This window comes from Chiloscyllium punctatum, chromosome 38 (genome assembly GCF_047496795.1).
Source record: "Chiloscyllium punctatum isolate Juve2018m chromosome 38, sChiPun1.3, whole genome shotgun sequence".
In the NCBI taxonomy this organism is placed as follows: Eukaryota; Metazoa; Chordata; class Chondrichthyes; order Orectolobiformes; family Hemiscylliidae; genus Chiloscyllium; species Chiloscyllium punctatum.
Genome location: NC_092776.1, coordinates 19215637 through 19351199, shown reverse-complemented (window position 1 = coordinate 19351199; position 135563 = coordinate 19215637). Strand labels below are relative to the sequence as shown.

The window sequence follows — 135563 nt, the reverse complement described above, 5'->3', positions numbered from 1 at the left end:
AAGCAATGTAAATCAGCAGTGAGAATTTATATTTTATCAAAGTGAGATTATCAGTTATTATAAAGAAAAAAGATCACACTAAAGATATTTCTCTTAGTGTTTTTAATATGTGATCTGTGTTTTCAAACCTGTAACTTATATAATACAACATGTGAAAGTATGAGGTCATGCACTTAAGTAGGAAGAATAGAAGCATGGAGATTTTTTTTCCCTAAATGAGTTGAAAATGTAGAAATCTGAAGTGCAAAGGGACTTAGGAGACCTAGTCCAGGATTCTCCTAAGGTAAACCTGTACAGGTTGAGTCGGTAGTTTGGAAATCAAATACAATGTTGGCGTTTATTTCAAGAGGACGAGAACATAAAAGCAGGGATGCACTTCTGAGGCACACTCCCTTTCAAATTATAGCTAGATTTATCTACAACCATGTAATCTTATGTTCAAATGTTTTGTTAATGATTAGAAGTTGGAACTACGAAAGAATGATTTTCTAGAAATAAGATATGCAAATTATTGCTTTAAAATTTCATTTATTTGCTGACTTAAACTTCCTTATATTCATTTATGAAATTGGCCCTTCATCTGAAAGACATCATGTTCTAGAACTTAAATATGTGTAGCTCAATGTTAACTTGGAAAGTGATACAATAAGCTATTTTTATCATGATTGAATGTGACATTTTAGACCAATTTAAGTGATGTCTAGTGCATAGAATGTCAAAAATGAACAGAGGTTACAGTTTAACTTTTGAAATGCAACATTAGGGAATAATGCCAGAATTGTCTGCAAAGATTGTAAAAGACATGGGAAATAAATTTATGTTCAAGAAAATATTTCTTTCAATTTAATATTTCTATTATGAATTTGTGTAAATACACTTCTGTTTATTTTGCTATGATTTAGTTTTAGAGTGACTTGACTTCAAGCTAATTTAAGACTAAAGGCTATGAATTATGATTTTGTAAGGCTATGAAAATGTGACACAATGCTCATGACGTGTTTAGTTAAAAGTACTCTTGTCATAACACTGTTGACGCACATTGGCACAAATCCTGTGTTGTGACTGGTTGATGATTAAACAAGGTCAAAACATTGACCCTGTTAGGAGAAACTTCTGTCATCTGTAATGACATTCTCAATGAACAACAACAGAGATTGTCATGTTACAGGATTGGCTAATAGCATATTATTATAAATAATGTCAAAGATTGAGGATGTTATTGCAAAAATGAAGCAACAAGAAAAGAATATTTTAGGAATGCTTCTGAATTTGTGATCATTTATTTTTTTCTATGGTCCTTTTCTAGGTACTGAATATTACTGCTGTATTCTTCCAGTCTCCTGCTTGTCTGCATTGGATTCCACCATCTGCAGCTCTTTCATCTCTAACTGATTATTATTGTCGGATCACCAGACAAAATTTGTATTTTTTTAACTTAATAATTGGTTTTAATGTTTTAGTCGTGGAACTGCAGACCATACCATTATTGACTTCATTAACTGGCAACACCATGTGATTTAAGCAGCAAAACAGCAACTGGCCAAACAACTGACAAGAAATCATCTTCTTTGCCACTGTCCTACCAGGCAGTAGGTAATTTGACAGAATTTACAAGCACAATTAACTTATCTGTCAGGCCAGAACTTCTGGAATTAATTCCCATATTGGAGTTTACTGCAACTGGTCAATAAATTGCTGATGCATTGTGTTGAGCTCAAAGTACCAATTAGCAGACGAAAAGTAAGTAAGCAGGAGCAAAGAAAGCATAACAAAAATAACCAAGTATTAATCACCAAAGTGTCATCATTAAGATACAATTACTATTGAAATGCTTGCTGAGCTATAATTTTCAAGCTACTAAAGTGGAATTCCCCTGGAGCAAATTGCATAAGCTAGCAAATATATATGTGCTCAATCAAAAGACTCTGTTTGTGTCATGTTAAATAAAATGTGTTTAACATGCCCATTTAAAGTTTGTATCAGGCCATGTCTGCACCAAGAATGCCAATTTGGCATTTTTGGTGAAAGAGGTGAAAACAAAAGAATTGACGAAATTCAGCAAAAGCTGGTCACTGTACCAATGAAACTGAATCCCCTAGAGTTCCCAAAGCTGAGCTTGCACAACCTGACAAGAAAGCATGAATATCTGTGCATTTTATTTTCCCAAGGAAAACCGTGAATCTTGACCAAAGGCTACACCACTTATTAGTGGAATGAACAAACCATAGTTATTGTCAGAGGAAATCTAGGAAATGGAAAACCCTTTCAGCAACTACTTAAAGACCTGAAGCTGCTTTTAGTACCACAGTGTCTGAGACCATTTCACTCGTGCCGATCCATTATTATCTCATTCGCTTACTAATGCAAAAAAAACCCCATTAAATGTTGATTAAAGGGTTAACACATGAATATTTTTGTTATTACCTGCTTAGCACTTGCTCTTGCTACACAATATTAATACATGATGGTTTTGTGAACGTCATAAATTATTACAGATGGTACAGATTTGTGTTTGTATTCCACGGTTATATCTTTATAATTAGTATCATTTTCAATCACATCACTAGGGTAGGGTCTAATCTGAGTTGTCAGAGAGAGACGGGACCTTTGTACTGAGGTAGAGCTGTCAATGCAGGTTCTTCAGGGGTCATCACAGATTGGCACAACCAAGGGTGCTAATAGGACGGCTAGTTGCTCACCCTTAAGGCAAACATTCATGGTTTGTGTTGGAAGAAATTAAAGAAGAAATAAAACATAATATTGTAGTTAATAGTCAATTCTTGCAATTATGTATTACAAAGAACTTTGAAGAATACTGTAATGTAGGTATTTGATCAAGATTGATAATTCCAGTATTTGCGAATTTCCTTTATTTTGTGAAGTTATAATGTAAAACTGACAAACTACTACATTTGCCCTTCTTCAAATGAAATGAATGATGCCAGCAAGGATAATACTATACATTTACTGTGCTGATTTGATTAGGGAGTTTAAAGTATTTATTTTGTGGCTGCATTTGTTAATTGAACAGAAATTCACATTTATAATGTAACAAAATGTCCAAAAGTGCTTCAGAGGAACCAAGGCGGCCCTCAAAGAGCTTTCAGGCACATCTTTGCTAAGCTACTGTCAACTTAGCTCACAATTCCTCCTTCAATCTCAATATGTATAAGAAATCTTTTGGGAAAATCTTAAATGATCTTTGACTCTGTTGTTTGAGATTTGTCTCATCACCACTGATCTGTGACTTTAACTCTTTGATAGCACAGCGACCATGCCTTGTGACAAATGAGAGCTTCCAATTTCTAATAACTTAGATATTCCAAACATTTAGACATCTTACTTTCCATGACAATACAGATACACTTGCTTCAATCTGTTTATACATGATCCAATCTGTTATGGTTGTAATGCAAAATAAACATCATTATTCAATAGCTCACAGCACCGGGTCCCAGGTTCGATTCCAGCCTCGGGTGACGGCCTGTGTGGAGTTTGCACATTCTCCTCGTGTCTGCGTGGGTTTCCTCCAGGAGCTCCAGTTCCTCCCACAGTCCAAAGATGTGCAGGTTAGGTGAATTGGCTATGCTAAATTGCCCGTAGTGTTAGGTGCATTAGTCAGGGGTAAATGTAGGGAAATGGGTCTGGGTGCGTTGCTGTTTGGGGGGTCAGTGTGAACTTGTTGGGCCGGAGGGCCTGTTTCCACACTGTAGGGAATCTAATCTACTATCACTGGCTTAAGAGATTCAGAAATTCCAGTATTAAACACTCAATATTTGAATCATTGAGTTCTAGATCACAGTCTGCATCCTAACATTATATCACTGGTTTTGCTTAAACAATGGTGTAATCTCACGTTATAAGTTTAGTCAAACCAACTGTGTTCCCTATAGGTTGTGACCTGCAAATGCACTGCACGCCAACACTATGGCAACTTGTAAATGCCCTTTGATTGTGTTCAGTTTTGAAATTATAGTCTGGGGTATCGAAATGCTTGCAAAACCTTTATTGTGTTAATTTTGAAATTACAGTCTGAAATGCTTCCAAATCTTTTTAAAAAGTATTCAGGGTGGGTATTCAGCCCAAAGTGGTAATAAACAGCAATTAATTACCACCTTGATGCAGTATATAAAACTGAGTAAAAGGTCTCTGATTTTCATTTCATTTGTTCCTTCTTTTACAAATGAAAACAGATTTATTTGTGGACGATATAATCAAGGGCACAATCCTGATCTTTAAGTTTTATTATCTCCTAATTGCTTATCAATTTCACTCCAAAATTGTTACCAGTAACACATCATTTGTTATATGATGGAAGAATGCAAAATTACAATGTCATGAAAACTGGCTTAAAAACATTCATATACATGCTATTACAAATAGTGCAACTTAGTTCTGACAAGTATGCTTGTAGTAACAAAATTGAATGCATTTGTCACTGAAGGTAATGGTCATCAGTAAAGGGTTTTAAGTAAAAAAATTACTAAAGTAAGAGAAAAGGATAGTCTAAAATAGTAAAAAAACATCTATAAAACTGAGAAACAAAAATCACAGACACACTGTGAAACAGTAGGATCTTTAGGTTAATTGAATTGTGCTTTGAAAGAGCCAATGTAGATTCAATGTGCTGAATGACCACTGTGTTATTCTATCATTCCATGAAATAGCACTCTTGGTATTACTGTACAAACACTTTGCTATTCCAGCATGGAGTGACTTGCTTAACCTAGGATTGCTTTTTTTTTTCCTCAAATCTATACCTGGATGGCTCAGCAATACAAGTGAACAATCAGTAGAACACAACTTCACTTTGTGCAAGAATGAGACAAACCTTTATGTACAGAAGCATTACACACTGACTCAACGGAAGTAATTGCTAATGTCTTCCTTTTTGATTAATCAACATTATAAATGAAAACCAATAAAAATGATTTAAGTTAAATAATTGCCTTCCATCTGAATAACCCTCTCACTTGGCAAATAAAACATTCTAATGCAAAGTATTTTGAGCATAAGGCTATACAGTCAATATGACAAAATTCATTCTTCACCTATTTCGAAAGGTGGTTATGTCTCTAGAACTTATTCGTGTAAAAGATTCCTACTTTTCTTTAACTGTTACCTTCAGTTATTCTTTGGCTCTGTTCTTGTCAGACTCTCATCTTCACCACTCAGTGCAGCTCGTTTTTGTATGCGTATGAACTACAGTTTCAATTGTTCCAGCAGATCTCATGTGGTATTGTCCACAGAAAATTGGGCCCAAATATCTGTCCCTCAGAGTTGATGAATGATAGTGCAATTCAAGGTATGGGGAGCTTTTGTTTCTGGAGCTGATGAGGATGTGATAGGTGCATCCTCAACTGAGAGATTTTATTCAAGTAGCTTTATGGTGGAAAAATCCAAATGAGCTGCCTGGAATCATGGCAGAATCGGGATATCCTAAGAATGAATGATATGTACAGCAAACATGATACACTTATAGATGATAGTGACATTAGGTGGACTATGCTTCTTAAAAATATGTACGAAAGCAGAGTACTGTGGATGCTGGAGATGAGAATAAAACCAGAAAAACTCAGCAGGTCTAGAAAGAGAGAAACAGTTAACATTTTGAGTCTAATAATGACATGACTTTGGGTTCTGCATACGAATCCGGTAGGATTCTTAAAATCTTGTTCCTCGAGGAAAGCTCTGCTTATCATTGTGCAATTCACAAATGAGAAAAAATGGTAAAATGAATCACCTTCAAATAAGATTTTCTCCATATCCCTTAAAAGAAACTCAATTGGAGTAAGCAGAGGGGATTAACCATACTGTTTGTAATCCCAAATGTCTTCACATTTAGATGTCCATTTCAGAAATCATGAAGATTCCTCTTAATGTTGAATGGAGATGAAGTCTTCATTTATGTGACCTGCTGTCCCATAATTGTTTTATAATGACTGGATGTTCTGTTACTTTCAGACACTGTATAAATTCAAGATATAAATTTATTGTCATGGAATAATGTGGTAGAGAAGGACATAATTCAACCTACTGTACCCATACTGGTTCTTTGCTCTTTTCCCATACGCCTGCAAATTCTTCATTTTGAATTATCAATCTAATTTTCTTTTGAACATTATTAATTCATCTGCTTCCCCTCTCCTTCCAGGCAGTGCTTCCCACTCTATAACTCACCATTGGTCCTTTTGCCAACTCCCTCTCATCAATGTTGTTTGGTTCTTGACCTTGCTGCCAATTTCTCCCTGTCTACTCAATGAAATCTCTCCATGATTTTAAATACCGCTATTAAACCACTGCTTGACTTTCTCGGAGCTAAAAAAATGACACAACACCAGGTTATAGTCCAACAGGTTTAATTCGAAGCATGAGCTAGTGCTTCCAATAACCTGGTGTGGTGTGATTTTTAACTTTGTACACCCCAGTCCAACACTGGCATCTTTAAATCATGATGACTTTCTCTGAGCTAAGCAGAATTCCAGCTTCTCGCTTAACACTACAGAAATTGAAATCTCTTGTATAATTCAAGTAAATCTCCCTTGAATTCTCTGTCAAATCTCATTTTCTTCGAGAATGAGCTGTCCAGCAATGGACACAGCACTTTAGGCTACCAATGATTTATGTTTAAAATAACTTCCTTGTTTTTGTACTTAATGCTTCTGTCTAAATAGCTAAGTATCTTCTAGGTCATTTCCTAACAAGCAAAATACCTTGCAAGGACTGTAACAAACACTACATTAGACAAACAGGCAGAAAACTAGCCACCAGGATACATGAACATCAACTAGCCACAAAAAGACATGACCCTCTCTCACTAGTATCTTTACATACAGAGGAGGAAGGACACCACTTCGACTGGGACAACACACCCATCCTAGAATAAGCCAAACAGAAACACACATGAGAATTCCTAGAAGCATGGCATTCCAACCGGAACTCTATCAAAAAGCACATTGACTTGGACCCCATTTACCACCCTCTAAGAACAGGAAATGTTTTCACTACAGGAAATGACATCACAAACCCAAGAACATAAACACATAAATAGAAAGCAGGTCATAACACTAGTGCTTCATCAGAGGCTCACTAACTATGTTCGAGGAGAAAGTGAGGACTGCAGATGCTGGAGATCAGAGCTGAAAATGTGTTGCTGGAAAAGTGCAGCAGGTCAGGCAGCATCCAAGGAGCAGGAGAATCGACGTTTCAGGCATGAGCCTGAAGAAGGGCTTATTCCCGAAACGTCGATTCTCCTGTTCACTGACTATGTTACCTAGTATAGTGACGAAATGTCTGAAAATGAACCTTCTAGCTCAGCCAGAAAAATTGTCATCCAAAACCTCAACCTGAGCTACAAATCTTCTCTAAACTTGCTAGCTAAATATCTTATTTGCTTTTATAAGCACCTTCTTAAGCACCCTGTCAGCTACAGATCTCCTGTTCCTAAACCCACTTTGAAATTATACCACGTTGTTTATAAATGTTTCTCCTTACTCTATTTAAATGATATACTTCAAACTTCACTTCATTAAATTTCATCTGTTGTGTGTCTGCTCATTTCACCAGCCTATGTTCTTCTGAAGTCTAATACTTACCTCTTCACAATTTCCTATATTTGAGTTTTCTACAAATTCAAGTCTGTACATCCAGGTCCAGGTAATTAACAAATGTAGTTCTAGCACCAATTTCTGGAAGCCATCACTTTATCTTTCCATTCAGTCTAAAAGCAACTGGTCACCACCACATTTTATCTACGGATCCTCAGCTAATTTTGAATCTAGGCTGCCAATGAATAATCCATTAACAGTCCCTTTCAACCCATACATTTAAATATTTTGCTATCAAATGTATTTTGTGATGCTTTATCAAACAGCATGAACCCTCTCCATTACTTAAAGTTTTTAAGCACAGAGCTTCCCAAAGTGATGTTTGGAGTCCCAAAGAGGGTTGCAAGCTCAAATTTTCATGTGAGCAGTCATGGTTGGTGTGGAGTTCCACCCAATTATAGCAACCATGCTTCCATTCTAACAGCACTCCCACTCCATTCTCAGTTCTTACCAGGACTTCGCTACAATTTTCAAACCTCAAAACAGGGTCACAGTTGGAAAATGTTTAGGGAGCAATGTTTTAGCATATCTGTGCTATTATTAACCTATATTTTTCAATTGACATTCAATATTATTTTGAATTCTCAGCCCAAATTTCATTTCAGTAGAAAGTGAGGGTATCAGTGCTTGCCATTGTTATGGGGTTATTGGACAATAACTTCTCTAATCACTTGTGCAGTGATAAGGGGGGGGAAACATCAAACGATGCTGAGAGATATACAGCTTTGCCACTGAGTGCTGTTGCAGACTGCTGGATGTGGTGCTGAAATGACTGCTGTGGTGCTATACTTGCTGAGGTTGAGTATTTATGGCACAGAAGGAAGCTATTTTACCCCTGTAGGCTCAGTTTTCTTCATCTACCCTGTCTGAATGGGTCATAATCTTGTACACATTTATGAAAAATGCTTTTGATCTCCAAGAACATCCAGCTTGGGTAAATCCCCTCTGCACTCTCAAAAGGTCCTTTCCACAAATCCTACTGTTTGCTGACCAGAACGGAGTGTAATCTTGTAGTTAAGGCTTAACCAAAGCTTTACAAACACACAGTTTATGAAATGTAAAATTAAGTTAGTAACTCAATTCCTAGTGTTCCTTCTATGGCAACATATACATTTTTTGTGGTTAATGAAGTGCTCAAATATTCCACCATTTAGTTGTAATGCCAAAAATTGTCCTTAAGTCAGTTAATAGAAAGCTTGAACTGTCATTAGACGAAATGACTATAAAAACAAGATAGTTTCACATTTGTGCTCCATGTCTTGGAATGTGGCAACATGTTTTGAACCAGATGTAGAATAAGATGTAGTTCCTGCATCAAAGTCACTATTCAATCGCAGCATGGCAAGATTGTTTGAAGAAACCATTAAGAAGATCCCTGAAACTGGAGACACATTCTCACCAGAAATTCGACTCATTGAACATTTTACTCGATTGAATTGTTAATTATTTCTGCAGGTCCTGAACAGACTTTCATTCTTTACTTCATTTAAGGGCAAAATCATTTATGTCAGAAAGTGTTTCAAGCATTCACCCCATATATTAAATGACTAACAAAATTACTTGTCCTGAAACTTTTGTAAAATTGCAATGGCTAGATGATTAACATAGTATATGCATGACTGGTTGACATAAAATATTTGAATCCAGATTGTAATTATCTTGCAACCATGTTTATGGTTGGAAATGAGACATATCAGCACTGGTAATGAGGATGAAAGTACTCCCAGTAACAAACCTTTCTTACAGGTTATACAGAAGAAAATGCAAATGCTGATTTGCAATTTACAAATGGTTTAATTTCTTTGCTTTCTTAGCCCTTTGTTTGGTCAAGAGAATGAGACAATACAGAGGCACGAGGTCTGACAGGATGAGGAATGTTGCAAATGCAATGTTAAGTGGCAATAAAAGAACTTCCTAATAGTTAAAGCTGCTGGATGTTATTGGAACATTAGAAGTAAATCCTACGTTTAGAACAGTCAAATAAGAAAAGAGATAGTCTAACACACTTTAAACCTTGTTCAAAAGGACCTTTAAGATTACAATTGAAATTACTGCATGGATGTCTTTTTTCCCCTGAATTGTATGACAAATTTACTGCAGTTTCTTCTTGTAAATATAAATTATTGCCTAGTTTTGATGGTAATTCAGAAGGCCGTCAAGCATTGTAAAAGAAATGCAGTCTTGCGCTGAAATGGCCTGGGGTGTAAACAAATATGTAATTCTGCCACGTAATTCACAACTGACTGCATTTTAAACTGCAGTTTCCACAACTGTTTTTTAGCTGGACTACCTGTAACAGTAAACCAGGTGAAAACAATTACTCTAAAATGTATCGATCAATCCACATGACCTTCATGATACTGTCACTGTGTACGTCTCGACATGAAATACACATTCAGAAAAATGAACATATGTACTCTGTGCAAAAAGTAAAATGTAGAAAGTACACTGCAATTTTAGTAAATTAAAAGCATAAGAATGTTGACCTTTATTATCTGTCAAGATACCTGTACCCTTGAACTTTTAATGTTATCTTTTATCTGGCTTAAACATTTTATTTAAAGCAATTTTTGAGCACTCTTTCATGAAATGGCTTAAAAAAGTAAAACTTAAACTAGTAAAACTTCAACTAGACTAGTTTTGCACATTATCTCAGGTTAATTCACAGATTTTCTGGGATTCTAATCAATTCTAAAATATAAGGCTACCTTCAAAAGAGTTAAGTCAACTTGACCAGTAATTATGAAATCATGCTGCAACCATTTTCTTGTTGACTTATTTCCAATAAGATAATAATAAAGGTAACAGAAACAGCTTTAAGTGGTTATCCCCGAACCGAACACACAGCCTGTACAGGACAGGAAGTTCCAACAAGCCATCCTAATATTAAAGATTACCAGGTCTTTTATTATCTGGAAAATAAAATGGTATGTGTAATCCTTTCAAGCAGATCACTTCAGCAGAAAGCATTTATCGGAAACTTTTCTCATCCCATTTTCTCCCCTTCTAAACTGCCCTGCAGGTGGTTTACAAAGAGGCATCATCCACTGGGAAACCACAGTCCTCACATACACCAATGCTGACATATCATAACCAACAAGACGACAGTATTATTTAGAAAATGACTGACAACTGCAATTTTTCCTCTCCTAAAATAGAATATTTCCCATCCACATGATGTCTTGTTAAAAATAATTGTGTTCTTCCCTTCACCCCCAAGGTAGCCATGAACTGCACAGTAAAGATTCAAGTTTAAGGTTCATTTAAGTGTGCTATTAGGACGTTTCACAAGCATCAGCAATTTAAAAATTTCCAACATAATCTGGCTAGACTGACAACCAAAGACATCATAGACAAGGTTGCTTTTACCCAGTATGGGAGCACAACTGCAGATCAATCCAGAACATAACTGTGTAAACAAGCAGGCTACATGCAACCAACCTCATCATGCAAGCTGGACAAATTATCCTAGTGCAGAAACCCTAAAGGAGCTGCACAGTATGACAAACAGGCGACATTTAAAGAAATATTAAAAGAAACATTGACCACAGACCAATGAAGACTTATAATTAGCACAATGAAGGTAATTGAAAAACTTCAGGTATTAGAAATTTGAGATATTAAGATATTAAGAAATCAGGAGGGCAAAAAAGGGACATGAGCTAGAATTAAGGCAAATAGAATTAAGGAGAATCCAAAGGGTTTTTACAAATATATTAAGGACAAAAGGGTAACTAGGGAGAGAATAGGGCCCCTCAAAAATCAGCAAGGCGGCCTTTGTGTGGAGCCACAGAAAATGGGGAAGATACTAAATAAATACTTTGCATCAGTATTTATTGCGGAAAAGGATATGGAAGATATAGATTGTAGGGAAATAGGTGGTGACATCTTGCAAAATGTTCAGATTACAGAGGAGGAAGTGCTGGATGTCTTGAAATGGGTAAAGGTGGATAAATCCCCAGGACCTGATCAGGTGTACCCGAGAACTCTGTGGGAAGCCAGAGAAGTAATTGCTGGGCCTCTTGCTGAGATATTTGTGTCATCGATGGTCACAGGTGAGGTGCCGGAAGACTGGAGGTTGGCAAACGTGGTGCCACTGTTTAAGAAGGGTGGTAAAGACAAGCCAGGGAACTATAGACCAGTGAGCCTGACCTCGGTGGTGGGAAAGTTGTTGGAGGAAATCCTGAAGTAGAGGATGTACATGTATTTGGAAAGACAAGGACTGATTAGGAACATGGCTTTGTGCGTGGGAAATCATGTCTCACAAACATGATTGAGTTTTTTGAAGAAGTAACAAAGAAGATTGAGGAGGGCAGAGCAGTAGATGTGATCTATATGGACTTCAGTAAGGCGTTCGACAAGGTTCCCCATGGGAGACTGATTAGCAAGGTTAGATCTCATGGAATACAGGGAGAACTAGCCATTTGGATAGAGAAACTGGCTCAAAGGTAGAAGATAGAGGGTGGAGGTGGAGAGTTGATTTTCAGACTGGAGGCCTGTGACCAGTGGAGTGCCACAAGGATCAGTGCTGGATTATCTACTTTTTGTCATTTACATAAATTATTTGGATGTGGGCGTAAGAGGTGCAGTTAGTAAGTTTGCAGATGACACCAAAATTGGAGGTGTAGTGGACAGCAAAGAGGGTTACCTCGGGTTACCAACAGGATCTGGACCAGATGGGCCAATGTGCTGTGAAGTGGCATATGGAGTTTATTTCAGATAAATGCGAGGTGCTGCATTTTGGGAAAGCAAATCTTAGCAGGACTTATACACTTAATGGTAAGGTCCTAGGGAGTGCTGCTGAACAAAGAGACCTTGGAGTGCAGGTTCATAGCTCCTTGAAGGTGGAGTCGCAGGTAGATAGGATAGTGAAGGTGGTGTTTGGTATGCTTTCCTTTATTGGCCAGAGTATTGAGTACAGGAGTTGGGAGGTCATGTTGCGGCTGTACAGGACATTGGTTAGGCCAGTGTTGGAATATTGCGTGCAATTCTGGTCTTCCTATCGGAAAAGAGTTGCGAAACTTGAAAGGGTTCAGAAAATATTTACAGGATGTTGTCAGGGTTGGAGGATTTGAGCTATAGAGAGAGGCTGAACAAGCTGGGGCTGTTTTCGCAGGATCAGCAGAGGCTGTGGGGTGACCTTATAGAGGTTTACAAAATTATGAGGGGCATGGATAGGATAAGTAGACAAAGTCTTTTCCCTGGGGTAGGGGAGTCCAGAACGAGAGGGCATAGGTTGAGGGGGAAGAGGGGAAAGATATAAAAGAGACCTAAAGGGCAACTTTTTCACGCAGAGGGTGGTATGTGTATGGAATGAGCTTCCGGAGGAAGTGGTGGAGGCTGGTACAATTGCAATATTTAAGAAGAATTTGGATGGGTACATGAATAGGAAGGGTTTGGAGGGATATGGGCTGGGTGCTGGCAGGTGGGACTAGATTGGGTTGAGATATCTGGTCAGCATGGACGGGTTGGACCGAAGGGTCGGTTTCCACGCTGTACATCTCTCAGACTCTATTTGGTAATGGCTTACAGTATTGCCACTCTTTAAGCCACATAACCAATTTGTATGCTTCAATAACCAAAGTCTTAAATAGGTGATACTTGTGAGCTGAAATGCAGACCTACACAATACTTTATTGTAGCTCCATTGAAGTCAGATAGGAATGATGTTCTGAAAATTGAGTAAGTATTACAGGTGGAAGGAAATCAAAAGAATCTGGACAGATAGGCTCCGAGAGAGAGAGAGAGAGAGAGAGAAAGAGAGAGAGAGAGACACTTTGCTGAAGACCCTCAGTTCAGATTCAGTTACATATTCATAGAGTGTCAAAGTATAGGAGTTTCTCAAATTAGGACACGCAACTGGTTGGCACCACTGAGTAGCATACTTTCAGTGATGTCAAGCCAGGCTTTTGAGTGACATCTGGCTATGAAGTGGTAGAAAGAAAAATGCCAAACCTCTTCTGTTTTTACAGATTCACAGCAGTTGAACTTGCAATTTGGGCTTAGACTATCCACAAATTGCTATTAAGTCAACAACGTCAATCAGAACATTTATAAAGTGTTTGCATTTATACAGCACCTTCCATCTACACAAAACCAATTCACATCTAATTAATTATTTCTTCAGTTTTTGAAAATGCAGTAGCCAAATAACAAACAAGATCCCAAAAAAAACAAGATAAATCTCTCGTTTATCTGTTTTTCATGACATTAGGAATAAATACTGTCTGGACACAAGTGGAATTCTATGTCCTACCTAGGCAGTATCATGAGATACTTTATGTTTATCTGAACACCAAATTCATTTACCAGCTCATTTGAAAGATGGTATCTCTGACATTGTAGCATTTTATTCACCATCTGTAATGAACTCTTGACTTAAATTGCAAAGTGGGATTAAGGTTTGCTGTTTCAGAAATTATTGCTGATTGTTGCTATGCTGTTGTAAGATTGGGGATTGGGTAATGTTGCTGTAACATAGTAGAAGGAGCTCTCTTTTTGGCCAACATCGAATGCCAAAAGTGAAAAATATTCCATTTTATTTTGTATTAATACCGCACACCTTAATTAACGTTAAATTTATATGAATTTAATAGTTTCAATTTTAACAGAAAACATCTAGATTCTAGGCAAGTAAAATCTCTCAGTTGTTAACCAATTTATTTTATCAGACATTTGATTTCGTAAAATACTTCAATGAAGCAACGCACGTACCGAATCTATTGCTTCTAATTTACAAGCAAATAGGATATTGTCAAAAATAAGATCAGATCAACAAAATAATGATGATGCCACAGAAGACTGAGATTATAAATTCCATTCAATTTTGATCGTACTGAAATAAAGAACTCTATCAACAGATGGCTAACGCTGGAACAGTTAAATAATATAGATATATCCTCCACAGTCTGTCTGCCAGTTACACTGTAGCACAGTGACACTTTGAGTCACCTGAGTGTGACTTAAACAGCTTAGAGAGGTGAGGCATGAGAAGGTGAAAGTTTGATCAGAGTATATTTGCCTTTCATTTTTCAGACAGGATTTTGATGACGTGGCAGTGCAAGAACAGATAAAGTTCACCTTACAAAGGCAGAGCTTCCAAATGACAGCAAATCTTCATTTTACAGTCTTTCTGGTATAAATACAGCAGTCTCACTGTTTCAGTTTGTAGGGTGATAGAAAAAAAATGACCACTTTGTTGTGTGTATTTGTTCCACCAAAAGGTATGCCAGGGCTTGTTCAAAACTATTCACTTGCATCAAAATCTTCATCCAATCTTCTTGACTGTGTTCAGATTTTAGACACTGAAGGCTAAATCATTCACAACCAGTTAATGTGTAGTTACGAAAACAGCAGGGCACAGCCACCGTTGTGTTCTTGTAAAGTGCTTCCAGATGACTTCCTCAAGATTGGATTTAGAGTGCAAGTACAGGTCAAGTGATTCGGCAGAGAACCTGCTTTAATATAGTTTAATGCCCACTTCATTTTCTTATGGTGTCATGACATCACATGTAGCCCATGTTACTTTTTGTCTCCCATCTCCTCTTTGCTTCAAATCTGGTTCGTGTGAAAAGAAAATAAAATGTTACATTTTTATTTCATATTTGCTATGCACATGATGGCTTGCTAATTTTGGCTGAAAGTGGACTATCTAACATGAACAGAGATCTTTACACATTTCACAACTGAATCAACATGCCCCAGGCCCCTGAAATCATAATTAGGATAATAGTAGAAATAAGGGGGCATGGGATTAACAAAGAAATTCTTCCAATCCTTTTTCTTCTTCTGTCCCTGTAATAAAGGATTATAATATATTAACATCTGGGAAGTTGGATTTTTAAGTAAAGGTAAATGGGTTTGATTTTAGTTCTTTGAATGGGATTAAGAAAAAGAGCTTAAAGAGTAATTTTGGTACAATGAGCTCAAACATAATTTCAAAGAATGCAAGTTGCTTAAGTTAAAGAAATGAAGAGTTAAGATTGGAGTGTTCTTTAATGAGACTGTGTGTCTGTAAAAGATATCGCTAGGATATTGTCAAAATTTTCTTTTGGATGCTTATTTAAAGATCTGCTTAAATTGCCATATATGTATTTCTTTTGTATAATTAAATTGTGTCTTTTTGATAAAAGGACATTGGCAACCTCATGTGAATAAATTCAGTGACTGACCACCATGGTAACCAGCTGCGAAAGTAAAACTTAATCTACTGAGATCTGTCCTCCCCAGTATTATCACCTGTTAGGATCATAACACCATCTTGCAAATGCTCATGATCTCTGTTTACCAAAGTAAATGCCACTTAAGATTTGGAAGGCCTGATTTGGGAATCATAGTAACACATCATCTCACCAGCAATTATACTGCATGTTAGGCACAGCAACATGTTGCATCAGCATACAATGGATATTTATGTGCAATTGAAAATTAGATCAAGTTGTCGTATTGTGTCACGATCAATGTGTTTCCTGGAAATGTATAAATGGTACTACAGGTTGTGTTTGCCAGTCGCTGTTCTCATTGGGATTAGTATAGTAATTGATCTTGTTGAGTCTCACTGACTCCATACCCATGATATCGAACTGTTGGTGTGTCACACTTCAATGTTTTTGCCCAGAATCAAGCAGCACCATTTCCTTAACAACATGGGGGACAGTGCAAATGGGAAGAAAACACTTTCATTGTGAATCGTGGGTCAGGATTTGGCAGAAATTCTTGACAGGAACGGTTTGCAGAGATAAGAATCACAAAATGAATGATTAAAGAGTTTGCTAGCCTAGATACAAATTAATTAAAAAATACACTTGGCGCAGTCACAGATATAAACTTATCCAGGAACTGTCATTTTCTCTCAACTATCTGCTGCCTCGAGGGTGCATAGGCAATTCTCCAGCTTGTCGAGTGGCTAACTACTGAGCTGACAATTAAAACACCTCCAAACATTTTATTAAGCAAATGATAACATTACTCTTCAGTGATTTGAATCTATTACAAGTGATGTATAAGCAAACATCTTAAGTGGGTCTGTGAAAATTTATTAAAACAAAAACAATAAAATATAACAATTTAAGTGCTGAAATAACTTTGATTTATCTAATTCTGAAACAAATCAAATCATATTCACCACACTATTAGATTTGACTCAAATGTTCCTGCTAAAGGTACAGTTTGGCTAGTGGTGTCACTGTTAGTTGTACGCTGTTATTATTTAGAAGTGCGGTCTGAGGAGCCTTGGGGAATTACTGCAGTGCATCATACAGATGGTACACTCTGCTGCCATTGTGTGTTGGTGCTAAAGGGAGTAAATGTTGAAGGTGACGAATGGAGTACAAATCAAGCTTTGTCTTAGATATTAGATTAGATTCTCTACAGTATGGAAACGGACCCTTCAGCCCAACAAGTCCACACCAACCCTCTGAAGAATAACCCACCCAGACCCATTCCCCTACCCTATGCTTACCCCTGACTAATGCACCTAACACTATGGGCAATTTAGCATGGCCATTTCACCTGACCACCACATCTTTGAATTGTGGGAGGAAACCAGAGCACCTGGAGGAAAGACATGCAGAATGTGCAAACTCCATACAGACGGGCGCCCGAGGCAAGAATCAAACCAGAGTTCCTGGCGCTGTAAGGGAGCAGTGCTAACCACTGAGCCACTATGCCACCCATATTGTTGAGCTTCTTGAGTGGCGTAAGACCTGCACTCATCCAGCCAAGTTACGATGTAAGGTGTGAGATTTATATACCTATCTATTTATATCATTTATTTTAGACTTTGAACTGGCAGCATGTAGTTTGTGAATATGAGGGGGTTTACTGATTAACTTGTCCCTATTTCTACAGCCATTTTGCTTTTAAACCAGCTATGAGTGAGAGAGTCCCTGGGTGATAAGAATGATTTGCTTACATTGGCAGGATTTCATAAACAGAGTCAATATTAAAGAGCATTAGCTTGCTTTCAGTTTAGAACCATCAGGATTTCTTTTTGACTAAGGGGAAAATCCAAAACTTAGAAAGATTTATTTTCAGTTCACGGAAGTCCTGCTTGAAATTAGGTTTGTGAAACAGTTTGTCCGAGAGAATGGACTTAGTTAGGAAGTAAGTTACCACAGTAAAAGGATTGTAGTTTGAAGTTTGTAGTTTTGATTTTAGTTCCAGACCAGAAGTATTTGGTTCGGACCCAGCAGGGTTATTTGAAGTTGAGAAAGCCTCAGTTCAGCTGTGTCAATAATCTAGAAAAAGACTATAGATGTCATAGAGAAGCTAATATCCAACAGTGTTTGGATAGATGGCATCATAATTTACTGTGCATATCAAAATATTTTAGATTGCATTATATTTAAATACATTGTTTATTTTATTTCATCATCTTTATATCTTTTGCATAATAAATTTCAGGTTTATTGTTAAAACTGAATCTATGCATTGGATGCTTAAGTTTCAGTGGAAGAACTTCTCTCCAATAAAAACAAATAAAATTGGATCTATCAAGCTAGATTTCAGTATGGGATCTGACTTGCCCAACAGTAACATCGACTGGAATCATAACAATTGTGAGCTCTTATGGAAAGTGAGTTCTGAATTTAAGAGGGACTTGTGTCTTTCTTTTTAAGGCAATGATTATGATAATTCTGAACATAAAATGGCTGCATTGTGGTGAAGCTCATTCCATAGAATTTGAAGATGGTGTTTGGAAGTTATTAAGAGCTTTCTGGAAAATATTAAAGTGGAGTATTCCAAATATTTGTCAAAAAGGTAAACTCGGAGAGTTAGCAGGTAAATTGAAGCCAGAAGTAAAATCAGAAACTTGTAAGGATGAGATACTTCAAGTTATTATCCAACATTTACACTTTAAAAAAGGCGATCTGAAATTGGGTCTCACAGCTGGAATTAGCTAAGTTGAAAAGACATGCGTTAGAAAAAAAACATAGGACAATGGAAGTTGAGAAAAAGAAGTGGATGATAGAAAGTGAGGATAAAAAGCTACTCTATTCCAATGCAAGTCATGTGTTCTAACTACATTCAAATTGGAAGACAACTGTCCCACCTCTGCAGACATAATCATCAGGTAAATAACTGTTATCCAGTTGCATGGTAAAACAACATTGCATTCTAATTATTGCAATGCTAGGCCCTGTATGCTCCTTAGTATGTTTAATATAATTATTTTTCTCACAATTATTTACTATCCAATTTCATTTTGTTGACATGTCTACAAAATTATATATTTAAAAAGTCCATTGTATGCTTCAAGGTAGTAACATATTTCGATCTAGACAGTAAAACACTAAGCCTCATTCTTCAGCAGGTTTCCGTCATGTATGTATCTGTTAAAACCTGCAACACATACCTAACTCTATAACCTATTTTATACACACACACACACCAATACAGATCTGTTACACATTAACCCTTACTGGTACTACCCTTTCAGCAACCAGATTAAAATTTCACATTGCAAAAATCAAGCTCAGGGACCATTTGAAATTAGAATATCTGTGATTTGAGGAGTTTTCTTTTGATAGTTCCTTCATCTATCTCATATGAATAACTGGCATGCTTTTGAGATGCAGTTCAATGAGCAGTATCTCATCTAGTTGCTCATAAAGCATGTAAAAAGCCTGGATAACAAGTGGGAACATCAGACTTAGGAACTGGATTAGGTGATTTGGCCCATTTGACAAGATCATGGCTGATCTAGTTGTGGGTTCAGTTCCACTCTCCTGTCTGCCTCCCATAATCCTTATTCCATTATTGATCAAAAATCTATATAAATCTCCTCTAAATGCATTTAATGACATAGGATCAACAACTCTCTGGGAGAAGACAAATCCAGAGTTAGAACGCCGATAAGGGGAAAAAGTTCTCGTCATTTTCTGTCTTACAAGGGAGGTCTCTTATCTTAAACTATATTTTCTAGTTCTAGCCACGTCTACAAGAGGAAACATCACTGCAGTATTCAACTGACCCTCAGGATCCTACATGTTTTAATAAGATCACTTCTCATTTTTCCAAACTCCACTGGGTATAGATCCAGCCAGTTAAACCTTTCCTCATAGAATTATCACCTGAAACTAAAACTAAGTTGATCCAACCTTCTATGAACTGCATCAAATGTAATTATAATATTTTTAAAATTAGGAGACTGAAACTGTACCCCAGTAAAACATTCCTACTTTTATATTCCATTATGTTTGCAAATAAACACCAACATTTTATTTGTCATCCTGATTACTTGCTGTACCTGGAAACTAACATTTTATGATTTAAGTATCAACATATGCAGATCACTCTGAACTTCAGAACACTTTTCTCTCATTTAAATTATATTGTTTTTCTATTTTTCTTACCAAAATGGACAACTTCATACTTTCTCATATTGCACTTTATCGGACAATCCCACCCCCTGCTGCTCCCCCCACAACCTATGCATAACTGTTTGCAAATTCTCTACTTGCTTTGAATAAGTTATTTTCATATCTATCTTGGTGTCACTGGTAAACGTAGCTAGCATATATCTGACCCCTCCATTCATGTCTTGAGTCACCAACACTTTGGCAAGACGGATTCCTGTTGCATTTCACTCGTTATAAACCATCAATCCAAAAAAGACCAATTTATCTCTACTCTCGGCTTACTGTTTGCTCAATCTTTTATGCAAGCGAACATGTTATCCTCTACATGATATATTTCACGTGTTCTATAACCACAACAAATGCCTTTTGGAAATCCAAGTACACCACATTTACTGGTTACCTTTTATCATTCTTCCTCAAAACTTTGAATAAATTAGTCTAACACAATGTCATTTTTATAAAGCCATATTGACTGTGCCTGATCATATTAGGATTTCTTACATATCCTGCCGTAACCTCTTTAATAATGGATTCTAGCAATTTCCCTCTGAAGGTGGAAGGATTCCAGCAGATGGTAAATCCATTAATCTGATGCTATAGTCCAAGAAGGGAGGGAGAAAGACAGCAGGAACCTATAGGTCAGTTAGTCTAATATCTCTTGTTGGGAAAATGGGAGAGTCCTTTATTAAGGAAGAAAGAGCAAGATATTTAGAAAAGCTTAAATGTACTCAAAAACTATAAACATGGTTTGTGAAAGGGAAGTCATGTTTGATGAATTTCATGGAATTCCTGAGGATATAATACATAGAGTTGAACGGGTAAATGTAGTGTGTTTGGATTTCCAGAAGGCGCTCTATAAGGTGTCACATAAAAAATTAATACACAAGGTAGGAGCGCACGGCATTAGAGGTAATATATTAACATAGATTGAGGATTGGTTAACACATAGAAAACAGAGTGCTGGAATTAATGGGTCTTCTACAGGTTGGAAAGCCATGACCGGTGGATTGCCACAAGGATCAGTCCTAAATCAATGATTTAATATTTATATTAATAATTTGAAGGAAGGGGAAGTGCGTAATGTATCCAAATTTAATGATTAAACAAAAATAAATGGAAGAGCACAATGTGATGAAAATATTACGAATCTGAAAGGGAATACTGTAAGATTGAATGAAAGGGCAAAACACTTGGCAGGTGTAGTTTATTGCAGAAAAGTGTCAGGTCACATACTTCTGCAGAAAAACAACTCAAAATGCAGGCAGGCAATCATTTAAGTGGAGAGAGATTCCAAAAATAAAAGTACAACACATAGGAATCTGGGTTTTCTTGTGCATGAAACACAAAATGCTAACATGCAGATACAGCAAGTAGTCAAGAAAGCAAATTAAATTTGGCCCTTTATTGCTAGGGGTTAAAAATAAGCAAGGAGAAAGCGAGGACTGCAGATGCTGGAGATCAGAGCTGAAAATGTGTTGCTGGAAAAGCGCAGCAGGTCAGGCAGCATCCAAGGAGCAGGCGAATCTACGTTTTGGGCATGAGCCCTTCTTTAGGAATGAAGAAAGTGTGTCCAGCAGGCTAAGATAAAAGGTAGGGAGGAGCATTGGAAATGCGATAGGTGGAAGGAGGTCAAGGTGAGGGTGATAGGCCGGAGTGGGGATATATTTTCCTCCCCTCCCCTTTCAGCGTTCGGAAAAGACCACTCCCTCCGTGACTCCCTCGTCAGGTCCACACCCCCCACCAACCCAACCTCCACTCCCGGCACCTTCCTCTGCAACTGCAAGAAATGCAAAACTTGCGCCCACACCTCCCCCCTTACTTCCCTCCAAGGCCCCAAGGGATCCTTCCATATCTACCACAAATTCACCTGCACCTCCACACACATCATTTACTGCGTCCGATGTGGCCTCCTCTATTTTGGGGAGACAGGCCGCCTACTTGCGGAACATTTCAGAGAACACCTCTGGGACACCCGGACCAACCAACCCAACCACCCCGTGGCTCAACACTTCAACACCCCCTCCCACTCCACCAAGGACATGCAGGTCCTTGGACTCCTCCATCGCCAGACCACAGCAACACGATGGCTGGAGGAAGAGCGCCTCATCTTCCGCCTAGGAACCCTCCAACCACAAGGGATGAACTCAGATTTCTTCAGTTTCCTCATTTCCCCTCCCCCCACCTTGTATCAGTCCCAACCCTCGAACTTTGCACCGCCTTCCTAACCCGCAATCCTCTTCCTGACCTCTCCGCCCCCACCCCCTCTCCGGCCTATCACCCTCACCTTGACCTCCTTCCACCTATCGCATTTCCAAAGCCCCTCCCCCAAGTCCCTCCTCCCTACCTTTTATCTTCGCCTGCTGGACACACTTTCCTCATTCCTGAAGAAGAGCTCATGCCCGAAATGTCGATTCTCCTGCTCCTTGGATGCTGCCTGACCTGCTGCACTTTTCCAGCAACACATTTTCAGTTAAAAATAAGCAAGTCTTGTTACAACTGTACAGGCTATTGGTGAGGCGATACACAATTGCACGCAATTTTGTACTGTGTGTAATTTTGGTTCCTATATTCAAGAAAACTTATTGTTGAGACCGCCACTATTTTTCTTACAATTGTTTTCATATTTGTTTTAAAACTGAGAGTTGTAGTTGGGAATTGAACTTTGAACAGCAGCTTGTTTTAAAAAGAGGAAAGGAAAAAGACCGATGTTTACTGCTGGGAATTGGCCTGGAAGGATAACACAAATCAGTTACTACTACTCTTAATGACAACGTATAGTTATTTTGGCACCAAGATATCGCTATGCTCAGGAATTGGCAGCTGTTGAATTGTTGAAACAGTCAATCAAGGGAAGGATTGGGGCAGGCCAGCCAACCACAGAGCATGTTGGAAAAACAGAGAAAGCAAAATTTGAACTGTCTCTTGCTTAGGCTTTGGGCAGGAGGCAACTTTGTTTTAGAAGTTTCTGGTCTCTAGTTATTCTCCAGTTATCGACTTGTTGAAAGTTGTGAGAAAATAAATCCAGTCAGTAAGAGTTTCCAGAGGTCTGCAGATGCTATTTGCATTGACCAGTGATTTGAGAATTCAATATATATTGCCCTACGTGTTCGTAATACAATTCATTGTCCAAGGATTTCATGAAATGGTTACTAAACTGGCAAATTATAATTCTTTTACTTTCTTTTCTGAATCATGCAGTGTCCGTCAGTGTGAGTGGGAGTTTATGATAACAAAGAACAAAGAAAATTTACAGCCCATGAAAAGGCCCTTTGGTACTTCAAGCCTGAGCCAATCCAAATCTACTGTCTAAAGCTACCTCCCAATTCCTAAGGATCTGTATCCCTCTGCTCTCCACCTACTCATACATCTGTCCAGGCGCATCTTAAATGAATCTACCGTGCCTGCCTCTACTACCTCTGCTGGCTACGCATTCCAGGCACCTCCCACCCTCTATGTAAAGTACTTGCCACATGTATCCCCCTTAAACTTTTCACCTCTCACCTTGAAAGGGTGACCTCTCGTTATTGAATCCCTCACCCTGGGAGAAAGCTTATCTCTATCTATCCTGTCTATACCCTTCATGATTTTGTAGACTTCAATCAGGTCACCCCGAATCTCCTTTTTGCTAATGAAAACAAACCTAATCTACTCTACCTCTCTTTATAGATAGCACCTTCCATACCAGGCAACATCCTTGTAAACATTCTCTGCACCCTCTCCAAAGTGTCCACATCCTTTTGGTAATATGGCGACCAGAACTGTACACAGTATTCTAAATGCTGCTGAACCAAAGTTGTGTACAATTTTAACATGACCTGCCAGCTCTTATATTCAATACCCTGTCCGATGAAGGCAAGCATACCATATGCCTTCTTGACCATCCTATCCACCTGTGCAGCAACCTTCAGGGTACAATGGACCTGAACACTCTGCTCATCAACATTTCCCAAGACTCTTCCATTTACTCTATAAATAGCTCTAGAATTAGACTTCCCAAAATGCATCACCTCACATTTGCCTGGATTGAACTCCATCTGCCACTTCTCCGCCCAACTCTCCAGTCTATCTATATTCTCCTGTATTCTTTGACAGTCCCATATGCTTTCTGCTACTCCACCAATCTTCATGTCACCTGCAAACTTGCTGATCATACCAACAATGCCCTCTTCCAGATTTATGTATATCACAAACAACAGTGGCCTCAGCACTGATCCCTGTGGAACACCACTGGTCACCTTTCTCCATTTCGAGAAACTCCCTTCAACTACTACTCTTTATCTCCTGTTGTTCAACCAGTTTTTTATCCACTTAGCTAGAACATGCTTGCGCACCATGTGACTTTACTTTCTCTATTGGTTTACCATGGGGAACCTTATCAAATGCCTTATTAAATGTCCATGTATATGACATCTACAGTCCTTCCTTCATCTATCAGCTTGGTCACTTTCTCAAAGAACTCTATTAAGTTGGTATGATCAAAGAGGAATTGATTTAGATCATAGATATTAATTGCATTGCTTTTTTTGCAAAACTCTGTGTTCATCTAAAGTTATATTATTAATAATAATTTTTTTTGTTGAAGTTATATACCTGGTGTCCAAGATTAATTATTTGTAGAGTCTGGATAGGAGCAACGGAGCAAATTGAGGGTCATTGAATGTTTTAATTTCACGGATGTGGAGATGCTAGCGTTGGACTGAGATGGATAAAGTCAGAGGTCACACATCACCAGGTTACAGTCCAACACGTTTATTTGTAATCATGGGTTTTGAAAGGTAGCCACCTGAAGGGGCTACACTCTGAAAGCTTGTGATTTCAAATAAACCTGCTAGACTATAATCTGATGTCGTGTAAATTCTGACTTCATTTCACTATGTTATGAATCCAGTAATAATGAGGCTGATTTGGTACAGATGGTCACTCACGTTGTAAAAATATATTGGCATTGGAGGTTGTTCAAAAAAGATTCACTAGGCTGACTTATCAAGAACAGCTAAACAGATTAGGTCTTTATTTATTACAATCTAAAAGAATGACAGGTAATCTTATTGAAATATTCAATATTCTGAGAAGCTTGACAGGGTAGATGTTGAGAAGCTGTTTTCACTAGTTGCGGAAATCTCAAACTAAAGCTACAGAATAAGGGGACACTCATCTAAAATTCAGATGCAAAGGAATTTCTTTACCTAGAGGGTGTTGAATGTCTGTAATTCTCTACCATAGAGTCATGATTGGAGATGCCGGTGTTGGACTGGGGTATATAAAGTTAAAAATCACACAACACCAGGTTATAGTCCAACAGGTTTAATTGGAAGCTCTAGCTTTCTGAGTGCTGCTCCTTCATCAGGTAGTTGCAGAGGAACAATTGTAAGACACAGAATTTATAGCAAAAATTAACAGTGTGATGTAACTGGAATTACACATTGAAAAATACCGAGATTGTTTGTTGAGTCTTTCATCTGTTCGAATACCATGTCAGTTTCACTTGTTTCATGTGTAAATCACAAAACTTTTTTTTAAAAGTTAGATTCTCAGGTTAACTGTAACAACTGGCGTTAGCCAGACAACATGTTGAAGGTGTTAGTCCCCTGTGTTCTCTGTCTGTGCCATAATGGTTAAACTGATTCTAATCTAAAAAGTGAGATAACAGAGTCTTACATGGATTCATGCAGTTTTTGAGCAAAGTACAATGTAACTCTGCAAGTACAAATTCACCCCACAAACATATATGTATATGTGTGCATGTGGGTTTGTGTGTGTGCGTCTGTCTGTCTGGGGTGGGGGGTCGTGAGTGCGAGAGAGAGTGTATATGTGCGTACGTGAGTGTAGAGTTTATTAAGTCTGTGAGGGGGTGCATGTGTGAATATGGGGGTGTGTGTGTTGTCTGGGGTGGAGGGTTGTAAGTGTCTGCGAGAGAGAGTGTATGTGTGTTTATGAGTGTAGAGTGTAGAGTCTGTGAGAGGATGCATGTGAGAGTGTGTGAGTCTGTGTATACATGTGTCCGTGCGTATGTATGTGTATAGGGGTGTGTGTGTGTGTGTGTGTGTGTGTTTAGGAGTGTCTGTGCGTGTTTAGGAGTGTCCGTGTGTGTGTATAGTACAATGGTGGTCCAATTTCAGTTTCAGTTGCATCACACTGTAAACTTTTGCTACAATTGTGTCCTACACAACCACCTGATGAAGGAGCAGCGCTCTGAAAGCTAATGCTTCCAAATAAACCTGTTGGACTATAACCTGGTGTTGTGAGATTTTTAACCTTGTCTACCCTAGAGGGTTGCAAAGGCTAGGTCACTAACTGTATTTAAAGAGCAGGTAGATAGATTTTTGAAGTTGGGGGAGTTGAGGGCTATCTTGAACTTGCATGAAGGAACAGGTGAGGTCTGGCCAGATCAGCCATGATCTTGTTGAATGCCAAAGTAGGCCTGGGGCTGAATGGCTTAATCCAGGTGCTATTTCTTACATTCTTAACAATCCAGGAAAATTCTTCAACTATCTCACTAGCCACTTTGTATAAAACCCTTGGATGATGTCCATCAGGACCTGGGCACTTGTCACCACAACAAATGTAAATGTACTCAGTACCACTCTTCTGGAGATTGTGATTTTCCACACTTTCTCCATCCCTTCCACTTCCTGATTTATTGCTGCTTCTGGGCTATTACTTGCATTCTGTATAGTGAAGACTGATGCAAAATACATGATCAAGTCATCCGCTATTTCCTTAATTTTCCATTCTTAATTCTCTAATCCCACTTCCTATAAAACCAACGGTCACATTGTTAACTTTAATATTTATTTATAAAAATGTTTTCTTTTCTTTATATTTCTGATTAGCTTATGCTTAAACTGTTTTTTTTCCTTTTTATTAATTTTGTGCTCATTCTTTTTTTTAATATCCTGTCCAACCTTCTGATTTACAATCCAGTTCTCTGTGCTTCCACAATACATACACTTCAGCCAATCAGGAATGAGGAGACTGGAATATCAAACAACCAGACATTTTTGGCGAACATAGACAAGTCTAATAGAGCGTGTGTCAAATTTAAGTACAGACTTTAAGAGTGAAATTTCAAAGTTAAATGTAATTATAGAAGACACTTAAATGGTGATTGCATGTCAGAAAAAAAATTGTGATAAAACCAGTTCTGTGAATATTCTATCCCATCACATCCTGCAAATTATCAAGGAGGAGAAGGTGAGGACTGCAGATGCTGGAGAGTCAAAGTCGAAAAGGGTGGCACTGGAAAAGCACAGCAGGTCAGGCAACATCAAAGGAGCAGGAGATGCACCATTTCAGGCATAAACTCTTCATCAGGAATGTGGAGGGGCAAGGGGGAATAAGAGGTAAATGGGGGATGGGGGTGAGGGGAAGGTAGGTGGGAAGGCAATTGATGGATTCAGGTGGGAGGTAATTATGATAGATGGGTGGGGAGGGTGGAGTGGATAAGTGGGAAGGAAGATGAACAGGAAGGACAGGTCAAGAGGGCTGTGCAGAGTTGGAGGGTTGGGTCGAGAATGAGATGGGGATGGAGGGGAGATTTGGAACCAGTGAGGTCAATGTTGATGGTTGAGGTGCCACTCTTTTCAACTCTGCAAAATGTCAAGTAGATTTCCAAAGAGAGATGACGGAGGAAAAGGAACGGAGTTATCGGGTCACAACCAAATGAGGGCTTGAAGCAGTGCTAATTTCAGTTTCCAATAGGTGTCACCGAAAGTGTTAGGTAAAAGTACTTTCTGAAGTGTGGCAAATACTGCTGCCTTCTGCTCTCTCCTGCACCTCCCCAGGTGTGCTGCTCATTTCCTCAAATTTGAAAACAGGTCAGGATACGTGAAAACGTGCTGGGATCTGAACTCAGGTTTTTATTAGCCTCCAGTCATGTAAAAAAAAATACTTCAGCCCATACAAAAACTGCACGTTACAAATCAGTGCAGTATATTTGATCTTCTGAAAGGATGATGGACTAAAGCAGCTACCATTTTTCTAAAATGTCTGGTGCAGTCCATTAATCCAAAACTCACAGTTAAACTCAAATGCCAGCTGAAAATGATGCTTAAAAGGTAACAAGTGACAGATGAAACATTCCTGTTGTATTGATTATTGTGCAAATTCAACAGAAAGTGTTTGAAGTTAATTGGTAAAGAATGACTCACCCCCAAGCTAGTTGCTTCTTCTTTTGGGCCTGCTGAGAAGCTTCAGTCTCTTGTTTGACTCTTGCAAAATCACGACATTTGATGGCCTTGGCAATTTTCACACCCAACTATTGAAAGATCAAAGAGAATGAGCAAGTGAGGGAGAAGGGATGGCAAGATAAAGGTGTTTTATCTCCAACTTTTTCAAACCTAAATTTAAATATCGCCTTTGCATCCCGCTGACCACAATAGGATGGGTGTGTTAAGAGTTTCTTCACCAAGGAGGGGCCTTCTGTCTTTCTCACCTGCTTCTCCCAGCTGCCTGCATGCACCTGATGCTGACTTGAAAGTCCTACTGCTGCTGCAAAGAGTAAGGTGAAGCTGGGAATCTGGCAGATTGATCACTGCCTCCAGTCTCTTCCCTGATGAAGGTTGCAGGTCCAGCCCAAAATGCCTGTCTGTTTTCAAACTGATCCAAAACAATTCCTAAAAACATGATATTCCTCATTCACATCTATACATAGTAAAGCTTCAACTTGGGGCGGCACAGTGGCTCAGTGGTTAGCACTGCTGCCTCACAGCACCAGGAACCCGGGTTCAATTCCCGCCTTGGGCGATCGTGTGGAGTTTGCACATTCCCCCAGTGCCTGCGTGGGTTTCCTCCTCCAGGTGCTCCGGTTTCCTCGCATAGTCCAAAGATATGCAGGTTAGGCAAATTGGTGATGCTAAATTGCCACAGAGTTAGGTGCATTAGTTATGGAGAATGGGTCTGGGTGGGTTACTCTTTGGAGGGTCGGTGTGGACTAGTTGGACTGAAGGGCCTGTTTCCACACTGTGGGGAATCTAATCTAATCCTGCAGTTTTCACAATAATCCTTAATGCAAAATGAGATTCGAGAATATGTTTAATTCAAAACTGAAAGAAATTCATGCCAAAGTGCAAATTGTACACAAAACTGACACTGCAGCAGCAGGCACAATACACTAAACTTTTACCTGAAGTTTCTGCAAGCATCCATGCCAAGCTATATTTTGCTTTTGTGGTACCTTCAAGGGAATGGTGATGAAGAAAACCACAACAAGTTGAAAGCTGAGTCCAATCATGAAACTAGTTTTTTTAAAACCACAAAGCAGAAGATGATCTGTTACAGGCAGTTAACTTGAATGGCCTGCAGTCTAATATGACAAATGGATTATGACTCAGCCGTCACTGATGTAGTTCTACCCAACAATTATTTCATACTATTTTCCCTTCCTGATCATAGCACAGTACCTTCCACGTTTCTTAATTGACACTGTTCAAAGCTAAACTATTGTGGATGCAGGTATTATTCAATTTAGCATGTTTTTTGTTTACTTTTTTTGATTTGTTTTGTTCTCTTTGTTCCTTGGATGTGGATGCTTTGGCAACTTGCATCTATAACACAAATAATATTTATAAATTATGCTATTATCCTAAATTGGGTTAAGGAGGTAACTGTGGTGGGTAACTGATGGTGAAGGAAATGAATGTGAAGGTCATGCAAACTGCTTTCTCCTGGATGTTGTGAAGCTGCTTGAGTACTGTAGGAGCTGCACTCATCTAGGCAAGTGGAGAATATTCCAGCACTCTTCTGACTTGTACCTTGTACATGATGGAAAGGTTATGAGAGTCAAGAACAGAGTTACAAACTGCAGAATCTCCAGCTTTTGACTTGCTCTTGTACGCACAGTATATATATGACACACCAAGTCCAGTTTCAGCTATATTGTAACGCTCAGGTTGTTGATAGTTTCAATTTTAAATGATGGTAATGTTATGTTAAGAGGGGATTAGTTAGTTTCTTTTTCTCATTGCCTGGCACTTGTATAGCATGAAAGTTGCTTGCTACTTAACATCATAAGCTTGAATGTTGTCAAGGTCTGGGTGCATATCAATATGGACTGCTTCAGTATCAGAGCAGTTGTAAATGGTACAGAAGAATTGTGCATTCATTACATGTACACAATCCTTCATCTGAAATTCCAAAATCTGAAAAGATCCGAAATCTGAAATTCTTTTCGTGGGGTGTGGAGCATCATTTTGGCATGCAAACAGGTGACCCAACTCCACACCCACTTGAACCAGATCACTCAGATGTGACTTGGCTGCATAGCCCAGCATTGGTTGGCGTCAATTGCGTCTTAGTGCTCATACTATTTACACGTGTCTGCTGTTAGGTAATTTTTTTTATTTCACTGTGAAATTGTCATTTATTCCGAAATCCGAAAATTCCCAAATTCCGACAAACAACTGGCCCCAAGGATTCTGGATAAAGGATTGTGTACCTGTCGTGAACACCTCCACTTAAGATCTTATAATGGAGAGGTCATTGACAAAGCATCTGGTGGTGGTTTGAACTAAAACACTACCCTAAAGAACTCCTGCAGCAATATCTAGGGACTACCATTCTCTTTAGCTCTGAACCACTAACTCTTGTTTCGTGTCATCTGTCTGGTCTTCTACTTATCACACGCTTTTCCTTTTTTTTTCCCCTTCTGTCTCTCCTTTCACTTGCTTAAAACCCACACCATTTTGTAAATTTTCTTATTTCTGTGAAAGGTTATTTACCTGAAATGTTAAATGTTTCTTTTTCCAAAGACGTTGATAACTTGCTATTGCTAGAATTTACTGATTTTAATCCAAGATTGTGTTTATGCAGACTCTATTTAATTCTTGATAATCAACTATTTATTTTTATATTTTTATCCTTACGTTCCCTTCCAGGTCTTTTCAGGTCATGCAAAGTATTTAAGGCATGCGACAATATCCTCAGTTTCTATTTGTTGCACTATTTAGCTTGCTGCTACGTGTGAGAGATTAGCCTGAGGCAATTCTGTAGAAAGTAACTTCTCAAGGAAAGTATCTGGCACCTCTCCTTGGCATCGGTCTCCAAAAACTTTGTTTGGAAGAAGTAATTGCAGGCAGAAACCTGTTTACACAACCCACAGTAATAATGATTGTGTTATGGAATTGCTACCCCCACCCAACCTCTCTAGGCTGCTCCAACTCTACAACTCCTCCAGAATTCTATATTTCTCTGATAATGGCTGATTGATTCTGTAAAAGGGCAGGGGGAGGGATGCACAGAGGATGCTTACAATTCAGGAGGAAGCCATTGTATGTGTTATGTCCATACTGTTTCTCTGGAACAGCAACTCACCTCATCCTGTTCCTGCCTTTTCCCTGTAGCACTGCTAATTTCTTTGAAAGACAATTAAATAGTTATCCAGAAACAAAGGCCTTCCACTCTCAGGCAGAGATGGAAACCACCACAACACTTAAGTATTTGGATAAGTACTTGAAGCCTTCAGAAATGAGATAACAAGAGTTCAGAGACAGTATATTCCTGTTAGGGTGAAAGGAAAGGCTGGTAGGTGTAGGGAATGCTGGATGACTAGAGAAATTGAGGGTTTGTTAAGAAAAAGAAGGAAGCATATGTCAGGTATAGACGGGATAGATCGAGTGAATCCTTAGAAGAGTATAAAGGCAGTAGGAGGTAAATCAGGAGGGCAAAAAGGGGACATGAGATAGCTTTGGCAAGTAGAAAAATCCAAAATCTCAGTTATTTATTAAGAGAATGAAGCCACAAGATTGCATGGTTTAGAACAAGATTTTTTTAACCACGCTAAAGTCAAACAAAGTAAATTCTAATTACTATTATATTTAATTACTCAGATTTTAAAATCCAAAGTCAACATTAATTAATCATGAATTAACAGGTAAATTGCGGTCAGTCATAGACTAAGTTACACATTAAATGGCAGGATCAAATCAGAAATATCTTTTGAACTGGCTCAGCAGTTGGTTCAGCCTAAATGTCATCAATGTCAGACTCAAAGTCCCTTAAAACTCGGAGTTGAATCTTAACTTTTTTCTGGCAAAGTCCAAAGTTGTAACAAGTTTTTTGCTGGGGTTGCCTAGCAAGTTCTCTTGGTGTACCTTTAACTTACCTCATTAATTACTGGCGACACCTCTCTCACATTATCTGCCCCATCTTACAATGCACCATTTTCACAACAGCTCACCTCTCAGTGGATAGCATAGAATTAAATGGCACATTATCTTTAAAAATATGCTGTGCATCCAGACAAGCACTACAGCTGTCCGACATGGTTCCTGACATTTGCCCCAAATTTAACACCTGGTGTCAATGTGGAACTTCCTCTTTTCTTAAGACCAGTGGAAGCCATGACACCAGATCATGCCACAGTGGTCTGAGATGCCACCTGGGTTAACACAGTCTCAGCCATCTGGTCAAACGCACAAGATCAACATTGTTCTCCACTCTGCCAGTGTAAGGTCCATTATCTTCTTTCTGATACCTCACACTCAGTCTATGTAATTGCACTGTAACTCCCAGAAAAGCTCATGCTCTACCACGCTCACTGTAGCCTGCAACCTCTTTCCACCCCAATCCGGGACAGCACTAACCCTACATGCCCTCTGTGCTTCCCAGTCAGTAGGTCAGGACACCCCTCCACTTGCATCAATCATTATAGCCACACTACTCACTTTCATCTCCTATTCTCTCAGTTTATGAGGACAATAGGGCAGTAAGGGTCAAAATGAGATGTGTGCTCAACGACATTCAGCTCCTCATTCCTTTTGTGGAAAGGATCCTGATTGACTACTTGGGCAGGGCCTGGACCTGTATCAGAGACTGGCCTTGACTTAATATGCTGGGGAGCCAGATTGAAGGCTAAGCTCCTTGACTTGACTGAGGCCTGATACCAACTGTAATAATTTTGTATCTACGCTAAACAACAAGGCAAAACAGCAGTAATATGAACCAGATTTCTCTGGCAGAAGATGAAAGGGGCAAGACAAGGCAAAACAAGTTAGGGATGCTGCAATCATACAAGTAAGCTTAGAGAGAATGACAGCAAGCAAAAATGCTGGTTGTGTGTCCCTGAGAGCACAGTACCCTTGTTGCAACATTACAAATGAGGGTTGCCAGTGTCATATGACACAGCACTGAAGTGCAGAAGCAATGGGTAACATTGCTGCCATGCGGATCATGAGCTTGCCAGTGGATTAGATTAGATTAGATTAGATTACTTACAGTGTGGAAACAGGCCCTTCGGCCCAACAAGTCCACACCGCCCCGCCGAAGCGTAACCCACCCATACCCCTACATCTACATTTACCCCTTACCTAACACTATGGGCAATTTAGCATGGCCAATTCGCCTGGCCTGCACATCTTTTGGACTGTGGGAGGAAACCGGAGCACCCGGAGGAAACCCACGCAGACACGGGGAGAACGTGCAAACTCCACACAATCAGTCGCCTGACTGACTAGAGGTCTTTATCGTTCAAGGCAACACAAACCAGAAAAGAAACATCTGTAAAAGTGACATTCATTTTCAGCATCTCTAAAAGAGCTGGAGGACAGCAAGCACAAATATTGGAATGAGCAGGCAGAAAGCTGAACATCCAAACAACCCCCTCCTTGAACATTATCCTACTAGTTATTTTCCTACATTAAAAAGTATAAGTATCCTTAAGACTTACAAATGTTTGAACTTCATCTTCCAAACCAGTGTTTTTGTCTGTGTAAACTTCCACATGAAAAAGTAGTAGATACCCAGGAGTGAGTGGATGTCTGAAAACCCAGAAATTTTTAATTCTGCGCTGTTCTCTTCAAGATTGTCCCTTGAGATAGGGGATGACTTTCTTCCATTGCAACGTTAGGGTACAGACATGATTAAAAGTTTCGATGTTGGATCCACTCACCCTACCAGAATTAAAATAGCTAACGTGATGGAACTGAAATTTTCTGGGTTACAAGTTTTATCTAAACTAATTATGTAAAATTCTTTCAATATAAGGAAAATGCAAGGAACATGATCCTCCAATGTGGTACTGGGTGGGATAGGTTGAGATGGAATGCTCAGCAAAAAAAATTGGGAGCCTCTAGTTAAAATGTTATCTGAAGCTTTCAGACATCTACTCACTCCTGGGTATCTACTACTTTTCATGTGGAAGTTTGCACAGACAAAATCACTGGTTTGGAGGATGAAGTTCAAACATTTGTAAGTCTTAGGGATACTTATACTTTCTAAATGTAGGAAAGTACACACTGACAAGTACAAAGGAAGTTCACCAATGAAAATATGTTACAACCATTATTTTTTAAATTGCTGCTCTTTAAATTTTATTCATAAATTTATGATTAGTTAGTGAGGAAAATTTCCTATATACCAGTGAACAACAAAAATGTCAAAAAGAATGATAATGAGATCATATCTGCCTTTAAAATGCCAATATCATCTCAAATAAGGCCACAAGCTTACAATTCTTTACTGACTGCCATTCAATAGGTGCTATTTTTAAAAGTAATTAAGTCTATGCTTGTGGTTGTCTCTTGTAATGAGTTGCCTTTTTTCTGTGTACTTCATAATGTTCCTCAACTCAAATATATAATCAAGAAATATCATTCAAGAACTGGGGTGGCATGGTGGCTCATTGGTTAGCACTGCAGCCTCACAGCACCAGGGACCCGGGTTCGATTCCAGCCTCGGGTGACTGTCTGTGTGAAGTTTGTACATTCGCCCCGGTTTCCTCCCACAGTCCAAAGATGTGCAGGTTAGGTGAATTGGCCATGCTAAATTGCCCAGAGTGTTTGGTGCATTAGTCAGAGGGAAATGGGTCTGGGTAGGTTACTCTTTGGAGGGTCAGTGTGGACTTGTTGGGCTGAAGGGCCTGTTTCCATACTGTAGGGAATCTAATCTAATCAAAAACTCCAATACTGTACCATGAAGCCAGGGATAGGTTAACTGTTTGAAGATATATGTTGACTCCGTTAGCTTGATTAAGCTAGCTTCAAATTCCCAAATTGGCATGTGTATTATGTATAATATACCTTGAAAATGCTGTAAAGAGAATTCTTCATTTGAAATGAGACAGGTTTACCTGCAAAGACAGTAGCTGATTCGCCTGAGGCTGGGAACAGGGCAAGTAATAAATAAGATGCCCAGTCAGAATGTTCTTAATTGTATGTTCAGTCATTCAAAACACAAGATTGTACAGCTGTGATCAAGCTAGTATTTAACAAACATGAATATCCTGTAGTGCACTGAGATTTTTAATTCCCTTTGGATTTTACCACAAAAGCAAAGATTTCAAACTATTCAAGTTCAACGTTGGTAAAATATTCAATATGAATTTGGATTTTTCAACATCTTATGATTTGACTTACGCTCCGCTGATTTAATGGCACTATTATAACAGGCTGCTTAATTTCACAATCTACTACGTATGTTTTAAAGACTTTGGTAAAGAACGAATGTTGCTACATAGGCCTAAAGCTAATGGTCAAGGTAATAGTGTCACATCATCCTGAAAATCTAAAAAACTGGCACAGCCTCGATGGAAATGGAGGGTGGGGAGGACAGAGTCTGAGCATGCAGTAAAAGAACTGAACTCCAAAGGCTTTTTATCACTGTATTTCAGGAACCAAGGGTGTAAAATGTTCTAATTTGGGTTATATTAAAAGCCATAAAAGGTCTTTCAAAAAGATTAATGGTACTTTCTTGGATTGAAGATAAGGGTTTTAGCTGGCTGGAAATACATGGCTTTTGCTGGGCCCTTGAGGCATTCATCTATACAGCCACTTGGAAGATTTGTAAAAGCGTCTGCATAACCTGCAGCTAATGAACAGTAAAGATTTTTTTCCAATATTCTGACAATTTAATATAAAAATTACTACTAAATCCATCAAGAGAAAAACAATGCAAAAATGTTTAATAATAACTCAGGTTGGATTGGTGGCCTTTTAAAATAAACATTTTTGTAGTAGAAACTCTACTGTGATTTGTGTATTAAATTATGTTATCAGTTCAGTCTGCAGTTTCCTTGATTGTCTTTACTGGAGCTCTGCATTAATGTCTATGCAAGTTACCTAGGAGACCAAACAGATCAAAGAGACAAAACTCCACTGTCTGATTAATCAGCCTACAAACGGCTTATTTTTTTGCCTTCATGCAAGTATGAAAATTAGATTCTGGGAACCGTACATTGTGCAGATTTGTTCATTCTTATCAGAACAAAGCATGCAGCAGCTTATTTCATGGATCACTGGCACAGTCGTCAATGCAACACTGAGCAGGTGACAGCTCTTCATTTCGTAGGTTGAGCAAAATTAGTGAAATTCAGTGTAAATTAGCCTTTCATCTTGTAGGTAATACGGCAGATTTTCAATTTCCAGTGTCTGAATGCTAAAAAGTCTAAAATGTTCTTCTTTTCCCACCCCCATTCCTTCTGACAAACACATAGCTAGTCCCCATGTTTTGCAATGTTCTTTATCTCAGCCCTTCCAAGTGAGAAAAAGCTTATTAGTTCTCTTTGAACTTCAATCGCATTTACAACAACAGTTTTATAAGCTAATTAGAAAAACAGATTAATTAATGAGTAACTAGTAATAAAATGGCAATCAGGAAGAAAGAAACAGAGGGTGCTAAGCTTCAACTACCACCAATTAATACCTAATTACAAACAAATTATATATGTATTTTGCTGTGGGCTTCAATTTACTGAAAAAATGGCTGCAATTAAAAAGAGAAAACATGTTGCTTAATTAAACTGCAAAAAATCAATAGTATAAAAAAAGGCTCGGCAATTAGTAGAATACAATAAAACTAATTCTAATTCTATCGCTTGACTTTCTTAGCTCATTAATTGAAGCTCAATATCATGCTCCAGTAATTTAAGACCAAAAACACAAGTGTTAGTGTCTCTCTTGCTCAAAATGTGTTCTGAAAAAACAAATCATCCATTACACTTTTCCGTCTGATAAACCAAGAGCTCAATAACTTGAAATAACAGTGTAGAAACTTGCTAACATAATAAATCCATTACCTAGTGGTCACCTTCATGAACCTGACTGTGTATAAAACTCACAATTAATTGACGGTCCAAACACAAAATTACCATGTTTGAAATACAACCATAATGGCATATTTATAGGAGTACTGCATTGTAATGCAGAGTACAACTACATGAATGGGTTTTGTAAAGGTTTGAGCAGGTAGCAACTATTTTAGCAAATAGCTTTAGTTCACTGTATACTAATTAGCCCAAAAGTATCTACATAATTTATGTAAGATATTACTGCAACAGGAAGAGTTACTTGACATGTACAAAGACCAAAAACAAAACCACAATAATTAGCCATTCTAACATTCAAAACTTGTAAACTGTTATCTCCAGGTCAAATACTTAGATATTTCTCATTTCAATCATATTTTGCCAAAGCTCTCACTTGATCAAAAAAAGAAATCAAATGAATCACTAGATTGCTGAACTTAGCTGATAGAAGAGTGCAAATATAATGCAAGAACTAAAAATAATTGACAGCCCTACAATATACTTGAAGACAAATTGATAATTTGCATTAATTTTGAATAATGAATTAAGGTTCTCTCTATATCTTCTTTAGGAACAGGACTCGGATTGTCACATTCAAGACATATGGAACACAGTAGCCTTCAACTGACATGTACCTATATAAACTAAGAAATGCAGAATCTGGTGTAGTTCAGAACCTAGACTAATTCTCACCTTGATTTCATACTTTTACTGCACAGAAGAGATCTGTGCATATATACAAACACATGAGCACATGGCTCTATCTACCAGACAGTTATAAATCCTTCTAAAAAGGATGTGAACAGGACTATGAGATATCCCAGAACATTTCATAAGGTTCAACATTTGAGATTAAAAAGGTTTCCAGCTGAAGCTCTCAGAAGTAATCGAATTTGACTTCAGACATGGCTGGAGTCATATTAAACACAGAGCAAAGCTCAAACAGCTTAAGACTACTCAAGGTAGCTCTGCAATCTTCTGAGGATATATGCTGGAGACTTGACTCCTCAATTGCTGAACTACTTTTATGCAGATGCAAACTGGTTTGCAATCATACCGACAATGTTTAGAAATTCTACAACATAACTACTCAAGCTGAAACAATTACAAGTAATAACATTTTGATATTTTAACCAAATTTGTTTTGGCATTCTCTATTTTCAAAATCCCTTTATCTCAATCATCACAAATATAAAAACAAAGAGATAGAAGCAGGAACCCCTCGAATCTGTTCAACTATTCAATACGTTAATTATTAATCTTCCATCTCAACTTGACTTTCCAGCCCTATTCTCAAAGCTCTCAATTCCCTATGTCCAAAAATTAATCTCAGTCTTCAGTACACTCAGTATCTGAGTACCCATAGCTCTCGTGCAGCCCATGAATAGAATTATAGAGCCCTATTTCAACCTGTTCAAAAACATCCACTTTTACAGAGTTAAAATCAGGCCTGTACTCCAAAATAACTAACCATTTGGAGGTAGAGCTTCCATCATTGACAATCCAGGTGAAAATTGCTCTCTTATTTCAAACTGAAGATATAGTTCAAGTTTTCATTCATGTTTATTTGTATAATTGTAAAGATAAGAATCTTTCACAACCCAACAAAATTGAGCAGCAATTTTGAATTTAAATTTTTTTTAAAAGTCCTTGATTTATTTTAAAACGGCGAACTGCTGCAGTTTTTTTGGTAAGGCTAGAATGGATTTACGCCAATCCTTCACAACATCATCTAAGTACGAGCCACGACTGATGCTGAAAACCTGATTTGGAGTTGTGTACGCATCACTTCCACTTTATCAGCAAGGCAATGAGGAGGCTAGTGTCATATATGTAATGTATGCAGACATGAGTTTTTTTTTGCTAGTGAATTAATGGGAAATTTTAAAAATATTTAAAAATCAGTGAAACTAATGAAGTACACTCCCCTAATGTATGTTTATATCCTAAAGGAACTTAAGATGAAATAAGAGTTAATTTAGGATAAATAGTCTGTACAAGACTAGTTTATCAGAAATTTCTATTCAATTTTTAAACTGCTTTCTTAAATAATTAATACTGAGAGTCAATATACTCTATAGAACAGAATTAGTTTACCCAAATGTATGGAACCTATAATTAGACATAAAGCAATTGGTATGTATCTAATTCATACCTCAAGCTACAATGTTGTTAATATGACCAGAGTATATTCCTGTGCTTTTTCTATTGATTTGCAATATGTTCTGTAAAGTGGTTGGTTTTAATGATCAGATGGCATAAAAAATGCAACATGCTAATACAGAACAAACATCAGAGTCTAACATCAAAGTGGCTGCCACACATGAAGTAGAACAAGTGAAAGGAAAATATTCACGTTCTTAAGGAAGAATGTTCACGATATAACAATTAAACCTTTTAGAAAATACAGGTAGTTAAATAAATTTCAGAAGAAGATAATGCTTATGAATCATTTGTAAAATTAGGCAGCACTACTGCTAGCACATCCTCAGAATAATTACTCACAGTGAATCAGAGAAGAATTTTAGTGTATCAGTGAAATTGCTTACATGGAGCGCATGAAGTGTGCAAGAATTTAAATTTTTAATTACATTTATAATTGAGAATCAGTAAAGAAATCTGGCTCAATAAATATCTCTCTGACCTAAATGACATGAATTTATTTTCTTTACAATAATATCTTAAAAATTTAACATTTTAGTTATGGCTCTATTTATGTAATAGTTGGCATAGACTGAAATAAGCGTACAGTAAAGCCATTCTGTCAAAACTCTTGTTGGAATTCGTATCATTCCCTGAACATTTCAGGCAAGTTACATACAACCCATTTTGGGGACCGCTAAGCTTGAATACGTTCAACCAGCAGGTAAAAAGTATCTTCCATTTGTCAACAGTGTATTAACTGTATCTTTGCTCTGCTAAAGTTGCTTGAAGCTCAGCATTTTGAATATCTTTTATAAACTCTTTAGTGAAATTGAGAGATTAATAATTCAATACTGATCTGGATCTGTCCCTATTCCATTGGAAAGATTAAAGTTCGTATAACTAATTTAGGCCTGGTTATAGTTAGGAAGGAGATGCAGCTTGTCTCAAATTATTAAGATCATATGTGAAAAATATTCACCATTGAATGATAATTTAATACCTTTAAGTTACACAAAATCTGTAAATTTACTTTGGCAGGTTATTAAATGAGGTCAATATTTTTATTGTAATCAGATTGTTGCCGTGGGCTAGAGCACTCACAGACTGTATGGCACCTTTGCAGAAGCTGCAGTTATCTAAAACTACAAATCAAATGTGAAATTTGAGTTTCAGCCAAATTTCAGATGAAGAGATTGCTTCAGGCCAATAGCGAACACTTCTGATCTTAAAACATAGTCATGCAGGTAAGTTGCTGATTTCTCCCGACAGCTCAGCAAAAACCTCATCACTGCAGCAATCTTAAAATAGCACAGTAGTTATTTATCTTTTCCATTAGATATGAACCTGATCATTGTTAAAATTTAATTGAACAATCACATACCAACACAATTTAAATGATAGTTTTCAAATTATTTCGCATGAAACAATGCACGTATTCCACTCGACTACTTAATTACAGTTGTGGGCCAAGCAGGTGTAGGTAAGGAACACGTTCAGTTCGGGAAATAGGATAAATAGGATGACTCCTACATCCCAGCTTTAACATGATGTATGTCCTCGGAATTATGTAATGCAAATGACAATGATGATTGTCCATTATGGGAAACAGTCGAAACATTAAAATACTACAAACAATTACTAAAATGGCAGCCGTCATTGGGCTTAATTTATTCAAATACAACCATTAAATCTAAAGCTGTAATAATTGTCAAGCCATTTTGAATCATGAGATTCTCATATTGAAAAAGAGCAAAAAACAAAATAGCATCATTCCACACTGAAAATAATGTTACAATAGATTAAAGAAGTTACATTCAAAGCACAGTGTATAAAATTGGAATATTACCACCTGCATACTATGATGCTTAACAAGCAGTGCTGTATGACTTCGGTTATAATCATTGCTGGAAACTAATTCCAGGAGGAGCTATATTTGAAATGTTTAATTTATACAGCAATTCCATGATCTCAGTTTACCCCAAAATTCTTGACAGCCAAAGAAGCACTTTTAAAACAAAAAATGGACAGTCACTGTTCTAATGTAGGAAACACAGCAATCCATTTGTGCACAGCAAATTTCCAACAATATAATAATGACTTTATAAGCTATTTCAGTGGCAGGGGTGTAGAGCAAATGTTGGTCAACGTATTAAGGAGAACTCACCAAAATAACCAAAATGCACCCAAATTGTGGGCTTTGACTTCTATCTGGCTGAAGCACGAGGTTCTATAACAAGCAACTTCCATATGGTATTAAAGCATGCAAAATAAGATGTTGTCACTGTATTAGGAGTTTTATCCTAAGGCTTTCCCTGAAATTCTTCCTTACTGATGCCATAAATGAGTTCTAGGTATATGAGGGAACTCTTTATGCATATTTTTTTTTCCATATCAAATTTTGCAAAACTTAAAATGCACAAGTAATCAATGTTATAAGGCCGAAACATCATGAATTGAGTAACTGTCCACATTATTCTGTTTACAATCCTGATTATGGACTCTTGTAGTGCAGTGGTAATGCCATTATCTCTGATTCAGGTGGCCTGGGTTCCATTCCCACCTATTCTAGACATGTGCAGTAGCATCTCTGAACAGGTTGACTGGAAAACAACTGCATAAATAATATCTACTCATCTACAAAGTTAAAAAAAACATGTTTGTTAACTCTCCAATTCCAGAAAGCTTTGGAAGATAGAGAGATTGTTCTTCCCCAAAAGGGAAAAGGAACAGCATGAATAGAGAAACTATGACAGCTAATATACAATATGGAAAGGTTTTGGCCGAAAGAGGTCACAAAACGCAGCAGTCAAACTTTTCATATTTATTCATAGCATTTAGGTGTTGCTGATTAGGCTAGCAATTAGTGCCCATTTCCAATAGCCCATGAGATGATGATGAGCTCCCTATTTGAACTGCTACAGTCCTTGAGATGTAAATATACTATCAGTGCTGTTGGCAAGATAGTTCCAGGATTTTGACCAATGACAGTGAAGAACCAGCAATACAGTCCAAAATCATAATGCTGTGTGGCTTGGAGAACTTTCAGGTGATGGTACTGGATGCATCTCCTGCCCTTATTCTTCTAGATAGTAGAGGTCATGGATTTGGTGTGTGCCGTCAGAGAAGCTTGCATGAATTGGTCAAACAGTCCTTGCGGACAGTAACCGTTACTATACTATTCATCAGAGATGAAGGAAGTGAATTTTGAAGGTGGTGGGTGAGATGCCATCAAGCAGGTTACTTTGTCCTGGGCAGTATCGAACCTATGGAGTATTCTTGAAACTGCACTCATCCAGGCAAGTGGGAAATAATACATCACACTCCTAACTTGTGTTTTGTAGATGGGGAACAGGCAGGAGGGAGACAGGAGGGGAGTTATTTGCTACAGAATTCCTTTAACCTATTCTTGTAGTCACCTCATTTATGCAGCTAGTCCAATTCAGTTTTGGTTAACAGTAACACCCAAGGAAGTTGATAATGGAGAATGATGCTGTCCATTGTACAATCATCATTGAACAATTCCTCGATTCTGACCTTATGATGGAAGGAAACACATGGATGAAAAATCTGAAGATGATTGGGCTTAGGACACTACCCTGAAGGATTTCTGCAGTAATGTCTGGGAGAAAGATGATTGATTTTCAACACAGCAACATCATTTGTGCCAATACGCCTCCAATCAGTAGAGAGGTTTCCTCCAATTCCCACTGAGTCCAGCTTTGCCAAGCTCCCAAATGCAGCCTTGATATCAAAATGTAGTTGACCAATAAAGAAAAAAATGCCTTTAGAGGGACACCCCTTCAGGAATCAAGGAGTACATCAGTGCAATCATAGAAACTTAGAGTACAGAAGGGGGAGACATTTGGCCCAGTACATCTGTGCTCATTCTCTGAAAAAGCAATTTAATCCCACACCCAGCTTTCTCCACTTAAAGCTGTAAACAAGTCCTCTATAAACATAAGCCAATTTCTTTTAGAAAGTTCCAGTGGACTCTGGGTGAAACTTTCTTTCCTAATCTCCCCTCTAATCCTTCTTTTAATCTCTGACTAGCCACTCACTATTCTGCTAAGGGAAATAGGTCCTTTCCATCCACTCTACCCATATGCCTCAAAATCTTGTTTTGACTCAATCAAATCTCTCCTCATTTCTAATTTTCCAGTCTGGCAACATCTTTGTATCTTCCACCTATATCTTTTCTACACTGTTCTGCAAAGAGATGACCATAACTTTACAAAATAATGATAAAGTCACTGGATTAGTCACCTTGAAGTTCAGGTTAATGCCTGGGTCTGTGGGTTTGAATCGCATCATGACAGGTAGTGAAATTTGAATCCAATAAAAAAAAATCTGCAATCAAAAGCTGGCCTAATGGCAGCCATGTAACCTCTGTTGATTTTCATTAAATCCAGGTGATTCACTGATGTCTTTTCGGGAAGAAAATCTGTAATCGTTACCTTACAAGGCCTACATGTGACTCCAAACCCACAACAATATGGATAATGCTTAACAGTCCTTTGGGAAATTAGGATTGACAGATGATGCCTACATCTCAAGAACAAATAAAAGGAAGACCTCTCTTACTACATCCAGGGATCTGTTAACATGCACTCCAAGGTCCCTCAATTCCTCTACATATCTTAATATTCTCCCATTTATTGTTTATGTATTTTTTTGATGTACGTCCCCAAATATATCACCTCACAATTCCCAAATGAATTCCATTTGTCACTTTTTTATCTACCCAATTAATTTGTGTACTCTGCAAATTTCCTGATCATATTCCCTAGGTTCAAATCCAAATCATGGATACATATCACACCATGGGACCTAATACTGAGCCCTCTGGAAGTCTACTGGCAGCAACCATTCAGAATCACAGAATCCCTACATTCGGCCCATTGAGTCCACACTGACCCACCAAAGAACATCCTACCCAGACCCAGCTCCTACTATATCCCTATAGCCCTGATTTTCCCGTGGGTAATCCACTACCCTCAACTTCCCTGGACACTATGGCCAATTTAACATGGCCAAGGCACTGGACACTATGGCCAATTTAACATGGCCAAGGCACTAACCTGCACATCTATGGATGTAGGAGGAAATCACAGCACACAGAGGAAACCCATGCAGACACAGGGAAAATATGCAAACTCCGCATAAACAACCACTGAGCCACGATAATCGCAAAAACAGCCAGCAGCTATTGCTGAGAAATCAGAGTTGACGCTTTGAGTCTGGTGACCCTTCCTCAAAATGGCCAGACCTGCTGAGCTTTTCCATCAACTTCTATTTTTGTTTCAGATTTACATCATCCAGTTCTTTCGGTTTTTATTCAGCAACTATTGCTATTTGTTTTGTGTCACTGAGTCAATTTTATTTTCCAACTGTCATATTCTCCTGGATTCCATGGTTTTCTTATTTGGTAACCAGCTGGTCATGTGAGACCTTACCAAAAGCCTTGCTAAAATCCACAAGGATGACATCAAATTCATTATGTTCATCAATCCTTTATTATCTCCTCAAAAAACTCAAACAAGTTAGTCAAACACAACCATCCCTTTAAACCAAATGGACTGGCCTTTGTTTCTTCTTACCTAAGTGACAGTTTATAGAGTCATAGAGACGTGCAGCATGGAAACAGACCCTTCGGTCCAACCCATCCATGCCGACCAGATATCCCAACCCAATCTAGTCCAACCTGCCAGCACCCGGCCCATATCCCTCCAAACCCCTCTTATTCACATACTCATCCAGATGCCTCTTAAATGTTGCAATTGTACCAGCCTCCACCACTTCCTCTGGCACCTCATTCCATACACGTACCACCCTTTGCATGAAAAAGTTGCCTCTTAGGTCTCTTTTAGATCTTTCCCCTCTCACCCTAAACCTATGCCCTCTCATTCTGAACTCTCCCACCCCAGGGAAAAGACCTGGTCTATTTATCCTATCCATGCCCCTCATGATTTGTAAACCTCTCTAAGGTTACCCCTCAGCCTCAGACGCTCCAGGGAAAACAGCACTAGCCTATTCAACCTCTCTCTATAGCTCAAATCCTCCAACCCTGGCACCATCATTGTAAATCTTTTCTGAACCCTTTCTATCAGAAAGATGTTGTGAAACTTGAACGGAGACCAGAATTGCAGTCAATATTCCAACAGTGGTCTAACCAATGCCCTGTACTCAATACTCTGACCAATAAAGGAAAGCATACCAAACACCTTCTTCACTATCCTATCTACCTGCGACTCTACTTTCAAGGAGCTATGAACCTGCACTCCAAGGTCTCTTTGTTCAGCAACACTCCCTAGGACCTTACCATTAAGTGTATAAGTCCTGCTAAGATTTGCCTTACCAAAATGCACCACCTCATATTTATCTAAATTAAACTCCATCTGCCACTTCTCAGCCCATTGGCGCATCTGATCAAGATCCCGTCGTAATCTGAGGTAACCCTCTTCGCTGTCCACTACACCTCCAATTTTGGTGTCATCTGCAAACTTACTAACTATACCTCTTATGCTCACATCCAAATCATTTATATAAATGATGAAAAGTAGTGGACCCAGCATTGATCCTTGTGGCACTCCACTAATCACAGGCCTCCAGTCTGAAAAACAACCCTCCACCACCAGTCTCTGTCTTCGACCTTTGAGCCAGTTCTGTCTCCAAATGGCGAGTTCTCCCTGTATTCCATGAAATCTAACCTTGCTAATCAGTCTCCCATGGGGAACTTTGTCAAACGCCTTACTGAAGTCCATATAGATCACGTTCACCATTCTGCCCTCATCCACCATTCTGCCCACATCATTCCTCTTTGTTACTTCCTCAAAAAATCTCAATCAAGTTTGTGAGACATGATTTCCCATGCACAAAGCCATGTTGACTATCCCTAATCAGTTCTTGCCTTTCCAAATACATGTACATCCTATCCCTCAGGGTTCCCTCTAACAACTTGCCCGCCACCAACGTTAAAGCTCACTGGTCTATAGTTCCCTGGCTTGTCCTTACCACCCTTCTTAAACAGTGGCACCACATTAGCCAACCTCCAGTCTTCCGGCACCTCACCTGTGATTATCGATGATACAAGTATCTCTGCAAGAGGCCCAGCAATCACTTCCCTAGCTTCCCACAGAGTTGTAGGGTACACCTGATCAGGTCCTGGAGATTTATCCACTTTTGTGTGTTTCAAGACATCCAGCACTACCTCCTCTGTAATGTGGACATTTTTCAAGATGTCACCATCTATTTCCCTATAGTTTATATCTTCCATATCCTTTTCCACAGTAAATATTGATGCAAAATACTCATTTAGTATCTCCCCCATCTTCTGCGGCTCCACACAAAGGCCACCTTGCTGATCTTTGAAGGGCCCTATTCTCTCCTAGTTACCTTTTGTCCTTTACGTATTTGTAAAAACCCTTTGGATTCTCCTTAACTCTATTTGCCAAAGCTATCTCATGCCCCCTTTTTGCCCTCCTGATTTCTCTCTTAAGTATACTCCTACTGCCTTTATACCCTTCTAAGGATTCACTCGATCGATCCTGTCTATACCTGACATATGCTTCCTTCTTTTTCTTAACCAAACTCCCAATTTCTTTAGTCATCCAGCATTCCCTATACCTACCAGCCTTCCCTTTCACCCTGACAGGAATATACTTTCTCTGGATTCTAGTTTCTTGTTATCTCATTTCTGAAGGCTTCCCATTTACCAGCCATCCCTTTACCTGCGAATATCTGCCTCCAATCAGCTTTTAAAAGATCTTGCCTTATACCCACATCAAAGTTGGCCTTTCTCCAATTTAGAACTTCAACTTTTAGATCTGGTCTATCCTTTTCCATCTAAAAGTTGAGGTTCTCAATTGGAGAAAGGCCAACTTTGACGGGGGTATTAGGCAAGAACTTTTAAAAGCTGATTGGGCGCAGATGTTTGCAGGTAATCCTGTCTTTCAGAACAAATTTCAACATTTTGCCATTATTCAGTTTTTCCCTCACTTCATTTTTAACAAAGATTAATAGTTCTTCAATCCTTTGGCATCACACCTGCATCCATGAGGACTGTAAAATGATGGTCAGAACATCCACTATTTCCACTCTGCCTTCTTTTCACAGTCAGCGCTATCCTGGTGATCGATCAACTTTCAAGGGTATTTCCTAATGCAGATCACAGCTGATATCTCATACTGCTGCGCTCTTCCTCAACTATAATACCTATACCATCTCCCTCTTTTGGGAAGAGGGATACAAAGTCTTCATTAAGAACCATCTCTACACTGTGGTTTACCTATTTGGCAGTTTATGGGCCCTACTTTTTCCTTAGTTATTCTCTTTCTGTTAATGTAGTTATAAAATAGCTGAATTTTCCTTGATTTTATTAGCTAGTATTCTTTCATCCGCTTTCTTTCTTTCATGATTTTCTTTGTTATTTCACTCCTACATTTTCTACACTTTTGAGACTTTCCTCAGTATTGTATTCTTGACATTCAGTGGCCTCTAGATTGGACCATCCCATCCTTTTACTTTGTGCGAACATGTTTAATCTGAAGCACTTGAATTTCCTCAGAATTCTTTGAATTCCTCACAAAGCTTTAACACTGATTTAACTTCAAGGCGGTGTCTCCAGTCCACTTTAGTTACATGTCTCCTTAGCCAATATCTAGCAGACACGTCAAATGCTTGTTTGCAAATATCAGCAATAGTAATTTCACAGCTATTAGCCAATGATTTATAAATTTGGCATATAGTTATAGTTGTTTCACATCTTTTCAGAATTGTCAATGCTCAAATGCTCTGTGTGAAGATAGATGATGTATGGGAGTGCAAGGTGGTGCCACTTATTTTTGACAATGCTTTTTCTAACTTCGTGAAGAGCTTAGTTTTATATTTAATAAACCAAACAGGTTAAATCTCTGCTTTTAGGCTTAATGTATAAACAATTTAGGTTACTTCTAAACTTGATGGTAGAACATAAGTTGTTGCCATCAAGGATATCTCCACGTATTATGTTAATTGGACTCAATTTACATATGAACTCACAAATTAAAATTTTCAGTACAACCTCAAACCTCAAACCTTATCTTCATTATCACTAGTTGAGCACGAGAGAAGAGGTTAGAACACACAAAAAAAACACTTCAATATTCAAAATTTACATTCTGGTGAGCTGCCAATACAAGGCCAATGTATGATGACATTTTGATTGACAGCACGCTGACATTCTGCAAGCATAGCATTTTCTCGTCAGCATTCAAAATAAGCAGGACTGAATTTCTCCTGCATGACTGAAGTAACTTATTTTCTTCTTGAAGCACAGGTGGTAAATTTTTGTCAAGGTTCCAGGAAAAAAAAAATCTAATGTCCACATTTTGTAAATAAAGCAAAAATAATTCAATTGCATTGGAACAATCCGAGACTACTTATTGTGAATACTGCCAAATTAATGTATACCACCTGCAATCTCAGTGATCAGAGCACATTCTGTTCATCAAAATATTACTCTTGGTTGTCTTTTGGTTGAGGAGAACCCACTACAAAACAATGCTTTTTTGGCACAGTGAAAATACCAACATGTGGATGATTTATCATGAGAGAGAACGTATAACTTTGAACATTGTAATTCTATGGTATGGTATTACTGCAGCATCAACTCCAAAAGTGCCACTATGAACAATTCACTATGAAGCACATCTGTAAAAGTAATGCATCAACAGGTGGTCATTCCTTCAACATTTCATTATATAGTAATGGACAGCGATATTAATCACCATAACATGCTGTACTGGAGCTGAAGAAGGAAAATCCAGTTGATGGATAAAATGCATTAACGCTGTGAACCATGATGCTGCAGAACCTACATTTCGTGCTGCAGTACTGTTAACTTTATATATTTAGAAGTCCATGAGGTGCCCACAAGGCAAACACAACATTAATTGCTTCATAGTTAGCAAAGAAGCTGTAATATCCATACTTAATAAAAATAAGCAAAGTACAAAACCACACAAAGTTGTCATCTTGGCTCTCTGCAACCAATGCAAAATGCGTATCGCTGCTGTTTTTCCTCCCCATAACTGTGCAGTGTGCTGCTTCAAATATCACTGAACATGTGAAGTCTCCCAAGATATTGTTTGGCTTTCAAAATGAAACCCAAGATAACAACATTCAGCATTTCAATTATATTCAGTGTAATTTTAATATTTGGTTTAGCACTTAATAAATACCAAAGGAACTATTTGGTTACTTTAGCATCTAAAAGTTACTACTTTATTTCTCATTTGGAGGAAAAATGTTTTAGTTCTTCATGCAATCTCCTCTTCTAAGAGGAGATATACACTCCACATGTAAAATATGCCTTATATCCATAATCACTTCACTGAAAATTCTTACAACTGCATCAACAAAGCATGCAAACCAATGTTTGTATTTACTAAATGGCTTCATTATAAATGCCTGACTGAGAGCCAAGACCCAAAATATTCAGCCCAGTGAGAAATGTCTACACAGTTGTGAGGAGACTGTTCTTCAAATTTCAAATCTATTATGCGGTTGACCTTGCTGAATGGGCATGGAAGATGAATAAGAGATATGAAGGGACGTAGGGAGTCATTGGAAATGTGAAAAGGCATGAGATGAATGGAGAATACATGGATGTTTTGGTGGCATAAATGGTGCATATAAGATACTGAGGAACAGAAGGGGAATCTGGGGGGGGGGGGGGGGGGGGGTCATGGAATGGTGTTAAGGGTAACATAACTGTTAAGAGAGCACATAACTGTAGATAGAACTGAGCTGATGTCCCAGTAAACAAAGAGGAGCTGCTTATCTGTTAGTTTCAACATCTGCCCTCTCAGTCTCTGCTGGAGGCTTCTATCCAGTAAAGGGTAGCCTTAACACCAGTCTATACCTGACATTTAGACATAAATCATGGGTGATTGGCCTGACTATCTGAAGTTGGGATTATGAAAGACACTGTCAAACTAAAGGGTAAGTTCAGCACACAGACTCCAAGTATGCTCTATTCACATATTTGTTTTCTTTGCAGAAAGGTTAAAGAAATATTAATGTGATTTATAAGATAAAATCTCTTAGCTTGTGGTTTAGCAGCTTACCCCACGAACAGCTAGACTGTCACTCAGCTTCTCTGCTTCTTCTATATCCCCTGTAGCAATGGCCTCGTCAAGGTTTTTCTCCAGATTTGTCTGAAAAAGCAGTTTAATAAATGAATTGCAAATAGCAGCATGTAAAACTTCAATTACCTAAGGCTCCACTCAGCAATGATAAAAAAAATCATATACACAAAAGGTTATGAACAACCAGTTACTGGTAAATAAAGCAGTGTCAGTTATTGTCAACAAGTCTTGCCCCTCGAACAACAATATTAATGTTATCACTAGCTACTGACTCCATCCCTTGCCCTCAGCAAGGGTCTAAGCTTAAGCCACTCTGATTGCTAACTCGGCGTCACATATTACCACCAGCTTCCAACCTCACATTTGGGCAATCACTAAGTCTATCTATTTCTACTTCTGTAATATAGCCAGACTGCACCTGTTTCAGTTCAGCTATTGTGGAAACCTTCATTTATACTCTATACCTCTAGACCTGATTATTTCAATCCACTTTTGGCTGGTTTTCCATACTGCATTGTTTGTAAACTTGCAGTCATCGAAAATTCTGTTACTCATACTGCGACGTGCACCAGCTCTGCTCACCTACAACCCTTTGGCTTGGTATCCCACACTGGTTCTTGGTCAAGAAAATAAAATTCTCAACCTTGCTTTCAAATCATTCCAGGGCCTAGCCTCTTCCTAACATTATATCTTCTTCCAGTCCCAAAATTTTCCAAAATACCTATGTTCCTCTAATGTTGACCTCTTAAGCAGCCTTAATGTTAATGGCTTAATGATTACAGACTACATCTTCAGTTCCCTAGGCGCAAAGCTTTGAAAAAAGTGAGGACTGCAGATGCTGGAGATCAGAGTAGAGAGTGTGATGCAGGAAAAGCACAACAGGTCAGGCAGCATCAGAGAAGCAGGAGAATTGATGTTTCAGGTAAAAGCCATTCATCAGGAATGAGATGTGAGCCAAGGGGTTGGAGAGATAAATGGGAGGAAGGTGGGGCTTGTTGGGGGGGGGGGGGGATGGAAGCTGTGAGTGCGATAGGTCGATGGTGAGGGTAATGGTGCTGGTTTGGAAAGGAGGGTGGAGCGGATAGTTGGGAAGGAAGAGAGACAGGTAGGACAGGTCAGGAGGGCAGTGCCGAGTTAGAAGATTGGATCTGGGATAAGATTGGGAGTGGAATGACGAAACTGCTGAAATCCATATTGATACCGTGAGGTTGGAGGATCCCAAGGTGGAAGATGAGGCGTTCTTCTTCCAGCTGTTGGGTGGTTAGGGTTTGGCAATGAAGGAGGCTCAGGACCTGCATGTCCTTGGCAGAGTGGGAGGGGGAGTTGAAGTTTTCGACCACGGGGTCGTGGGGTTGTTTGGTGCGAGTGTCCTGCAGATGTTCTCAGGAGCATTCTGCAAGTAGGCAGCCTGCCTCCTCAATGTAGAGGAGACCGCATCAGGAGCGAATGACGTGTATGGAAGTGTATGGAACTCTGACGGATGTGGAAGGCTCCTTTGGGGCCTTGGACGGAGGACGTGTGGGCACAGGTTTTGCAATTCCTGCAGTGGCAAGGGAAGATGCCAGGAGGGGAGGGTGGGTTGGTGGGGTGCGTGGACATGATAAGAGGGAATGGTCTTTACGGAATGCAGATTGGGGTAGGGAGGGAAATCTCTCTCTGATGGTAAGGTCAGTTTGTAGGTGATGGAAATGGCGGAGCATGATGCAATGTATACAGAGGTTCCTGACGCCACTCACCTGAACACCGCCACCAGAATTGCCTACAACACATCTTACACCACATTCCCCGCTGTGGATCCTACAGTCACCACCTCCACCCTGCCGATGCCCAGGTGCATGCCATTTCTGTAAATGACGTCACCCTCCATCTCTCTACTACCACGCACACTCCAGTTAGTCTCCAACCCACTTCCAGCTGCAGCCCTATACAAGGTCCTAGCTCCCAGCCCTGCCTTGTTTTCACCATTCCCCAAGACCTCCACCTCATGGAGGATAAATGATCAATCCTTCAGCAAAGGCCTGAGTTTTAGATTAGATTAGATTAGATTAGATTACTTACAGTGTGGAAACAGGCCCTTCAGCCCAACAAGTCCACACCGCCCCGCCGAAGCGCAACCCACCCATACCCCTACATTTACCCCTTACCTAACACTATGGGCAATTTAGCATGGCCAATTCACCTGGCCTGCACATCTTTGGACTGTGGGAGGAAACCGGAGTACCCGGAGGAAACCCACGCAGACACGGGGAGAACGTGCAAACTCCACACAGTTAGTCGCCTGAGGCGGGAATTGAACCCGGATCTCTGGCGCTGTGAGGCAACAGTGCTAACCACTGTGCCACCGTGCCACCCAGCTTCATCCCCCTCCACTCCTGGATCAAATAAATTCAACACTCATTGCAAAATCAAACACTTCTTCTGCTGCCTCTGTGACCAGGCTTACTTTTTCCAGTAAGACTCCCGCCCACCAACCCAGGGCCCTTTCTCCCACCTCCAACACACCCCATCCACCTCGTGCTGGCTTGTTACCTGTCCCTGATCTGCAGCTGCCTTAACCTGTCCACCCCCCTCACCCACTCCAACCTCTCACCCTCGCAACCCTCCGCTCCAACCCCAACCTCACCATCCAATCAACAGACAAGGGGTGGGGGGGGGGCGCGCTGTGATAGTTTGGCACACTGACCTCTGCACCACTGAAGCCAGGTGCCAACTGGAAGGCACAGCCTCTTACTGCCCCCTTGACCATGACCTCACCTCCCAAAACCAAACCATCATTTCCCAGACCGTACACAACCTCATCACCGCAGGGGATCTCCCACCCACAACCTCAGTCTGGGAACCCCGCAACGCTGGTTCTACCTCCTACCCAAGATCCACAAGTTTGTCTACTCCAGCCGACCCATCGTCTCGGCCTGCTCCTGTCCTACCAAACTCATCTTCACATACCTCGATACTGTCCTATCCCCCCGATCCAGGAACTCCCCACATACGTTTGATACACCACCCACACCCTCCACCAAGACTTTCATTTTCCTGGCCCCCAACGCCACATCTTCAACATGGACATCCAGTCCCTATACACCTCTATCTGCCATAACAAGGGGCTTCAAGCCCAACGATCCTTCCTCTCCCGACGGACCCCCCCATCCAGTACCTCTCCACCGACACTCACGTTTGGTTGGCTGAACTGGTCTTTACCCTCAATAATTCTCCTTTGAATCCTCACACTTCCCCCAGACCAAAGGGGTAGCCATGGGCACCCACATGGGCCCCAGCTATGCCTGTCTGTTTGTCAGTTATGTGAAACAGTCAATCTTCCATAGTTACACCAGCACCAGACCCCACCTCTTCCTCCGCTTCATTGATGACCGTATTGGTGGCACCTCATGCTCCTAAAAGGAGGTTGAACAGTTCATCAACTTCATCAATTCATTCCACCCTGACCTTAAGTTCACCTGAATTTGCATACTGTACTGAAATATTTAACTGTACCAAGACAAGTTAACCTATTTGTACTTCAGTTTCAAAAGTGTAATACTGGACTGATTTACAGTTTATCATTTCAGATCTAAGTACTTAAAAGCTGATAATTTGATGTGGAGCAAACTTTGTTTTGACCATTAACTTCTGAACCGGCTCCCTCAATAAACCAGCAAGTTTTATATACATGAAATACAAGAACTTTACTGTATTATTATACTCCCAGCATTCCCAAGTGTAGTCAGGTGAGGAGTGAGAAGTCTCTTTTGCATTACTATTTATTGGCACTTTACTTAAAATACAATGCAAGTGACTTATGCAGTAAATGAAGTATAATAGAGATGTGTATGCCTCCTGCATTACATTTATTTAGAGTGCATTTTTACATTGATTAGATGGACCTCTTGATCAACCAGAATTTTTGATCAACTGGCACACCCCTGGTCCCACAGGTGATAGTTAATAAAATGTTTGCTGTATAATGATCAAGTAACCTCAAATTATTCATTTCACTAACCAGTTCAATTTGTTTTTCATGCACAAGATACTTACCTAAAAACATTAGAAAAAGATTTAAAGCATCTTATGAAAGCTGACAGAAAATATGTTTAAATGACAGTCTGATGGATGAATATCTGCAATCTGCATGTTACTGGACTAGTTTTAACCTGTTCTACATTGATTATATTTTTAGCACTTGTCCATCAATTCAGTCCCTGCACTAGATCCAGTCTTTTTTCTTTACAATGCCATTAAGGTGTCATAAAGCACACTTATTAACACTGTCAATTGGCATTCAGGTCTTAAAGGTCTAAATATTTAACTCTGGTATGCAGCTGAATGTTATTAAACTATTCTACGAGAAAGACTACATGTGGCTACAAGACAGAGCAAGGGTGAAATGCGAATGAGCAGCAATGTGCTAAAGTCAAGAGAAAATTCTCTTTAACCAGGGGTTTCCTAATTTGGGATTTTAAAAAAATTATGGGAGGTGGGCATCACTTGATGGACCAGCATTTATTACAAAAGAACTAGGACCAAAAGTAGGCAATTCAGCCCTTCAAACCTTCTCTGCCATTCAATATGATCACGGCTGATCTCATTTCGGCCTCAAGTACAATCACCTGCCAGCTCTTCATAACACTTCATAACCCTTCTCTTGTTGCCCTTGAGAAGGCAGTAGTGAGCTGCTTTCTTGAACCAGAGCAGTCCATTTGGTTTATATTAACCCACAATACTGATTAGCGTAAACCTGTATATATTATATACATGCCTGCATAGATATAGACAATAGCTTATGAATTACAAGAAACACAGTGCTCAAGACAAATGATTTCCATAAATCTTTTGCAGAATATGATGTTTTGCATGACAATCTTTATGGCAGTATTTCTGCAAAAATGTAACTTCTTTCCCCCAATTCAATATTTTCAAAAACATGTTTGGAAACAAAATAGCCTGTAAATAGAATTTCAATGTATCCTATACCATGAAACTGAAATTATTGTTTTATTATTGTAGTTGTGATTCAAATTGTTTGTACAACACATGTTTAAAAGCTTCAGTCCTTCTAATAGTTAGTTGGAGGAATTTCTGCTCATCCTATATTGGATAAACAGTGTCACTAATCAGTTACAGAAAAGTGGTCAACAGAAGTGACACCGAGCTAGAGCAGAGGGTCACTGGAGTTCATGTGGAACCAATTGTGCTTTCAAATGATGGAGGTGAGGGGCTGTCTTTAGATGAGAATTTGAAAGGGACCAAAAATAGATTGCTGAGGAGCTCCAGAGGCAATCATGCAGGAAGAAAAGCCTTTGCAGGTGATTCTTTGACTATAATTTGATACTTAAGAATGAAACCTGACATCTTCAATCATTAATAAAGCTGAAATTTACTGTAGCTTTTTCAAGTGAGTTTCTTTATTGCTCACCATCATCTTCAACTCATCCAAATACAGAAACCAAGTAAACCTTCATCCATATCACTGTGTGCTTCGACTGAACTTTGCACATTCTCTCCTCACTGGCCTAATAGGTTTCACCCTATGTGTGCTACAAAATACTTATAAATCTTTGCCCTACTCTGTATTAAACCCCATTTATTTATCATTCCTCGTCAACTCTGTAAGTTTGTCATTTCCTAAAGACTAACTTCAAAGTCACTAATGACCACATATCCCTTCATAGTCCTAAACTGTAACATATGTATTTCTCTACCAGCTCCACTGTCAGTTTGTGCATTCTGTTCTTTGGTTTGGCCAACCATGCATCTCTACCTCTTCTTGTTCCACTGATGATTCAGTCATCACCGCTCATATTCAATTCTCCATATTGCTTCCTGTCTTACTGGTCTCAAAGTTAAATTTCAGAACTTCTCCAATCATGACTCACAGTTCTTCATCGAGTTCTTGTTTGCTGTTCGAAATATGCCTTTTCTTGTACTTTTTGATGCATTGGAGGCACTTATCAGAAGTAAGCTTCTGCCAGTACTGTTCGTACACAGAATAGTTCAAATGAGTTCTCTGAATATGAACAATTCTGCTGATGGTTAAGCAGGTTAATATATAGAGCATAACATGGCTTTATGGCACATGAAGAATTAAAGGCTTATTTCAAAAAGCATAATTTATTTAATTTATTGTTGATTTCCTCCATTTTTATTGATTGGCAATGCACTTCCCTGGGCCAGTACCAAAATTTATTACTTCAATATCAAAATGATCTTAAAACCTCACAGCTAATAAGCAATTGATTATATTTAGCTGTTATGATTCTTGAGGCGAAACAAGCAAATGCTGAGCTTTGACTGCCCACTACACACTGCCCATACACTACAGTGTATGACAATGAGCCAATGAGAAAAGACAAATCAACAATCATTCTGAGTGTGATCGGCAGAGGGGGGAGATTAGCTGCAAAATAATATGTATCGCCCTGTTCCCCAAGACCAGCAATCAGCCTCTCCCCAATAATGGAGTTTTTTGTATTGTTTGATGTAAGTTGATTTATACCAGATTTATCTCAGATTAGATGTACAAGGGGAATTTGAATGAGTGTTGCATTCTAACCTGCCAACTTATGTATGATAGCATTTCCTTCGGGAGGGAACCTAACAAAGTATTATTACTACATACACACCTTCTGAGCAATCTATAAACTAGGCTGGCAATAGAAGACCTGGGGCGAAGTGCTTTGTTAAGAGAGATGACATGGAAGTGAATGATATAAAATGGACAAGAGATAATTTTCTGAAAAAAATGGTGATTGGGACACATCTGCTCCTCATACATTCCTCTAGTGATTAATTTCATCTCAGGTAATGATGAAACATTCAACATTCCTACATACATGAAACTGACAAATGAAGGAACAGTCACCTTCTCAGGGTGAACAAAACTTTATCATCTTGTTAAGCCTAAATCTGTTCAAACTGTATTTGAGCTTCAAATGTGACATACAATTCATCACCAAGACAACTTATTTCCAATTTTTCAAAACAGTATTCCACCTTTCAGCTGCTGAAACCCTTGCATACATCTTTTTCCATCTCCATTCTTAACTAATCTAATGCTCCCCCTGCTGGCATTCCAGCTTTCAATTTTATACTGTTCAATACTCAAAAACAAACTGCATTTGTATACTATATAGACCTTTCAATGGAGTAAAATATCTTAATGTGCATCAAAACAAAATTCAACAGTAAAGCCACATAAAGCGATATAAATGAATTTTATTACATGCTTGGCCATGAAGTACAGTTTAAGAAGAGAGTTTTAAAGGAACAAAACAGTATATGTGGGATAGGCTGGAAGTCTGGGTGAGATGCTCTTTGGATGGCCAACGCAGACTCAATGAGCCAAATGGCCTCTTTCCTCACTGTAGGGATTCTATGATAAGGAAAGTTAAGGAACATAGAAACATTTATTGTACAAAAAGAAGCCATTCAGCGGAGCAGCAGAGGGGTTTCGGGAGGAAATTCCAGAGTTTAAGGCCTTGGCAACTAAAAAGAAAATCAAAAGGCCAGTACTGGCACAGCAAAAGGTACTTAGGCAGAACTGAAGGTTCTTCAAGGTTACAAAAGTAGGAATGGGTGAGGCCATGGAGGAATTTGGAAACAAAAAAGTGAGGTTTTTTTTTGAGACTGAAACATTGCTTAACTGGAGGTCATGTAGGCCAGTAAGCTAAATACTGATGGGACTGACTACATTTGGCATGAAATAGAATGCAAGCAAATACAATCTCTTGTGCTCAAATTTATTCAGGATGCAAAATGGAAGACCATCCAGGAGTCTGTTCAAATAACAAAAGCAAATAAGGGTTTCAATGGCAGGTGAGCTTAGGGTAGGAGTGTAAACAATCAATGTTACAGAGATGGAAATAAATGGCTTTACCAATGGTACAGATATGCGATTGGAAGATCATCATTTCTGTGTCAAACACAACACCAAGGTTGTGAAAAGCTTCAGACTTCTGCTTTCTGTATCATATCCTGCATTAAATCTCAGATCCATCACCCTCGTTCTTTCACCCCATCTTTCAATGCATTAATTGCAAAATCTGTGGGTTTGTACATATCAAGTCCTTAAAACTATTAAAGGTGTTGGAGCAGTAGTAGGCCTTTCAGTCCACTGAGTCCACTCTGCCATTCAATGAGACGTGGCTGATATGATAACCCTTAACAGCATGTTCCTTCCTTTTCCCCTTTACTCTTGATCCTTTACTGATTAGAAATCTGTCTATCACAGCTTTGAATACACTTAATGACCCATCTTTGACTGTCCTCTGCGGTAAAGATTTCCACAGATTCAAGAGATTCTGAACGAAATTCCTTTTTACCTCTGTCTTAAATGTGTGACCCCTATTCTGACATTATGCCTTTGGATTAATCATAACCCTTCCAGGTCCACCCTACCAAGTCTCCTTAGAATCTTGTACATTTCAATAAGATTGCCTCTCATTCTTTTACATTCCCATGAGTATAGGGGCAACCTACTCAACTTCTCTTCATAAGCAAGTCCTTCTATATCCAGTATCAGCTGAGTGAACCTTCTCTGGACTGTCTCCAATCCTTCCTAAGAGAAAGGGACCAAACATTGAAATAAAATATATTGCAGTTGTGGTCTGTGTAATGCCTCATACAGTTTTAGCAAGACCTCCTTTCTTTTACAGTCCATTATCTTTGAACTCATGCCCAGCATTTCAGCTGCATTCCCTGTTACCCACTGAACTTAGGTGAGTTTTTGGTGACTCATGGATAAAGATTCCCAAATCCCTCTGTCCTATAGCTTACTGCAGTCTTTCTTCATTAAAGTAACATTGTTACTCTAGTCTTCTCGCCATTTCTTCACATTTCCCCACATTACATCCCATATGTCAAGTCTTTGCCTGCTCACTTAACCTGTCTTTCTCCCTTCCCGGACTCTTTGCATCCTAACCACTTGCCAGCCTATCTATTTTTGCGTCATCCACAAATTTGGTTACAGTATATTCTATTTCCTCAAAGTTATTGAAATAAATTGTAAATAATTGTGGCCCCTGCACTGATTTTTGTGGAATTCCACTAGCTACAGATTGCCATCCTGAAAATGCCACACTTATCCCCAAGTCTCTGTCCTCTATTAGTTACCTATTAATTTATCCATGTAATATACCACCTTTAACACCATGGGGTCTTATCTTACTAAATAGCCTAATGTGTGACACCTTGTCAAATGCCTTTTGAAAATCCAAATATATTACATCCAATGCTTCCCTTTTATCCATCCTGCTTGTTACCTCCTTGAAGAGTTCTAACAAATTTGTCAGGTATGATTGCCCCTTTGTGAAGCCATGCTGACTCTGCTTGATCATATGGTGCATTTAAAAATGCTGTATGTATCCTTTATAAAATAATCTAACATGTTCCCAGTAACTGACATTAAGCTAACTGGCCTTTAATTACCTGAATTTTGTCTCCCCTTTTTAATGAAGCTGTTACATTGACTGTTTTTCAATTCTCTGGGACGTTTCCAGAATCTTCCTTTTTACATATTTAAAGAAGGTCTTGTTGTTTGTCTTGATATTACTTCTAAGTTTACCCGCAAAGTTTACCTCCTTCTATTTTTTAAATCTCTGTTTCAACCATCACTATAACCTCCCCTAGCCCTCTGCTCTCTTCTCCATGTTCAGCTCCTCTGATTCCAGCCTTCAATTTAACCCCCCCTTCCCCTTGTCCTCAACAGAGGGCCACTGCTTAGTACTTCCTTTCCAGACCATGACATTTCAAAGATTCTGAAGACCATCTCCTAGACCAAGGGTTCGGTCACCTCCCCAGTTTTCAGTTCCTGGCTCTGTATTCCAAAGGACTATGCATGGAGTGCTTTTCTCATTCAAGGCATAGATAAAATCAATCCAAATTCAAATGAACTCACACAGTGTGTAGAATATGTAAGCAAACGTTCTTACCTTTAAAGGAGGTGCACTACAAGCAGGAATCTCAAATCTATCATTTGCTCCAATATATTGTTTTAGTTCACTCCAGTGTGACTCTTGGGCATTCAACACATCACTAGAAGCAAACAAAACCTCAACATTATCAACACACAAAGTTACAATTAATCAACTTATTTTACAGAAGTGGTTACGGCCATCCTACGTATCTGTGTTAAGACTCAATGTCTCGAATGGGTTATGTACGTGAAGTTTAAAATCAAAGAAATAAGTTGCATAAATTAAAATTGAGGATCAGTAGAATACTGGTAATATCACTACACTAGTAATTCAGATGCCTGCATTGATGATCCAGAGACCTGGGTCCAAATTTTCACAGCTCAGCAATTTACTCTTGGTTAATAAATGAATCTGGAATAATAGCTTGTATTGGTAATGGTGACCATCTAACATCTATTAGAAAGTCATCTGGTCCTTTACGGATGGGGTTCTGTTATTTGGGATGTGACCCTAGAACCACAACAATGTGGTTGACCCCTAATCACCCTATGAAATGGCAAGCCACACTCTGGAAAGGCAAAATTTGCACAAACAAAACTTCATTCATGAAATTGTTTTCAGAAAAAAAGTAGCCTTTGCATCTTTTAAAAAATAAATCTTTTAAATTTAACCTGTAAGTATTGAATTTTGAAACTAGGTGAATTATAAACATATTAGATAATCACATAATTGTCAACAACACTGAGAAAATTTGTGTACATTAATTCCACTTAAGTACCTTTTATTCTCTATTTTCTGCTCTTGCTTGAATTTCTTCATTTTAATGGAAGATTTCTCATAATTTGTTTCTACTTCTGTCAGGTCTTCTATAATAAAATGTTATCAACATATTCATTACAACTGTGATCCAAAAGACTTTTGTAATACTGATGACACCAAGTTTGGAGTAAACCTACACGTAAAAATGGTGGCACAGTGGTTAGCACTGCTGCCTCACAGTGCCTCAGGCAACTGTCTGTGTGGAGTTTGCACATTCTCCCCGTGTCTGCATGGGTTTCCTCCGGGTGCTCCGGTTTCCTCCCACAGTCCAAAAATGTGCGGGTTAGGTTAACTGGCCATGCTAAATTGCCTGTAGTGTTAGGTGAAGGGGTAAATGTAGGGGAATGGGTCTGGGTGGGTTGCCCTTCGGCAGGTCGGTGTGGACTTGTTGGGCCGAAGGACCTGTTTCTACACTGTAAGTAGTCTAGATAACTAAACAGATTTCAAGGCAGTATAGTCTACAGTATTTTAAAATGTTCACCTGGGCAATCCTCATTATTACCATTTTCGCAGAATATAATGACTACCAAGGTAAGGAAAAAATAGATTAGTTATTTTACATAGCCTATATTTACACACCTATACAATGAGTTAGAATTATTTAAATTTATTACCATCTAAAGAATCTTTTAGCACTCATTGACATCTGTTTGAATTCTATTCTATATTAATCATTCTATATTAATCTGCATAATTGAGAGCTAATATTGTCAATATACTACCACTGTGTTTAACATGTTGTCAATGAAAAATGCAATTAAATATGAGATTGCAGTGTTATTTTCCTGCTGTTGACCTACTGAGAAGGGGAAATGCAAGCTACAGTTGAGCACTCTCATTCTAATGCGCATTAGCCTTGAGCAGTCTAGATGGCAGACATAACCAGAGATTCACTACAGATGATTTAGAAAGAGTAAGACTGGTGAGATGTGCAGTGCCAACTTCATTCAAGTATGTAATTTCAGCAAAAATGTTTCACAAAGTCATCACTTCATTTAAAAAAAGTACAGAATTTCAGTTTCTTTTTTACTTTACATTACATGAGCAACAATAAAGTTACAACACAATTGTTTTAAAACTTTTATTAAAGTGAAGAATTCCCCCATAATGCTGTACCTGCGCCTTCAGCTTTTCGCTTCCGTCTACTCTTCTTTTTAATACCAGAGTTAGTTATGGAACTCCTTCGGTCTTTCAATTCTTGGAATTTCTAAGAAAATATTGATTTTGCAGTTAAAGCAAGTAACAATATCAGGCTCATTGTAGCATTAGGAAATCTCTGTGTAAGTTCTACATTGGAGTTTATTTACGATGAAAGAAGTTAATGGTAGAAATGAGGGAGAGGGAAAATAGGGAATTATAGGCCAGTAAGCCTGACATTTATCATCAGGAAAATTCTGGAATTTCTTATTAAGGATATCTTAACAGTGTACTTGGAAAATCATTATCTGATCAAAATGGGTTTATGAAAGGGAAACCAGATTTGACAAATTTATTAAGAATTTTTTGAGGATGTAACTCATAGGGTCACTAAAAGGGAACCAGTATTTGTGGCATACTTGGATTTCCAAAAGGCATTAAAGAAAAAAAATCACACAAAAGAGATCCTGGAGTTGGGCTAATATATGAGCATGGATCGAGGGCTGGTTAGCAGACAGAAACCAGAGAGAAGGGGAAAGTGAGGCACTTTCGGGTTGGCAAACTGTGGCTAGTGGAATGCAACATGGATCAGTGGGGGGGGGGGGGGGGTCACAGCTGTTTACTATCTGTATTAGTATGGACAAAGAGTAGCATTTCTAAGTATGCTGCTGATGCAATGTTAGCTACAAAAAGGAGACAAAGAGACGCAAAAGAAATTGAGATATAATTGTTGGTAGCGTAGAATTTGAATATTGCTGAAAAAGTCACATTTAGTCAAAGCTTTTCAACTTGTATTTATCAGGGCATTCGCTGATGTAAATGGGAACAAAATTTTAACATTGTATGAGAAAGAGAGCTAATTTATTGGCAAGTTGACTCTGAACGGAAGATGCATTCCCAAAGAGAATGTAACAGTTAGAAGACTGATAGTTAAATACCACACTTTATTTAAATGTGAAGTTGGCAGGTTGACTCAAATGCCTTAAGTAATAAACCAGAGAATGGCTATTGCTTAATTTGTAAAGCTGTAATATGCAGATATGTGTACATGTTTCTTATGTCTTTGAAGAAAAGGATTCTGTGTATTAATATATACAGCTTCCTGGGATGATGTGGTTGCCCTGTGATGAGAGGTTGAGGAAATCTAGTCTGTACTCTTTTTTCATAATAATCCACAAAACCTTAAGGATTTGGAGCAGACATAGTCAATTCAGGCTCTTCAGGGTGTTCCACCATATTTTACGATCAGTGCTCATCTGATTGTGACCTCTATTTTTCCAGCTCCCTTATTTGGCTCCCATGTCTGTTTAATGTAGCCTTATAAATACTCGTTACAAGCCTACAGAAATCTCTGGTGAAGAAAATTCCACAAATTAACAATCTTCGGACAGAAAAACGTTCTCCCCATTGTCATCTTAATTGGGAGATCCCTTTTTCAAACTGTGTCCCAAAGTTCTAATCTCTTCCATAATGGGAAACATTCTTTCAACATCTAACCTAACAAACCTCCCCAGGATCTTTCATGTTTCAACAAGATCACCTCACTTTCTTCTAAACACTAATGGATACAGGATATAACAGGCACCTATTGGAACATACAAAATTCTTCAGAAACCTAATAGGAAAGACATGTCAAGGTTGTTTTCTCTGACTAAGGAATCTAGTAGAACCCAGCAGAACAGACTCAGGATAAACGGCTGACCATCTAAGACTGAAATATGGGGTGTGAAGCTCTACAATTCTACACCTCAGTGACTACTCTATCCTTGAATGTATTTAATATTAGGGTAAGCAGAATTTTAGCCTGTAAGTAAATCAAGGGATGTGGGGAGTGAGTAAAGTGAAATTAAGGATGTTGATCAGCCATGATCATAGTGAATGGTGTGGCAGGCTCATGGGGCTCTTCAGTCTAATTCTGCTCATGTTCCTTATGCTGTTATATTCTTATATTTTTATATTCACACTTTTCATCAAATCAAGCATTACTATGAGACCAATCTGCTGAAGCTGGTAACCACGTTTTTTTTCCTCTGTATTTTGACGATTACATTCAGTTCTAGTAACCAAGACACATAGAACTACTTAAGCATTGTAATCATTGCAAAATACTTAGGTTGATGGCCTCTTTTCAGAGGATTAAGCTAGTTGGAAAGGTTAGAAATCTCAGATTCTTCAATCCCTAAAAGAGGCAATTTAGAAATTGACTACAAGGCCAAAGTCAGGTGTGCTCAGATGAGCGCAGCTGCAGCAATCTTCAAAAAACTTTAACAGTATGCAGGTCAAAGCAGTTTGTTTAATTAATATCTCAAGGTAATTCACACCAGATTAACTCCCTTCATCATCAATGCACTGTTCCTCTTGTATGTAGGATCTACAGTATGTACTGCAGCTTACTTTAGTATAGCTTCCTTCTCCAAGAAATCAAAATGTTGTAGAGACACCATTACCATTTTGTTTAACTGGGCTTAGATGCAAAATGCTGTCCCTTCACCACCATTGCTAGTACGCCGTAATTTCTTACCAGTCACTTGCACTACCTCCTATGTAATGAACAGCCATTCAGTACTTCAGTTTGTCAAAATTGCTTTTAAAATGTGTAAATTGGCAGTATAGACCTAAAAGACAGTGTACTGCTATGCTTACAGATGTGTACTGTACATGGCGTGAGGCATATTATTACAGGTGAAACACTATATACCTTTGTAACTATTACTCAAATAATGAAAATAAAAAATATATACTTTCCACAGCTGCAGAGAAACTCCAGCTGGACATTCTTCAGTTACACCTTTCAAATCATCTTCAGCTTTCTTTCCTTTCAAGGAGGTAACCACATTACTTTCATTGCCACTCTGTCCTGCTGATGTACTGGAAGAAAAGACACACAAATGGGAAGTGGGCAACACAGAAAGGAAACAAGGCAAAATGTTGCAAGATAGAAAGAGTAGAATTTCTTGGAGAAGAAGATACGTTCTTAACAACCACCATGGCAATAGCAAATTCAATAGTTAAGAAGTATTTGAGCGCAGTCACCGGTAATCGTTCTAATAGATGCTGGTCACAGCTAATAGATTCCCAGGGCAAATCTCACCACTGAAAATATTGGGTTCCAGCCCTACAAAAATTTTAATTTCTTTGTAATCTTATTTTGAATATCTATTTTATTAAATTATATAAATGAAAACTTAATTCCAGGCATAAAACATGGAAAAAAAGTTTGAAATCAAAACAAGCAGGACACTTTTACTAAATTATTAATTATTGCTGTGTAATGCAGCATAGTCTATGTAACAGACTACTTTTAACAGCAATGTACAGACCACACAGAGTCTTTTCATTTTGCAGCACAGAGAACAGGTCTGAGGTGTATTACAAGAGTGTACAATAATCAATGGGGCTTTGAAGTCTGAAGTATTTATGAGGTCGCCAAAATCCTGAGCTTCTGTTCCACTTAAACATACCCATAGTATTTTTGATTTATTTCATTCCCCTTTGTAATTGTTCCTTGTTTTTCTTCTTTTGTATTAAACTAGCTTAGGTTTGAAATTCACTGAATTGAGGAAAATAATTTAAACTCATTACTTCTCTTGGTGGTGTGGTATATGCTATACTGACACAAGATAATGAGCTTTAAACAAGATTTCTTAAACCATGAGTAAACATAAAATTGCAACATGTAGATGAACATGTTCTTACCAGTTGGATTTTTGACCCATGGAATCCACCATTACTGACAATTTTCTGGTACAAAGTGCCTTGAATAAAAATAGTAAATTTATAGCATGCACGTTCGTACTGAACTGATTCTGTATGAAACAATGGATACATTCAGTGGTGAATATTTCAGTGAAGGTGATGTGTCATCGAGCTTCCTCTGACGCTGACACATTCACTTTCAAGGTAGGATAGGGTGAGACTCCAACCAGTTATAAACATTTGAAAACAGAAAAATGATCAAATTGATGAAGTGAATTTAGCACCTTTAACATTATTTGCCTGTTCCAAAGCACACACAGCTGAATATTTTGAAGTCTTGTAAACAGAAAGCAAAATAACTAACCAATTAGTTAGTTAACTAACTTATTCATGGTGTTGGTTGAGGGATAAATACTGGGCATGCACCTCAAGAACACTGTGATCTTCAAAGAACAGTACAATGGGATATTCTACCCTAATTTCAGGTTGAGTGTGTTTTGGCTTAATACCTTATCTGAAAGGCAATACTTCCAACTACCCTTGGCATTTCATAGAATTTAGATTATGCACCAGAGACCTACTCTGTGGCTTGAATTTCAAAGCTTCTGACTCAGACGTGACACTGTACCATCACTGGGTCAAGCTGTCATCTTCTGTTAAAACATTAAATTATGTTTTTCTTCCCTTTGGTATATGCACTTTATTTTTCTTCGTTGTGATGGTTTTGTGCCTGTAGTGTCTCACTGTCTTAATTGGTTGCAAACCAAAAAAACAGACAAATTTATAAGAAAAGGCCAAATGTAGATGGCTTGGTCATCAAACAGTCAAAATTTTAGAACAGTGACTAAAGTTGTAAGTTCAAATCATCCCAAGACAATTTATGAAACTAGTATCATAAAATTTTATTTTGAAGATTGCTGATAAACACAAAGCAACTGAATCTCTATGCTGCTAGTCCAGTATTACATCAACAAGACACTGTACGTTCACAAGTGAATAAAGATAATCAAACAGGATCTTCTCCTTCTGAATTAATGATGACTGCTGCTTACTCGGTTATTATATTGAAAATCCTCCTCATTATCTATTTCATTATTTTAAACAATGTTTCTATGTTAAAAGTTAACATCAAAGTAGGATATTTCCAATATACTGCTCTTTCTCTAATGTCCTAGAATCCTTCATAATGATTGTTAAGGTTTCAATAATCTTTCCCTTCGATTCGCATATCACACCAGGTTAAATGTCAGTTATTGGCTGACAACTATTTGCTTTGCACATTTTAGGCCACCCAGAACTTCAATCTCATCACGTATCAATTAATTTTGTCCAGACTACCTCTATATGCAACAGGAACAGTTGTAGCTGTTCTACCTCTGGGCCAGATGAACAACATTTAAGTCCAAAACCAGGACTTGTTAACGATGGAAGATGCTTTTACAACATGGACAAACAGGTTGATTGTCAGTTTGCACATCCTTTCAATATACACAACGGCAGGTGGTAAGAGGGGAGATAGTTTCCTCATTAGCTATCCTGCAGAAGACAAGGGAAAACTATTGCAGTACTTTGTCTACGAGTGTGAACCAATCCAATAAGAGTCTATGGTCCAACCTTCAGAAATGAGGTGGGACAATAAACAGATTTCTATCTGAGAGCATGTTTACTGCTCATGTCCTCTGTTATGAATACTGCAGAGAACAAATAACCAAAAACGTTAATTTTCATTCATCAACAGTTTCAAGTCAATTTGCATTTCACATTGTTCTTTTACTGTTGCAGAACTGAAATAATCTCTTCATATTACTTTTCGACCTTTACACTTTGTTTTATGGATATGGGCTATCCTAGCAAGGCCAGTTTTTATTTCCTAGCCTTGAAAAAGTAGTAATTTAGAAAATGTCTACAACTAGTAGTCCATCTGGTATCTGCAGCAGTTTGGAATAACTGAGTGGCTTGTCAAGCATTTCAGATGCTATGGGTCTGGAGTAACATATCGACAGACCAAGAAAGGAAGATAAAATATACATGTAAAACACATTAGTGGACTAGATGGATATTTACACAGTACCATCACTGAGATTAGCTTCCAATTCTAGATTTGTTAATTGGATATAAATTCAACCAGCTGCTGAGGTGGGATTTGAACATATGATCCCAGACTGTTAGACAATGGGTACAATGGTGAAGATAGATTACCTGAAAAACTTACATGAGAAACAAATGTTCATTAATTTAAATGATGTACTGCATAGACCCCAAGATTTTAAGTACCATTCTGAGGTGCTGGGATTTCTGCTCCCATTAAGACGGCCAATGTGTCAGTGTTTCCCATTGTGATCCTATCCCTTGACAACTGTCATGATCCCATGGCTAATACAGCAGTGGGGAAAGAGCTAAGAGTGGAAGGAAACGTACAAGCATGGAGGAGGCAGGCTTAGAATGCTAGATTTTAAAGTAACAACCAGCTACCTTTTTGTTGGATTTTCCAAAACAGACATCCAGCTTCAAATATTGGACAGTAAGCCATGCCCAGTAGAAACAAAGTGTTCATTTAAAGGGACCTTGCTGTGTCTGCATTGAGACAGCGCTCCAACGCAGCCTCTGCTACCTTGGAGCTTAACAACCCCAAACGTTTGGCATATAATCCTATTGGACCCACATTTTAGAAAGCATTATAGAGCTCTGTCATTGACTTCACCGCCACTAGGGTTGGAGGAGGAAGGCAACCATCAACCCTTACTGCTCTCCTGGCTGTCCACTGCACTAACGTTCTACTGCTCTTTTCAGTGATTCTCTTTGGTAAACCTGCATGTGCCACTGTTGAGAACAAGATTAGCATCAACCATAATTCCCGTACAGTTGAACAGCCTTCCATCACTCACATTCAGGCTTAGAAATGCGGAATAGCCACATTGGTATGGCACTGGTGAATAACTGATGAAGGTTACAGATCTGTAATTTAAGGGTAGTCTGTTTTGTTTCCAAGATACTGAAGGTAAACTATACTTCCAGTATGAATTCACTGTTTCAGGAAAACAGTAAAGGAAATCCAATGGAGAAGATATAAATGCAGCCTAGCTATTGCAAGCTGAATGTTCTGATATCAGCCACAAAACTAAGTACCATAACAAATGTGTGCCTTATTACATATGCGAATAGCTTCCTTGCAGAATAATAATCTTAAGACATCTTTGACTGCTCCCACATCCAATGTTGATCGGGTATTTGCATAATTGCTTGAATTTTCATAGAAACAAATTTGAATTTCAGAATTAATTTGTATTTACTGTCATAAGTTAATTTTAAAAACAATTGCTGTTTGATTTAGAGTTTCATTGTTAACCCCTTTGTCAACAGTATCTTGATTTGAACCAATCGCTCTCTGGGCCTTTTTCAGCTGCTCCATTATGCTGTTAATAATTTAAAGTCACTTTACACTGGTGCAGAAGTTATGAATCATATTAATGTAGTTCAGTTAGAGATTCCAAGAAAAAAGCAGAAGTATCACAATTTCATACATTAAAGGAAATTTCATAAATAATTTCACAACCACCCGAGTTAAATGCTCTGAGAACCTAAATGTAGTCCATTATAATGGAAATATGCAGTGATCAATCAGAAAACATTCATAGCTTTTTGGGTGTCCGCAGACGAAGGAGATCCCCCAAAACATAATCAGTCTCAAACTGGAAAGAAGGTTCAACATTCACTACGTTCATTATTAACATAAAATGCACAGTCACATACCAGAGTCTGTCAACGATGCAAAGACTCTCAGCACCGTAAGCAGGGTAGACAATAGCATATCATTGCAGGGATGTTGATAAATCATTGGATAAATGTTATATTTTGGCTAAATGTCAATTTTGTTGAATTTCACTCCATGAGGCTCAGCAACATCTCTCACCATACTGTTCCAAACTTGGCTCATTAACCACCTATCCTATGGCACCCCAATGTCTGATGCTAACCAGGTCTACCACTTGCCATACCTGAAAGAATCATCCATTAACTCGATATCACAGGATACACTTACACCCTGGCATCCCTGCCATATTTGAAAGGCCACTGTACACCCAGACAAATACTGGCATCCTCAAGTTATCTTGTTCAGTACCAGGCTAATTTGGAACAATGTCAGAAAGGGAAAATTGATACCACAATTCCCCAACAAGGACTAGGTGTTGTGCAGAGGATGGCTGTCCTTTACATGAAGGGTTGGCAGAGGCCGTCATGTCACCAGATTCTGCCAAGACGAAGGTGAAAGACCTGCTCTGCAAAGCCAGGGTAAATATTATATACTTCCCTCTGCTACCACATAGACCTCTCACTAAGGTTCACTCCTGCAAGCAACGTGTTCCCTCATTCACTGTTATCCCCTCCAACAGTGCTAATCATGCACACCCTCTGTGTTGTCTACTCATTTACTGGGGGTCACCTAACCATCTTTATCCCAGCTGTACCAGGATTAACAATGGTGTCACCCATTTTCACATCCCCCTATTCTTTCAGCCTTGAGGAGAAAATGCTCATAAATGCCAAATAAGTGGTGGGGTGCCCAACATTAGGCTCCTCATGCCCAAAGAGGAAAGAATCCTGGTCTTCTCAGGAGGAAAGTGCTCCTGCTAGCTGAGTAAATACCATTCTTCATTCCAATGCAACTTTCACATTGCAAACAAAGTCCCACGGTTGTTTAAATATGCTCACAATGCCACTAAATCTGTTTGCTCATATCTCTGTGTAGCTCCTACTGTAACTGTCACCTTGTGAACTCAGATATCAATTTGTACGCAAGATAATTCGTGAAGCAATGCCTGACCAGAGAAGTTGCTGCACCATGTGTCGGAAATGTGAACATCACGGCTGCAACTACCACCATTGCTCCAGGTGTGCAGGCTTTTGTATAGCATTACTGGCGTCAATAGCCAAAGGTGTATGTATTGCATGAAACAGTCAACAATGTGCGGGGCTGGGAAATCTATAGCAGAGAAGCAATCACAAAGGTCGCCAGGGATCATGAGCTCTCAGACATATGTCTTCGACACTGGCCCACTCAATGTGTAGTGTTACTCCTTGAAGGACCTCGCTTTCCTGGGTTTTGTACACATTCCTTCATGTGATCCTGTTCCATCCATGCTTTACTTTATCCCCCCCTAAAATATTCAGTTGCCCCACTTCATAACTGTCATTTACTCCACCTCCCAACCTGAAGCCCCCAAACCCCATGAATAGGTTTGCTAGACTCCTTTCCATAGCAGCAGCTCCCTTTTTCCCCTTGTCTTTATCAGTCAGAAACGAGGAACTAACAATGGCTTACCCCCTTGAATGATCTTACCAGACAGCCCCAGTCGAGAATTCCCCATATGCATGATTGTTCACTAAATACCTCTTTAGCTGTGTTCATACTAACCTCAGGACTGGTTGCTAAAGAATCATAGAAACACAGACACCCTAACTGAGACCTACCAAGATCTGATCCTGGCCAAGCACTTGCAACGTTAATGGAAGCTGTCCTTGAGTTGTCTCTGCCCTGTGTAGAGACTCCAGGCAGATGGGTACCTCCAAGGACTTCACTAAGGACTATTCCCTTTGTGCCATGACTGTTTGCTTGCTGCAAATGAAATGCACTAACTTGGTAAGCTGCTGGCATGTGCAAGACTGATGTCGCAATGTACCATACAGCAAGATGTCTGCCCCCTTGGCTGGGGACTGCTGATCAACATGACAAGCTGTCTGGTTCCGTGACTGTGCCGAGAGGCGAGATGGGTCAAAACAAGGATGCTAAGAGCATGTAGGCAGTCTCAGAGTAAGTGAGCACTAACAGAGCACTAAAAGAGCAAGCAAACAGCCCTCAGAGGCAGCCTCGTTCAATCCATGAGCTATACGCCTGCCCCTGCATGCAAAGTGAGATTGTTCTGATCAAGGGGCGACAGTGGCATAATGTTAATATCACAGGACTAGCAATCCAGAACACAAGATCAATGTTCTGGGGCATGGGTTTGAATCCCATCATTACAGATATAGAGTGAGCCTAATGACAATTATGTAGCCACTCTCAATTATTATGAACAACTTATTTGGTCCACTAATGCCTTTTAGGGAAGGAAGTCTGTCATCTTTACCACATTTGACTTACAGGTGGCTCCCATCCCAGAACAATGTGACTCTTAACTGCCCCCATCGGTGAATACATTTCAAAAGATACAATTCTGCAACACAAGGTATGAGTTTTGTGCATTTTGCTTAAAGCTGACTGATGTCACAAATTGAATGACAACTGGAACTTGCCTTTAACTATGAAAAAGTTAGGATCTAGGCTAATTCCTTGGTATATCTGAAGAGGGTTTGTTCTGTTTTGTAACAAAATGAGGCCTCATGTCAGGATCAAAATCTCTAATTCAGGTTGGGTTGAAGATTATTGAACTGGAGAATGTTGTTTTTTTTGTCCAAGTGATATAATCGGTTGGTTTAAACAGGGTATATCTTGTGTTGTAATGGCTGTTTCAGTCACTAAGAGTTTCCTTGGGATGGAAGAAGTCACTTTTACTGAAAGTGAGCAAGGCAAAAGTTTTGGAATTGGCAATTGAACTTGCCTGTGGCTATGAGGAATGAGAAAATAATTGTGGCATTATCTCTGCATTTATAATTGCCAGGAATGCAAATAGAATCATTGGAAATGGCTAAAATCCAACTGCAAATGAAGCAGCTTGAATATGGAAAGGAAACGAAACAGTTTGAGTTATGATTAAAAGCAGAGAGGAAAGAAACATAAAGGAAGGCCCCAACAGAAGAGGGAGAAAGAGAAAGGTTTTAAACTTCAGACGTTGCCAATGAAAAATGGAAGTCAACTTAAAATGGCAAAAGTAGAAAGTAGGAGTAGTGCTGGGGGCAGTGATGAAGAGCAAGCCCATTGTAGCCAGAAGCCTGGGGGGGATTTGTTTAAATATGTCCAAGCATTACCAAAGTTTGATAAGAAGAATGTAGAAGTCTTATAATTTCTTTGAAGTAAGTAACTAAACAAGTGAAATGGCTGGTGATCCAAACAAAGTTGGTAAGTAGAGCTAGTGTGTTCTTTGCATTACTATCAAAGGAAGTATCTGAACAGTAGGATGAGGTGAAAAAAAGCATCCTACATATATATGAACTATTACCAGACGCATACAGACAACGTTTCAGGAATCTAAGGAGGGAACCTTGTCAAATATACATAGAGTCTGAAAGAATCAAACAAAGTAACTTTGATAGGTGCTTAAGGGCATTGAAATTAGATCAGACATATGATGCTATTAGAGAGATTGTTATTTTGGAGGAGTTGAAAAATTCTCTTCTTGAAGTAGGGAGAACTCATGGAAGAGCAGAGTTAAGACTGAAAGATTAGTAACGGAAATGGCAGATGATTGAGTTCATTCATAAATCAAAGTTTGGCTTCTGACATCAATTGCAATCTGTGAGGGATAGAAATTAGGAGAAGAGAAATCCTCAGGTAGTAAAGGAAAATAGTAAAGATAGTTTACCACAGGTTAAAACAGAAAACCCATGAGGAAGGAAGAGAAGTAAAAACCCTTAGGTGTTTTCACCGCAATACAGTAGGACATATATGAAATTGTAGTGTTGGTGGTTTAAGAAAAGCACTGGAAAAACAGACGTGGTAAAACAAGATAAGCCAGTAGGGTTTACTAAAGTGGTAATGGAGATCCCAGTGAGCTGCTAAAGAACGTACAGCATGGTCAGGGGTTAGTTAATAAAGTACCAGCTCTCTTTAAAGAATTTGCCTGCATGGGTACGGTTTACTTGTTTCTATTAAGAGTAGGTAAAGAAATTAAAATTTCAAGAGAGACAGGAATAAATAATTCTTTGATGATGAGATGAGGAGGTTAGAATTAGAATGAGGTTTTATTGTCACGTGTACTCAAATACATGGATATAGGTGAAAAGTGTAAAGTCGCCATTTCCAGCACCATCTTGGATACAAAGACGCCTCAGTCCAAAATCTTAAGTAAGAATTAGAAAAATAAAGAAATAAAGTTAAAGGTTCAGCATTATTGTCCTTTAAAAGCAGAGAAAGGAGAGAGAGAAATAAAATAAAAGTAAGTGGGTCCACGCTGGGCTTCGCGTTGAGACCGGGAGTCCACATTTTCCTTCGCCTCAAGGCTGGGAGTGCACACTGGGCATCCCTCAAGTCCTTGCTGGGCCTCACTTTGAGTCTGCACTGGCTCAGCTTGCTGTCATCGATGCCGTCCGAGGACAGGAGGTAAGTGGAAGGTGGAAAAAAACACATGTGAAGAGGGAAAATAAAAAGAAACAGATGGAGCAGAGGAGCCCTTGCTCAAGAGCTCCACTTGGCTGCCATCTTGATGACTTGGGTATGTATTTTGGAAGGAGTCCTGCCAGACAGGGTTGTGGAATTCATGACGAGAAGAGTAATATTCCATAATGTAAAGTGAGGTTGGAGAGTCTGGTGAAAAGTGGTGAAGTGGTGGTAGGAGCAATAAAGAAACTCTTGGTTGTTGGAATACAGTTTATCCTTGATCATGATAAAGCTGGATCACAGGTGGGAGTGATGCCTACTGTAGTTGATACTGCAGTGGAGAATCAGGAAACTGATGTGTTAACTCAAGTATATCCTGGGAATTTTCCTGACTGTGGTAACATAGGTGGAAACAGAAAGAGAAATCAAAGAATAAAGACAAGCAAGTTGAAGTTTAATTATCAGAGACTATGTTTGATCAAATGGTTGAGAAAAAATAAGAACAAGTGGAGGACAAAGTGGATATATTTAGTTCAGATAGGTTCACTGATTTACAACAAAAAGATGAATAAATAAAGCAGTTGTATCAAAAAGCATACACAAGTGGAATCTGAGTGTTTCCTAGAATGTCACTATCTTAAAAATGAAGTCTTAATTAGCAAATTGAGACCATTACTTATTCAGGCAGATGAAAAATGGGCAGAAATTAATCAAGTTGTATTACCAGTGGGTTATAGAAAAGTGGTGTTGTGGATAGCATAAGGTACCTGTAAGAGGTCATTTGGGTGTAAGGAAAACTGAAAACAAAAAACTACATTTTTATCGGTCTGAACTGCATAAGAGTGTGGTTGCATTTTGCTGGACATGTCATACGTATCAGGTAATTGGAAAAGCTCAGGCAGTGATAAAATCAGCATTCTTTTACCCATTCCCACATTTGAGGAACTTTTTACAAGAGTCATAATTAATTGCGTAGGACCTCCACCTAAAACAAAACTTGGGAATCAGCACTTGTTGACCATAATGAATGTGCCTATTAGATTTCCAAAGGTCATTCCATTTACACAGTATCATGGCGAAAAGGATTATAGAAGAGTTGCTCAAATATTTACTAAATATGGACTACTAACAGAAATACAATTGGATTGAGGGTCAAATTTAATATCAATTATGTAAGGAATGTAATTTAAGGGGGTTTTAATGAAGGAATGTCAGAAGGCATTTGACAGCCTGAAAACTGTGTTAATCTCCACCCCAATGAGAGTCACACCTAAGTATGTAAAGCCATTCAAGGTAGCTATTGATGAAAGTGATGTGGGTATTGGTGCTGTATTCTTGCAAGATGATGAGGGGAAGAAAGAAAGATCTATTGAGTATTTTTCCAGAAAGTTCATTATTCATCAACAGAAATACTCCACAATTGAGACAGAGACCTTGAGTTTGGTGTTGTAACATTTCAACATTTATGTTGGCAGTAATGTGTCTAAGACAATTGTACATATTGATTGTAACCCCTAAACACTTTTGGAAAAAATAAAGAATAAGAATACCAAATTGCTTAGATGGAGTTTATTGTTACAGCCATTTAATTTGAAAATAATATACATGGCAGAATGACAGAATGTAATCACAAATGCATTGTCACAACAGTGAAGAAGGAAGATGAAGATGTTCGGTGGCAGAAGTAATAGATTGAAATGGACTATAGTATTTGCAGGCTAAGAGTCAATGTAATGGATATGTATTGTGGTGTATTAATAGCATAAACCTAAAGGTTTTTGAAAATGAAGCCATCATTTATGTTTCATGGAGAGGTGTGATGATACTATAGCTTTAAAACGCATATTTTGTCCTTTTTTTTGTGAAGGGAAGTTGAGACAGAGGGACTGAGTGGTCTGTTCCAAACCAATAAAATACACAGGTTGTGAGGCCTTGCATTTTTGTTTTAAAAGTTGGAACAATAGAAGCAGCATAAATGGGTGGAGTCTAGCTTCGACAGAACTAGGGTATTAGCTTAGTTTTCAGCAGTTGCTGAGGTTTTTCAAATTGGTTCTGGACAAGGCTACATCTTTCTCTCAGTTACGGCGAAAAGCTGGAATTCTCGACGTCTTATATGCCATTCTGGCAGCAATCTATTTTACTGAATTTGCTTTTACAAGGGTGTATTTATGGGATGTTACTATATTGGAACAGTTGTTGTTAAGTAGTTAAATAATCTATTATTCTGTTAAGTTTTCCAATAGTCAAGTTATTTCAATTCCTTCTTTTTTGCTGCATTTTAACGAACAGATGAATAAAGTGTGTTTTGCTTAAAGCCAAGTAGTATAAACAATCGAATTACACTTGCCTTTGAACACATTAATAAGTTAGGGTCTCAGCTATCTCCTTGAAATATGTGAAGGGGGGTTGGTCTGGTTCATAACATTTAAATACACTTAAGGTAGGAAAGAAAGACACAGAAGATTAGGGAAGGAATTCCAGAGCGTAGGGTCTGAGCAGCTGAATAGACATCCACTAACAATGCAGCAATTAATATCAAGTATAATCAGTGGCCAGAGTTAGAGAAGAGTTGATATTAAGGAGCACAGTGGGTTTGGAGAGGATTAAAATGAAAAAGAAAGGCAAAGTCATCAAGCGATTGGAAAACAAGAATGAGATTTTGTAAAATCATTCAACTCAGAGCCAATGGAGGCCATCAGCATAAAGGTTAAGGATGAATAAAGCTTGTTGCAAGATAGAACAGAACCAGCACGGTTGTAGATAACCTTAAATTTGTTAAAAGTAGAATATGGAGGAGCTGATCAAGAATTTACTGAAGTAGCAAAATTGAGAAGTAGCAAAGACACAATTGAAAGAGGATATAGATAGAAATAGGCAGCTTCAGTGATGGGATGGTCAGGATTTAAAACGTGCCTCAGCTTCAAATATGCTAGAAGGGTCGTATCTACTTCAGCTTCAGATTTTGCTGGGGAAAGCAACGGAATTGCTGGATAGGAAAGAGTTTGTGATGGGATTGAAGAAATTGACTTTGGCATTCCAAGTATTTACTTGAGGAAATCACTGGTTGCAGAGTCATAGACATGTACAGCATGGAAACAGACCCTTTGGTCCTACCCGTTCATGCGACCAGATGTCCCAACCCAATCTAGTCCCACCTGCCAGCACCCGGCCCATATCCCTCCAAACCCTTCTTATTCATATACCCATCCAAATGCCTTTTAAGTGTTGCTATTGTACCATCCTCCACCACTTCCTCTGGCAGCTCATTCCATACATGTACCACCCTCTGCTTGTAAACGTTACCCCTTAGGTCTCTTTTATATCTTTCCCCTCTCACCCTAAACCTATGCCCTCTAGTTGTGGACCCCCCTCACCCATCCCAGGGAAAAGACTTTGTCTATTTACCCTATCCATGCTTCTCATGATTTTATAAACCTCTATAAGGTCACCCCTCAGCCTCTGATGCTCCAGGGAAAACAGCCCCAGCCTATTCAGCCTCCCCTTATAGCTCAAATCTTCCAACCCTGGCAACATCTTTGTAAATCTTTTCTGAACCCTTTCAAGTTTCACAACATATTTCCAATAGGAAGGAGACCAGAATTGCACGCAATACTCCAACAGTGCCCTAACCAATGTCCTGTACAGCCACAACATGACCTCCCAACTCCTGCACTCAATACTCTGACCAATAAAGGAAAGCATACCAAACGCCTTCTTCACCATCTTATTGACCTGCGACTCCACTTTCAAGGAGCTATGAACCTGCACTCCAAGGTCTCTTTGTTCAGCAACACTCCCTAGGACCTTACCATTAAGTGTATAAATCCTGCTAAGATTTGCTTTCCCAAAATGCAGCACCTCACATTTATCTGAATTAAACTCCATCTGCCACTTCTCAGCCCATTTTGCCCATCTGCTCAAGATCCTGTTGTAATCTGAGGTAACCTGCTTCGCTGTCCACTACACCTCCAATTTTGGTGTCACCTGCAAACTTACGAATTCTACCTCTTAAGCTCACATTCGAATCATTTATACAAATGATGAAAAGTAGATAATCCAGCACCGATCCTTGTGGATCTCCGCTGGTTACAGGCCTCCGGTCTGAAAAACAACCCTCCACCACCACCTTCTGTCTTCTACCTTTGAAGCAGTACTATCTCTAAATGGCTGGTTCTCCCTGTATTCCCTGTATGAGATCTAACCTTGCTAATCAGTCTCCCATGGGGAACCTTGGCGAGCGCCTTACTGAAGTCCATATAGATCATATCTACCACTCTGCTCTCATCAATCCTCTTTGTTACTTCTTCAAAAAACTCAATCAAGTTTGTGAGATATGATTTCCCACGCACAAAGCCATGTTGACTATCCTGAATCAGTCCTTGCCTTTCCAAATACTTATGCATCCTGTCCCTCAGGATTTCCTCCAACAACTTGCCCACCACCAATGATGTCAGGCTCACCGGTCTACAGTTCCCTGGCTTGTCCTTACCACTCTCCTTAAACAGTGGCACCACATTAGCCAACCTCCAGTCTTCTAGCACCTCACCTGTGATTATCGATGATACAAGTATCTCTGCAAGAGGCCCAGCAATCACTTCTCTAGTTTCCCACAGAGTTCTAGGGTACACCTGATCAGGTCCTGGGGATTTATCCACCTTTATACGTTTCAAGACATCCAGCATTTCCACCTCTGTAATATGGGCATTTTGCAAGATGTCACCATCTATTGTCTTACATTCTATATCTTCCATGTCCTTTTCCACAGTAAATACTGATGCAAAATACCCATTTGGTATCTCCCACATTTCCTGCGGCTCCACACAAAGGCCGCATTGCTGATCTTTGAGGGGCCCTATTCTCTCCCTGGTTACCCTTTTGTCCTTAATGTATTTGTAAAGACCCTTTGGATTCTCCTTAACTTTATTTACCAAAATGGTGGGGTAAAGCTAGATGCTGTCAGTGAACAGGTGGAACCCCTTTTATCGAGGAGAAAGTGAGGACTGTAGATGCTGGAGATCAGAGCTGAAAATGTGTTGCTGGAAAAGCGCAGCATGTCAGACAGCATCCAAGGAACAGGAGAATCGACGTTTCGGGCATAAGCCCTTCTTCAGGAATGAGGAAAGTGTGTCCAGCAGGCTAAGATAAAAGATAGGGAGGAGGGACTTGGGGGAGGGGTGTTGGAAATGCGATAGGTGGAAGGAGGTCAAGGTGAGGGTGATAGGCAGGAGTGGGGTGGGGGCAGAGAGGTCAGGAAGAAGATTGCAGGTTAGGAAGGCGGTGCTGAGTTTGAGGGATTTGACTGAGACAAGGTGGGGGGAGGGGAAATGAGGAAACTGGAGAAATCTGAGTTCATCCCTTGTTGTTGGAGGGTTCCTAGGCGGAAGATGAGGCGCTCTTACTCCAGCCGTCGTGTTGCTATGGTCTGGCGATGGAGGAGTCCAAGGACCTGCATGTCCTTGGTGGAGTGGGAGGGGGAGTTGAAGTGTTCAGCCACGGGGTGGTTGAGTTGGTTGGTCCGGGTGTCCCAGAGGTGTTCTCTGAAACGTTCCCCAAGTAGGCGGCCTGTCTCCTCAACATAGAGGAGGCCACATCGGGTGCAGCGAATGCAGTAAATGATGTGTGTGGAGGTGCAGGTGAATTTGTGGCGGATATGGAAGGATCCCTTGGGGCCTTGGAGGGAAGTAAGGGGGGAGGTGTGGGTGCAAGTTTTGCATTTCTTGTGGTTGCAGGGGAAGGTGCTGGGAGTGGAGGTTGGGTTGGTGAGGGGTGTGGACCTGACGGGGGAGTCACGGAGGGAGTGGTCTTTTCGGAACGCTGATAGGAGAGGGAAGGGAAATATATCCCTGGTGGTGGGGTCCATTTGGAGGTGGCGGAAATGACGGCGGATGATACGCTGTACATGGAGGTTGGTGGGGTGGTAGGTGAGGACCAGTGTGGTTCTGTCCTGGTGGCGGAACCCCTTTTTTCCCCCATTCAATTAAGGGATATGGATATCACTGACTGAACTGCACTTATTGCCATCCCTAGTTGTCCTTGCGAAGGTGATGGTAAGCTGCCTTCTTGAACCATTATAGTCTGTGTGGTGGATGCTGACCAATGATGCCCTTCGGGAAGGAATACCAAGATTTTGATCCAGCAAAACTGAAGGAACGGTGATGTATTTCAGGATGGTCAGTAAGCTGGAGGGGAACCTGCAGGTAGCGGTCTTCCATCTATGCTGCCCTTCTCTTCTAGATGGAGGTGTTCATGGTTTTGGAAAAAAGTATCTAAGGATCTTTGGTGGATTTCTGCAGTGCATCTTGTAGATAGTACACAATGCTGCTCCAGACCATCGGTGGTGGAGGGAGTGAATGTGGTGCCGTGGGCTGGTTTGTCCTGAACGTGTCAAGCTTATTTAATGCTGTTGGAGCTGGACCCATTTCAGGCAAATGGGAAGTATTTCACCACACTGTTGACCTGTGCCTTGTTGATGGCGGACAGGTTTTGGGGGGGTCGGGAAGTGAGTTACTCACCACAGTAATCTTAGCTTCTGACCTGCCACTGTGTTTATGTGGTGGGTCCAGTGAGTCTCCAGTCAATAATAACCCTCAGGATATTGATAGTGGGGATTCAGTGATGCTAAAATTGTTGGCATATCAAGGGGCAACGGTTCAATTATCTCTAATTGGAGATGGTCATTGCCTGACATTTGTGAGGTGCAAATGTTACTTACCACTTGCCTGCCCAAGCCTGGATATTGCCAAGAATTGTTGTATTTGAACACAGACTGCTTCAGTATCTTAGGAGTTGCGAATGGTATTGAACATTGTGTGATCAGCGAACATCCCCACATCTAACCTTATAATGGAGGGAAGGTCAATTATGCACTTCTAGATGGCTGGGTCTAGGACACTACCCTGAGGAACTCCTGCAGAGACATCCTGGAGTTGACATGACTGACCTCCAACAACCGTTTTCCTGTGTTCCAGGTATGACTCCAACCAGTGGATACCCACTGATTCCATTTTCCCAAGGGCTGCTTGATGCCACACTGTCAATTGCAGCCTTGATGTCAATTGGTTCTTTTGTTTATGTTTCAACCAAGGCTGTAATGAGGTCAGGAGTTGAGCGGTCTGGGCAGAACCCAAACTGGGCAACACTGATCACATTATTGCTGAGCAGTTGTTGCATGAAAGCACTGTTGATGACACCTTCCATCAATACTATCAAACAGTCTTACAATTGCATCAAAACAACTCTTAATAAATGTTTCATATACCATCTTGTGTGACTATGACAAAGGTAAACTAGCCCTCATCTTTGATCTGCACGTGCAATCTTCAACATGGTTGACCACACTGCTGTCCTCCCAATTTATTTCCCCATTATCCAGCTGGGTGGGTGCACTGACTTGGTTCCATTGTCACCTACCTGACCATAGCCAAATAATCATCTCTGATGCCTTCTCATCCTGCTCCTGTACTATTACCTCTCTCCCCAAAGAATCTTATTGTTGCCCCCTTCTGTTTTTCAAACTTCATTACAAAACACAGTATCAGGTTTCCTGGCTTCAGGTTAAACATAGGCAAGGGAACCTGCTGCTGATTACCACGTATCATCCTCCCTCAGCTGATGAATCAGTACTTCTCCATTTTGAACAACATTTGAGCAAGTACACAAAACAGCAAAATGTATTTTGGGTTGAGGCTTTCAATGTCCACCACCAACAGTGACTCAGCACCAGCACTACTGGTCAAACTGGTCAGGTCTCAAAGGACATAGCTGCTAGACTGGGTCTGCAACAGGTGGTGAGGGAATAAATAAGAGGGAGAAAAATACTTGACCTTAACCTTACCAATCTGCCGGCTGCAAATGCATCTGTCCATGACAGTTTCAGTAAGTGACCACTGCACAGTCCCTGTGGAGACGGATGTTCCATTTTTATATTCAGAATAATCTCCATTGTTTTGTTTAGCACTATGAGCACACTAAACGGGACAGACTTTGAACAGATCTAGCAACTGAAGTCTGGGCATCGGTGAGGCACTGTGGGTCATCATCATCACCATCAACAGCAGAATTTTAGTCCAGCACAATCTCCAACCTCATGGCTCAGCATACTCACCCACTCAACCATTACCATTAAGCCGAAGGATCAACCCTGGTTCAACGGACAGTGCAGGTGGGCAGACCAAGAATAGCACCAGGCATTCCTGAAAATGAGGTGGCACCATCCCTTGATTGGAAGGTCAGGAAAAGGGATGTTCCAAGAAGCAGAAGTCAGCAGTGTGATAGAAAACTCCCCATTTGCCTGAATGGGTGCAGCCTCAACAACACTCAAGAAGCTTGACACCATCCAGAACAAAGCAGCCTGCTTACTGGCACCACATCCATAAACATCCACTTTCTCCACCACTGACGCTCAGTGGTAGCAGTGTGCATGATAAAATGCACTTCAGGTATTCACCAAAGATCTGCACCTTCTCAATCCACAATCACTTCCATCTAGAAAGACGAGATCAGCAGATACTTGAGAAGGCCACCACCTACATGTGCCCTCAAGACACTCATTGAATTATATACCATACAGAAACAGACTCCCCGGTCCAACTCGTCCATGCTGACCAGATATCCCAAATTAATCTCGTACCATTTGCCAGTATTTTGCCCATATCCCTCTAAATCCTTCCTTTTCATGTACCTATCCAGATGCCTTCCATACTTGCACCACATCTGCGTGAAAAAAGTTGCCCATTAGGTCCCTTTTATATCATTCCCCTCTCAGCTTAAACTTATGTCCTCTAGCTTTGGACCTCCCTACCCTTGGCTCTTCACCCTATCCATGCCCCTCATGATTTTATAAATCACTATAAGATAACCCCTCAGCCACTGGCACTCCAGGAAAAAATAGCCCCAGCCTATTCAGCCTCTCCCTATAGCTCAAACCCTCCAACCCTGACAACATTCTTGTAAATCTTTTCTGTACCCTTTCAAGTTTAACAAAATCTTTCCTAAAGCGGGGGACCAAACTGAATGCAATACTCCAAAAGTGGCCTAACCAATGTCCTGTACCATGGCAACATAACATCCCAACTCTTATACTCAATGCACTGACTAACAAAGGCAAGTGTACCAAATGCTTTCTTCACTATCTTGTCTACTGTGACTTCACTTTCAATTACGAACCTGCAGCCCAAGGTCTCTTTGCTTGGCAATACTCTCCAGGAATCTACCATTAAAGGGTATAAATCCTACCCTGATTTGCCTTAACAAAATGCAACACTTTACATTTATCTAAATTAAACTCCATGTGCCGCTCCTGACTTGGAAATGTATTGCCGTTTCTTCAGTGTTGCTGGGTCAAATCCTGAAATTCCCTCTCTCAGGGTATTGTAGGTCAATCTACAGCAGGTGGACTGCATGGTTCAAATCGGCAGCTCAACATCACCTTCTCAAGAGCATCTAGGGATGGGCAATAAATGCTGGTAAGCCAGTGACACCCATGGCCCACAAATGAATTTTAAAAAAAGGACAATAACCAGACTAAAGGAACTGAAATATCAAGATGAACGTCAATATGGGAGAGCTTAAGAGAAAAGGTAGGGTGGAAATAGGGCATCAGCTTGCAACAATCATGAGCTAAAGATTAGGGGATAATGATGGTAGATTTAAATTAATACAACTAATCAGCTATGATATCACTGATTGTTGGAACAGACTCAAGAAGTTCAATTATCTACTTCTGTTTCTATGTTCCCACATGTTCATTTTTTAGTTTTGTTGACTGATCTGTTTAATTCATCTTTTTTCAGATTTCCAGCAATTAATAGCTGTTGTTTCTCTTTAAATCTGTATATTCAAAATGAGAAGCTGCAAGATTAATAAACAATCTTATCACTTTGTTTGTGTCATGATTAACTCCTTTCAATTAGCGGGTTTTCACCTCCTCTGAAGTATGTTGAAAGTTTTGCTCTTACAATTACAAAGGAAAAATTGCCTCTTATAATTGCTTGTACTTGCTGTTTTTGTCATGAAAACTATGAGTACAACAAATATAAATTGGATGGATAATTGTGCAACATATGCTCATTTATGTTTTGTATCCAGTTGAATAACAAATTGAATAACAATATTTGTCTCTTCAATTTTGTTCTCTATGATTAGTTCAGTGCCTTAAACTCCGGGTTTTGCTATTTTCAAATAGTCCTTTTTCGTCCAATCATAAATTACAATGCATGGAAATGTTGATGCAATACTCTATTATAGACAAGAATGATTATTCAATCGGTTTATCTCTAGCCCATTTATGTAACACTGCCATATTCCCCTGCCCTCCTACATCTGATCAAAGGAGGCTGATGTCAGAAAAGGAAAAGAGTTATCGAAATATAGTTGGAGTCCTCTTTTGAGTTGGGCCTTGATAGGGAACTTTGCTTGGCATCCAACTCCATTTTCCTTAGTTTGGGAATGTTTGATGCTGATAATAGCCCAAAAAACAAAATGTTCCAGTCTCTGACATTATCAAATTTCATGACCACTATTTACAAAAACAGTTTGTACCTGACTTGTACAGTTACAAGCTATATAAAATACTTTGCTGCAACATCACTTCTCTTCCTGAATGATTTCCACAAGCAACATTCATGGAGATAAACTGCCTACATGCTAAATAAATGGATTTATTTTAAAGCAGGTACAATGGGCCAATGGCTTCTTCTGTGCTACATCATACACAACGTATTATTCAAAAATTTAACATTTCTATAATCTCAATTCCACAGTGACATTACACAGCTGGAAAATCTTCTTTTTTATATATTATCTATTGTTTTCACTCTGACTAATCTTCCATGTATTAAGTCAAAAGTACATTGTGTATAACCAAAATGTTTTACCTCAATTGTTTTCTTCAACAGCTGTAAATAGACTACGATGTAAAATGAGATGCTTTAGTAATGCATCATTCTGGAAAAAGTGAGGCCTGCAGATGCTGGAGACCAGAGTTGAAAAATGTGGTGCTGAAAAAACACAGCAGGCCAGGCAGCATCTGAGAAGCAGGAGAATTGACGTTTCGGTCCTGAAGAAGGGCTTATGCCTGAAACGTCGATTCTCCTGCTCCTCGGATGCTGCCTGGCCTGCTGTGTTTTTCCAGCACCACATTTTTCAACTAATGCATCATTGTGCCTAATTTGACTGTTCCTTTTATAGTAGGTTCAACAAATAGAACAACTGGGCAAGTTATTGGAGGGAATCCTGAGGGACAGGATGTACATGTATTTGGAAAGACAAGGACTGATTAGGGATAGTCAACATGGCTTTGTGTGTGGCAAATCATGTCTCACAAACTTGAGTGAGTTTTTTCAGGAAGTAACAAAGAGGATTGATGAGGGCAGAGCGGTAGATGTGATCTATATGGACTTCAGTAGGTCGTTCAATAATGTTCCCCATGGGAGACTGATTAGCAAGGGTAGACCTCACGGAATACAGGCAGAACTAGCCATTTGGATACAGAACTGGCTCAAAGGTAGAAGACAGAAGGTGGTGGTAATGGGTTGTTTTTCAGACTTGAGGCCTGTGACCAGTGGAGTGACACAGGATCGGTGCTGGGCCCTCTACTTTTTGTCATTTACATAAATAATTTGGATGCGAGCTTAAGAGGTACAGTTCGTAAGTTTGCAAAATTGGAGGTGTAGTGGACAGCGAAGAGGGTTACCTCAGATTACAACAGGATCTTGATCAGATGCGCCAGTGGGCTGAGAAGTGGCAGATGGAGTTTAATTTAGATAAATGCGAGGTGCTGCATTTTGGGAAAACAAATCTTAGCAGGACTTATACACTTAATGGTAAGATCCTAGGGAGTGTTGCTGAACAAAGAGACCTTGGAGTGCCGGTTCATAGCTCCTTGAAAGTGGAGTCGCAGGTAGATAGGATAGTGAAGAAGGTGTTTGGTATGCTTTCTTTTATTGGTCAAAGTATTGAGTGCAGGAGCTGGGAGGTCATGTAGTGGCTGTACAGGACATTGGTTAGGCCACTGTTGGAGTATTGCGTGCAATTCTGGTCTCATTCCTATCGGAAAGATGTTGTGAAACTTGAAAGGGTTCAGAAAAGATGTACAAGGATGTTGCCAGGGTTGGGGATTTTGAGCTGTGGGGAGAGGCTGAACAGACTGGGGCTGTTTTCCCTGGAGCGGCAGAGGCTGAGGGGTGACCTTATAGAGGTTTACAAACTCCACTTCATCGTCCCCCCCCTTCTCCCTCTGATGGCACTTCAACTTTGAGGGATCCTTGAGGTCTCCTGCCTACCTCAGCAGGGGGCTGCCATTCCTCTGACTGGGCTGCCAACATCAGGAGCATGGCTACTATCCTTAAAAACAGCTAGGCTGTCTCCAGGTAGACTACAGGATCTCTATTTTCTTCTAGTCAGGAAACTGATAAACTTGTAGAAAGATCAAGCTTGACAATTCTAAATTCTTAATTTAAACTAAACTAACAACAGTTACTAAAACTATACTGAAATTAAAGTGAATCATAACTTGAGCCAAGTTACTTTCTAAGAATCCAATCCAGTAGTTATTTGGCCTATTTAAGCATTTACTGAAAAAAAACAGAAGCATTTTGCCAAATGTAATCAGTACAATTCTCAACAAAAATAAAAATGTCTTTATTTTTACCATTTCAATAAGTACTGGATGTCCCAGACTTTAGACATGATAGTTCGACATTCAAACTTAGCCCAACTCCAAAGAAGTTGAAAATGTGTTGCTGGAAAAGCGCAGCAGGTCAGGCAGCATCCAAGGAACAGGAGAATCGACGTTTCAGGCATCAGCCCTTTGGCTGTTGCCCGAAACGTCGATTCTCCTGTTCCTTGGATGCTGCCTGACCTGCTGCGCTTTTCCAGCAACACATGTTCAGCTCTGATCTCCACCATCTGCAGTCCTCACTTTCTCTTCCAACTCCAAAGAAGACTTGTATCAAACTCAAAACATTAACTATTTTTCTCTCCACTGGCACAGTGGTGAGCACTGCTGCCTCATAGGGACCTGGATTCAATTTCAGTATTGGGTGGGTGATTGTGTTGAGTTTGCATGTTCTCCCTGTTTCTGCACGGGTTTCCTTTGGATGGTATAGTTTCTTGCCACAGTCAAAAGATTTGCAGGTTAAGTGTATTGGTTAAGCTAAATTTGCTCGTGGTGTGCAGTGATAAGTGGGTTAACTATGTAAATCGGAGGTCTGGGGTTATGGGATACTCTTTGGAGGGTTGGTGCAGATTTGATGGGCTGAATGACCTCTGCCTGCACTGTCGTGATTCTATGATATTGCCAGAGCATTTAGCAATACTTTGAGTGTAAACCAACTTAGAATCTTAGCTGTACATTTACAAACCTAATCCCCTAAAAAATTGTAAGCACTTTTGTTCTCTGTCCTTTAACCAATTGATTATCCATGCTGACACATTCTCTTTCATAACATATGTCTTTTTTTAAGAATGCTTCTATTGCAGCAGTTAGCAAAGGCTATCTATATAAATAATAACATAGTTCATTAGTAAGGAAATTTTATTATCTTAAAGAGTATTATTAAATTTGTCAGGCATAACTTGCTTTTTACAAATCCATGCTGGCTGGTCTTAATTAAAGTACATCTTTCCAGGGGAGTTCAGATTTTATGTTACCAGTTTACCCACCAAAGGTGTTAACAGCCTTATTTGTAGTTATTTCTCTCCCTCTTTTAAACAGAGGTGTAGATTGGCAACCATCCAGTGTTCTGGAGATCAAATGGTGTTTGAAGCACTGCAGTAATAGCCTCTGATATGATTTCTTTCAGCATTCTTGGGTGCATGCCATGAGGACGCTAAGCTGTTTCCAATATGTTACATCTATCTTTTTATTACAGGTTCCTAATAGTTATTCTATCTAATTGCTCCATCACCACTTATAGTCTTACAATTACATTACCACACTGAAAAAGCTGAGGCAAAGGGCTCAGTTAACGTTTCTACCAGTCCTTCATAACACCCACAAGTTGAATTCCTTTCTCATTTCTATTTAATCTCCACCTTGACTTTTAATTATTCATCCAATTTCTGTCTTTTTTTTAAACTATATTTCTCTTTTACGTGACAGAGTTTTCATTTTATTTTGCCACACCAAAAAAAAATGCTTCATTCAAGCAATTCCAGTTGTGGAAGCACCATCTTTATTGTGCAGTCCGTACACTTATCAGCTCCTGTTTGAATACAATAGAAAATGTTGGGGCTCATTGGCCAGTTTTTCATTCTAGTTCAAGTAGGTTACCTCATTTTAAAGAGCTCATTTAAGTTGATTTTTTGTCCTCAATCAAACTTCTTCATTTAATTGGTTTATCTTTTTCTTATTTTTAATTTTAAAACTAAGTATGTTATTGCCTCTACTTCTTAGTTGCTCCTTGCCTTTACATAACATAATAAACCCACTTAATTTCTTAGAACTTGATCTGGATTTGTCTCCTTTCTTAGTAAACTAAAAACAGAGTGTGGAAATGCTGTGCCATGCATTACTTTTAATCAAGTTTATCTGTGAACAACCAAAACCACCCACTATTTATAGTCATTTTGTATCTATCCCTTAGAATACATTGCATCCTTACTTCATAATGCTAATAGATTTCATACATCTTCTACAGTATCTGTGTTCTCATGTTATCATGAAAACAAAATTGGACAAACCTTGTACATCTTTGTTCTAGCTTGCTCTCCCATAGATTAGGTATACTACATTAGTGAACAAAAACTCAATAAAATGTAGTTAATGCAGCCTCCTAAAAATTCTGTGATAATGTTCAGCACCATGGCACTCATTGATACACTTTAAATTTCCATGATCAGTGGGCAGTACAGGCTAAGTGCAGTAGCAGCCCTGGGAATTAAATCTTAATTTGAATTTGTAAGTTTTGGGCCACCTTTGAGGGCTCTTGTGGTGTATTGGTAACATCCCTACCTCTGAGCCAGAGACTCAGGATCAAGTCCCACCTTTTCCAGAGGTCTGTAATAAATCTCTGAATAGGTTGATAAGAAATTGCTTTTATGTTTCCTTTTATAGATTTTTTTTTTTACGGTGCCCCTTAAAGAGGTTGTCACATCTTTAGTTAGCTAGGGCGGCACGGTGGCACAGTGGTTAGCACTGCTGCCTCACAGCGCCAGAGACCCGGGTTCAATTCCCGTCTCAGGCGAGTGACTGTGTGGAGTTTGCACATTCTCCCCGTGTCTGCGTGGGTTTCCTCCGGGTGCTCCGGTTTCCTCCCACAGTCCAAAGATGTGCAGGTCAGGTGAATTGGCCATGCTAAATTGCCCATAGTGTTAGGTAAGGGGTAGATGTAGGGGTATGGGTGGGTTGCGCTTCGGCGGGGCGGTGTGGACTTGTTGGGCCGAAGGGCCTGTTTCCACACTCTAAGTAAGTAATCTAAATTGCTTTATTATTTAGGTTTCCAAAAGCATAAACAGCACCATCTCACCTTTTATTTTAAATGCATTTTAGAGTGATATCTAAATGTTTCTTTGATGTCTGTTTGCTTTCTTGTTTCAAGTACTTTGTTTCCATTTTTTGCTTTTCTCTGCTTGCAAATATATAAAACAATCTAGATGGACCTGTAAATAAAACCCATCATCCCAAAAGAAGTGTGAATGGTGCAAAGGTCCTAAAAGTAAAAAAAAACTTTGTAAAAAGTAATGACTGTTTGGAAGACATGAATGAACACCATTCAATCTCAAAATTTAGATGACAATGACAGTTTGGACTTTGCTTTGGTAATCAAAAAAGGATTGTTTCCCTAGTTACTATTCCCACCAGTTGAAATCTCATGTGTTTGAAATTCAATACTATCCAACACTGCAGGTCATGCTCAAATTAATTGACTGCCAACAGTGGGATAACTGCTATTATATCTTTTCAAATTTACTGTATTAGTCTGTGAATTATTTCAATTCTGATTAGTTTGCAACCTGTTCATTTACAACTCAAGCGTCTTCAATTTACTTTGGCTTGATGTATTTGTTCATTTTAATTCTGTTCAGTTATTTTCTTACTTGGCCACATACACATGCTTTTAAAATCACTGGCAAGTAAAATACTGAAATATAGATGAGGCGAAGTTGGGTCGTCCTTTGAACGCCTCTCCGAGCAGCGATAAAGTTAGAAAAATTGCAACGGCAGTTCGGTGGGGGGAAAAAAAATAATGAAGGGGAGAAGGCAAAAAGAGAGCAGCGAGAGGGGAAATAAGAATCCAGCGCGAAACAAGAGCGAACGATGATGGGCAACTGCTGTCAGTGAGGGAAGTGGTTGAGCGAGAGGCATCATGTATTTGGCACAGCAGTTCAGGCAGCATCCAACGAGCAGCGAAATGGACGTTTCGGGCAAAAGCCCTTCATCAGGAATTCTTTTGCCCGAAATGTCGATTTTACTGCTCCTTGGATGCTGCCCGAACTGCTGTGCTCTTCCAGCACCACTAATCCAGATATTTGGTTTTCAGCATCTGCAGTCATTGTTTTTACCATCATGTATTCGGCAGCAGAGCGAAGTGAAAGCAGGTGCAAGTACTCGGTGGATGCAGCAGCAGTCAATAGGACAACTTCGTTGTAAAAGATGCGAGTGATCTCTGGAAGTACAGAGAGGCGCTGTCCCCCACCGCAAGATACAGGAGACCTTCCCCGAGGGAAAAGCGGTGAGCGAGGGGAATGAAAATAACACAGGACCCAACAAAAAAAAACACCCCTCAGAACATGGGGGTAAAGCTCAACGAAAACAAAACAAAAAGCAATGTAAAGCAGTAAACAGGTGCCAAATGCTGTGAGGACAAGGAGTGACCATGAAAGGAACAGGCTCAGAAACACCCGCTGGGTCCGGTCCAAACTCCGATTGAATTTCTATTCGATTTCCCACGCTTGCGCCGGGGATGTCACCGCTTCATTTACAATTAAAGTCACCAACTTTATGCTTATCAGTGAAGATTTGTTTGATTTTTTTGTTTACCTCACCAGCCGAGAGTCACACATCGCCGGCTCCCCGGACAACAACTTCCTCCAAGATGGCGCACGGCAGCCGTTAGCACCAGGCCGGAACCAACGGGCACGGGGTGAAGGAGGAAGGAGCCGAGGGAACGGATATAGAGCGACACGTGTTTCCGCCATTGGGTCACGTGCAGCCGCCGTGTGCGTGACTGTGACGTAAGGCGAGTGAGCCTGAGGATGACCACTATCTGGACAGGGTCATTGTGTCCCTGAGAGTGACCACTGTCCGGAGAGGGTCAGTTCGTGTCTCTGAGAGTGACCACTGTCCGGAGAGGGTCAGTGCGCGTCCCTGCGAGTGGCCAGTGTCCGGACAGGGTCAGTGCGCGTCCCTGAGAGTGACCACTGTCCGGAGAGGGTCAGTGCGCGTCCCTGAGAGTGGCCAGTGTCCGGACCGGGTCAGTGCGCGTCCCTGAGAGTGACCACTGTCCGGGGAAGGTCAGTGCGTGTCCAGAGAGTGACCACTGTCCGGGGAAGGTCAGTGCGTGTCCCAGAGAGTGACCACTGTCCGGGGAAGGTCAGTGCGTGTCCCAGAGAGTGACCACTGTCCAGAGAGGGTCAATGCGTGTCCCTGAGAGTGATCACTGTCCGGGGAAGGTCAATGCGTGTCCCTGAGAGTGACCACTGTCCGGGGAATGTCAGTGCGTGTCCCAGAGAGTGACCACTGTCCAGAGAGGGTCAGTGCGTGTCCCTGAGAGTGACCACTGTCCAGAGAGGGTCAGTGCATATTCCTGAGTTTGACCACTGTCTGGGGAGGGTTATTGTGTCCCTAAGAGTGACTACTGTCTGGGGAAGGTCAGTGCGTGTCCAAGAGAGTGACCACTGTCTGGACAGAATCAGTGTGCATCACTGAGAGTGACCACTGTCCAGAGAGGATCAGTGCATGACCCTGAGAGTGACCACTGACTGGGGAGGGCCAGGGCGCATTCCTTAGATTGACCACTGTCCAGGAAAGGTCAGTGTGTGTCACTGAGAGTGACCACTGTCTGGAGAGAGTAAGTGTGAATCCCTGAGAATGAACACTGTCCAGAGAGGGTCAGTGCGTTTCCCTGAGAGAGATCACTGTCCAGAGAGGGTCAGTAAGTTCCTGAGTGTGACCACTGTCCAGAGAGGGTCAGTGCCTGTGCCTGAGTCTGACCACTATCTGGAGAGGGTCAGTGTTTGTCCCTGATAGTGATCACTGTCCAGAAAGGGTCAGTGTGTGTCCCTGATAGTGACCACTGTCTAGAGAGGGTCATTAAGTTCCTGAGAGTGACCACTGTCTGTAGAGGGTCGGTGTGTGTCCCTGATAGTGACCACTGTCCGGAAAGGGTCTGTGCATGCCCCTGAGAGTGAGCACTGTCCAGAGAGGGTCAGATGATGTCCCTGAGATTGACCATTGTCCAGAGAGGGTCAGTGCGCATCCCTGAGAGTGACCACAGTCTGGAGAGGGTCAGTGCCAGTCCCTGAGTGTGACCACTGTCTGTAGAGGGTCAGTGTGTATCCCTGATAGTGATCACTGTCCAGAAAAGGTCATTAAGTTACTGAGAGTGACTGCTATCCAGAGAGGGTCAGTATGCATCCCTGAGAGTGACCACTGTCCAGAGAGGGTCAGTGTGTGTCCCTGAGAGTGACCTCTGTCCAGAGAGGGTCAGTGTGTGTCCCTGAGAGTGACCTCTGTCCAGAGAGGGTCAGCGTGTGTCCCTGAGAGTGACCTCTGTCCAGAGAGGGTCAGTACGCATCCCTGAGAGTGACTACTATCCAGAGAGGGTCAGTAATTTACTGAGAGTGACCAGAGTTTGGAGAGAGTCAGTGCCTGTCCCTGAGTGTGAGCACTGTCTGGAGAGGGTCAGTGTGTGTCCCTGATAGTGATCACTGTCCAGAGAGGGTCAGGGGAGAGTCAGTGCACTTCATCAGTGTGACTACTGTCTAGACAGATTACGTGCGTGTGCCTGGGAGTGACCATTGTCCAGAGAGGGTCAGTGCACATTCCTGAGAGTGACTATTGTCTTCAGAGGGTCAGTGTGTGACTGGAAGAGTGACCATTGACTGGAGAGGATCAGCGTGTTACCCTGAAAGTGACCGCTGACTGGAGAGGGTCATGTGTGTTCCTCAGAGTGACCACTGTCTGGAGAGGGTCAATGCATGTCTCTGAGAGAGATCACTGTCTGGAAAATGTCAGTGTGTGTCCCTGAGAGTGACCACAGTCTGGAGAGGGTTGGTGTGTATCCCTGAGAGTGACCATTGTCCATAGCTGATCAGTCTGCATCCCTGAGAGAGACCAGTGCATGACTCAGAGAATGGCCACTGTGCAGAGGAACACGGTGACTCTGACAGTGTCCACTGTCTGAAGCAGGTCAGTGCACACTCCTCAGAGTGACCACTGACCATTGAGGGTCATTGCACAACCCTGAGAGTGAGCACTATCAGGAGAAGGTCAGAGCGTCCCTGAGAGAGAGAGAGTTATGTCTGTACGGAGAGGGTCAGTGTGTGTCCCTGTGAATGACCACTGTAGGGAGAGGGTCATTGTGTCCCTGAGACAGTGATCACTGTACGGAGAGGGTCAGTGTGTCCCTGAGAGAGTGATCACTGTACGGAGAGGGTCAGTGTGTCCCTGAGACAGTGATCACTGTACGGAGAGGGTCAGTGTGTCCCTGAGACAGTGATCACTGTACGGAGAGGGTCAGTGTGTGTCCCTGAGACAGTGATCACTGTACGGAGAGGGTCAGTGTGTGTCCCTGAGACAGTGATCACTGTACGGAGAAGGTCAGTGTGTGTCCCTGAGACAGTGATCACTGTACGGAGAGGGTCAGTGTGTGTCCCTGAGAGAGTGATCACTGTACGAAGGGGGTCAGTGTGTCCCTGAGAGAGTGACCACTGTACGGAGAGGGTCACTGTGTCCCTGAGACAGTGATCACTGTACAGAGAGGGTCAATGTGTCCCTGAGAGAGTGACCACTGTACGGAGGGGGTCAGTGTGTCCCTGAGACAGTGATCACTGTACGGAGAGGGTCAATGTGTCCCTGAGAGAGTGATCACTGTACGGAGAGGGTCAGTGTGTCCCTGAGACAGTGATCACTGTACAGAGAGGGTCAGTGTGTCCCTGAGACAGTGATCACTGTACGGAGAGGGTCAGTGTGTCCCTAAGACAGTGATCACTGTACGGAGAGGGTCAGTGCGTGTCCCTGAGAGAGTGATCGCTGTACGGAGAGGGTCAGTGTGTCCCTGAGACAGTGATCACTGTACGGAGAGGGTCAGTCTGTCCCTGAGACAGTGATCACTGTATGGAGAGGGTCAGTGTGTCCCTGAGACAGTGATCACTGTACGGAGGGGGTCAGTGTGTCCCTGAGACAGTGATCAGTGTACGGAGAGGGTCAGTGTGTGTCCCTGAGAGAGTGATCACTGTACGGAGAGGGTCAGTGTGTGTCCCTGAGACAGTGATCACTGTACGGAGAGGGTCAGTGTGTCCCTGAGACAGTGATCACTGTACGGAGAGGGTCAGTGTGTGTCCCTGAGAGCATGACCACTGTATGGAGAGGGTCAGTGTGTGTCCCTGAGACAGTGATCACTGTACGGAGAGGGTCAGTGTGTCCCTGAGACAGTGATCACTGTACGGAGAGGGTCAGTTTGTCCCTGAGACAGTGATCACTGTATGGAGAGGGTCAGTGTGTCCCTGAGACAGTGATCACTGTACGGAGAGGGTCACTGTGTCCCTGAGACAGTGATCACTGTACGGAGAGGGTCAGTGTGTCCCTGAGACAGTGATCACTGTACGGCGAGGGTCAGTGTGTCCCTGAGACAGTGATCACTGTACGGAGAGGGTCAGTGTGTCCCTGAGACAGTGATCACTGTACAGAGTTGGCTAGTGTGCGTTCCTGAGAGAATGACCCATTTTCCGGAGAGGGTCAGTGTGCGTCCCTGGGAGTTACCGCTGTTTGGAGAGGGTCAGTCTTTGACCTTGAGAAGGAGTGTGACCATTGGAGAGGGTCAGTGTGTCCCCCTCTTGAGTGACCACTGTCTGGAAAGGTCAGTGTGTGTCACGGAGAGAGTGTGACTACTGTCTGGAGAGGGTCAGTGGGTGTCCCTGAGTGTGACCACTGTCTGGAGAGCTGAAAATGTGTTGCTGGAAAAGCGCAGCAGGTCAGCCGGCATCCAAGGAGCAGGAGAATCAACGTTTCGGGCATGAGCCCTTCTTCAGGAATGAGGAAAGTGTGCCAAGCAGGCTAAGATAAAAGGTAGGGAGGAGGGACTTGGGGGAGGGGTGTTGGAAATGCAATAGGTGGAAGGAAGTTAAGGTGAGGGTGATAGGCCGGAGTGGGGGTGGGGGTGGAGAGGTCAGGAAGAAGATTGCAGGTTAGGAAGGTGATGCTGAGTTCGAGGGTTGGGACTGAGACATAGTGGGGGGAGGGGAAATGAGGAAACTGGAGAAGTCTGAGTTCATCCCTTGTGGTTGGAGGGTTCCTAGGCGGAAGATGAGGCGCTCTTCCTCCAGCCGTCATGTTGCTATGGTCTGGCGATGGAGGAGTCCAAGGACCTGCATGTCCTTGGTGGAGTGGGAGGGGGAGTTGAAGTGTTGAGCCACGGGGTGGTTGGGTTGGTTGGTCCGGGTGTCCCAGAGGTGTTCTCTGAAACGTTCCGCAAGTAGGCGGCCTGTCTCCCCAATATAGAGGAGGCCACATCGGGTGCAACGGATGCAGTAAATGATGTATGTGGAGGTGCAGGTGAATTTGTGGTGGATATGGATGAATCCCTTGGGGCCTTGGAGGGAAGTAAGGGGGGATGTGTGGGCGCAAGTTTTGCATTTCTTGCGGTTGCAGGGGAAGGTGCCAGGAGTGGAGGTTGGGTTGGTGGCGGGTGTGGACCTGACGAGGGAGTCACGGAGGGAGTGGTCTTTTCGGAACGCTGATAGGGGAGGGGAGCGAAATATATCTTTGGTGATGAGGTCCGTTTGGAGGTGGCATAAATGACGACGGATGATACGATGTATATGGAGGTTGGTGGGGTGGTAGGTGAGGACCAGTGGAGTTCTGTCCTGGTGGTGATTGGAGGGGCAGGGCTCAAGGGCGGAGGAGCGGGAAGTGGAGGAGATGAGGTGGAGGGCATCATCGACCACGTCTGAGGGGAAATTGCGGTCTTTGAAGAAGCACATCTGGGGGAAAATTGCGGTCTTTGAAAAAGTACGTCTGGAGGGACAGTGTATGTCCCTGAGAGCACGACCTCTGTCTGGAGAGGGTCAGTGTATGTCCCTGAGAGCACGACCACTGTCTGGAGAGGGTCAGTGTGTGTCTGTGAGTGTGACCACTGTCTGGAGAGGGTCAGTGTGTGTCCCTGAGAGAGGGAGTGAGTGAGTGAGAGACAGTGAGAGTTTGACCTTTGATTGGAGAGGTCAGTGTGTCCCTGAGAGAGAGAGAGAGACCACTGTTGAGAGAGGGTCAGTGTGACCACTGTTGAGAGAGGGTCAGTGTATCCCTGAGACTGATCACTGTACAGAGAAGGTCAGTGTGTGTCCCTGAGACAGTGATCACTGTACGGAGAGGGTCAGTGTGTCCCTAAGACAGTGATCACTGTACAGAGAGGGTCAGTGTGTCCCTGAGACAGTGATCACTGTACGGAGAGGGTCAGTGTGTGTCCCTGAGACAGTGATCACTGTACAGAGAAGGTCAGTGTGTGTCCCTGAGACAGTGATCACTGTACGGAGAGGGTCAGTGTGTCCCTAAGACAGTGATCACTGTACAGAGAGGGTCAGTGTGTCCCTGAGACAGTGATCACTGTACGGAGAGGGTCAGTGTGTGTCCCTGAGACAGTGATCACTGTACGGAGAGGGTCAGTGTGTGTCCCTGAGACAGTGATCACTGTACAGAGAGGGTCAGTGTGTCCCTGAGACAGTGGTCACTGTACGGAGAGGGTCAGTGTGTCCCTGAGACAGTGGTCACTGTACGGAGAGGGTCAGTGTGTGTCCCTGAGACAGTGATCACTGTACAGAGAGGGTCAGTGTGTGTCCCTGAGACAGTGGTCACTGTACAGAGAGGGTCAGTGTGTGTCCCTGAGACAGTGATCACTGTACGGAGAGGGTCAGTGTGTGTCCCTGAGAGAGTGATCACTGTACGGAGAGGGTCAGTGTGTCCCTGAGACAGTGATCACTGTACGGAGAGGGTCAGTGTGTCCCTGAGACAGTGATCACTGTACAGAGAGGGTCAGTGTGTCCCTGAGACAATGATCACTGTGCGGAGAGGGTCAGTGTGTCCCTGAGACAGTGATCACTGTACAGAGAGGGTCAGTGTATGTCCCTGAGACAGTGGTCACTGTACAGAGAGGGTCAGTGTGTCCCTGAGACAGTGATCACTGTACGGAGAGGGTCAGTGTGTCCCTGAGACAGTGATCACTGTACAGAGTTGGCTAGTGTGAGTTCCTGAACGAATGACCCATTTTCCGGAGGGGGTCAGTGTGAGTCCCTGGGAGTGACTGCTGTCTGGAGACGGTCAGCGTGTGTCCCTGAGAGTGACCGCTGTTTGGAAAGTGTCAGTCTTTGTCCCTGAGAAAGAATGTGACCATTGGAGAGGGTAAGTGTGTCCCCCTGTTGAGTGACCACTGTCTGGAAAGGTCAGTTGTGTCACGGAGAGCGTGTGACCACTGTCTGGAGAAGGTCAGTGTGTCCCCCTGAGACAGAGAGACAGACACTGTCTGGAGTGGTTCAGTGTGTGTCCTTGAGAGCATGACCACTGTCTGGAGAGTGTCAGTGTGTGTCTCTGAGAGAGTGTGACACTGTCTGGATATGGTCATTGTGTCCCTGAGAGTGATCACTGTTTGGAGGGAGTATGTGTGTGTCCCTGAGAGCGACCATTGTCAGGAGAGCGACAGTGTGTTCTTGAGACAGTGATCAATGTCCGGGCAGGATCATTGTGCCCTTTAGAGAGTGACCACTGTCCAGAGACGTTGGTGTGTCCCTGAGAGAGTGACTGCTGTTCAAAGGGAGGACAGTGTGTACACCTGAGAGAGTGACCACTGTACGGAGGGGGGACAGTGTGTGTCCCTGAGAGAGTGACCACTGTACGGAGGGGGTCAGTGTGTCTCTGAGACAGTGATCACTGTACGGAGAGGGTCAGTGTGTCCCTGAGAGAGTGACCACTGTACGGAGAGGGTCAGTGTGTCCCTGAGACAGTGATCACTGTACGGAGGGGGTCAATGTGTCCCTGAGAGAGTGATCACTGTACGGAGAGGGTCAGTGTGTCCCTGAGACAGTGATCACTGTGCGGAGAGGGTCAGTGTGTCCCTGAGACAGTGATCACTTTACGGAGAGGGTCAGTGTGTCTCTGAGACAGTGATCACTGTACGGAGAGGGTCAGTGTGTCCCTGAGACAGTGATCACTGTACAGAGAGGGTCAGTGTGTCCCTGAGACAGTGATCACTGTACGGAGAGGGTCAGTGTGTCCCTGAGAGAGTGATCACTGTACGGAGAGGGTCAGTGTGTCCCTGAGAGAGTGATCACTGTACGGAGAGGGTCAGTGTGTCCCTGAGACAGTGATCACTGTGCGGAGAGGGTCAGTGTGTCCCTGAGACAGTGATCACTGTACGGAGAGGGTCAGTGTGTCCCTGAGACAGTGATCACTGTGCGGAGAGGGTCAGTGTGTCCCTGAGACAGTGATCACTTTACGGAGAGGGTCAGTGTGTGTCCCTGAGACAGTGATCACTGTACGGAGAGGGTCAGTGTGTGTCCCTGAGAGAGACCACTGGAGAGGGTCAGTGTGACCATTGTCTGGAGAGGGCCTGTGTGTGCCACTGAGAACGCAACCATTGTCTGGAGAGGGTCACTGTGTCCCTGAGAGAGTGACCACTGTCTGGAGAGGGTCAGTGTGTGTCCCTGAGCGAGTGTGACCACTGTCTGGAGAGGGTCAGTGTGTCCCTGAGACAGTGATCACTGTACGGAGAGGGTCAGTGTGTCCCTGAGACAGTGATCACTGTACGGAGAGGGTCAGTGTGTCCCTGAGACAGTGATCACTGTACGGAGAGGGTCAGTGTGTCCCTGAGACAGTGATCACTGTACAGAGAGGGTCAGTGTGTCCCTGAGACAGTGATCACTGTACAGAGAGGGTCAGTGTGTCCCTGAGACAGTGATCACTGTACGGAGAGGGTCAGTGTGTGTCCCTGAGACAGTGATCACTGTACGGAGAGGGTCAGTGTGTCCCTGAGACAGTGATCACTGTGCGGCGAGGGTCAGTGTGTCCCTGAGACAGTGATCACTGTACGGAGAGGGTCAGTGTGTCCCTGAGACAGTGATCACTGTACGGAGAGGGTCAGTGTGTGTCCCTGAGACAGTGATCACTGTCTGGTGACGGTCAGTGTGTGTCCCTGAGAGAGTGACTATTGTCTGGAGAGGGTCAGTGTGTGTCCCTTGGAGAGAGCAACCACTGTCCGGAGGGGGGGCCAGTTTGTGTCACTGAGTGTGAGCATTGTCTGGAGAGGGTCAGTGTGTCCCTGAGACAGTGATCACTGTACAGAGAGGGTCAGTGTGTGTCCCTGAGACAGTGATCACTGTACAGAGAGGGTCAGTGTGTCCCTGAGACAGTGATCACTGTACGGAGAGGGTCAGTGTGTGTCCCTGAGACAGTAATCACTGTACGGAGAGGGTCAGTGTGTGTCCCTGAGACAGTGATCACTGTACGGAGAGGGTCAGTGTGTCCCTGAGACAGTGATCACTGTACGGAGAGGGTCAGTGTGTGTCCCCGAGACAGTAATCACTGTACGGAGAGGGTCAGTGTGTCCCTGAGACAGTGATCACTGTACGGAGAGGGTCAGTGTGTCCCTGAGACAGTGATCACTGTACGGAGAGGGTCAGTGTGTGTCCCTGAGACAGGGATCACTGTACGGAGAGGGTCAGTGTGTCCCTGAGACAGTGATCACTGTACAGAGTTGGCTAGTGTGCGTTCCTGAGAGAATGACCCATTTTCCGGAGAGGGTCAGTGTGCGTCCCTGGGAGTGACCACTGTTTGGAGAGGGTCAGTCTTTATCCCTGAGAAAGAGTGTGACCATTGAAAGAGTGTGTCCCCCTGTTGAGTGACCACTGTCTGGAGAGGGTCAGTGTGTGTCCCTGAGAGAGTATGACCACTCTCTGGAGAGGGTCAGTGTGTGCTCCTGAGAGAGAGCGACTACTCTCTGGAGAGGGTCAGTGTGTGCTCCTGAGAGAGAGCGACTACTGTCTGGAGAGGGTCAGTGTGTATCCCTGAGTGTGACCACTGTCTGGAGAGGGTCAGTGTGTGTCCCTGAGCGAGTGTGACCACTGTCTGGAGAGGGTCAGTGTGTCCCTGAGACAGTGATCACTGTACAGAGAGGGTCAGTGTGTCCCTGAGAGAGTGACCATTGTACGGAGAGGGTCATTGTGTCCCTGAGACAGTGATCACTGTACAGAGTTGGCTAGTGTGCTTCCCTGAGAGAATGACCCACTTTCCGGATAGGATCAGTGTGCGTCCCTGGGAGAATGTGACCACTGGCTGAAGAGGGTCAGTATTTATCCCTGCGAGAGTGTGACCACTGTGTGGAGAGGGTCAGTGTTTGTCCGAGTGTGACCACAGTCCGGAGAGGGTCAGTGTGTGTCCCTGAGAGCATGACCACTGTCTGGAGAGGGTCAGTGTGTCCCTGATTGTGACCACTGTCTGGGGGGTCAGTGTGTCCCTGATTGTGACCACTCTCTGGAGAGCGTCAGTGTGTCCCTGAGAAATTGTGACCACTCTCTGGAGAGGGTCAGTGTTTCCCTGAGAGATTGTGACCACTCTCTGGAGAATGTCAGTATGTCCCTGAGAGAGTGTGACCACTGTCTGGAGAGGGTCAGTGTGTATCCCTGAGAGAGACCACTGGAGAGGGTCAGTGTGACCATTGTCTGGAGAGGGCCTGTGTGTGCCACTGAGAACGCAACCATTGTCTGGAGAGGGTCACTGTGTCCCTGAGAGAGTGACCACTGTCTGGAGAGGGTCAGTGTGTGTCCCTGAGACAGTGATCACTGTGCGGCGAGGGTCAGTGTGTCCCTGAGACAGTGATCACTGTACAGAGAGGGTCAGTGTGTCCCTGAGACAGTGATCACTGTACAGAGAGGGTCAGTGTGTCCCTGAGACAGTGATCACTGTACGGAGAGGGTCAGTGTGTGTCCCTGAGACAGTGATCACTGTACAGAGAGGGTCAGTGTGTGTCCCTGAGACAGTGATCACTGTACGGAGAGGGTCAGTGTGTATCCCTGAGAGAGACCACTGGAGAGGGTCAGTGTGACCATTGTCTGGAGAGGGCCTGTGTGTGCCACTGAGAACGCAACCATTGTCTGGAGAGGGTCACTGTGTCCCTGAGAGAGTGACCACTGTCTGGAGAGGGTCAGTGTGTGTCCCTGAGACAGTGATCACTGTGCGGCGAGGGTCAGTGTGTCCCTGAGACAGTGATCACTGTACGGAGAGGGTCAGTGTGTCCCTGAGACAGTGATCACTGTGCGGCGAGGGTCAGTGTGTCCCTGAGACAGTGATCACTGTACGGAGAGGGTCAGTGTGTCCCTGAGACAGTGATCACTGTACGGAGAGGGTCAGTGTTTGTCCCTGAGTGTGTCCACTGTCTGGAGAAGGTCAGTGTGCGTCTCCGAGAGAGAGTGACCACTGTCTGGAGAGGGTCAGTGTGTACCTGATTGTGACCACTGTCTGGGGGGTCAGTGTGTCCCTGAAAGAGTGTGACCACTGTCTGGAGGGTCAGTGTGTCCCTGAGAGATTGTGACCACTGTCTGGGGGGTCAGTGTGTCCCTGAGCGAGTGTGACCACTGTCTGGAGAGGGTCAGTGTGTCCCTGAGACAGTGATCACTGTACGGAGAGGGTCAGTGTGTCCCTGAGACAGTGATCACTGTACGGAGAGGGTCAGTGTTTGTCCCTGAGTGTGTCCACTGTCTGGAGAAGGTCAGTGTGCATCTCCGAGAGAGAGTGACCACTGTCTGGAGAGGGTCAGTGTGTCCCTGATTGTGACCACTGTCTGGGGGGTCAGTGTGTCCCTGATTGTGACCACTCTCTGGAGAGCGTCAGTGTGTCCCTGAGAAATTGTGACCACTGTCTGGAGAGGGTCAGTGTGTCCCTGAGAGATTGTGACCACTGTCTGGAGAGGGTCAGTGTGTATCCCTGAGAGCATGACCACTGTCTGGAGAATGTCAGTATGTCCCTGAGAGAGAGTGACCACTCTCTGGAGAGGGTCAGTGTGTCCCTGAGAGATTGTGACCACTGTCTGGAGAATGTCAGTGTGTCCCTGAGAGATTGTGACCACTGTCTGGAGAATGTCAGTGTGTCCCTGAGAGATTGTGACCACTGTCTGGAGAATGTCAGTATGTCCCTGAGAGAGAGTGACCACTGTCTGGAGAGGGTCAGTGTGTATCCCTGAGAGAGACCACTGGAGAGGGTCAGTGTGACCATTGTCTGGAGAGGGCCTGTGTGTGCCACTGAGAACGCAACCATTGTCTGGAGAGGGTCACTGTGTCCCTGAGAGAGTGACCACTGTCTGGAGAGGGTCAGTGTGTGTCCCTGAGCGAGTGTGACCACTGTCTGGAGAGGGTCAGTGTGTCCCTGAGACAGTGATCACTGTACAGAGAGGGTCAGTGTGTCCCTGAGAGAGTGACCACTGTACGGAGAGGGTCAGTGTGTGTCCCTGAGACAGTGATCACTGTGCGGAGAGGGTCAGTGTGTGTCCCTGAGAGAGTGATCACTGTACGGAGAAGGTCAGTGTGTGTCCCTGAGACAGTGATCACTGTACGGAGAGGGTCAGTGTGTGTCCCTGAGAGAGACCACTGGAGAGGGTCAGTGTGACCATTGTCTGGAGAGGGCCTGTGTGTGCCACTGAGAACGCAACCATTGTCTGGAGAGGGTCAGTGTGTGTCCCTGAGCGAGTGTGACCACTGTCTGGAGAGGGTCAGTGTGTCCCTGAGACAGTGATCACTGTACAGAGAGGGTCAGTGTGTCCCTGAGAGAGTGACCACTGTACGGAGAGGGTCAGTGTGTGTCCCTGAGACAGTGATCACTGTGCGGAGAGGGTCAGTGTGTGTCCCTGAGAGAGTGATCACTGTACAGAGAGGGTCAGTGTGTGTCCCTGAGACAGTGATCACTGTACAGAGAGGGTCAGTGTGTGTCCCTGAGACAGTGATCACTGTACGGAGAGGGTCAGTGTGTGTCCCTGAGAGAGACCACTGGAGAGGGTCAGTGTGACCATTGTCTGGAGAGGGCCTGTGTGTGCCACTGAGAACGCAACCATTGTCTGGAGAGGGTCACTGTGTCCCTGAGAGAGTGACCACTGTCTGGAGAGGGTCAGTATGTCCCTGAGAGAGGGAGTGAGTGAAAGACAGTGAGTGTTTGTCCTTTGTTTGGAGGGGTTCAGTGTGTCCCTGAGCGAGAGAGTGTGACCACTGTTGAAAGAAGGTCAGTGTGTTGCTGAGAGAGGGTCAGTGTGTACCTGAGAGCGTGACTACTGTCTGGAGAGGGTCATTGTGTCCCTGAGAAAGTGACCACTGTCCGGAGGGGGTCGGTGTGTCCCTGAGACAATGATCACTGGACGGAGAGGGAGAGGGTCAGTGTGTCCTTGAGAGAGTGACTACTGTCTGGAGAGGGTCATTGTGTCCCTGAGAGTGATCACTGTTTGGATGGAGTATGTATGTGTCCCGGAGAGCGACAGTGTGTTCCTGAGACAGTGATCAATGTCCGGGCAGGATCGTTGTGCCCTTTAAAGAGTGACCACTGTCCAGAGAGCGTTGGTGTGTCCCTGAGAGAGTGACTGCTGTTCAAAGGGAGGACAGTGTGTGTACCTGAGAGAGTGACCACTGTCCGGTGGGGGCCAGTGTGTGTCCCTGAGAGTGACCACTGTCCGGAGAGGGTAAATGTGCATCCCTGGGAGTGAATGCTGTCTGGAGAGGGTCAGTGTCTCCCTGAGAGTACGAGAGAGAGCGTGATCATTGTCTGGGGGGAGAGAGAGAGAGAGAATGATCGTTGTCCAGAGGGGGTTAGTGTGTGTCCTTGAAAGAGTGACAACTGTCTGAGAGGGTCTTTGTGTCCCAGAGAGAGTGACAACTGTCCACAGGTGCCCAGTACGTGTCCCGGACAGAGTGACCACTCTTTGGAGTTAGCCAGTGTGTCTCTGAGAGAGTGACCACTGTCTGGAAAGGGTCAGTGTGTGTTCCTGAGAGAGAGAGAGAGACCACTGTCCAGAGAGCGTCAATGTGTCCCTGAGAGTGTGACCACTGTTCAGAGAGGCTCAGTCTGTGTCCCTGAGGGAGAGAGAGAGAGAGAATGTGTGACCACTGTCTGCAGAGGGTCATTGTGCCCTGAAAGAGACCATTGTTTGGCAAAGGTAGGTGTGTGCCCCTGAGAGAGAGTGACCACTGGTGAAGGTCAGTGTGTGACCCTGAGAGACAGAGATCACTATCTGGAGAGGGTTAGTGCGTGTCTCTGAGAGAGAGCAAGTGTGACCTTTGTTCAGAGAGGGTCACTGTATCCCTGAGAGAAAGAGAGAGTGACCACTGTCCAGAAGGGGTCAGTGTGTATCCCTGAGTGACCACTGTCCAGAGTGCATGTGACTACAATCTCAAGAATTTTAGTGTTTATCCCTGAGAGTGAGTGACCACTACCAAGAGATTGTCATTTTGTGTCCCTGAGAGTGACCTTTGTCAACGGGAGGTCAATGTATCCCTGAAAGAATGAGTGCTGTCCAGTGTGTGTCACTGACAGTGACCATTGTCCAGACAGGACCAGTGTGTGTCACTGACAGTGACCATTGTCCAGACAGGACCAGTGTGTGTCACTGACAGTGACCATTGTCCAGACAGGACCAGTGTGTGTCACTGACAGTGACCATTGTCCAGACAGGACCAGTGTGTGTCCCTGAGACCAACAAAGTGACCATTATCCAGAGAGTGTCAGTGTCACTGAGAAAAAGAGAGTGGCCACTGACCAGATTGTCATGATCTTTCTCAAGGGCATAGTGATGATTTTGAGAGAGGTTCACTTTGATACTCTGGCTGAAGGTGACCACTGTCCAGAGTGTCAATGTGAAAAGCCTTCTGGGTAATGGTCACTTTCCTGTATGCATCCACAATGATACCTAATGGACCATGGTCACTTGTTAACCAACTGTACTCTGATCCCCTCTTGCTTCATCGTTTTCTCCCATCTTTGTGTTATGAGTCATCCAGATGAGCTTCCACCTCCACTTTGATTTAGTTTCCCGTCCACTTCCTCAATTTTAATAATCTGCATTGGCCTTAATGGGCTTTACACATATATGAGCTGGTAAACATGAGTGAGTCCCTACAGTGTGGCAACAGTGCCTTCGGCCCAACCAGTCCACACCGACCCTCCGAAGAGTAACCCACCCAGACCCATTTCCCTCTGACTAATGCACCTAACACTATGGGCAATTTAGCACGGCCAATTCACCTAACTTGCACATCTTTGGACTGTAGGAGGAAACCCACGCAGACACTGGGAGAATGTGCAAACTCCAAACAAACAGTCACCCAAGGCTGGAATCGAACCTGGGTCCCTGGTGCTGTGAGGCAGCAGTGCTAGCCACTGTGCCACCCATTTACTGGTGGTAGTTGAAGAGCGATAACATACCCTGGGTGATTTGGTGATGGATAAGAGAAACCATTCAGTTAAGTGTCAGAGCCCTCCTGGATATAAAAAGAAAAACAAAAAAAATGGAAAACCTTCATCAAATGAGTCTGCTCAGCAATACATTCGAGTCCTGTGCTACCAAAGAAGATTTACATTTTGTTTTCAGTTATTTGTCTTGACTGATCATAAAATGATCTAAAATGATTGCGTATTGCTGATTGGAAATTAGGTAAAACAGTAGCAGGATTTTCTTGATTAAAAATTCAGTCAGCTCCATATTGCAAACATGCGAGATATATTTTATTTATTCATGGGAAGTGAGCTTTGCTACTTGGACCAGGATTTATTGCCCATTCCATATTGTCCTTGAGAAGGCCTTCTTAAACTGCTGCATTCCATTTGAGTGAGTGCTGCCATTCTGCCGTTAGGGGGGGCAGTTCTAAGATTTTAACCCAGCGACACTAAGGGAATGACAATATGTTCCAAGTTGGGATGTTTAGTGCCTTAGAGGGGAATGTGCAGGTGATGGTGTTCCCATGTATCTGCTGCCCTTGTCCTTCTCGTGAGTGGTGGTTGTAGGTTTGGAAGGTGCTACCTCAGGAGCCTAGGTAAGTTCCTGTAATGCATCTTGTGGATCGTGGTTTCTGTTACTCCTGTAGCAACTACTTTGCCCTGGGTTGTGTCAAGCTTCTTGAGTGTTTTGGAGTTGCACCCATCCAAGCAAGTAGGAAATATTTCATCACACTCCTGACTTGAGCCTGGTAGATGGTGGGGTAGGTTTTGAGTTGTAGGAATTGAATTACTCACTGCCTGATTCCTGATTTCAGGCATGCAGTTGTGGCCACAATATTGACATGAGCAGTCCGGTTTCTGGTCAGTGGCTCCCCTAGATGTTCATTGTATGGGAGTCAGTGATGGTAATGGCATTAAAGGTTAAGGAGCAGTGGTTCGATTCTCTCTTGCTGGAGATGATCATTGCCTGCCATTTGTGTGGTGTGAATGTTACTTAGCAATTTTAGCTACTTGTAGACATTGTCCAATATTTGCTGCATTGGACATGGACTGCTTCAGTATCTGAGGAGTCGTGAATGGTACTGAACATTGTGCAATTGTTGGTGAACTTCCCCACTTTTGACCTTATGGTGGAGAGGAGGTTATTGATAAAGCAGCTGGAAGTGGTTGGGCCGAGGACAGTACCCTGAGGAACTCCTGCAGAGATGAGTTTCTTCTGTATTCCAGCATGCTGCCTCTAATTTCCACAATTTACTTGCCCAGTACCTCTCCACTTCTGGAAGAAAATGACATTTCTGAACGTGTGAATATTGGCTCCAGGAAGGGACTCTCTTCCCCCTCTCACTACCCCATTAAAAAAAGCACATGCAATTTTCCAGGATGGGCTCTGAGATGGAGGTGGCTGCAAACAGACATTCGCACTGGCCTCCCCAGGACGTGCATGTGTTTGTACTGATGTCACTGCTCAGGAACAGGGCAAGCACTGACAGCTCCTGTGGTCAACTGATGTCACAGCTGTGTCCGCGCATGCATGATGGTCATTTTGTTGTTGGCGATAATCACTCTGAAAACAGTATTAATCCTTTTGTTAAAAAGAAATGTCTTTTTACACAAAAATATTAGGAAAATAAGAGAAATAATGTTGAATCTTTTCATCTTGCAGTCATCAGGACTGAATTGCAAGGTTACCAAATCTCAAAGGTTACAACAATTTAAATTACACAAGATGCTGATTGGCTCACTATCCTAATCAGATCCTTGCTCACTTTCTGTCTCTCAAACTCAGGAATGGGACTAGGGCCACTAGTTTCATTCCTGGAAAGCCTCAGGTCTGTTATAGATTATGTTGGAAGGGTAAGCTGGCTCAATAATTTGAGTAACAGACAAAATTGGCTGTTTGGCTGCTGTGTTTGCAGTAGCAATATGAATGGTATTCTGAACGGCTGGTGCACAGTATAGAATGATGCCAACAGCATGGGTTCCATTTCAACACTGACTGAGGTTACTAAGAAGGACTCACTTTAAACCAAAACCAATTTCAATTTCAAATAATCTTCCTATCACATGACTCCTTTGCCAGGCCCTCCCCCTCCCTTCAACCCTTCCTTCTAGCCACCAATTAGATTAATTCCTCCCATCAACCAACCAGGTCGTACTCTCTAACTGTATTCACCTATCCCCACTTTAGTGTGTTGCCACCGCCACCCCCTTTTTCTGCAGCTCCCCTTCCATCCACCCCCCCCACCCCCCTCAATCCTGAAGAAAGGTTACACCCAAAATGTTGACTTCTTCACCTCCTGATGCTGCCTGGCTTGCTGTGGTCTTCCAGCCTCCTGTTTGTCTGCCCTAAGAATTACACTAACAACCAGTTTAAAGTTATCAGTTGAATTGCAGTTAGGTCACATGCATGCTAGAAGCTACAGACAGAGGGTCTCTGTCCTTTGCAAACAGATCATATCAATCAGATCATATCAACATATCATTTTCTTCAATGAAATAAAAGCTTAGGGGACAGTAATTCCTTGGACCATTCCTCTACAAATCAGAGGCAAATTGTCAGGTTTGAACTTAACCAAAGCTTGGTAGTTAAATGTTCCTGATTCATTCTCCACAACACCTCTATCGATCAGAGACCACTTGACAACAATCAACACCCTTGTCTCATGCAATATACATTGTTGCTCCTTCATGATTCTGTCCTGAGGAGTGCAAACTAAAAAGCTTCAACTTTTTCAGCAATACTCAAGTTCTGTACTATCAAGTGATGATAGATATCTTTTAATTATGAACGGTTTTACATTACGTTCATACTATTGAAAATTAATAATAAACATTCTAATTAAATTTAAAACTTTAAGAATTTATTATCTGTTTCATTTTCTCAAAAACACTATTCATAGTCTTGCTTAGTGGTAAATGTTGTTCCTCTTCTGAACTTAAATAGCATTTTGCAGTCTGTCTTTGGCCTAGCAGTACTACTTATTAGACTGTGCATTATGATTCAATAGCTTATATTTATCTTCCAGCCACTCTATGCACCTCTCTTACCCCAAGTTTCCAGCTTCCAATTGCGCTTGGTCTGCTTGGCTTTCTGTATTTCATATCTCTCTTCTAAACATTCCAGAATTTCTTGCAGTTTGTTCTTGGTCTCCAGTAAATCCTTCTACGTAATGAGCTGTGGTAACCTATATCTACAGGTTAGTAATTTGCTGCCTGCACTCAGCACCTCCATTCTTATCTTTTTTCAAATGCTTCTGTTTGAAACACGGATCTTGAGGTTTTCATCCAAGGTTCAGCGTCCCCGTCTCATCTGCCTGTACAGAATGCATTTTCTTTTGTATCTGCTCCCTTTCAGCATGTTCTGTTCAGCCTTCAGTTTCCCTGTGGCTGTATTCTTCAATTCTAGCTTTTCATTTCAGAGTGCTGAAAGTTTTTTTGGAAAAGGTCTTCTTTAGCTGCCTGATCTTTCCGAATTGGCTCTCTTTCCTTTTCTATCAAGAGCTTTTTGTGCTTTTTTTCAATATTGATCTTGAGAATTTCAATTTCTGACTGCAACCTGTTCATTTGGCTTTGCATGTTTTCTCTCATAATGATAGAACTTACTTGATCTGTCGATTCTGTGACTCTGGCAATGACTTCTTTGCTCCTGATGGGAGGGTGCTTTTCAATGGGAATACTTTAACCATCAATGACAAATCTTTCATCCGATGTAATCGGATCAGCTGCAGTTTTTCACAATCATTCAGTCCCAGAATAGCAGGACCATCTGTTTCAGTGACATAGAACATGCAGTTTGAATCTTTTCACTTGTGTGTCCATGTGATTTGGCTTGTTCCTAACAAATCTCAGTTTCACCATATGTCCCTCAGCATGACACTGCTTGGTGTCAGAGCATTTTTCTTTGCACACCCATTTCCTTTCAAATTTTCAGGATAGATCTTCTGGTATAGTTTGGGTGGGTTGATGTTACTCTGGTCTAGTATTAAACTTAAGCTTCATATTTATTATTTTGGACTTATTTTCACCCTTTTACTAATTGAATAGTTGTGTGTTTTTTTTCCCATCTGGAAACTCTTGTATCCAGATGTTCCATTCAGCTGTGCAGTTCCAATGTTTATTGTGTTTTCAAACTCACTATCATCTTCCAGGATAAGAATATTTTGGTTTCTTCTTTGCTCTGCTTCTAATGCCCTTTCCTTCCTCTTTATTTTAGAGGGATTTTCCTAATGATTGAGCATTTCTCAAGCTCTGTAGTTTGATCCACATGCAGGACATTTTCTTTTGAACTTGTGGTTAGCCACAGTTATAGCACATCATTCTCTCTGTTAGATGCACACAAACAGACCCTTCAGTCCAACTCATCCATGCTGACCACGCTTTTCAAACTAAATTGAAGACTTATGTTTCAAAATGATAGGAGGCCAAAGTATTTACCAACAGGAGCTGCTTTATTATACAAAATATAATAAAGGTAACAAGCTAGACTGAGCTGTTTCCCTCAAAATGGCTGACGACACCACCATATCATGAGATCAGTCTCTGAGAAGTGACAGTGCAACATACAGAAATACACCACAAAGACTAGACATTTAGCAATAACATCTTATGCTGTCAACTCATGGATTCATGTGCTTTGGCAGTGCCAAAAGGCTACAATACTGTGAGCTTGTGCTATCGAGTTAAGAGAAAGTGAGGACTGCAGATGCTGGAGATCAAAGCTGAAAAATGTGTTGCTGGAAAAACACAGCAGGTCAGGCAGCATCAAAGGAGCACGAGAATCGACGTTTCCTGAAGAAGGGCTTATGCCTGAAACGTCAATTCTCCTCCTTTGATGCTGCCTGACCTGCTGCGCTTTTCCAGCAACACATTTTTCAGCTTTCGAGTTAAGAGTCTTACATGCATCTGGTTTTGCAAAACTCTGCAGGAGTTGATCTACCACCGTTTCATCCATTTCTGTTAATTTACATTTGCTGGCTAGATTTGTCAAAGTCATGAAAAGATCGTCAACAGTCTCACCCGATTTCTGCCTCGAACTTTAAAATTCATATCAGAGATCCAGCAGTTTGATTTTGGTTGGAGATAAGTGCTGAATTTATCAAAGATTTTGTCTAGGATCTAACTCATCTCACTGATCTCTCAGCTATTAATGCATATGAATATATGAGTAAGGTGCAGATGTAGGACATACAGTCATCCAAGCTTACTTTGCCATTTTATATGGTAATGCCAGCACTGTTTTTATTTCAAATTCCACATTTCCATCCATGCTTGATAATATACAGTTGTACAGCACAGGAACAGACCCTTCGGTCCAACTTGTCCATGCTGAACAAGTTTCCCAAACTAAACTATCCCACTTGCTTGCATTTGGCCCATATCCCTTGAAACCTTTCCTAATCATGTACCTGTATAAATGTCTTCTAAATGTAACTGTACCTACATTTACCGTTTCCACTGGTAGTACATTTCACAAATCACCATCTCTGTGAAAAAGTTGCCCTTATGTTCCTTTTAAACCTTTCTTCTCTCACCTTCAAAATATGCCCCCTAGTTTTGAAATTCCCCAACCTGGGAAAAATATCTTTGTTATTCTCCTTATCTATGTCCCTCATGATTTTATAAACCTCTATAAAGTCACCCCTCAACCTCCTACACTCCAGTGGAAAAGTCCCAGCCTATCTTAACTCAAACTCTCCAGTCTGGCAACATCCTTGTAGATCTCTTCTGAACCCTCTCCAATTTAATGATATCTTTCCAATAGCAGGGTGACAAGAACTGTACATAGTGCTCCAAAGGTGGCCTCACTAATGTTCTCCACGACCCCAACATGATGTCCAACTCCTATACTGAATGGTCTGAGCAATGAAGGCAAGTGTGCTAAATGCCCTCTTAACCACCCTGTCTACCGGTGGTGCAACTTTCAAACAACTATGTACCTGAACCCCTAAACCTGTCAGTTTGGCAACATTAACTAGAACCCTACAATTAACTGTATAAGTCCTGCTCATGTTTTACCTCCACCACCTTCTGAGGTAGAGACTTCCAAAGTCTTTCAACCCTCAGAAAATAGAATATTTTCAACTTTTTCTTAAAAGGGAACCCCTAAAACAGGGGCCCTTAGTTCTTGACACCCCGCCCCCCCACCCCCCCACCAAAACAAGACGAAGCATCCCTTCCACATCTACCTTGGGTTTATAACATTCTGGATCTTCTTAACATCAATCAAGTCACCACTCACCCTTCAAAATGTCTTCAAGAACACGACCAGTCTGTCCAACCTTTCTTCATAAGACAACCTGCTCATTTCAGCTGTTATAGTAAACCTCATCCAATGAATTTATATCCTTCCTTAAATAAGGAGGTCAAATTGCACACAGTATTACAGATGTGTTGTCACCAATGCCCTGTATAACTGAAGCAGAACATCCATAATTTTATGTTTAAAGCCTATTGTTATAAAAGATAGCATTTCATTAACCTTTTTCAAAATACTTTCCTTGATAATTGATTCTAACACCTTCTCCCTGATGACATCCATCTTAACTGGCCAAAGATTTCTGGTTTTTTTTGTGACTCATATTCAAGATCATTTAGATCCCTCCATATCTTAGAATTTTGCAGTCTTTAACCATTTAAGTAATTGCCTGCCTTTTTATTCTTAACATTGAATAAATTCACATTTTCCCACATTATACTCCATTTTCCCAGTTTCTACCCATTCACTCGCTGTCTATGTTACTCTGCATTGTCACCGTGACTTTTTCACAACATACTTTTATACCTATCCTTGTGTCATCTTCAAATTTAGCTACCATACCTTTGCTCAATTCATGTAGGTCAGTAATTAAAAATTGTATAAAGTTTAGGACCTAGCACAGATTCCTGCCAATCAGAAAATAATTTCTGCAAAATCTATTTGCTGTCAGCTAGCCAGTCTTCTATCCATGCTGCTATGTTGCTCCTCCACACTGTGCAGTTCTACTTTGTGCAATATCTTCTTATGTGGCACCTTGTCAAATGCCAAGTACAGTACCTGCACTGGCTCATTTCATTTCCCTGCAGATGTCACTCCTTCAAAGAACTCGAATAAATTGATTACAACTTCCCTTCTCTTTCTTCCCATGCTGTCTCTTCCCCATTACCTTGAGTTTGTCTAAGATGTCCAGCTGTAACTTCTTTAACAATTGATTCTAATACCTTTCCCCTGATGATGTCAATCTAACTGGCTGATACCTTTCTGGTTTCTGCCTCCCTCGCTACTTAACTGGATATGTGCATCTTTTCAGTCTATTGGAACATTCCAAAATCCAGCAAATGTTGGAAAATTAACACCAATACATCTACTGCCTCATTAGCAACCTCTTTCAGGACTGCAGAATGAAGTCCATTGGGACCTGGACACTTGTCAGCCTGCACTTCCATCAGTTTGCTCAACACCACTTCCTCGGTTCTAGTAATTCCACCAAGCTCCTCACTTCCTTCCTCCTCCTGACCAATATCTATTACTCTATAGAGAGGACAAAAACAAAACATTTATTTATTTTGTCTACTTATTATCTTCTGTTAATTCCCCATTCTCATCCTCTGGAGGACCAGCATTCTCTATGTTTATTCTCTTGCTTTTTGGTTATATGTCAAGACTTTGCTATCTATATCTAGTTTGCTTCCTCTCATACTTAAAGTTCTTTCTCCTGATACACTTTTCAGTCATTCTCACCCATTCTTAATATTTTCACCAATCATCTGATCGTTACACAATTAAATGCCTTTTTCTTCAGTTCGATACTTATTTAGTCATTCATGGTTGGTATGTCCTTCCTTTAGAATTTTTCTTTATCGTAGACCCAATATAATTATGCAATCTCTCCTCCACACAAAAAGATATCATTGATTCTTTCCTGTTGGTACTTTTGTTTAAACTTATCAAATGCTTCTAAGTATTATCAGCCTTCCAATTTCTCTTGAGCTGGAGTTGTATATCTCTACGTGTATTTATTGCAATGGCAGACATTTCATTTTTACAAGATTCACTCAGTTTTTCTCTCTGGCACTAATTTGGCTTGATTTTCTACAATCTAATTCAGGATTTATTTTGTTTGTGATGTTTGGGTTTACTCACAGACATCTGCTGCCAGTATATTATGCCTTGTTTGAAACTCAGCAGTTGAAATAATCATATTTTTAGACTCAAATCTTGAAACTGGTTTGAACTTATTTCTCAGATTATATCATATACTGCAGACTAATGTATTGTTCTATATGCAGTTATGTAGTAGTGAGTGATTTGATACTCTGTATACTTATGAATGCGTTTACATGAACGTAGAATAGATTCTAAATCATTTTTGAACAACATAAAAATATTACACCAGTCATATTCTAAATCAAGGAATTAATCCTACTGATATAATGTAACTCTATTGCACTTTGCAATCCTTTCTATGTAGCAGGAAGGGAATACTACATATACAAGTGCTTTCTTAATATTGTTCAGAAGCTCTTTTTAGTCAACTGAGTTCCTAACTTGCAGGCTTCTTTTATGTCTGATTGCAACACTAGCCGTCTAGAACTTGGAAGACGCTAACTTAATTAATATTTGCAACAAATCAATTATTCTCCATACATTTATCCAGTAAGTGCCATCTTTAGAAATGACACAATGTGCCTCTAAGACTTGGCTGCCACAGACTCAATGCTAAAAGATTGGAAGAAGGTAACAGACTTCCAAGCACCCTTTTCTATTTTTTTTGTTCCTTTCAAGCGCAGCTCCTGTTACTGAATGTATCTGCATACATTACAGTAATGCAATTTGAATAATGTGAAGCAGCTGAAAACTCAAAATTTGTTTGTTGTAATGTTTGTGACTTCTGCAATATTCATAATAAAATTTGAGAAGTGGTCCCCTTTTAAAAGCTTTGTTTGTGCTCAACCACATCTGGATATCTTAATCTTTGTGAGATCAATTTCACACCATGATCATTTTATAATTGTAAATTAGAGATGATCTTATCAGTTTTCTTTCTTCTGTATATGTCTTATACCAACACGTCTGTTCTAAGCAAAGTGCAATCGCATCATTGAAATGCAGAGTGTGTCACATCTGTCAATTATATTCAGGTCAATTCTAATTTCGGTTCTGATGTTAGAGAGGAATTAAGTTCAAAACTCCAAGCCTGCAGTTAAGTTCGGACTCTGGAGGATAAGAGGAAATAAGCGCTGCTAGATAAACTAATCATCTAAAAACCATAATTATATGAGGTATCTTTGTACAGCAGGCTGTTTATACGAAGCATTTGAATTGAGTTTGAAATGAAAAAAGCATATCTATGAAAGTGGTAATAATTTTTTTGTCATCTCACCCCGGTCAGGGGTTGCAGAATTCATTAGCACAGATTAATACATTATGTACAAAGTAGTTGAGATATCTAATGGCGAATGCAGCGGTTCAGGGATTGCTAATTCTGTGCTGAATGCCATGCGTGGATAATATTTGGTCTATGATTTTTTTTAATTTGCAGAGGAGTCCAAGGATACAGGGAATAAAGCAAAACCCAAAACAGATCATAGAGCTTTGCCCTTCCTGGCCAGCAAACTGAATTGTTTTTAGACGAGTGAAGAAGGCTAATTATCCTGGGCACAAGGAAACAGATGGAAAATAATAAGATTATGGAGAATAATTTACTGATATAATTACAACAAAATTGGGTACACACAATCGTCAAATACATGTATTGCTTGACCCGGGCGAGGCAGTGAAACAAATCCTCCTTCTATCGCCATCATTAATATGTTTTTATCATCTCCAAGTGGTATTTGCACAGGCAGAGCAATTTGCATGTGTAATGTGGCTATACAAATTTTCAACAAGTTGATAATTCATGAAATGAGCTGGTAGCTTGGTCTGTCTCACATACCTACATTTTAAAAGGTATTAGACAGAGAAAAAGATCATGAATTAGCATTTCCTCTGACAATCCTCAACCTAATTGTTTTCAGGTTGTCATTACACCTATTGCTTATTAATTCATTTGCTTATATCGATTTTTGTTGGGATTAGTAATCTTAAATCATTCTCCGCTATCACACTTGTAAACAATAAAGCTGCATTCATAGCATAATATTATCAACTTACATATGGACACATGAACCTAAACAACAGGAAATATGATCTGTTCTCCTAAAAATATATTTTTATTAAGGCTATTATATTAGTATTAAAACCAATCCTGACTCTGTTGTTTGTGCAAACTGTTTTTCATTTTAGTCCAATTTTAGCGAGTCTTTGTGGTTTCTCTAGTTGAGAATACCAGAGGTGGTAAGTCATTAAGTGATTGAGGGTGAAGTTGAGGAATATTGTGAAAGAGAAAATATTGCTCTTTAAGGTAAATTAGAAAGGCAAAGCATCAGGACTCAATGAGGGATGAAGGAACAAAAAGCCAAAGCTCTCAAAGTTACATTAGGTTTGTAATCCTATTAAGAATTTATCTCCTGAGGTGCTTGTGCTTGATACAGGTGGTACAATTTTTTATGATTATTTTCTAATAGTTTAGTGCGTATGGGGAGGATTTGAGGTGCAGGTGACGAATTCCTGCCTCTGAGCCTGAATTTCCTACCAGATAGGTCAAAAAGTGAGTTGTGAAGAGGACATAAGGAGCCTATAAAGGGATATAGATAGGTTAAGCGATGGGAGAAGATTTGCAAAATGGAATATAACATGGGGGAAGTGTAAAATCACCCATATTGACAGAAAGATTAAAATAGAAGTGTATTATCTGAACAGTGAGAGGTTGCACAGCTCTGAAATGGATAGAGATTTGAGTGTCCTAGTGCATGAATTGCAGAAGGTTAGTATGCAGAAGATTAGAATACATGTACAGCAGATAATCAGGAAAGCTAATGGAATGTTATGTTTTATTGCGAGCAGAATTGAATGCATGAGTAAGTAGATTATGTTTCAGTTGTATAGAGCATTGGTGGGACCACATCTGGAGTACTGTGTACAGTACAAGTCACTGTACTTACAGAAGATGTTAATGCATTGGAAGCAGTTCAAAGTGGTTTTCTAGACTATTATCTGGAATGAGCAGTTTGCCTTATGAAGAAAGGCCTGTATCCTCTGAAGTTTAGAGGAGTCAGAGATGACATAATTCAAACATAAGATCCTGACAGGACTTGACAGGATGGATGTTGAGTGCATGTTTGATCCTGTGTGAGAATCTAGAACAAGAGGTCACAGTTTAAAAACAATGCAGTGCCCACTTCAAATGGAGATAAGGGAACATTTTTTTCTCTCAGAGTGTTTGAGAGTCTTTGGAAGACCCTTCTTTAAATGACAGAGGATGCAAAATGTTAAATATTTTTAAAACAGAGGTAGATAGATTCATGATTACCAGGGGATGAAAGATTATTGGGGATACACAGGAATGTAGAGTTCAGGTTAAAATCAGGTCAGTCGTGATCATATTGAATGGAAGAGCAGGCTTGAAGAGCCAAGCGGCCTACACTTGTTCCTTGTTCCAGGTTCAAGTCCTACTGCAGGACCTGATTGCCAAAGGAAAGCATTCATTACACAACAAAACAAGTTGATTATCAACATATAAATCTTTCATTACATGGTTTCTGTGTAAAATACCATTGCCAGTTTGATATGGTCTGAGTGTTCCTGATATTCAGAGTTCAGAGTGGTTCTCTAGACTATTAACTGGAATGAGCAGTTTGCCTTATGAAAAAAAGCCTGTATCCTCTGGAGTTTAGAGGAGTCAGAGGTGACTTAATTGAAACATATAAAATCCTGAGAGGACTTGACTGAGTGGATGTTGAAAGCAAGCTTTCTCCTGTGAGAGAATCTAGAAGTAGAGGTCACAGTTACAGCCTTTATAATCATAAAAAACCAGCTCTTGTTAAGATAATTATCTTGAAGATTACAAGACAATGATAAGTAGGAAAAAACATAGGCCATTTGGCCTATCAAGTCTGCTCCACCATTCAATGAGATCATGGGTGATCTGATAACCCTCAGCTCCACTTGCCTGCCTTATCCCTAAAGCTTTTATTCCCTTTAAAAATTAAAAATCTATCTATCTCATCCTGAATATATTTAATGATCCAGCCTCATCAGCCCTCTGTGATAAAGAATTCCACAGATCGACTATTCTCTGAGAGAAAAACAAAAATTTCCACATATCTATTTAAATGGACAACTGTTTACATTGAGATTATGCCCTCTGGTCCCATAATGGAAAGCAATCTCTCAGTAAACCTTCTCTGTGAAGCCTTGAACAAAGTTGTATGTTTCAATAAGGTTGCCTCTTATTCTTTTAGATTCCTATGAGTCCAAGCCAACCAACTAAACCCACTTCATTATCAAGTCCCTCCATTCCCCAGAATCAACCCAGTGAAGCTACTCTGGACTGCCTCCAATGACAGTATGTTATTTTTTGAGATAAGGGGACCAAAATTGTTCATGGAATGCCAACTGTGGTCTGTATAGTTTTAGTAATACCTTCTTGTTTTTATATTAAGCTTCTTTTGAATATTGTATTTGATTCTCCGATTACTTGCTGAACTTGGATGTTAGTCATTTATGATTCATGCATAAGTACACCCAAATCCTGTGCTGAGCTTTCTGCAGTCTCTTCCCATTTTAATAATATTGACCTTTGCTATTATTCCTGCCAAAGTGCAGAGCTTCACATTTTTCCACCTTATGTCCCATTTACCAGGTTTTTGTTCACTTACTTAACCCGTCTATATCTTTCTGTAGATTCTTTGTGCCTTCCCATCTACTTTTGTGTCATCTGCAAATGTGATAACAATACATTAACTTCCAACGCCCAAGTCTTTACTAATTATTGTAAATAATTGTGACCCCACACTGAGATCTGTGGCACTTCATTAGTTACACGTTGCTATCCTAAAAAAGCCCCCTTTATCCCAATTGTCTGTTTTTTATTAGTTAGTGAATCCCGAATCCAGATTAATATACTACTCCCAACATCATGGGCTCTCACTAAGTTACCTTATGTGTGGTACTTTATGGAACACCTTTTGAAGAAGCAAATATATTACATCTAATGGTTCACCTTTATCTGCTCTGCTTGTTACCTATTTTAAGTACTGTAATAAATTTATCAAGCATTATAATTAATGTTTTATTAACAACACCAACTATTTTCACTGCCATAAGATTTCAGAATTGTACAGAGTCTGGGTTCTGTGCTTACTAATTATGTCCAGCAACGATACAATAAATGCAAACAGGCAAATTCTACTAATACTGTTATTGAAGGCAGGTTGGATATTCTGATACTGGAACATTACCTGTCATGATGCCTGTATTAAATGTACACTGCCTGTCTGCTGTGGGATCTTCGTAATAACATTTCTGACATATGCCAATGGCAGGCAAGAGAAACTGGGAAAGAGCCCTGATCAGCTATCTGGGGAAGGCAGCAGCAAACCATTGCAGTACCTTGTCAAGTATAAACATTGGCCAGCACAGAACTTTATACATGCATGGTACTTGATAAGAGAGAGGGAAGAAGTTTGGGTATTAAATAAGAATGAGTATGAATTTTCTGCAGAAAAAGAACACCACTGCAATCCCCAGAATAAATGCAATGAAATGCCATAACATTGAAGCACAAATGAGAGATTATGTTTTACTTCTGTAGCATTAACTGTTATCAGTGAATTTATGAAATGAAAGAGCTTTGCAGAGTTTGTTCCTTTCTAGCCTTGTACAAGCTGGCGATATAGGAAATTAGATATCAGGAACAGAACAAAACGTTATGAATACAACGATCTTGAAATGTTAAATACTATGGAAGCTGGAAATCTGATGACAATTCATCAAAACATTAACTATCTATTTCTCTCCTTGCTCTGTATCATAGAGTATCTACAGTGCAGGTAAAGGCCATTCAGTCCACCAAGTCTGCACCAACCCTCCAAAGAGCATCCTATCTGATCCTTGTAACCCCATATTTACCATGTCCAATCCACCTAGCCTGCACATCTCTGAACACTCAAGGCAATTTAGCATGGCCAATCCACCTAAGCTACATCTTTGGACTGTGGAGAGAAACTAGAGCACCTGGCAGAAGCCCACATAGACAAGGGGAGAATGTGCAAACTCCACAAAAATTGTCACACAAGACTAGAATTGAACCAGGTCCCTGGTGCTGAGAGTCAGGAGTGCTAACCACTGAGCCATCAAGTTCTCTATCTGATTTGCTATGAATTTCCAACATTCTCTGTTTTTGATCGATGACTGGAGTTTTACAAATAAATTGATGAAAGATTGAAAATTGCATTTCATGCCTTACAAGGGAGTGAAAGCATTTTTTTTAAAATTTGGTGTAAAATTGTCAATGTTGTGTTTGATGGGTTTTGAACAAAATAGTATAGATTTTTTTTGTTGTGGAATTCTAACGAGATGTCATCAACAGAAAACAAACTGAAAAGTCAATGAGGGAGCTTCCAAGAAATAAAAGCAGGAAGTGATAGAGGAATTCAGCACATCGGTCAAGAATAGAAAAGAGTCATATTAGACTCAAAATGGTAACTCCTTTTCTCTCTCCACACAATCTATCAGGTTTGCTGAGTTTCTCTGGCACTTCCTGTTTTTATTTCAGATCTCCAACAATTTGCTTATATTTGCGCCTCCAAGAAATTCAAAGACTTGTTGAATGATAGAATGGTTTGACACAAAAGCTGGTTGAAAATATTACATCTCATAAGGTAAAAAGGATTACATTTTTGAAGCAAAAAGAAATGACGCTGCAGAGATAAAACAGAGCAGTACATTATTCTAGCAAAGAAATGGTAGAATCATAATGGACTAAATGGCCTTTTTTTGTTGCCTATTTCTATTGGTCCAAATCCACAATCGATAAATGCTATTCTCAGTGATACATTTTTAAAGAATTGGAGGTACATTCTATGAGATGTCAGACAGCTCAACGGGAAAGGAAACATATTATCATCATCTGACGAAGATCAAAACCTTGTACTTAATTCAGCACTGAAATCATGTTCTCTATGTAGCAGCTAGTTATACTGCTATGCCTTATATTCGGTATAGGGCTTAAGAAAGAACAAAACTGTGCTATTACAGCTTTGTAAGCAAGTATCGCACTCAGTTTATCCCACAGGCAGCAATGAGATTACTCATCTCATTTGACCGGTTTCTGTTGTCAGTTGATGCATGAGTGTTGGCCAGTATTTTAGGAGTATTCATTGTTGTCCAAATAATGTAACATGATCTTTGGTGCCCATCTAACCTGAGAGACTGTATAAACACCATAATTGGCTGACTCCGAGGTGGGAGTGCTCCCAGTTTACCTATACTTACATCTTGTAGTAGGCAGGTTTCTGCTGCATGCACCAACAGCTAACTGCATTGTATATGGACCAAAATAACTTGCTTTTCAGCTGCACCTTGTGAATGGACCCTAACAGCTTTAACAAACAGTTGTGACTCAGATGGTAGTACTCTTACCCCTGAGGCAGAAGGTTATGGATTCAAGCTCCTCCCTAGAAACCTGAGCTAAAGGAATCATAGCTGATAATCCAGTGCGGTAATAAGCGTGTTGCATGTTTAGAGGTGGGTTCTTTCAGATGGGAAATTAAACTGATGTTCCAGTTGCTCTCTCAGAGATTCCATTACACTGTGCTGAAGAGCAGCAGGCCATTATTCCTGGTTGCTCAGCCAATTTTTATTGCTCGATCTACATCATTCAAACAAATTATCTGGTTATCATCACATTACTCTTTGCGGCAGCTTATGCTTCACAAATTTGCTGCTCCATTTCTTGCATTGCAACAATGACTCCGTTTCAAGAAATGTTTAATTAGCTTTAAACAATTGCAGACTCTACATATATAAATACACACATACAAACTAAACATAACAACAAACATAATGCACACAAGACTTTCTGTTCCAGCTATATTGAGAGGGTTTATAAAAAAGGATCTTGCTGATGGTAATCATACCCATGAAATTTGAAGGTGAAAGCTATTGTGAGATAGAGCAGTGGACCTACTGTGTGTGAATAAAGAACAGTTTATTGTAGAATGTTGAAGCTATGTAATACCCAACATTCTGAAATAGAATGCTTGTGCTTATGTCACTCATATTCTTGCAATACCGAGTATTTAAGGTGAAATCTGCCTTTTTATTTGAACTATCATTTTCCTGTTAACTAATGTTTACTTCACATTGATTCCAAGTCATGCTGAAGTTAGAACTACAATATCTGTGGCAAGTGCTTATGACTGCAGGAACTTTGGCTCTGAGGTATTGAAGTGGAGGCCAAACTGCAGACATTATGGCACATCTGGGAGTGGGAAAGTTACCAGGACACTTTATTTGAAGATGTGGTCCCACCATTTTAGATATGGTCTTCTGGTTTGGTGAATGATCAGAGAGAGGAGACTATGACTACAAGTGAGGCAGATAAAAAGATCCAGAGAGCAGAAATGCAGCAGCCTCAGCCTTTGTAACTGTCTAACAGGTAGAAGGATTTTTTCAACTTGTTTGGATGAGAACAATAGCTGCAGGGTGGATGAGCTAACTGGCCATGGCACTGTGGTACAAGAAACTATTCAAAACTTGGGAGTAAGAAAGTATGTAGTGGTAGTAGAGGAGAGTGTATTTAGGCTTATTAACAGTAAACAGCATAAATCCTGATGGCTTTAAGTGTGTCTGGTGCTGGGGCTTGGGATAACTACACTGGAATGGGAAGAACATTTGGTGGGAGGGAAGGAAGGGGGAATCCATGATTATTGACTAGGTTAGTAGCAATGACATAGAGAAAAGTTGGGAAGAAATTCTACTGAGGGAGTGTGAAAAGTTGTGTGTTAAATTAGAAAGCAGAAACTTAAATTATCTCTGCATTACTAACTGAGTGACATACAAATTGCCATAGGATGAATAAGACTGGAAAAAACAATGTGTGACCCAAAGACAGTTGTGGGAGAAGTGAGTTCTTGTTTGTGGGGCACATGGGGGAAAGTAGGATCTATAGAGTTGGGATGGTCCCCACCAGAACCAGACCAGGACTGGTATTTTCATGAGCTATGTAACTAAGGAAGAAGAGAGGGCTTCAAATTAAATAAGAAAGGTGAGTAATCAAGCATGGGTAAATTTAGCAGATCAAGGAAAAAAGTCAAAACAGGAGAGCAGAACATTAATAAAAAAGTTAAAGTCAGATAATGGCAAGAAGGGACAGAGACTAAAGCTTAAGATTTACTGGCAGACTCCAGTAGATGGTATAAAGATAACAAAAAAACTAAAGGTTTTACCAATGGCATTCATGTCAAAGTAAATGAATTCATAGCACACAATAAAGCGAATACATATTTTCTAATAACCATTAGAAAGATGTGGTTACAGGATGACATGTATTGAGTTCTGAATACTGCAGGATATAGCAAGAAGAATAACAAGCTTGGCAAAGGCAGAAGAACGACACTTCTTTGTCAAAGATGGTATTGGTGCAATAATTAGAGATGACCTCTGTCCAGGAGGTCAGCATGTAGAATTGGTTTGAGTGGTGTTTAGGAAAAGAAGGGCCAATATATCACAGTGGGAGTAGTTTACAGGACCCTGAACAGTAACCATAATATAGGAAGAAATATATAAGAGAAATAGTGGTTGCTTATGACAAAAGGGTGATAATGATCATGGGTATTTTCAAACTGCATATAATCTGGAAAAATCATATTGGCAATAGTATCCAGCACATTTTGGAATCAATAAAAGAGCAGGTTAAACTAGTCTTGGTATAATTTATTGTGACAGAATTGATTCATGAATTCAGAGTAAAGGCACCTCTAAGTAGCAGCAATCATAATATAATTGTATTTTGCACTTTGAAAGGGAAAAGAGTGGGTCTAAGACTAGTATTTTAAACTTAAATAAGGATAACTAAGTGTTGATTTGGCACAGAGCCAAAATTATATTTCTCAAGTGAGCTAAACTGGTCTCTTGATACAGATTAGTTTTCACATAAGCAAACAGTCTTCAACTCTCTCTGACTCTGTTTTTAACAAAGATTTTGAATGTTGTACCATGCACTTTAGCACACTGTAAAACTATCGATTATGTGTTTCCCCTGTAGACTTGACTTTCTTTCTGATTGTTCAAAAACATAGGCCTCAACAGTGCAATATTTGCCAGTGCTGTTCACCATGTCGTGTTAATGAGAAATTTAATTAAATACATCAAGTCCATTAGTCACCTCTTTTAAAATTCTAAGTCTATAGAGCCAGGGACTTACCAAATCACAGCTACATCAGGTTACTCAGTGCCACTGTAGAACATAGAACATAGAACAATGCAGTGCAGAACATGCCCTTCGGCCCTCGATGTTGTGCCGACCTATGAACTATTCTAAGCCCATCACCCTACACTATCCCATCATCATTCTTATGCTGTTTAAATGCATCTATTGTGGCTGAGTTAACTGCATTGGCAGGCAGATGCCCTTACCATTCTGAGTAAAGAACCGGCCTCTGACATCTGTCTTAAATCTATCACTCTTCAATTTACAGCCCCTCGTACAAGCCAACGTCATCATCTGAGGAAAAAGACTCTCACTGTCCAACCTATCCAATCATCTGATCATCTTGTATGTCTCTCTTAAATCCCCTCTTAGGCTTCTTCTCTCCAATAAGTCATGATTTGGAGATGCCGGTGTTGGACTGGGGTGTACAAAGTTAAAAATCACACAACACCAGGTTATAGTCCAACAGGTTTATTTGGAAGCACACTAGCTTTCGGAGCGACATTCCTTCATCAGGTGATTGCCTGATGAAGGAGCGACACTCCGAAAGCTAGTGTGCTTCCAATTAAACCTGTTGGACTATAACCTGGTGTTGTGTGATTTTTAACTCTCTCCAATAAGAACAGACCCAAATCCCTCAGCCTTTCCTCATAAGACCTTCCCTCCAGACTAGGCAACATCCTGGTAAATCTCCTCTGCACCTTTTCCAATGCTTCCACATTCTTCCTGTAATGGGTTGACCAGAACTGTACACAATATTCCAAGTGAGGCCACACCAGTGTTTTGTATAGCTCCAGCATGAAATCACGGCTCCAGAACTCAATCCCTCTGAATAAACTCAATAAAACCTAACACACCGTATGCCTTCTTAACAGCACTATCAACCTGGGTGGCAACTTTCAGGGATCTACATATATGGACACCAAGATCCTTCTGCACATCCACACTACCAAGACCCTTCCTGTTATTCTTCCCAAAGTGAATCACCCCATATTTATCTGCATTGATCTCCATTTGCCACCTCTCAGCCCAATTCTGCAGTTTATCCAATTCCCCCTGCAACCTGTAACATTCTTCCACACTGTCCACCACTCTACCGACTTTAGTGTCATCTGCAAACTTACTAACCCATTCACCTGTGCCTGTGTCCAAGTCATTTATAAAAATGACAAACAGCAGTGGTCCCAAAACAGATCCTTGTGGCACATCACTAGTAACCGGACTCCAGGCTGAATATTTTCCATCAACCACCACTTGCTGCCTTCTTTCAGAAAACCAGTTTCTAATCCAAACTGGTAATTTTTCCTGATAATGAATCACAGAAATGTGATGCTGAAGGAGGCCCTTCAGCCCATCATGTCTGCACTGCTCTTTTAATGTGCATCATGGGTTAGTGCTATTCTTCAGCATTTTCCCATAACCCACCACATTGTTTCTATTGAAATAATCATCTGTGCTCTCTTACATTATATCAAGAATACTTTAGCCTGTTCTTTTGTTGATTCCAAAATTTGCTGTTCTCAGAAACTACCTTGAAAGTATTCTAAGAAGTTTTCAATTGTGATACTATTGCCAATATGATTTTTGCTGATTATATGTAGTTTGAAAACACCCATGATCATTATCGTCTTCATGTTCTTAAAACTTCAATTGAAAACCTCCCTCCATCCAGGCAGTGCACCCCAGACCCGAACTATTCATTCTGTGAAAGAGTTTTCTTTCTTGCATCACATTTGCCTTTTTAGCAAGTCACTTTAAATTTGTACTCACTCATTCATGATTAGTTTGCAAGCTGGAGCAATTCCTCTCTATCCAGTTCATTCACAATTTTAAAAATATCTATTAAATCTTCTCTTCAACTTCTTCTCTTCAAGCAGAGTAGTCCTAACTTGGCCAATCTTTCCTAATCACAAAAGTTTCTCATCCCTGGAAACATTCTTGTAAATTTCTTATACACTCTCTATCTGCAGTATGGTGCTCAGGACTGTACATAATAATCCAGCTGTGATCTAAGCTGTATCTTACATGAGTTCTGCAAAACCTTCTTGCTCAAATACTCCGTGTTCCTGTCATCAAAGTCCAGGACATTGTGTGCTTTCTTAACTGCTTTCCATCTGTCCTGCCACCTTCAATGCTCTGGACATCTTTATACCCAAATCCCTCGAGCCTTACATACCCTTTAGAATTGTGCCTCTTATTTTGTCTTGCCTTTTCACATTCCAACTATCAAAATACATCTCCTCACTCTAGGGATTGAACATCATTGGCCACCTATCCACCTACACCACTGCCCCTCCTTGATCTTCTTTTGCAAACATGCCCAGTCTCCCACTTCCTACCTTCTTCATACCTTCCTCCATCCCCCGTCACTCACTCTCCCCACCCTCTTCCCCATCACTCACTCTCCCCTCCCTCCCTCCGTTCCCTCCCTCTCTCCCTCACTCACTCTCACCTCCCTCCCCGTCACACACACTCCCTTCCCTCCCTGTCAATAACTCTCCCTTCCCTCCCCCGTCAATCACTCTCCCTTCACTCCCCGTCACTCACTCTCCCTTCCCTCCCTCTCTCCCCTCCCTCCCCCGTTACTCACTCTCTCCCCTCCCTTCCCCGTCACTCACTCTCCTCTCCCTTCCCCGTCACTCACTCTCCTCTCACTCCATCCCTCTTCCCCATCACTCACTCTCCTCTCCCTCCCCGTCACTCACTCTCCCCTCCCTCCCTCTTCTCCGTCACTCACTCTCCCCTCTCTCCCTCTTCCCCATCACACACTCTCCACTAGCTCCCTCTTCCCCGTCACTCACTCTCCCCTCCCTCCCTCTTTCCCGTCACACACTCTCCCCTCCCTCCTCTTTCCCGTCACTCACTCTCCCCTCCCTCCCTCTTTCCCGTCACACACTCTCCCCTCCCTCCTCTTTCCCGTCACTCACTCTCCCCTCCCTCCCTCTTTCCCGTCACACACTCTCCCCTCCCTCCTCTTTCCCGTCACTCACTCTCCCCTCCCTCCCTCTTTCCCGTCACACACTCTCCCCTCCCTCCCTCTCCCCATCACTCACTCTCCCCTCCCCTCCCTCCCTCTTCCCAGTCACTCACTCTCCCCTCCCCTCCCTCCCTCTTCCCCGTCCCTCACCCTCCCCTCCACTCCCCTCCCCTCACCCTCCCTCTTCTCTGTCCGGCACCCTCCCCTCCCTCCCTCTTCTCTGTCCCTCACCCTCCCCTCCCTCTTCCCCGTCCCTCACCCTCCCCTCCCCTCCCTCTTCCCCGTCACTCACTCCCCCCGCCTCTTCCCCATCACTCACTCTCCCCTCCCTCCCTCCGTTCCGTCCCTCTCTCCCTCACTCACTCTCACCTCCCTCCCCGTCACACACACTCCCTTCCCTCCCTGTCAATGACTCTCCCTTCCCTCCCCGTCACTCACTCTCCCTTCCCTCCCTCTCTCCCCTCCCTCCGCCGTCACTCACTCTCCCCTCACTCCATCCCTCTTCCCCGTCACTCACTCTCCCTTCCCTCCCTCTTCCCCGTCACTCACTCTCCCCTCTCTCCCTCTTTCCCGTCACTCACTCTCCCCTCCCTCCCTCTCCCCGTCACTCACTCTCCCCTCCCCTCCCTCCCTCCCTCTTCCCCGTCACTCACTCTCCCCTCCCCTCCCCTCCCTCCCTCTTCCCTGTCACTCACTCTCCCCTCCCCTCCCTTCCTCTTCCCCGTCACTCACTCTCCCCCCCTCCCTCTTCCGCATCCCTCACCCTCCCCTCCCCTCCACACACCCTCCGCTCCCCTCTACCCCGTCCCTCACCCTCCCCTCCCTTCCCTCTTCCCCGTCTCTCACCCTCCCCTCCCTCCCTCTTCCCTGTCCCTCAACCCTCCCCTCCCTCTTCCCCGTCCCTCACCCTCCCCTCCCCTCCCTCTTCCCCGTCCCTCACCCTCCCCTCCCTCTTCCCCGTCACTCACTCTCCTCTCCCTCCCTCCGTTCCCTCCCTCTCTCCCTCACTCACTCTCACCTCCCTCCCCGTCACACACACTCCCTTCCCTCCCCGTCAATGACTCTCCCTTCCCTCCCCGTCACTCACTCTCCCTTCCCTCCCCGTCACTCACTCTCCCTTCCCTCCCCCGTCACTCACTCTCCCTTCCCTCCCTCCCTCCCTCCCTCCCTCTCTCCCCTCCCTCCCCGTCACTCACTCTCCTCCTCTCTCCCTTCCCTCCCCGTCACTCACTCTCCCTTCCCTCCCCCGTCACTCACTCTCGCTTCCCTCCCTCCCTCCCTCCCTCCCTCTCTCCCTTCCCTCCCCGTCACTCACTCTCCCCTCCCTCCCTCCCTGTCACTCACTCTCCCCTCCTTCCCTCTTCCCCGTCACACACTCTCCCCTAGCTCCCTCTTTCCCGTCACTCACTCTCCCCTCCCTCCCTGTCCCCCGTCACTCACTCTCCCCTCCCTCCCTCCCTCTCCCCGTCACTCACTCTCCCCTCCCCTCCCTCCCTCTCCCCGTCCCTTGCCCTCCCCTCCCTCTTCCCCGTCCCTCACCCTCCCCTCCCCTCCCCTCCCTCTTCCCCGTCACTCACCCTCCCCTCCCCTCCTCTCCCCATCTCCCCCCTTCCCTGTCCCTCCCTCACCTTCCTCCTCCCTCCCACCCTCCCCTCCACCCATCCCGTCCCCACTCCCCTCTTCCCTTCCCCGTCCCTCACCTCCCCTCCCCTGCCCCCCTTCCCGTCCCTCCCCTCCCCTCCCCTCCCCTCCCCTCCCCCCTTTCCCCGTCCCTCCCCTCCCCTCCCCTCCCCTCCCCCCTTCCCCGTCCCTCCCCGTCCCTCCCCTGCCCTCCCCCCCTTCCCCATCCCGTCCCTCCCCTCCCCCCTTCACCGTCCCTCCCCCTCCCCTCCCCTCCCCTCCCCTCCCCCCTTCACCGTCCTCCCCTTCCCTCCCCCCTCCCTCCCTCACCTTCCCCCTCCCTCCCCTCCTCTTCCCCCTCCCTCCCCCTTCACCCTCTTCCCCCTCCCTCTCCCACTGCCCCCCTCTTCCCACTCCCTCCCTCTACCCCCTCCCTCCCTCCCTCACCTTCCCCCTCCCTCCCTCCCCACTCCACCCTCTTCCCCCTCCCTCCCCAACCTTCCCCCTCCCTCCCCACTCCACCCTCTTCCCATCCCTCCCTCCCACCCTCACCTTCCCCCTCCCTCCACCCTCCCCCCCTCTTTCCCCTCCCTCCCTCCCTCCCCCTCCCCATCTTCCCCCTCCCTCCCCCATCTTCCCCCTCCCTCCCTCCCTCACCTTCCCCCTCCCTCCCTCCCTCAACTTCCCCCTCCCTCCCTCAACTTCCCCCTCCCTCCTCTTCCCCCTCCCTCCCTCACCTTCCCCCTCCCTCCACTCCCTCCCTCACCATCCCCCTCCCTCCCTCCCTCATCTTGCCCCTCCCCCCTTCCCCCTCACTCCCTCCCTCCCTCACCTTCCCCCTCCCTCCCTCCCTCCCTTACCTTCCCCCTCCCTCCCTCCCTCACCTTCCCCCTCCCTCCCCCCCTTTGCCCTCCCTCCGTCCCTCCCCCCTCCCTCCCTCAACTTCCCCCTCCCTCCCACTCCCTCCCTTCCTCCACTTCCCCCTCTCTCCCCCCTCCCTCCCTCATCTTCCCCCTCCCTCCCTCACCTTCCCCCTCCCTCACTCCCTCACCTTCCCTCTCCCTCCCCCACATCCCCCTCCCTCCCTCCCTCACCTTTCCCCCCTCCCCCCCACTTCCCCCTCCCTCCCTCCCTCACCTTCACCCTCCCTCCCTCCCACTTCCCCCTCCCTCCTTCACCTTCCCCCTCCCTCCCTCCCTCACCTTCCCGCTCCCTCCCCCTCTTCTCCCTCCCTCCCTCCCACACCTTCCCCCTTCCTCCCCCTCTTCCCCCTCCCTCCCCCCTTCCCCCTCCCTCCCTCCCTCACCTTCCCCCTCCCTTCCCCGCTTCCCCCTCCCCCCTCCCTCCCTCCCTCACCTTCCCCCTCCCTCTCCCCCTCCCTCCCTCCCTCCCTCCCTCACCTTCCCCCTCCCTCTCCCCCTCCCTCCCTCCCTCACCTTTCCCCTCCCTCTCCCCCTTTGCCCTCCCTCCGTCCCTCAACTTCCCCCTCCCTCCCCCTCCCTCCCCCTCCCTCCCTTCCTCCACTTCCCCCTCTCTCCCCCCTCCCTCCCTCACCTTCCCCCTCCACCTCTTCCCCCTCTTCCCCCTCCCTCCCTCACCTTCCCCCTCCCTCACTCCCTACCTTCCCCCTCCCTCACTCCCTCACCTTTCCCCTCCCTCACTCCCTTCCTCACCTTCCCCCTCCCTCCCCCCCACTTCCCCCTCCCTCCCTCACCTTCACCCTCCCTCCCTCCCACTTCCCCCTCCCTCCCTCACTTTCCCCCTCCCTCCCCTCACTTCCCCCTCCCTCCCTCCCTCCCCCCCTCACATTCCCCCTCCCCCCCCACTCTTCCCCCTCCCTCCCTCCCTCACCTTCCCCCTCCCTAACCTTCCTCCTCCTCCCCTCCTCCCTCCCTCCCTCACCTTCCCCCTCCCTCCCTCACCTTCCCCCTCCCTCTCCCCCTCCCTCCCTCCCTCACCTTCCCCCTCCCTCCTTCCCTCTCCCCCTCTCTCCCTCCCTCACCTTCCCCCTCCCTCCCTCCCTCTCCCCCTCCCTCCCTCACCTTCCCCCTCCCTCCCTCACCTTCCCCTCCCTCCACTCCCCCCTCACCTTCCCCCTCCCTCACTCCCTTACCTTCCCCCTCCCTCACTCCCTCACCTTCCCCCTCCCTCCCTCCCTCCCCCACCTTCCCCCTCCCTCCCCCCCCACTTCCCCCTCCCTCCCTCCCTCACCTTCACCCTCCCTCCCTCCCACTTCCCCCTCCCTCCCTCACCTTCCCCCTCCCTCCCCCCACTTCCCCCTCCCTCCCTCCCTCCCCCCCCTCACCTTCCCCCTCCCCCCCACTCTTCCCCCTCCCTCCCTCCCTCACCTTCCCCCTCCCTCACCTTCCTCCTCCTCCCCTCCTCCCTCGCTCCCTCACCTTCTCCCTCCCTCCCTCACCTTCCCCCTCCCTCCCTCACCTTCCCCCTCCCTCTCCCCCTCCCTCCCTCCCTCACCTTCCCCCTCCCTCCTTCCCTCTCCCCCTCTCTCCCTCCCTCACCTTCCCCCTCCCTCCCTCCCTCTCCCCCTCCCTCCCTCACATTCCCCCTCCCTCCCTCACCTTCCCCCTCCCTCCACTCCCCCCTCACCTTCCCCCTACCTCCCCCCCACTTGCCCCTCCCTTCCTCACCTTCCCCCTACCTCCCCCCACTTGCCCCTCCCTCCCTCACCTTCCCCCTCCCTCCCCCTTTCCCCCTCCTTCCCTCCCTCACCTTCCCCCACCCTCCCCCTCTTCCCCCTCACTCCCTTCCTCACCTTCCCCCTCCCTCCCTCCCTCACCTTCCCCCTGCCTCCGTCCTCTTCCCCCTCCCTCCCTCACCTTCCCCCTCCCTCCCCCCTCTTCCCCCTCCCTCCCTTCCTCAACTTTTCCCTCTTCTCCCTCCTTCCCTCACCTTCCCCCTCCCTCCCTCCCCCTTCCCCCTTCTTCCCCCGCCCTACCCCCTTCTTCCCCCTCCCTCCCTCACCTTCCGCCTCCCTCCCCCTTCCCTCTCCCTCCCTCCCTCACCTTCCCCCTCCCTCCCCCCTTCCCCCCCTCCCCATCCCCCTCCCTCCCTCCCTCACCTTCCCCCTCTCTCCCCCCCACTTCCCCCTCCCTCCCTCCCTCACCTTCCTCGTCCCTCCCCGACTCTTCCCCTCCTTCCCTCCCTCACCTTCCACCTCCCTCCGCCCCTCCCTCCCTCACCTTCTCCCTCCATTCCCCTCCCCCCCTCCCCCCCCCTCGTTCCCTCCCTAACCTTCCCCCTCCCTCCCTCCCTCCCTCACCTTGCCCCTCCCTCCCTACCCTTTCTCCCTACCTCCCTCGCCTTCCCCCTCCCTCCTACCATCACCTTCCCCCTCCCTCCCCCTTCCCCTCGCTCTCTCCCTCACCCTCCCCTTCCTCCTCCTCTTCCCCCTCCCTCTCTACCTCACCTTCCCCCTCCCTCACCCCGTCATCCCCCTCCCTCCCTCCCTCACCTTCCCCCTCCCTCCCTCCCTCACCTTCCCCCTGCCTCCGTCCTCTTCCCCCTCCCTCCCTCACCTTCCCCCTCCCTCCCCCCTCTTCCCCCCTCCCTCCCTTCCTCAACTTTTCCCTCTTCTCCCTCGCTCCTTCCCTCACCTTCCCCCTCCCTCCCTCCCCCTTCCCCCTTCTTCCCCCGCCCTACCCCCTTCTTCCCCCTCCCTCCCTCACCTTCCGCCTCCCTCCCCCTTCCCTCTCCCTCCCTCCCTCACCTTCCCCCTCCCTCCCCCCTTCCCCCCCTCCCCATCCCCCTCCCTCCCTCCCTCACCTTCCCCCTCTCTCCCCCCCACTTCCCCCTCCCTCCCTCCCTCACCTTCCTCGTCCCTCCCCGACTCTTCCCCTCCTTCCCTCCCTCACCTTCCACCTCCCTCCGCCCCTCCCTCCCTCACCTTCTCTCTCCATTCCCCTCCCCCCCTCCCCCCCCTCGTTCCCTCCCTAACCTTCCCCCCTCCCTCCCTCCCTCCCTCACCTTGCCCCTCCCTCCCTACCCTTTCCCCTCCCTACCTCCCTCGCCTTCCCCCTCCCTCCTACCATCACCTTCCCCCTCCCTCCCCCTTCCCCTCGCTCTCTCCCTCACCCTCCCCTTCCTCCTCCTCTTCCCCCTCCCTCTCTACCTCACCTTCCCCCTCCCTCACCCCGTCATCCCCCTCCCTCCCTCCCTCACCTTCCCCCTCCCTCCCTACCCTTTCCCCTCCCTACCTCCCTCGCCTTCCCCCTCCCTCCCACCATCACCTTCCCCCTCCCTCCCCCTTCCCCTCCCTCCCTCCCTCACCTTCCCCCTCCCTAACCTTCCTCCTCCTCCCCTCCTCCCTCCCTCCCTCACCTTCCCCCTCCCTCCCTCACCTTCCCCCTCCCTCTCCCCCTCCCTCCCTCCCTCACCTTCCCCCTCCCTCCTTCCCTCTCCCCCTCTCTCCCTCCCTCACCTTCCCCCTCCCTCCCTCCCTCTCCCCCTCCCTCCCTCACCTTCCCCCTCCCTCCCTCACCTTCCCCTCCCTCCACTCCCCCCTCACCTTCCCCCTCCCTCACTCCCTTACCTTCCCCCTCCCTCCCTCCTTCCCTCACCTTCCCCCTCCCTCCCCCCCACTTCCCCCTCCCTCCCTCCCTCACCTTCACCCTCCCTCCCTCCCACTTCCCCCTCCCTCCTCACCTTCCCCCTCCCTCCCCCCACTTCCCCCTCCCTCCCTCCCTCCCTCCCTCCCCCCCTCACCTTCCCCCTCCCCCCCACTCTTCCCCCTCCCTCCCTCCCTCACCTTCCCCCTCCCTCACCTTCCTCCTCCTCCCCTCCTCCCTCGCTCCCTCACCTTCTCCCTCCCTCCCTCACCTTCCCCCTCCCTCTCCCCCTCCCTCCCTCCCTCACCTTCCCCCTCCCTCCTTCCCTCTCCCCCTCTCTCCCTCCCTCACCTTCCCCCTCCCTCCCTCCCTCTCCCCCTCCCTCCCTCACATTCCCCCTCCCTCCCTCACCTTCCCCCTCCCTCCACTCCCCCCTCACCTTCCCCCTACCTCCCCCCCACTTGCCCCTCCCTCCCTCACCTTCCCCCTCCCTCCCCCTTTCCCCCTCCCTCCCTCCCTCACCTTCCCCCTCCCTCCCTCCCCCACCTTCCCCCTGCCTCCGTCCTCTTCCCCCTCCCTCCCTCACCTTCCCCCTCCCTCCCCCCTCTTCCCCCTCCCTCCCTTCCTCAACTTTCCCTCTTCTCCCTCGCTCCTTCCCTCACCTTCCCCCTCCCTCCCTCCCCCTTCCCCCTTCTTCCCCCTCCCTACCCCCTTCTTCCCCCTCCCTCCCTCACCTTCCGCCTCCCTCCCCCTTCCCTCTCCCTCCCTCCCTCACCTTCCCCCTCCCTCCCCCCTTCCCCCCCTCCCCATCCCCCTCCCTCCCTCCCTCACCTCCCCCTCTCTCCCCCCCACTTCCCCCCTCCCTCCCTCCCTCACCTTCCTCGTCCCTCCCCGACTCTTCCCCTCCTTCCCTCCCTCACCTTCCACCTCCCTCCGCCCCTCCCTCCCTCACCTTCTCCCTCCATTCCCCTCCCCCCCTCCCCCCCCTCGTTCCCTCCCTAACCTTCCCCCTCCCTCCCTCCCTCCCTCACCTTGCCCCTCCCTCCCTACCCTTTCCCCTCCCTACCTCCCTCGCCTTCCCCCTCCCTCCCACCATCACCTTCCCCCTCCCTCCCCCTTCCCCTCCCTCTCTCCCTCACCTTCCCCTTCCTCCTCCTCTTCCCCCTCCCTCTCTACCTCACCTCCCCCTCCCTCACCCCGTCATCCCCCTCCCTCCCTCCCTCACCTTCCCCCTCCCTCCCTACCCTTTCCCCTCCCTACCTCCCTCGCCTTCCCCCTCCCTCCCACCATCACCTTCCCCCTCCCTCCCCCTTCCCCCCTCCCTCTCTCCCTCACCTTCCCCTTCCTCCCCCGTACACCTCCCTCACTCACCTTCCCCCTCCCTCCCCCTCCCCCATCTTCCCCCTCCCTCCCCCATCTTCCCCCTCCCTTCCTCCCTCACCTTCCCCCTCCCTCCTCTTCCCCCTCCCTCCCTCCTTCCCTCACTTTCCCCCTCCCTCACCCCTCACCACTCTTCCCCCTCCCTCCCTCCATCACCTTCCCCCTCCCTCCCTCCTCCCCTCTTTCCCCTCCCTCTCTCCCTCACCTTCCCCTCCCTCCACCCCTCTTCCCCCTCCCACCCTCCCTCAACTTCCCCCCTCCACCCTTCCCCCCTTCCCCCTGCCTCCTTCCCTCACCTTCCCCCACCCTCCACCCCTCTTCCCCCCTCCCTCCTTCCTCACCTCCCCCCTCCCTCCCCCCTCTTCCCCTCCCTCCTTCCCTCACCTCCCCCCTCCCTCCCCCATCTTCCCCCTCCCTCCTTCCCTCACCTTCCCCCTCCCTCACCCCTCTTCCCCCACCTTCCCCCTCCCTCCCCCCCCTTCCCGCTCTCTCCCTCCCTCACCTTCCCCCCCGCGCCCCCTTCCACCTCCCTCCTTTTCTCCTTCCCTCACCTTCCCCGTCACCTTCCCCCTCCCTCCCCCTCTCCTTCCACCTCCCTCCCCCCTCTTCCCCCTCCCTCCCTCACCTTCCCCCTCCCTCCACCCCTCTCCCTCCACCTCCCTCTCCACGTCATCCCCCTCCCCTCCCTCCACCCCTCTCCTTCCACCTCCCTCTCCAACTCATCCCCCTCCCTCCCTCACCCACCTTCCCCCCTCCCTTTCCCCCACTTCCCACTCCCTCCCCCCTTCCCCCTCCCTTCCCCCTTCCCCCTCCCTATCCCCCCTTCCCCCACCCTTCCCCCTCCCTATCCCCCCTTCCCCCATCCTTCCCCCTCCCTATCCCCCCTTCCCCCACCCTTCCCCCCTTACCCCTTCCCCCTCCCTATCCCCCCTTCCCCCACCCTTCCCCCTCCCTATCCCCCTTCCCCCACCCTGCCCCCCTACCCCCTCCCTTCCCCCCCTTCCCTCACCCTTCCCCCACTTCCCCCTCCCTCCCTCACCTTCCGCCT

At 42.8% G+C, this 135563-nt stretch overlaps 1 protein-coding gene across 2 annotated transcripts; it reads right to left on the bottom strand.

The window, feature by feature from the left end:
* Window positions 1-14174: 14174 nt before the first annotated feature.
* Window positions 14175-91171, bottom strand: fam204a (family with sequence similarity 204 member A). 2 transcript variants are annotated; one of them, XM_072557327.1, is made up of 9 exons: window positions 91050-91151; window positions 65818-65876; window positions 64863-64989; window positions 62101-62191; window positions 60944-61031; window positions 60181-60283; window positions 50237-50326; window positions 28120-28226; window positions 14175-15164 (listed from the first exon to the last, which is right to left on the bottom strand). In XM_072557327.1, exons 2-9 carry the CDS (start codon window positions 65847-65849, stop codon window positions 15113-15115), a joined length of 690 nt encoding a protein of 229 aa, XP_072413428.1. In that variant the 5' UTR covers window positions 65850-65876; window positions 91050-91151; the 3' UTR covers window positions 14175-15112. The 2 variants fall into 2 exon arrangements, with proteins under 2 accessions (XP_072413428.1, XP_072413429.1); XM_072557328.1 differs by lacking the exon at window positions 65818-65876 and having other exon boundaries at window positions 91050-91171.
* Between the last annotated feature and the right edge of the window lie 44392 nt (window positions 91172-135563).

Excerpts from the sequence above, each read along its gene's own strand:
- fam204a (XM_072557327.1), bottom strand. The coding sequence starts at position 65,849 with ATGGTGGATTCCATGGGTCAAAAATCCAACTG. Across the intron at positions 61,032-62,100 it reads GCGAAAAGCTGAAGGCGCAG|AAGACCTGACAGAAGTAGAA; the intron begins GTACAGCATTAT and ends ATTTTATTATAG. Across the intron at positions 15,165-28,119 it reads AAGAAGCAACTAGCTTGGGG|ATTTGAAGCAAAGAGGAGAT; the intron begins GTGAGTCATTCT and ends CACACGAACCAG.